Raw genomic sequence first — 117,500 nt, 5'->3', positions numbered from 1 at the left:
CATACAAGGTATTTTTCCAATTTTTATTATATTATTATAAAAAACGACAGTGTTTACATAAAAAAAAACATTCACACAATCCCGTTACTGTTTTCAGGGTACTAAGCTATTAAGTCACCTTCCTACCACTCATACGGCTAGTGATTTTCAACAGGCTAGGCATTTTAAAATCATAATCCCTAGTGTGTGTGTACGATTGTATATAGTCGTGTAGAGAACACCATCCTCCATAGAAAGTCAGTTTAAATTTGTGTTGAGACGAACTTTCTCGCTTTCATCATCAACATGGTGCCAGTGCATGTGCCTCTTTCCCCCCGGGCTATTTGCATAATTTTATAGCCCAAGAGTGGGAAATTTAACGTGGTTAATGAAAAAATGGCAATTTCCCCTGTTGGTCGGCAATCCCCTCAAGCCTGCTGGAAAACACCGATAGGTGCATTACCGGTGAGGTCCGCTGATGTTGGGTATGTGAACTATGGGTCAAAGTGGGTGCAGTCGGAAGGAATTTTTCTTGGCCAAGATCGTAAGCTTGTGATATTTTGAAAGCCACAACACCCCCTGGAATTATAACTACTGTTTCGATCTTGTTTTTGCCTTCCCTTTATAAACATAATTGAAAAATGTTCTAAATAACTCTGGTTATAACACTATAAGTGTCAGGCGTGGTGACGCTTCCCTGCCAGTCGATGGCCGATCTCCTTTGGAGTCGGGACAGAGCGACACAATGATTGACAAGTTCTCGTGACCGAATCCGTATATCTTATTGGTGAAGATGGTTTTTGTGTATTAAAATTTGAACTTGATCAGATTTATGAATGAAAGTACCCAGTAAATCATTTGCATATCTCAAGGGTGATAGGCCGTTTTACTCATTAAATGAAAGTACTCCCGGGAAATGAATCCCAGATCGTGACAATATTTGTGCAATCTCCGACAATAATTTTGATCCATTCACATCAAATGAAAAGTAAGAACGCTGTTCATCTGATAAATAGCTCTACACTCTCATCTATTTGGTTCGGATTTGACATTATATTTTTAACTGGTGTGAAAATTTGATACATAATATTCCTTCTAGTGGCGCTATTTTTACACCAACTCAGGGTGTTTAGATTTATCAGCATTGAATGTGTAGCTTTTCTGATTTAAAAAAATTACATCGCTTGCTGTGTATTAGAGTAACAATACTTTGTAAATTATTGGCCACGAGATGTCAATATTTGACAAAATTATTGACAAAGCATCGATGTTCTTGAACAGACTTGGAATTTATTGCGAAATGGTGGGAAGTGTAGTTGAGATTATGAGCATGTATTCAATAGAAGTGAGCGAACTAAAGAGAATGATGATTAATATGATTAATGCTGCTCTAATTGAGTAGTATCATGCAGTATTAATATGTAATAACATTCATTTTGTTTCTTCACGTGATTGTGTCTACAAACTGATAAACGTCAGGCCTTTTAAGACGAAGGCGTATTCCTTCCTTTAGCATATTTAAAAATAAATGTTCATCAATTTTATGGTGTTAGGTACAGTTGGAGAAAGACAGGATGGCTTTGTGAACATATGAAGCAGAAAACAACATTTGATCAAAATAAATAAATAATAGTCTTTTTCTAACATCGCAAAACGGGACAACAGTACTTGTCATTTTGATGACCTTAGTATTGTGACAACGGCCAAGTATATTGATTGACGAGTACAACACAATATGAAAACTTACCATGTACGTCAAAAACACTTATATGAATAAATGCAATACACTTATTCTGAACCAACACTACGACTCTGATGTAAATCGACGTTCAAACTTCAAAACGTCTCTAACACCATTCCGATATGAGACAGACGTATAAGATGGCATTTACTTCTGAATGATGAGTGGCACAGGCTAACCCCTATTGCCACAAATCGTCATCTCTCAGTTGTTAATATTGTGACATTCACGTACCTAGGTTACCAGTCAGGTAAAATGGACTAAATGATAACATAAAACACAAGAACAGCTTCCCTTCGCCAATTAGCAAAAGTATTATGGCAATGATACAGCTGGAGCTATAAACTTACCTCACTGAGAGCGACCTTGCTGGGAAGACAATAACAGGTTGCCGTGTTTGCTTCACGAAAACCACCCATCGCGAACGTTCACCGCTAGATATATTTGGATAATTTGAGAGGTCGTTATGAACATCCGTGCAGTTCCATATTGTTATTCCGAATTCAAGGAAGCACAAACGCTGCAACAGCCATCTGCTGTCGCCTTACCTGCTTCTAATGAGAACTCTACCACGTTTGCTATCTTCGGCTAACGTAAAATGATACTATCGTCACGGAGGCACGATTGCGTGCTCAATATGTTAATATGACACATCATCACCATAATCATCATCATCATCATCATCATCATCATCGCACATAATTATGTAGTCTTTTATACATTAGCGTTGGCTTAGAGACAGTCACACATGAGCAATAAAGAAGTGACATGTTTATTTTTGAATAAATTATTTACAGGTCTCGCCGTCAGTCATTATTGCAACAATGAGTGTCCATCTTCTATCTCACGCAATTATAATACCTGATGCAGAAAATATTGTCCGTTGGCAGCAAACCAATATATATATATATATATATATATATATATATATATATATATATATATATATATATGTAGATACACACACACACACACACACATATATATATATATATATTATATATATATATATATATATATATATATATATATATATTCGACTTTGCTGAAGTATGTGAATTGGCGAGCCTTTATATTCTTAGCACACTCGGCAAGGAGTGTGATATGATAAAGATCAAATGGTTAATGCCAGGTTGGCGGGTTCAATGTACAGAAGAATATCAAAGGCTGTAAGGCAGAAATAATGAACCAAGAGGTGACAAAGGTTTTTCGCGAATTACCATAAGATATCTGGCGGTAAACGTGCGGGTTGGGTGTTTTTGGCTTGGCAAATAAGACAATCTTTCAAAGAGTTGCCAACGCGGTCGCTCCACGTGAGGTAAGTGAACAGTTGAAGCTGTATCATAGTCAAGATATTTGCTAATTGGTGAAAGAAAGCAAGTTCTTCAAATAGGACGTCGTCATTTAGTTCATTTTACTTCGCTAGTAACATTTATAAGTATACGAATGTCAATATATAGCGAACCAAAAGACAGCTAGCGATAAAGCAAATCGACTCCAGTTCTCCATTAACAATTAATGTCTTTTTTAACATTTTTGATAGAGTGTCAGATACGTTTTTAAAGATTGAATGACAATGTGTTGCAGAGTCTTATGATAGTTTTCGGCGTACGTGATCATTGCCACTCAATGTTGTACAATCCAAAGCAAAAAAACTGTAGTGTTAAGTACTTTATCTTAATTTTATTTTACAATATGTTTCCATATGAAACGGCCGGTAATGCTCGTTTTCTTGCCTCGTGAAATTCACCAAAAAGTGCTATCAGAGTCAGTGCCAGCTGAGATTTAATTGAACGGATCAAAAGCAGGAATGTACGCTTACTTAGTTTGAAAAGGAGTACATTGCCACTTCTAAAAAAGAGTTTGTACATCATTTTCGGAGGCGCTTGAGGAATCACGATTGAAATCTTATTTTCTTCATATTCCCCTCAATACTCTCAAAAATTGTAAAATTCCCCCCATGGTAGTGACAGCTTGATTCACCATTGGTATTGTCTATCCTATTTTTGAAACTGCCAAGGACAATGGTTGAAGCAGATTGACGTATGGAATTCATTTGGTACCAATGCCAAATTACTGAACATCTTCGCCATCAAGAACTGCCTCTGTCTGTGAAAGGAAAATATTCACTGATGAGGAGCTTAGACTAGATATGTAAAAACAGTTATAGTGAATTGGCAATAATCTGCGTTGTATGTATTGCCCTACACTCATGGGTGCTTATAATGATGAATTCAACTGACATCTCATCAAGTGGATTTTAACACATACAGCAGACAATTATACAGAAACCGCCGCCAGTGTTTGCGATGCTGACTATTACCTGAACTACTTAGGTATGGCAATATCGATAGTTGGTCTGCTGAACAATGCTTTCTTTGTATTTGTGTTCGTTAAAAATTGGAAAATGCGCAGCAAAACGAATATTTTATTGGTTAATTTAGCCACCTCAGATATTCTATTTCACATCTTTAGAATTATATACATAATGTCCATTTATGTCTTCGGCAATTCCGGCATTCCAACCAAATGTTTAAACACTTCATTTGGATATCATTGATGGAGTCAAATTTTACGATTTTTTAGTTGCAATTGAACGATACATTGCAGTTTGCCATCCATATAGAGCACATTTATATTTGAAGACACAAAAAATCGTTACCATGCTCTCAATAACATGGTTGCTTAGTACTTTTTGCTTAATTGGATGGTTCGAACTTTGTTCAACATTGTATACTTCTCGTTCCCTCTATTTTATTACAATCTTTTTAATGGTGACTGAACTTCTTATCAATACTACTATTCAGCAATGTTTTTCATTTACAACCATTGTCAGGTGTAATTATAACTATTAAATACACAAATCAAGTTTTAGAAAAAAAACATCCTATTGTAGCTAATGTAGCGCTAAACAGAGCCACCACTACAACACCAGGCGTCTAGTGTTTTTGCCTCAAGTTAACCTATCTAAGTCGTTGAATCAATATTTTCATAGCCTGTGATGAAACGATTCAAATTAGAAACATTCAATGCAACGCCAACATTCCATCGCAAGAAAAATACAGGAAGACTTCTCGCATACAACCCTCATCTGGTCCGATGGACGCCATCAACGTTGCACGTTGCAACATGTATATAATCTTCGGGCTTCCCCGTCGTATGGCATGAAGTGACCGAGTCCAGGCAAATGATATTCACTTCATATATTTGACAAATACGGAAAATTACTTTGCAGTGTGTAAGTGTATCTGAGAATTGTGATTGCACAATGAGGTCATTATTTCTATCAAGTGAAGTCCCTTGTTGGCTTTGATACCTTACATTGACTGTCATGACAACTTCATTGAGCGTATCAGCACATTTATGTCATAAGTAATAATGCATGATTTTTGTGGTGTCAGACTAGCTACTCGTATTTTGTGAAATTTGATCAAAAAATAAGTTTAAATTATCTTCTTGATATTTTATGAGGACAGAGTTGACGGCAAACAACAAATAAGCAGTGCAGACGTTGAACATTTAGCTTAAATGCATGTCACGTACTGCTCAGGGTCATGTTTTGTTACCGACTGTGTTTGAGCTTTAAATACAATGACTAGTAGATGTGGACCTGTCAGGTCGAATTCAGTACATGTTTGCTGAAACAACACGGCAGTTACTGTTAGTAGTCACTTGAGGTCAATTCTTGTGACAGTGAGTACCGGGGCTGCTGTTTATAAACCATAACATGGTCTGTCACCAGGGATAAGGATTTGATTTTTTTGGCAATAATAAAGCTCTAGAGAACTTGGCACGATAATACAAGTTTCTCCTGATTCACCTCTTCATCACAGGTAGCTTATGGCAGGGCACAGATGAGGCAGAATGCACGCATCAAAATTGGCTCTGCATCCTGGGAATTTGGCTGACATGTATTAGTGATCATAGTAATACATGTACATAGTCACACAGGCAGGCAACAAAAGGCGTTCATGTGAAAATGCGATTTTTTTTTATTTGATAGATATGTGTAAATTAGTAGAATTCATAAGCTCGAGTATTCCGTGATCAAATTATAATTCACACCCTCGGTTTCTTTATAAAAGTAGCTATAGTTAACAATGTGTCATCTCTGAGAGAAAAAATAAACTAACTTAACCGACAGATATAGTGTGCATGTGACTGTGAACATTACAGTAACTAAGAAGTAAGATGTCAAATACCAGATGAAAGAGCTGAATTTTTGATACCTAATCTATACATATGGTTTTCCTCTCAGTAAACTTTAATCGGCAAACAATACTAAGAGTAAGTCGACACGGTCAGACATAAAATCAGTGAACAAGTCAACACATGCCTCGCACTGGGGTCATGCTTGGTCATCCCTTTGTTCGAGTTCTCAATAAACGCGCATTGTTCATCGCTTATCTGTGTGTTCGTTATTAAAAGCTTGGATAAGTGAGTGTACACCTAATTTTATAATGTGTGTGAGGCTGAATATTTTTGTCGAAGATCTTGTTTCATGTTAAGGCTTTGAAACACATAAATATCGTCTACCATTGGCGCATAAACGTGTGGAGGCCACGGAGGCGTAATAAGACATTAAAGGTATTTTTGAACAACAGCTTTGTGAAGCAACTATAACACGCCAGAAATTTGCCTTTTGAGCAGAGTCCCTCTGTGTCAAGTCACTTGCGCAAGATATAATATACATTGGTTGGTGAGAGGATAATAGTTGCCAGAATTTTAAATTGCTTTCTGAAATAAATTTGCGCTGTAAATATCGTTATCGTCTCCAGGCAAGAAAGCATTTAATTACGACAGATGTCTACATGTAAACATAGGCTAACCAATCAATTGTCTGCGAGCTGTACCGATGAACAAATTCCAGAAAAATAAGTAATTTGGAGACCCAGGCCTAATAAACTTCCATTGTGTGGTTTGAATAATAAGTTTGTTGGACGGCGAGGGCCTGGTTAATGTGTCACAATCACACTCTCGCGACACTGCTCGTGTTGAAAGTGAAAGAGTTAACGCATGCGCTTTATGGATAAATGATTAGAGGACGGAGCTTTCAGGTGAGTTGCATTCTGTCTCTTTAAAATCATTGCAGGAAAATGTTCCGAAACAGGTCAATTTGCTCATATCATATAATACGACACGTGTACATAATGTTAATAGGAGTCTCGAGTAATCTATCATCTTGTAATTTTACGTAATTAAACCTTTGATATGTTGACTAGAAAACTGGCATCCTGTCATATAAGCATTCAAGTTTCTGAAGCATGTATTCATAAGTATATGCGTTATTTTGGAAAAAAAGTTTCACCTTTCTTAGAATTTTCATGTTTGGCTTTGAGATAAGAATATTCAAAACATTGTTAAATCATTGCTTCTTTTTCAGAAACGATCAAATAATTAACGTTGACCGACGTTTTACATATCTCAGTCTAACTTCGTAACAACGTAGGGATCATTTTTTAACGTATAATATCTTCCTAACCTGTTTGCTGTGACCTGTGAAACCTCACAATCAAACCTTCAATTCCTAGTTTTATGCCTATTGCATTAGTCACACAGGCGATGCTTAAAGGTGATGTCAGTGTACGTTTGTGTCTTTTGTGAAATTATGTACGTAATATTTCGAAACTTTATTGGAAAAAACTCGATGATAAAAGTGGCATTTGAAGTAGCTTGCATTTCGAATAATCTAAGTGTTTTGTTCAGATGATTTAATAAGAAGATATGGAAAAACAGACTGCTGTTCCAATTGTTCAGTGAACAGACAACACCGAACAATTCAGTGAAGCCGTCGATCTTTGAATGCATGTCCAAAACTGGGATCATGCGAAGTGACCTGTTTTGTTCCTGTTTTCAACAGAAGGGCTCGTGAATAAGTGCTGCTCTTTCTTATTTCTTTATTCAATGGTTAGATGCGTATGTGTCGATCGAACCCAAGACACGAACCTATGTCTACTGACATGGCAACTTTTGTTAGTTGTTTACAAATGCCAGCAGACACTTGTTCTGATATTGTGCATTGTTTTAGGGGTAGAATTCTGTCAATTTAATCATGTTGGATAACCTGTATGGCGTGAAATAATGCAGTAGAACTTTGCATTGTTCTGATCAAAAGAAAATGAAAACAAGCGTCCCGACACAGTTAAAGGGAGAGATCCAGCGCCGTGGGCGCACAAAAGGCATCGTCGTAGTGACGTTGGTTGTTAAACACTGGGCGGGATGGTTAAACACTGCCCTAGTCGTTAGCGTCTCACATAAACATAAAATATCTGTGACACAAGGAGCTTCCGATTATCACCTTTGCCTGAATATTACGGAGTGCGGGTGCAAAAAATTCAAGCCTATAACCAGGAATTATGTACTGACCAGTCTGAACAGTTCCCAAATCAAAATGTCTGGCCGACAGACCTTTCTCGCATGTGATGTCTTCGCTAGGTGACTGGGGCCGTACGTTGCGTTGTGAGTTCGAGTCCCATCGAAAATTTACTGAATTTAAACCACAGTCGTGTGTGGTTCGATAGACAGCGATGGCCGCCGTGGAATGCAATAGAAATATAGGAATATGGGAAACAGAATGGCAGCTATACGCACGTATGGTCGAGTTAGGAGACGGATTTCCCTCACAAAAAAACACAATTTATTAAATAGCAATAATGCTATCGTAAGTTAGAATTTTCTATTTTGTAGCTTATCTCTTCCTTTTATAGGCTTTGATGTAGATAATAGCTGGTCACTGGTAAAAAATGCCGGGCTGAGTTCAGCTTGCGACCGGATATAAAAACGCTTAGAAAAAAAAACTAAAAGGGTTGTAAAAACTTGTGAATTTGAAAAATGATCTTCACGCGTACACACCACACACACACACACACACACACACACACACACACACACACACACACACACATATATATACATACTATATATATATATATATATATATATATATATATATATATATATATATATATATATATATATATATATATATATATATATATATATATATATATATATATTATAAGTTAAGTCGGTTACTGTGACCAACTCTTTTGGGTTGGAAGCAGTGGCCGACTGGTTTGTGTGAGGCCTAGCAGCTAGGCGATGTTGCCGTGAGTGTGTGGGGGTTCCAATCCCATTTGGGTTATAGTAAAATTTATATTAAGATATTAAAGGTGAAATGAAAACATAATTTTCAAATTTTCAAAAAATAAAGCATTTTGCTTATCCTATCTAACATATGCTTACGCTTATATAAATTGTCGGCAATGCGAAAAATTAGTCGCAATACTCGAAAAAGTAGTTGGGTTTCAGCCCCGCCCACAAAACGCAATTTGAAATGCCCGCAAGCGTCCGTACTTCCGGTTCTGTGGTCGGTGACGTCATGTGAGTCAAACACAAGTGGCATGCTCGCTATTCATTGCTGCGGTTCCATAGCCCTGCCACTCTTCGGCTGGTTGTGTTCAGGGAGTGGGGGCCCCGATTCCCCTAGCACATACATCGACCAGGGAGTTGCAGAGCAATACTGTACAGGGTCAGAAGCAAGCTTTTTAGCTTCCGAAGTTCCTTACAGACCTCCAATGGAGAAAGAAGAAGTCTGGAGAAAATATTGGCAGCCGAGTCAATACTCACGGCTGTGCATGTGTTCGGTGCACTTTGAAGACTCGGCATTTGTCGTTTCTCCAAGCATTATAGCATCAATTGGATTACGAAAAAGTCATTCCGCCAGAAGCCGCATGCTATTCCAATACTTTTTTTATTACCACAATATTGATGAAAACCATTTGAAGGCTCCTCGTCAGGCAAGTACTCCAGCTAGATCGGAGAGGTGTACGTCTACGATAGAGGACGACCGTGCATAAAGGTTCATGCAGAATGTCAGTGAGAGGAAATTATCAGCATGCCGGTCCCATGTTTTCCCTTTCCTTATCTCAGACTATTACTTGTAACTGTGATACTGACATTGCATTTTGTATCTAAGTCATTGATGATGGCGTGTACAATTCAGTTATAATTTTAAAGTAAAATTGAAATATAGGCGAAAAAATCCGACCTCAGTCGTGTTCTACAGCATTAAGAACTGCAAGTTGTTTGTTTACAGTCAAGTGGATTGTACGAAAAGACAGTCCTTCCTGTGACAGAAATAATAATTGTATTTTTCATATTTTCAGTAGTTTAGACCATTATGTTTTGAAACCCAAAATAATGAAAATTTAATAAGTTTAGAGCCCCACAATCCTGCAAAATTCGGTTCGTTTAGCATCACCGCCACTTCAATGTCGCAGCACAGCATGCTGCGGTTTAGAACACTGACCACAAAAAGTAGCAAAGTGTGTGACATGAATGCGCCATTATAACCGTTATAATAGTTGATCACTCATCCCGCTCTTTTGTACACATCTATGTAGGCAGGTCGCACATCGACTGCTATTCTTCGAGATTGCAATATCTCGCATGGGTAGCAATAGGTTGTGTCTTGAAACCGATTCCCTCAAGTGAGGTCATTTTATTTTGTTAATTTTGACTCTGATATTCCTAATAGAGATCTAAACTGCCAAACTGGTCTTGGTACTGGTTTTGCAAAGATCTCTTCTTTTGCTTCTTCGATGTGTGTTGTGTATGTTTAAGTCCTGTTATTACTGTCAGCCAACTTTCATCACTATAATGGTTACATGATCCTTGCCTTTGATTGCTTAAAGTGCCAGAAGTTAGCAAGCAAAGATTAGCTAATGATCCGTGGAGATTTTACCTGGTAAATAACCAGTTTAACGTGAAAAATGTCAAAAATAAGCGCACCAGCAAGTTTTCTATTATGTGCCTGTTTTATGACTTTACTGACTCAATACAGACCACCAATCTATATTAAAAATCTGATAGCAATTATCCACAACCAATGAATGTTTAGCTACCCCTTCCTTTGTTACGGTTTTAATATTTAGTTCCTGCTTATCCCATTATATCCGGTCCCATTATCTGTATTCATATCTTTACAGCACTACATACAATTTGAATCATCATTTCAAATGACAAATGTTTCCCGTGAGGACAACTTCCATAAGAGCGAAGTTTGGCACCAAAATCACAGACAGAGTGAGACACATGATGTCATTTTTTATATATCTGTATTGAAAAACATCAGCTAGAAGTCGACGATTTACTCAATATAGACTAGGCTCCGGTAACAAAATTCCCTTGTCAACACCATATATTTGATTTTACAGATTATAGGAAGTCAAGGAGGTGTATGCCAATGACGACGTTTGCTGGTCTTCTGGCACTGTCCATGGCATTATCATGGCTTCCAGCAAATACAGGGATCCAAAGGTTAGCAGATTTTACAAGTAGTTGGTACCATTTTATGCATTTAATATATTAACGTGTAAAATGCTCACTCGATTTTGCTTGTAACATAAATCAAGTATTGACGAGAATGCTATGTAATTCTTTAAATCTATGCATGGAATTTACCAAGCTCAGCAGTAACCACCACACCATCTATGGTTAAACCATCAAAACATTGCTTTTCTGAAGCCTGTGATAAGGCCAGGAAGAAAAAATAAATTGTTCATCGGAATCGCCGCTTCTACTTTGGCATATTTGGAAATTTTTTTTTGATCGCGGCAAATTCTTACTTCCGCATTACAAATATGTTTAGTACTGCCACTGGTGGCGCCCTACACATTGGCGGGTTTTCGCGGGCACGGGATTTTAATGAGACTTCCTACGTGCTTGTGTGTACGGACTTAGTTGACCGCCAACACGTTGTTGTGACATCTGAATTTGGCGAATCACGACGCCAAGTGGGTCGATATGGTTAGGTTAGTACATGTCACATCATGAGTATTAACTTGATCGCTAACATTCGACGTGATGGCCAACAGTTAGTTCTAAAGACGCTATTCAGTGTGTTTGTCCTGATTTATTAATACCTTCGGCGATTTGTTCAACAAGATCATGACAGCAGATGGACGGTGCATCCGATTGAATGCAAATTGCATCGATAGTATAAATAATTACGGCAATGAAAAAACACATGGTTGCGTCGATGTTAAAGTACAGTCTGAATGATGACTATATAACTTCACTCCGATCACAGTACAGTGTTGTTAGACCATTGTGTAAACTGTGTAGAGACAGTGGTAAAGAGGTCAAAACATGGGGCCAAAGTAAAATGAAAAAACTCAGATGCTAGGTCCCACCAGGACAATATTAAAGGACAATACTGAATTGTTGGATTTCAGTGATTTGCTGTACATTTCAGTTTTATTCTGAGAGAATGTTGAAATACTCAGAATATGTTTTGCAAACACTATCTGTGAATATAATGGCCTATGTTATTGTTGGGAAATATAGTCTTGAAATCAGTTACCAGTATCAGTGTTTCTTGTCTGAGATATTTCTGGTAAAAAGGGAAACAATTATCTTGACTTATCTGCATCTGTGCAAAAATGACAGAGAACCACGTTTACCTTCGGCCTAAAAAAACAAAAAAAAAAAAATTCGCTCGCCGCTCCTGGAACTTGGTCCAAAAAATCCGATGAACAAGATTTTTTTTCTCTGGCCTAATAATAATAATATAAGTATTATATATAAATAGTAACACGAATAATAATAGGTTCAATGTCTGTGAAAATTTCACAATATGGGTATTTTGGGTCGAAAGACCAAATATGATATCGATTTCACTGCCCATGTTTCCATGGTAACCATTTTTGGGTGTGAAAATTTCAGTTTTTCTAATATCCTATGAAAAGTTTCTTGATTGATATGAAAATTATGTAGTGGGAGAGTTCGGCAGAGAACACAAAAACCAGACTTATTTAATGTTTCGAGTTGCCACGGTAACTATTTTGGGATTGAAAATGTTACTTTTACCCTAATTCCTATTAAAGAACTATGATTGATGTAAAAAATTGATCTTAAGGGTTTTTCTAGTTAGTACACCAAAAATATCACACTCATTTTAATGTGTAATGTTTCCGTGGCAACCGTTTACGAGTAAAAATTGCCAGTTTTTTAAAAATTCCACCTAAAATCCAGTAATCAACAGAATGTATTATATCAAAGGGATTTTTTGGGTTAGAATGACCAAATATCCAGTGTAAAAATCCAGTACTCAACAGAAATATTATACCAAGGGTTATTTTAGGTTAGAATAACAAAATATGATATTCATTTTTACTGCCCTGTGTTTCCATAGTAACCTATTTGCGTTTTAAAATTTCATTTTTTTCCAATTTAATTAAAAATAATCCCAGTTACTGTGCAAATGCTCTCCTTAGTGTCTTTATCACAGCATGAACACCATGTTCATTTTCGTTTCATGTTGCCATGGTAATCTTTTTTGTAACCACAGTTTTTTATTTAAAACCATAGACCATCGAGAGGGTCTATGTTAAAACATAATTTACTGTTTTTTATTTATTTGATGGATTTCTAAGTAACAACTTTTAACATTTGTTCTATAATAATAATAATTGTAACTTCTTTGCCTTCATTCTAGGATGAATAGTAAAAATTTAACATTTGTTCTATAATAATAATAATTGTAACTTCTTTGCCTTCATTCTAGGATGAATAGTAAAAATAATGTATATTGGGGCCATTCTGGTCAAAATTATGTTTTCCGTTAATTTTTGTGTGTTAGAATTAATTTTATATAGACCAGAAATAATTTTTCAAGCATTTTTAATTTTGTTTCATGCAGTCATCCCGAATTAGTGTTTTATAGTATAGTACTAACTTATTATGCATTCATTGAATTAAGTTTATGCCTTCAAATTAATTTTATGTCCTAAAATTAATTCTACTAGTATCTCAAATTGATTTTATGAACCAAATTACCCTTATCACCCAATGTACCATTATTTATCACAAGCAGTAACAGTAGCGTACACTTTTTTTTATTTAAAACATAATTCACTGGTACTTATTTATTTTATGGATTTATAACTAACGACGTATTAATATTCATTTTATAATAATTTATTTTGATTTCTTTGCCTCATTCCAGGAAGAATAATGAAGACAAATTATTTCTGATTGTTTAATTAAAGTAAAATTATGACCATGTTGTGGTGCATAATTTGTTTTGTGTGACCTGACGTGACCAAATAAACTCTATGATTAGCTAGATCTCCCCTTTCCGTGGTAGCAACGGCTAAGTTTGAACATGGTGCCTGTATACCTTTAAACATTTTTTAAACTCAGCAGGCCAAGACAAGGGGGAAATATTACAAGTTAAATGTTTCATGTTTAATGCTGCCCAGGGCTCGAAATTAACCTTTTTCCTGGTAGTCCACTTGGGCTACCATTTTCTGAAGTTAGTAGCCCAGTGACAGTGGCTTGTAAGCCCATGCATATCTATTTTCGTTAACCAGACAAGTAAAGGCTATTTTACAAGATTCTGGCCATGAAGTGAATTTTCTAGTCGTTTGATATGTATACTTGCACACCTTTAATACTCAAGGAAACAGAGAAAACGATTGGAACTAATTTGGGATAATTGAATTTTTATTATTTGAAAATTTCTCAAAAGTGTTAGGTGTCATATAGCTGAATGTTGCAATATCGCAAATTACTCACAAAAACAAGTGTGTAATGTAAGAAGAAAAGCAGATGAGATAACATTTGTAGATTAAGTCGACATTACTTCGCCATCAAATTATCCCAAATTAGTTCCAATCGTGTTAGGTATAATGGACGACAGTGGGACTCAAAAGTTTTGTGACCTATTAACAACCGTTTGACTCTCAGAGTTGCATTGAAATTTTAAAAGTCATCATGACAACCTGCCAACAACATGGCCTTTTCAGCACTGAGACATACTGTAGCAGGGCTAAAAATAGGCAATGGCACTTCTGTCGGGAGAAGGCATAATTTCTGTGTCATTGTGATTGATACATTATTAAAATGCAACGAGAATGCGTTTTTATTGGCCATCATTTCCTGTGCCTGTTATTCAAGTACGTCAGTTCAGATATTAAAAACTTTGTTGCAAAATTCCACCGCTCGGCCGGTCGTCTTCGTAATTTCCAGAACAAAGTCATATTGTGGCAAATTTCTGTGCCCATCTTGGTTTGACTGCATTTATCTAGCTCGTCCCAAAGTGACGGAAGCATCTTTCAACCTTTCAGCTTGGTGAAAAACGCATTTATTGATTCGCCAAAGACCTGTTGATTCACTTATTTTTGCACAAGTGCTACATGGACATAGGAAAAAGTTCGACTCACCCTAGCCCTCTCGATTGTTGAATACAACCAGGGTCCATGATGAGAGTTCTCGAATCAAAAAGTGGAGCCATGCTCGAATACAAATATCTTTTCATTAAATTACGTCATTGTTATACAAGAGTTAGCATTCCAAAGTCTGTCACCCTCTTTTTTTTTCAAAGTTTGGAGAAGGGCGGCATTTCCATCTGAATGACTGAACGACGTGAAACGCAAAATTTCGTCGCAAATGTTCCGGCAGTTAGTACGGTAAAAAACTGTATACGATGCAGTTACGTAAGCTTATAAGCTTATACTCCAAAATATGGCCACAGGCGGCGTGTACTTTCTGAAGGATTTCTGAACGTACGCGTTAGACACTCACATGTGATATCCTGAAGAGTATTCTCTGCCGTTATTCAAGTTTCCGTCAACATTCCATCATTTTTAAAGCTCAACGACACGATAGCACGAGATCGGAGACGTTCTACTGTCAAGCACACGCACTCTCAATTGCGCATGCTCTAGGATTCTCGTCGCGTCTCTGAAGGGCGCGCGCGTGTTCCAACAGAGAAGAACGCGCATCGCAGGGCCTCTGCCAGACTACACTGGCAGGGCGAAACATGCGAAATGCAGAAAAAATGTTTATTCTGCAGTGCCAATATGACGCTTTCGATGTAAATCTGAATAAGTGATAATTAAACATCAGAATGAATCCATTGTACATTGGTACATTGGTATGTTTTATGAAAGAATTAGTACGGGACACGAGTCCGAAATGTTTTTCAATTTTAGGTCAGTTAAGTTAGAGAGGGGGGTGGGGGTCTGAGACCTAACTTAAGCAATTAAGTTAGATTTATATAATGAACTTTTAATGTTACCCCTAATGTATGGAAAATTTCTGTTCGGTGGTCGCAGCATAGCAAATTTCACACGAGAGAGAGAGAGAGAGAGAGAGAGAGAGAGAGAGAGAGAGAGAGAGAGAGAGAGAGAGAGAGAGAGAGAGAGAGAGAGAAATTGTTAATTTATATTGGAAATCTTTTTCATAGTCGTGACTTTTGATGGAAGGAAAACTAAAAACAAAAGTAAATAATAATATAATAATAATAATAATAACAATAATAATTATAATTTATTCTATAGCTTCTAAATCCACATAAAACAGTGATCAGAAACGCTTAAAATACACTTTAAAAAGTAAATGAACAAAAGCAATTTTAAAAATGGCTACAAGATTGAAATTTCAGATATTCAAAATAAAATTAAAATCAAAGACAACCTAAAATCTAATTTAAAACTGTAAGGCTAAAAAGGTAGGTCTTTAGCAAACGCTTAAAACTATTAAAGTTTGAACGTAAACGGATGCTCATCGGAAGAGCGTTCCACAATTTGGGAGCAGCGGCACTGAAAGCTCTGTCACCATATTTCTTTGTTCTCACTCTGAACTGATTGAACGTATATCCATAAAGTTCGCACAAAAGTTAAAAGTCTAGGCCTGCTGCTATCACTTAAACTGATTAGTGTCACTTTTCCGACAAGCATTTAATTACCCTTGGCTTAATGATATCCCCTCTCTCCGTACAGTATGATGCATAATTCTGCGCTGCACGTACAACAATTCGAAGTCATCCCTATGACAAAATTAAAATATACAATCCCTCTTTTACAGAATTCCACACAGCTTCAATGAACTCTTATTAAATTTCTATATTAGATATCATTCCCTAATATTTTTCTTCGTTCGGCGAAGGAAAATACGAGTGATGTAATGACCGTGTCACCACGAGTCGAAGACGAGTGGTGACACGGTCATTACGTCACAAGTATTTTCCCAGCTGAACTAAGAAAAATATTAGGGATAATATACTTATCACATGCACAAGCCAAGAATTCGTTATTTTTTGCAAATAAAATAAGTTTTCCATGACGATTCCGCGTTTTTAACTTTGAACTACTTTAGGAATAAATATCAGTACGCCGTGCACAAGTTGTCAATCATTTCCAGTCGTCCGTCGTGTGTGTTAGCGCTCACGTTCGTTGTGTGTGGAGCAAATGACAGCTCTCGGTCTACACGTAGGCTATCTTCTGCAAAGTTAAAATCTATTTCAAAGATAGCATAGTCATAGAAATTTATCACAGACGAAGATACGCTATTTTTCGGGAACAAATATCGACTGGATCTCGATGGCGTGAACACTGTAAAGGTCGCGCCTATGCGTACGGAACCCACGGTAGGCTATACGCGACCACTTCGAGTTCGTTGTTTCCGCAAATTATTCACGTAATTCCTTCGGAATATACAGGCAGTACACTCTTGTGTTTACATTGTTCGGATTAGTAATGTCGTAGTCTGTGAAAATATCGATTTCATTACATGACTTTTGATCGTGGGAGAAACATCGGCCGCCATGTTGTTTGTTTACATATTTACGAGCACACGGAAGATCGACAAAAAAAGGTCCGACGCACCAAAATTGATGACATAGACGCGGGTTGTCGTGACGTAGAACGACCAGAGAATAAATCCCGTATTTTTTGTTCGGAGACGACAAACTTGGCTTGTGCATGTGATAAGATACTTATAGCCCCTAAACTTATAAAAATAAATAATATAAGTATCATATAGAAATAATAACGCGAATAATAATAGGTTCAATTTCGTGAAAATTTCACCATATAAGGGTATTTTGGGTCGAAAAGACCAAATATGATATCGATTTCACTGCCCCATGTTTCCATGGTAACCATTTTAGGGGTTGAAAATTTCAGTTTTTCTAATATCCCATGAAAAGTTACTTTGATTTATATGAAAATTATCTGGTGGGGGAGTTCGGGTCAGAGAACACAAAACCAGACTTATTTTAATGTTTTGAGTTGCCATGGTAACTATTTGGGATTGAAAATGTTACTTTTCCCTAATTCCTATTAAAGAACTATTGAGATGTTTCCATGGCAACCATTCAGGAGTAACAATTACCAGTTTTTTTTCAAAGATTCCACCTAAAATCCAGTAATCAACAGAATGTGTTATATCAAAGGGATATTTTGGGTTAGGAAGACCAAATATCCAGTGTAAAGATCCAGTAATCAACAGAAATATTATACCAAAGGGATATTTTGGGGTAGACAGACAAAATATGATATCCATTTTTACTGCCCTGTGTTTCCATAGTAACCTATTTGCATTTTAAAATTTCAATTTTTTTCAAATTCCATTAACAGTAATCCCAGATACTATGCAAATGTTCTCCTAAGTGTATTTATCACAGCATGAACTGAGAGAGGGCTATTTTACAAGATTCTGCCCATGAAGTGAATTTTCTAGTCTTTTGATGTGTATACTTGCACACCTTTATACCCAAGGAAACAGGTATAATGGACGACAGTGGGAGTTTTGTGACCTATGAACACGTTTCACTCTCAGAGTTGTATGCAAATTTTAAAAGTCGCCATGACAACATGAAAACAATATGGCCTTTTCATCAGCACTAAGACATACTGTAGCAGGGCTAAAAATAGACCATGGCCCTTCTGTTGGGACGAGGCATAATTTCCGTGTCATCGTGATTGATACATTATTATCAAAATGCAACGAGAATGCGTTTTTATTGGCCATCGTTTCCTGTGCCTGTCATTCAAGTACGTCAGTTCAGATATTGAAACTTTGTTGCAAAGTTCCACGCACGGCCGGTCGTCTCCAGAACAAAGTCATACTATGGCAAATTTCTATGCCCAGCTGGGTTTGACTGCATTTATCTAGCTCGTCCCAAAGTGACGGACGCATCTTTCAACCTTTCAGCTTGGTGAAAAACGCATTTATTGATTCGCCAAAGGCCTGTGGATTCGCTTATTTTTGCACAAGTGCTACATGGACATAGGAAAAAGTTGTTGAATACTCACTGTTTCAGTGAATCCGACATGATGAGAGTTCTCAAATCAAAAACTGTTGCCGTGCTCGAATACAAATGTCTTCTCATTAAATTACGTCATTGTTATACAAGAGTTAGCATTCCAAAGTCTGTCACCCTAATTTTTCAAAGTTTGGAGAAGGGCGGCATTTCCATCTGAACGATTGAACGACGTGAAACGCAAAATTCCATTGCATACTATCCGGCAATATGTACAGTGTAATACTGTATACACTCCAGGTACGTATAAGCTTATTACTCCACAAAATGGCCACAGGTGGCGTGAACTTTCTGAAAGGATTTCCTAAACGTCCTACTTGTTACCTTAGAGACTCATATGTGATGTCCTGAAAGGTATTCTCTGCAGTAATTCCAGTTTCTGTCAACATGCAAAGCTCAACGACATGATTATAGCACGAGACGTAGTGTACAGACGACACATTCACGCGCAAGTAGACTCAATTGCGCATGCTCATATTGGCAGACTACACTGGCAAACGAGTGCGCATGCGTGAAGTTATATTTGCAGCACAGATTTCGTGGAAAAACTCATGCTTTTGTTCTAACTCCATCCCAAACTTCCTCGACTGCTTACAGTAAATGCACATGAACAAAATAAAACCCAAAAACGTCAGCACAGGGAGAGGATTTATGGTTTTCGCTACAACTGCAAATGCCACGCTGAAGATATGTTTAACATTCCACTGGCATAGACTCTCCACAGTCGCTGTGCCTTGTTTGTGGGCGCCCACGACTGCCACGATGGGCCTGCAATTGAAGGCTACGCTGTGCAGCTCAGCAGCTGTGAGCACGCGCTGCTAGACACAACGACTGTTGGTTTTTGCAAGTATATGAATATTCATAAGGGTAGTGATGTCAAAAGAAACACCTATCTAACTGGGCGGAGAGAATATACGTACGACAATTAGAAGTCACCACTATTGACAAAAATTAAAATAAACAACACCTTTCAGAATTCCCACAGCTTCCATGAATTGTTATTAGATTTCTATATAATACTTATAGCCCCTAAACTTGTAATAATAATAATAATAATAATAATAATAATAATAATAATAATATAATAGGGTTATTCACAAAATACGGCCCTGTATGGACGATGGCTCAGTGAGTGACGTATTGGATGAGCCGTACTATACAAAATACGGAAAGTTATTGGACGTTAAAACTCCCATAGGTTACGGCAGTAGGTGTATAATAATAATTCTTATTCATGTTTTGTCACATAGTCCCCTGGTTCAGATACTCACATCTTGAGAAAATTCACCGTTATCCCGACATATAAAAAGGTCACAGTCCGTCATGAGGTTCTCTGCACTGTCCAATAATAAGGCCCATGCAAACGTTTAACTATGAGAGTTAAATCACGATTTTCCTATACGGTTATACAAATATAGAGATATCATTTACCATAGTCCACTCGTGCAGGGCTTCTTAGTGAAGTAATGACATGTTTACCTTTCTCAGCCTACACACATACCATTTGGCGTACACCATGCCTGTCAATATGCTAAAATGGTGACGTTTATAGTTAAGATGATATAAAAATACTTCTGCTGTGAATGTCACATGATGTTATGTACAAATGTGAACAAGCCCTACTCTCTGTACTGAAATTTGTATCAACCCGTTGAAACGTTCCCATATCATACTACATGCCGTTAGGGAATCCATGAGTAGACAGGATAAGACTAATAATTTACTATTACAGGAATTTCTCATCGCTGCAGCAAAGCGAGGTGATGTTAAAATGGTTCATCTCTGATAGATAATGGACATGATGTCAATGGTAGAAGTCAGGACTCGAGGGTAAGTGTTAGCATCATCTGTTTCATGATGTAAATATCTTCAAAAGGAATATCATGAAATCACCAAACATGTATATAAAATTATCGTTTATACATTTAGGCCGACAAATTGTATTGATACTAGCCTTCAGTTAATAAATAGTGAAAATAAATTGTTCATATCTTCTCTCACTCTCACAAATTGCTTTTACAAAGTGATTTAGGGAGACGAAGAACGTATCAGTACTCAAATTAGCACCTGCTAATAAATTTTTATACATAAATGTAAAGGTCAATGAAGGTTTCAGACAGACGAGTGATACCTAGAATAAATCATACAATTCTGTACGTCGATAATATAGTAGTATATCGACTTTGCGAAGCTTTTCTACACAAATGGCCATAATGGAAGCGACGCAAATGAACTTGTCTCACATAAACGAACAGGCCTGCACTATATTGTGTTTTCAAAGTACTGTATGTAAAGCCCACTCAACTTTCTTATTTTGTTTTCTCAATTATAAATCACAAACGGTAAATCTCATTTTGTCTTCAATGGCATTTTTACTATCAAACAAATTACTCTGGAGAGAATAAAAGACTATAAACCCTCAACATTTACACAGAGACAAATAATTGATAATCTACATGGTCCCAATATGTCATCTGATACTATTTTTACTATGAAACAAACTACTCTGTACAAAATAAAAGACTACAGACCCGAAGCATTATACTTGGAGACAAAAATAAATTGAGTATCTACACAGTCCAAATATGTCATCAGATAATAATATGCAGTCACGGGTGCGCATTGTCCTCTGGTGAATAAATAGTTGACAAAAAACAAACTGGCTTACTATAAATCTAAGGCAGGGCAAGCTACCTCAATTGTCCCCCTTTAATGTCCGTAAGCATGTCTGGCAGAGCAGAACTGAATTTGACTGTTCCACACAGCCATGTGTCCTATTGGTGAAGATCATAAACTATCCTAACACTTGTATAAACGTTGTCAGTCTACTGAAGATGGCCTAAATTTAGTAAACTCTTCAGAAGATCAACAGTCCTTGCAATGCTTGTCCATCTTCTGCTTCTCGTTGCCTAAAACATAAACAAATACAAAATTAATATGGTCTCTATCTCTGTCTCTCTCTGTCTCTCTCTGTCTCTCTCTCTGTCTCTCTGTCTCTCTCTCTCTAAGATTATATTTCCCTTGTTCAAACATGTACCAGTTACAGATTTCAAATACTAAAAAATAACATTATGTTATAGACTCAATCTAGAAATCTGCAAGGCATTAGCACCAAGTTGTTTTGATAAAATGAAGATGCCAAATAAAATAATAACTGCTGTACAGTGATTATGCACACTCTATCTGTACTCTCCTTACATTTGAACAGTCAGTAAATAATATTTCATCATCGGCATAACAATAGACGGTTAGTTCTGCCTCCAATATATCTATAAAGTCACCTATAGTGATACACAATCCTAAAAATGCCCTATCTGTCACCTCTCACCGTGGGCCTTATCACTTCTGTTGTTGCTCTGTCGTTTCCTGGCTGCTTTGATGTTTGTCATGTTCGCTAATAAAATCGAACTATGCAAGTGTCGTTGATGATAAATACACCTAACTGTGCATGTAAGGGTTGCAGTTATCAATTATAAAGAGGAGCTAGCTTACCTTTTCTTATATTGCGCTGCCGTGATAGTGGATTATTTCTGGGGAATGGGTCAAACTTCCTGTTGCTGAACTGGTGGCTGAATATATTTGCCGTTGGTGTAGTCTAGGCCGGCATTTTGATCAACATCGACGTCACGTTGGTCCAGTACGCCATCTTCACTTTCCGATGACTGTCTACTTGAATTCGGTCAAAATGATCCCCAAAACACCCCGTCTTATAACGGACCAAAGCGTATGTGTCGTCGACCGCTATTTTTAAATTCCTGTCAACTTTCGCTTATGATCACTGCTTAGATATCACAAACTTGACGAAGTCGTTCGTATGTGAAAGACAATGTGGTTGTTTAGAAGGTCGTATTAGGTCCCCCTAGCTTTCTGACTCGGTGTTGTTTGGCTGGTATTGCAATTCAGGCAGGGAAAGGACCTGACGTTAACGTATTACAATATCAGAGGTCAAAAGGTCATCTTGCGGCATTTTAGTGCCGATTAATGTATGATTTGTGGTATGATTTGATTTCAGTATTGTTATAGTATATGCATGTCGTATACTGTGTTATGTGTCGACATTTTCAGTGTAAGAAGTTAGCCATGGCAAGATGGACCCGGATTGTTTATGTCTGAGACACTACAAACCTTTGATGCTTTCATGTCGGAACCCTCAGTAGTTCTGTTTTTCAGTCGCTTGAACTAATGTGTTTTGTTTGGTTCGTATTTAATTGCTTTCCTCTTCTAACAGTGTTGTTATAATGTCTATATTTTCATTGAAGAAGCTGTTAAAACGTCTTTGCTGCTCGTTTGTTTGTTTTTGCCTTCACTAATGTTTCCTTTGTATTTTTGTTTCTTTTTTAAAACGATTATCATTTGTTTCAGTAGAACACGTTTTATGTGACTTGCTTTGATATATTGGCTGTATGTTGTCGTATATACCAATGTTTTGCTTTTGTCTGTTGTATTCTGTCCGTCTTTGATCATTTGTTTCGGTCTTCTTGTTTTTCATTTGCGATATTTTGTGGTTGTTGAATCGTCCTTCTGTAAGTTTTTTTCTGTGAAAAAAGTTTACTTTTCTGTCGAAGCCTTCTTTGTTGTTACATGCTCATCACTATCTTAACGTTTCGCCTTTTATGAATCCTTTGGCTGTGGCTGTCGGGTGACATGAGTCTTTGTGTAGGAATTGGAATGTATCTGTTGTTTTTGTAAGTGTTCTGGTGTCAATAATTTGTTTACTTTTATATCTTTTGCCTTTGAAGATAACTAGATCAAGACATATTACTTCCTATGTCGAACTTCAGTATGAGTTTATTTTATATATTCAATGTTGAACATTATATTAAAGAATTCTGTATGATCAAATTTTCTATTCCATGAAAGATCGCGTAAATGACATCTCTGAATTCGACAGAGGAAATATTGGTATTGACTGACTTTCATATCCAAGTCGTACAATGTAATATCAGCGATTTCTCGGGATGACGGAGAGCCAATTGAGCATCCAGAAATTTGTTAATAGAATTATTTTCTTGTTGAATTCAAATGTCTTGCCTTCTAGTATGAGTGTTAACATGGTTAACATATACGCTGTGGGTATTGCAAACTACCCCAAAAGAGGGATAAAACTGCAGCAAGTAGAAATAAAAAAAAACAGTTAAAAAATTGGCCGACTAGCGGGAAATACAATACTTGTTAAAAGGCAAAAGAATCGAACTGCAATAGTTAAAACAAACACAGTAAATACTGGCCGACCAGTGGCTTGCGATTTGCAAGTGTTTTATTTCCCGCTGGTCTTTCAGTATTTTACTATGTATTTGTTTTAACTTGTTCCAGTTTATCTCTGCCATTTAACAAGTATTGTATTTCCATTAGTCGGCAAATTTTTAACTGAACTCTGTGGGTATATTTCTATCTTGTCACGTTCTTGTTTCATGCAAGGCTTTACAGAGAAGTTTGATCGCTTCACCGTAAATAGTGTTCGTGTACACAGACACAACGCCATGTGTGCCAAGAATTGTATCATTCATGACTCGTTATGTCTCGATATTCTGAAATGTCCGTTGAATATCGTATGTAATACATGTGGTTCGTTTTGTGACGATCGGTTCGATGTGGTAATTTATGAATTCAGGGATCTTGTGTTGGACTGGAATAGCCGCTAATGGTTAGCCTTTCTACAAATATCGTATCGCTGCGGAGTTTTGCGTACGTAAGGTGATGAATATAATTGCTGGGTTCGTGTAGTTTAGTTTGTAGGATCAAGGTATTTGTATGTATCAAAATCAATGTAGTTTTTATCGTTAATTCTTGATTAGGTACTTCAATTCTGATATTGTCAGAGTTGATAGCAGTTAGTTGCTTGTAGTATTGTTTTTGTTGACCTCTCTCTTTTACACTCGATTATGTATTCTTTTGTGTCCAAGATGGAAATGTAAAAACAATAAATAAAGTGAACTACTCAGGGTTCCGAAACGAAAGCGTCAAAAGTATCACAGTGTCTAAGACATAACCGATCCGGTTTCGTATTGCCATGGCTATTTTATGACACAAAATGGCCGATACGTAACACAGTATTCAACATGAATATACTATACAGAAATAGTAACTAAGCAAATACTAATAAGACCATAATACAATACATTAAATTACACAATTCCCAACATAATTGAATAACCGATGTGTGGAGCCACGTTCATTTTTAAAGCTTTGACAATACCTTATAACCGACTGATAAGGAACCTGCCATGGCTTCTCAAACAAAGGGGAGTCTTGGACGAAAAACGGCAGGTCATATCAGTAGCGTGGCTTTTTACACCTATATCTACGTAGATAATCCGGCTTTTATTGGGAAGTTCCTGTTTCACCTTTTTGGGGGTTGTTTTGTTTTGGTTTATTGGTAGTTTTGAACTAATTCATTAGTAATATGGTGTCTAAGATTAATAGGCGAGCGGCAGACACACCTATTTTTCACACTTAATGTACCCACCTTACATACGGCCACATCATACATCATTTGAAAGCTTATTATCTCTACTTCAAGAAAAATGACGATGTGGAGCTGCCAAGTAGGGCCGTAACCCCCTAATTTGCATAATTATCATCGGTACCCAATTTGCATAAATCCGATATAAAATTAAAAAATTCTTTGTTAACTACTGTAAACATACTTTAAAAATATCGAGTGATATATCTAATGAAAGGTATTTGCATGGAGAACACGAAATTGATATACATACAGATGTTAAAAGTGATTTTTCTGAAATATTTTCATATTTATATTGAAAAACAATATTTTCCACTTTTGAATAGCGGTATTTTAAAATTTTAAAAAACAGCCACATCATAAAGTCACATCATATGCCATTTGAAAGCTTTTTACCTCTACTTCAAGAAAATCGATGATGTGGACCCACCAAATTGGGCCGTAGCCCCCTAATGTGCATAATTCACACTGTACCCGATTTGCATAAATCTAATATAAATTACATTAAACTACTCTAAATATATTTTTTATCTTTTAAACTATTGAGTGATATATCAACTGAAAGGCATTTGCATGTAAAACACAAATTTGATGTCCAAAGACATATTCAAAGTGATTTTATTGAAATATGTTCATATTTATATTGAAAAAAAATATTTTTCCCTATTGAATAGCAGTTTTTCAAAAATTTTAACACGTACAGCCACATCATACAGTCACATCATACGTCATTTGAAAGCTTGTGATCTGTACTTCAAGAAAATTGACAATAAGGAGTAGCAAAATTGGGCCGTAACCCCCTACTTGCATAATTCACGCTAATACCCAATTTGCATAAATCCAATCTAAAATTACAAATCAATGCTTAACTAACCTTAACATATTCTTATACTGTTGTATGACACTTGTATGAGAGGTATTTGCATGTAAAATAGAACTAAGAACTCAAAACGTGTATTGAAAATGTTGTTATTGAATATTTAAATCGAGAATATCTTGACTTATTTTTAATATTCATTAAAGTTGTGTACAAACTGCTCGAGTACGTTAGGCGAGGCTCGAGAAATTTCTTATGAATATGCAAATTTGCACTAATAAATATTCATGTTTCCCTGAGCGTGCGCGCTCAGCTTGATTCAACCCGGTCGCGGACGTGTATGGTGTGCGAGTACTCGCGAGTGTAGCCTTCGAGGCTTCAGCTCATGTGGGCAAAAGACCCAAACGGGAGATTTGGAACGGCTATTTATGTCACCCAACTTCACCGTTTCGGTCTTTGGCATATCAAGAGCATTTCGAAATGAACGCAGTTTGACGAAGGATATTGTGGCTACGCTATCATGGTTGCCGCCTGGGGTTGCCGCCATCAGCACATGTTGATCCCTGATGTGGCCCACCACTTGTTTTCGCCATCATTCATCAAAGACAGACAGGGGTGTTTTGCAACAACTGGTTGTCACTACTCACGACATGAACAAAAAAACGTCAGACACAAAGCGAGGTCGAGTATTTTATCGATCTCCAGAACTGCTGTCGCACCTACGCGATCGCTGAATGTGTTGCTGAAATGGACGCGGCCGCCTCGTTACTAGGATACAGTCAGCAGTCTCTACCCATAAAGCATTGTAAGTGGTCCCTGGATGGGCTTCCCCAGGGGCCTGCATAGGGATTCCCCGGGCCGGCTAGAGTCCCAAATTACGACAAGAAAATTGCCAAAATCCAGCCGCTAAACTTGTTATTTTTTTAAATCGCTGATTGAATATTATATTGACATGTTTGTCAATATCATGCTGGCAATTCTTTATCCCAGAAAGCAAGTGCAGGCACAGTTTGACCCCAATTACGCTCGTAATGGAGGTCGTCCGTCAAGGGTCAGCTGATATTTTGTGGCGAGTCATTAATACGGGGGCGAAATTCTTACAGTATAGGTCGCACTAGTGATGGAAAGTGGGGTCAACGCGGACAGTGTGGTTATTTTCAGGATATGGGGGAGTCTACCGGCTGGATTCTGTGCTCGAACAGACAATACCATTTTCGAACCAAAAATACCGTTATTTAGTGAAATGAATTATTATTTCCGGGATTTTATCAACATAATACTATTTTGCGGAGTCGTTTTTGGACACCGTGGTGCGAAGCACCAAAGGTGTCCTATGTCGCCACAATGTCTGTGTGTGTGTCCGTCTGTCCGTCCGTCCGTCCGTCCGTCCGTCCGTCTGTCCGTCCGTCCGTAGACAGATTTTGTTCCACTCATAACTTAAGAACCCTTAGGTCCAATGTCATGCAATTTGGTATTTGGTATTATCATGATGAGACTTAGATCTGATTAGATTTTGGTGGGTGTGGCTTATTAATTAATTGCTCATTTGCATATTTTATGACTTTTTTCGTTCACACAGATATCTCAGAGACGCCTGGAGCGATTTCGTTCAAACTTAGTAAAAGGATAGTACTCTACCTCATACAGATGCATGTTGATTTGTTTCACAATGCGATCAAATTTGGCCGTGTTAGAGGACTTTTTAGTTTTCGCCTCCATAGACTCCCCTGTATAAGGCAATCCATAGACTCCCATGTATAAGGCAATCCATTGACTCCCATGTTTAAGGCCGTCCATAGACTCCCATGTATAAGGCAGTCCATAGACTCCCATGTATAAGGAAGTCCGTAGACTCCCATGTATAAGACAGTCCGTAGACTCCCATGTATAAGGCGGTCCATAGACTCCCATGTATAAGCAGTCCATAGACTCCATGTATAAGGCAATCCATAGACTCCCATGTTTAACCCTTTCACCCCCAGTTCCCTGTATACAGGTCCAACTTTACCATACAAAACAATGGATTTGGACAAACCATAGTGGTGAAAGGGTTAAGGCAGTCCATAGACTCCCATGTATAAGGCAGTCCATAGACTCCCATGTATAAGGAAGTCCATAGACTCCCATGTATAAGGCAGTCCATAGACTCCCATGTATAAGGCAGTCCGTTAGACTCCCATGTATAAGACAGTCCGTAGACTCCCATGTATAAGGCAGTCCATAGACTCCCATGTATAAGGCCAAGAAAAATAAAAATTTAGTTTCTCATCGTATTCATATTGCAAAAAGGATGCAGTGACACAGTTTTTAGTCCCCACAGATAAAGTCCAGGGGGCTCATAGATTGGGTCATGTCAGTCCGTCAGTCCATCCATGTGAGTCCATCCGTTCACGCAGATATCTCAGACGCTTTCACAAAATGTCACGTGACCTTTGACCTCAAATATACATATTTGTCCATAACTCGGTAACCACAAGTGCTAAACCTTTCATATATGGTATGATGGGACACCCTATGATGCCACATATTGTACCTCATTAATTATGTGCATATCTAATTTGAGCAAGCCAATAGAGCTAGAGGTCTGATTTTTGGTATATATGGATAACTTAGCAATACAATTTTTTTGACAAAATTGACCTCGGTGACCTTTGACCTCAAATATACATATTTGTCCATAACTCAGTAATCACTAATGCTACACCCTTCATATTTGGTATGATGGGACACCTTATGACGCCACATATTGTTCCTCATTAATTATGTGCATATCTAATTTTGAGCGAGCCAATAGAGCCAGAGGTCTGATTTTTGTTATGTACGGATAACTTAGCAATGCTATTTTTTTGACAAAATGTCACGTGACCTCAATTACCTTTGACCTCAAATATACATATTTGTGCATAACTCAGTAACCACAAGTGCTACACCCTTCATATTTGGTATGATGGGACACCTTATGACGCCACATATTGTACCTCATTAATTATGCACATATCTAATTTTGAGCGAGCCAATAGAGCTAGAGGTCTGGTTTTTGGTATATAGGGATAACTTAGCAATACAATTATTTGACAAAATGTCACGTGACCTCGGTGACCTTTGACCTCAAATATACATATTTGTCCAAAACTCAGTAACCACAAGTGCTACACCCTTCATATTTGGTATGATGGGACACCTTATGACGCCACATATTGTACCTCATTAATTATGCACATATCTAATTTTGAGCGAGCCAATAGAGCTAGAGGTCTGATTTTTGGTATATAGGGATAACTTAGCAATACAATTTTTTGACAAAATGTCATGTGACCTCCGTGACCTTTGACCTCAAATATACATATTTGTCCATAACTCAGTAACCACAAGTGCTACACCCTTCATATTTGGTATGATGGGACACCTTATGACGCCACATATTGTACCTCATTAATTATGCACATATCTAATTTTGAGCAAGCCAATAGAGCTAGAGGTCTGATTTTTGGTATATAGGGATAACTTAGCAATACAATTATTTTGACAAAATGTCACGTGACCTCGGTGACCTTTGACCTCAAATATACATATTTGTCCAAAACTCAGTAACCACAAGTGCTACACCCTTCATATTTGGTATGATGGGACACCTTATGACCCCACATATTGTTCCTCATTAATTATGCACATATCTAATTTTGAGCGAGCTAATAGAGCAAGAGGTCTGATTTTTGGTATGTACGGATAACTTAGCAATACAATTTTTTTGACAAAATGTCACATGACCTTTGCCCTCAAATATACATATTTGTCCATAACTCAGGAACCACAAGTGCTACACCCTTCATTTTGGTATGATGGGACACCTTATGACGCCACATATTGTACCTCATTAATTATGTGCATATCTAATTTGAGCAAGCCAATAGAGGTAAATGTATGATTTTTAGTATATAGGGACAGACTATAGGATAGAAATTTTTGGACGAAATGTCATGTGACCTCGATAACCTTTTACGTAAAATACACGATTATGTCAATAAATAAGTAACCACAAGTGCTATGTCCTTTATATTAGTAGGATGGGAGACCTTATGACAACACATGCTTTACCTCGTTAATTATGCCCATATATAATTGTGGGCAAGCCAATCGAGCTAGAGGTCTGAATTTTGGCATATATGGATTAATTAGCAATACAATGTTTTTTTTTTTCAAAATGTCATGTGACCTTGATGACCTTTGACCTTGAATATGCATATATATGCATAACTTCATAGATCTGAACATATACACTCCAGTGATACTTCTTAATGACCTCATTTCCCTGCCCCATCAAGACTAATACTCCTATTACAAGTGGGGACTATGTCAATGTCAATGACTTGTTACTTCTATACAGAATATTATCTCACATAGTGAGTGTCTGAATATTATTCTGAATTGTATTCCAAAGCACATTCTGAAAGGACTCATCTGGAATATACAGAATATTATCTCACATAGTGAGTGTCTGAATGTTATTCTGAATTGTATTCCTAAGCACATTCTGAAAGTAACTCTTCTGAAAATTTCACATTCTTTGCCACTGCACCATCTCCCTAATACATACTGGTGACCCACGGTGTCCACTCAAGTCTCACTTTGATTTATAAAATACATAAACAAAGTTTGACTAATACGGAAGGATGTGCCGATTTAGCCAGTAAAACCGAAACGCACTCGTCGATAGAGGGCGCCCTTGCGGGAGCCGTGCCTTAACATACTCGAGTGCAAATATTGCCCGCTTAATGGAGAAGAAATATCTGAACTTGTTTTGCAATTGATATTTGTTTTTTGAGGATACGCACACTTGGACCTTTCCGCGTCAAATTCCAATTTAATTGAACAAAAAGGAACATAATAGCTGTGTGTTGGATAACCCTTGTGCATTATTAATGTGTTTTTAGTTTGAATTTCTCTAGAAATCTTGTTTTGATTGATAATAACTTGTTACCGCATTTGTGTAACATCGACCATATCAGTTCAAATATTTTGCTTGTGTAGACGGAAGGCACTATATTTCATCTCATCACATTAATTGCTGCCTAGAATGTACATGTATTATCCAAATTGATTTCGATTAAGATAAACACATTGCTTGGGTTAGTATTTCATGGTGAATACTTTGAATAACTTACTTCTCTTTGTTTTAAAAAAGACGTAACTATGGCAGAAAAAGTCAGCCCACTGAAGCTTTCAAAGAGAAAACGACTTTCTCTACACTTTGGCAAATGCCTCATTTGTCAAGAAAATATTAATAGTGAGAAACTGTCAAAAGCGACAGATTCTGGACAAAGTTCTGTGTTGTCCGCATCATTGGCGAGGGCTGATGATCTGCATCGAAGGTTGACAGATGAGTTTGACAGTTTAGAAGATGTGCCACAAATAATGTATCACAGAAGCTGCTTTCAGAGATATACAAGTAAATCGAATTTGGCCCATATTAGAGATGTACGGTGCTTTTCGAAAGACAATGCGGAGCAGGCCATGCCACATTCTAGTACTACCGTAACTACAAGGGCAAGTGTGCCAGCCACAGATTGGTCATGCTGCATCATTTGTTTGAAAAAAAAACACAAGCAGGACAAAAAACTCTGTAAAATAGAAACATTTACAAGAGTCGCCAATCTAAGGGATTCGGCAGAATTAAGAAAGATGAAAGTATGCTGAGGAGAATATCAGATGAAGACCTCATAGCCAAGGATGCGGTTTATCACAGAGACTGTCTTTCGACATACTTAAGTAAATCAAATCTTCGGGCAATGAGGCAATCCTCCACCTCGGCTGCAACAACAGAGTCCTGTCATGATAATGCATTTCATCGTTTGATTAAGAAGATAAATGACGATCTTATGCACAATAAGCGAGCACTCTTACTTTCAACATTGCTACTGCAATACAAAACACTACTTCCTCCAGATGTAGATTCCGAAAGCTACACCAGCAGTAAATTAAAAGCACGGCTGGAGAAATCCTATGGTTCTGCTATTTCATTTCATGCACAACATGGACAAGGTAAATCTACTTTTATTATCTGCAAAACAATTACATCTGCAGATGCTATGCACGCTGCAAATGAACTTAAACAAGAACTACATTCATCAGCACAGATGGTGGATATTTTGAAAGTCGGTGATGAGGCTTAAACTGCAGAAATGGTGTTGTACAATGCTGCTACGATTCTTCGTGGTGAAATAGCTAAAATGAAACTCCCTGATAATTATCCAAATCCAGAAGAAATCAGTTTGGAAATTTTCGATTCACTTGTACCCAGGTTACTACAAAAGCTAGTCCTTTGGTTAATTGATACCAAAGCTTATATTGCTGGTAACAGCGAGTACACTCCCGAAGTAGACATACACAGATGATGTCTTGCAATTGCTGAGAGTATAATCTTCAACAGTTCCAAAATGATCACCCCGCTCCACATGGGTCTTGCTGCCCAGTTGCACCATGAGTTTCGATCGCGTCACTTAATTGATACTCTGCATTAACGTGATTTTTGCATTGGGTATGATGAACTTAGACGTTTCCTAACTGTTACTGCTAAAGCTGAAATAGGCAGACTACAAGGAGGAGATGTATTCATTCCAAATGGTATCGTACCACGTGCTGAGAACGGGAGACTAATTCAAGAAGGAGATGATAATGTACACATTAACGCAGAAACAATTGATGGGAAGAATACCTTCCATTCAATGGCTAGAGTGGTGTTCCAGGAACAGCCCATTGGTTTACAGACATCAACACAACGCATGTCAGTAAAGCGTGGAGCAGAAAAGTCGCTTACTTTTCAAGGATTATCTGAGTCACTCATGCAATGCATACCATTTGAAAAACCACAGAAACACCCAGAACCAACACGCCAAAATGATGTACTCCAGACAATAAACTCATGCTTTTTAGATTTGTAAGCTGTGCGAGATATTTCATGTTGCCTTTTGCGACTACTTCCTCGTGATATACTACCAATACAAATTGATATTGATATCGTGCACATTCAGGTGGTTCCCTTTTGGACTGGGTTCAATCACAAACTGGCCAATAAGAAGAACACCTATACAGCAGTTTCATATGCACCGATCATTGATGCTAAACCTTCTAATATGACTACAGTCTATACCACCATGGTGAAATGTAAGAAAATGTCCACTGCTTTAGGCCAACGCAATTCTGTACAAACCATGGATCAACAGCTGTATGCAATAGCACAACAAGTTAAATGGTCTCATCCAGGTGAACTTGATGACACCGTGCTTCGTCTGGGAGGTTTTCACAGCCTTTGTTGCTTCATTTCGTGTATTGGCAAATTCTGGGGAGAAGCAGGATTGCTAGATCTACTTGTTGATTCTGATGTTTATGCAGCAGCCACAGCAGAACAAATGCTTGCTGGAAAGCAGTTCAACCGTGCTGTCCGTGGTTTAACCCTAGTCTTTGAAGCACTGACAGCTGTGAAGTTATCCTCATTTATTAAATGGTGTGATCGTGATGGAAGTAATCACATCATTCCTACCACTGTTTGGCAGTTGCTGGCTGATGCACAGAAAGTATTGCAATATGAACAAGGTGAAGCCTTACAACAAACCCTCAAGAATGTGGATCGTGCAATAACAGACAACATACTACCATTATTACAAGATTTCAACCCATGGGGACATTCTGAATCTCCTATATTCAAATTCTGGGATCACTTTCAGCAGGTCGTGCAAATACTACTGTTAAATGTCCGTGCAGAGCGAGAAGGAGATTGAAAACTTCACCTACATACACAGCGATCCATGCTCCCATACTTTTTTGCAGGAAATAAAGTAAATTATTCCAGATGGACCCCCGTCTACATCAGTGATATGTTAAACCTCATGATGTTCAAAGTGCCTTTGAATCAGGTCAGTTTGCGGTACGTCAATCCCCTGGATCCTTCAATTGGATTTGGAGCGACATGGGAGTAGAAAAGACTGTAATCAAAGACACCAAAGGTAGCAGTGGCATTGTTGGGCTAACAAGAAAGAAGCCACCACTAATCAGATGGACACTTACCAGACATGTGCTGAGCAAATATGCCAAAGCCTTGACTGAAAGAAGTGGGCTTTCAAGTATTTCGGAAGACAAATTACACAAACAGGAGTTTGCATCTGTATTGCAAGGGGATGAACAGCATGTCAGAACCCTCACCAGTCATGTCATCAACAACATGACGAATCCATTTGATCCTGAAACACACCCACAAGTGCTTATCAACATATCTACAGGATTACATGCAGAACCTGAAATAAAGAATCTCTTCTGAAAATAACCAGTATTGGTGAAGAACAGATAGAGAACTTTGTAAAGGCTACCCTACAATCTGGTGGAACCCGCAGCTTTTTAGTCCAATCAAGAAATCTGGTGTAAAAACCTTTGGTGACATGGCAAAGAAGACAAAACTCAAGTCCAGCAAGGCTGGGACAATAACAGTTGCAGTAAGTCCGGAAATGGTGTTCCGCAGAGCCCTATCATTAGCAAGCTACAGAGATAATGTGTCGATGGCCACAATTCTCAGTCATCCAATAGGACCAGTGCCAGCATCACTTTTCCATGTGGATGGCACAATGAGGAAAACAAATAAAGCGGAATTAGCACACCAACTTGAAGCTCAAGTTGAAGTGATCAGCAATCTACCTGAAAGTAACAAAAGCCAAACCATATACATACGAGATGCCATGGCTGTAATTCAAATGATGGCAGGAGACAAATTCCATACATTTGATGATTTGGCTGCTGCATACCTAAGGCAGGTGCTGAGAGGCTTGAGAAAGCCATGACGGTAGTTGAGGTGTTCGACAGGTATGATAGCAGTATGTCTGTCAAAACTGCTGAGAGACAACGAAGAACAGGACATAGGGTAGGGAACAAGCAGTAACAAGTGATTGATGGACGTCCAGTACCTCCATGGAAAAAGTTCCTTAATGTTACAGCTAACAAACAGGCTCTTATAACATTTCTCTGTGAGTATATGGTTAAACATACAAGGCAAAATGTTCCTGCGCAGTGCAAACTTATTCTTGCTGGCGGCTTCTCAAATGGTGAAATAACAATGTCTATAATTGGTGATGGCCTTGAGGATAACCATAATCTATTCAGTAGCCAGGAAGAAGCGGACACCAGAATGCTATTGCATGCTACAGCTGCCAATGATGATTTTAGATCACTCGATGTTAGTGGTACCATCTTTATCAAGTCAGCTGATACAGACGTCTTAGTCCTAGCTCTCCACTATTTCCCAAAAATGGAAAACGTAGAATATTTGTGGATTGAAACAGGAATCATAACCAGTACAACTAACAAGCGCCGTTTTATTCCTGTCCATGCGATTTGCAGCTCTATTACGACAGATTTTTGTAATATATTACCTGCAGTACATGCACTAACTGGATGTGACTCTGTCTCGTCTTTCTTTGGTGTTGGAAAGAAGTCTGTATTCAGTCTTGTGAAATCTAAGGGAGCTAAGCGCTTTTTAAATCTCGTTAAACTTGGGGACTGCAGTGATAATCAGGTCGCCACTTCAGCTGCAAGATCATTGGTAGCTATAATGTACGACCAGAAAGAAAAGATGAAAGATAGCCATGGGGATCTTAACCAACTGCGTCTAAAGCTAGTGAGCAGTAAGGATAGGTCATTGGCTAAGCTACCACCATGTGAAGCCAGTTTCGATGAGCATGTGAAGAGAGCATCGTGACAGACAAAGATATGGATGTCTTCTCATATTGGTATGCCAGATATTGGCTCGCCACTGCAGCATGGATGGCATAAAGAAGGTGATCAAATACGGCCAATTTATTTCAAGGGTCCTATGGCATCTGAACTAATGCAAGACCTGATATGCAAATGTTCCAGTAGAAATAACTGTGTCAACAATTGTGTCTGCTGTCAAATTAATCTTGCCTGCACAGACTTGTGTTCCTGCCAAGGCGGAGATAACTGTGGCAACCCTTTTACTAGAGGCGATGCTACTGAAGAAGAGGATGATGAATTACAGGAATTGCTTGAATTACTCGAAATGAATGATACTGTATTGCCATGAGTTATAAGTATCATGAATCACACCATTTTAGACTGCAGCTTACTCTGACACATTATTTCGGCAACACAGTTATTTTCACTACTATAATAGTGTGGTTCACGTGGATCTTTCTTTTTGTCTGAAAGTATTAGTAATGGTGATGTTTCCCAACACATTTTTGAGAACAAATGTTGGTGTTCAAATAATTTACATGTTAAAAATCAATATCAAAAGGTTTATATTGTTTTGCTTATGTTGCCATGGTTACAATATTACAAGACGGTGGTAGTATTCTAAAGTGTTATTAATAGGTTTTCCTTTGCTCTGAATAGGTATATTATACTACTAAAATTACGCATATTTGGAGAAATAGCCTCTGACCTATACAAACCAGACATGGATATATGATAATATTGCAAACAAGAAGAGCTAATCATATGTTGTAAAACATGTATTCATCAATAGAAATATCCGTTTTAAAAATTCATTTCAGCTATTGGTTCTCCATATGGTGAGCAATTTTTTAAATCATAATGCTTGTGGTTGCATTGATCTTTCTGTTCAAAGTTTAAAATATCATTATTCTAAAGGGAAACATTTTGTTTTAATAAAAAATATGAAAATTTTTCATTAATAGCACTTTAAATGTCTCTCTGAATATCATTTTGTATTCTGCATGCAAATACCTTTCATTTGATACATCATTTGATAGTATAAAAGTGTGTTCAGAGTGGTTAATATGCATTTTCTCATTTCTAGCGCATTTATGCAAATTTGGTACCTGTGTGAATTATGCTAATTAGGCGCCATAGCCCTACTTAGCAGTTCCACATTGTCAATTTCTGGAAGTAGAGATAACAAGCTTTCAAATGATGTATGATGTGGCTGTATGATGTGGCTGTATGTGTTAAAATTTTAAAAATACCGGTTTATTAAAAGGGAAAATATGTTTTTCAATATAAATATGAAAATATTTTAGTAAAATTATTTTTAATATCTTTTTCGATATAATTTTTGTGTTCTGCATGCAATACCTTTCATTCGATATATCACTCGATAGTTTAAAAGTATGTTTAAAGTAGTTAACAACAAATTTTCTAATTTTATATCAGATTTATGCAATTGGGTACCCGTGAGAATTATGCAAATTAGGGAGTTACGGCCCTATTTGGCAGCTCCACATGGTCATTTTTCTTAATGAAGGGATAATAAGCTTTCAAATGATATATGATGTGGCCGTATGTAAGGTGGGTACATTAAACTCCTAAAATAAGGCCCTTTTTGTTGGTTTGCCGCTCGCCTATAACACCTGACCATTGCATAGGGCTGGGGATCATTAAAAATGGTGAAGACAGCAAGTTTATCCAATCACTACACGTACACATTTTGTATTATGCATCAAAAGCATCGGACTGATCTAACATTAGCAGATAAACATCTAGAACGGTAGTATTAGTGGATGTTTTATGATCCAAACCAGGCCAGTTTCTATGTTTGGAAAAGTTTGAATGTGAAACAATCATACAAGATAAAAAAAACGGATACAAAATACACGGGAAGTCCTTCTAAAATGATATAAATGAAATTAATACTATCAAAGTATACAAGAGAGCCATCTGATTCCTTTTTTACGATCAGTATCTCTTCTTCAGCAGAGTCACTTTTCAATAACTGGCTTTCCTGTAATTAAAGAATGAAATGTGTTATTTCGAGCTCTGGCATCGAATGCAATTAATAATGGAGAAAGAAAATCTCCAGTTTATGAGCAAAATTTTTAGATAAACGATGTGTTATCAATTTATATCGAAAAGGAATTTCCATTTCTTCCAGAAAAAAATACGTATTTTGACACAGGAATTGATTACGTATGTGTGAGAGCTATCGATTTAAACTTTATACTGAAAGGTACTTTCAGAATAACTAAACTACCGCGGAATGTTTCTAGCCAACAACTTAGATGTAATAAACATACGTTTTCGCTTTATTTTTGGGGAAATATATATTGTACACGCTGCATCGCCTTACCGGCGAGACCACACAATTGATCTCTAAAGAATTGAACGTTCGAAACATTGAATCTTGGACATTTGACATACTGACACACTAATAGCAGATACACGCGTATGAATAAACATGCACATAAGTATCAGCTGGGTGAGATGTTGCGATGTATTTGAATCCAATCTGACGTAACAGAATCCATAAATGAACAAAGGTCGAAACATTGATCGGCATACGGTAACATTTATATGATCATGAATTACATCGATGTACTGAAAGACGGGTTGGAGCTGTTTTAAGTCACTAATGGTTTATGCAAACATGTTGCTTTTACCCTTGAATCTTGCTGTTAGTGAATGCAATGAGTCACTCGTTCAAATACTCTTTTTTCTTTATTCTGCGACTCGAAATTAGCTCACGTGTTCACACACGTGGGCTAATGCCATAGCGATGTCTGTCTGTCTGTCCGTGTGTGTGTGTGTGCGCGTCTGTCTGTCTGTCTGTCTGTGTGTCTGTCTGTTTACAAGATAACTCAAAAATGCCTGAACAGATTAAAGTAAGATTTGGTGCACAAAATTTCATGAATCTTTTCACAGATGACAATCTCAGAACATCATGATGATATTGTGAGTTTCATGTCAATTATCTGGCTCATTTGCTTTTTTATGAACTTTTGTTATTAGTGACATAACTCTGAAATTCCTGCACCGAACTTGATGATACGTGCAACTAATATTGATATGATATATATCTAATTATACTTTTACGCATTGGGCACTGTCAAGTTAATAATCGCTCATTTGCATATTTTATGAAGTTTTGTAATTAGTCATGAATCTCCAATATAACTCTACCAAATAAGATGAAATCTGCCGCAGATACTGATCCGACTGTTATCAAACTTTGGTCTAAAGCATTTAGTGGTGTAAAGATAATTAATGTTCATTTGCATATCTAATTAACTTTGTAATTTGGTATGTCACTTTGAAAATGCGGCACCCGATTCAGTGAAATCTGGTGCAGATATTGATCTGATAAATATCTAATTGAGCTGAGAAGCATTTGGCAGTGTCAAGTTAGCAAATAGGTCATTTTGCATATTTAATGAATTTTCGGAATAAGTCGTATAACTCCGAAATAACTGCACCAAATTTCATAAAATCTGCTGCAGATAATGATCCAACATATATCTAATGGTGGTGTAGAGCATTTAGTTGTGTGAAGTTAATTATGGGTTCATTTTGTTACGTGCAGAGAAAACGAACAAAAGGGTGAACTCAGCAGTTTCCGTTTAAACAAAATTTATTACGAAAATAAAACTAATTGCTAAGTCAGGGATAGAGTACAAGCTTTAAAAGTGTACAGACTACTTATCTCAGCTGGGACAGCAAAGCTCCAGTCTCAGAGTTGTAACAGTCAGTCGGATGAATGAACAGTCCTTTGGCTTGCAGCTTGAAGCAGCACAAAGTCCACAGTATAAATCCAGCGTTGGCAGTGAAGGTCTTGAGAAGTCTTGAGAATGACTACTGCTGGAGTTTAGTAACACACAAGAGACACGATCCCAAAAGTCTGACTGGAAGCTGTGCACGTCCCTTTTATACACATGTGCTTACTAAAGGCATATAAGAACAATCTAGAACTTTTATTGACATGCTAATTACTGTTCTAAAATTATCTCTCTTACACAGCTAACTAAATTTCTAGAACATTCCAAACATGACTAATTGAATTCAAGGTTGTGAGGTCATTAAGGGCAGTGACCTTGAGAATGTTCTAGACTAATTGAACTCAGGTCATGATGAGTGTGGGGAAATGACCTACATAACACACCCCCTCTTCAAAAGGAAAATTTTTCAAAGAAAAAAAATTTCTTTTACAAATGTAATCTTAAAAGTGTGAACAACAATAAACTCTAAATACGAGAGAGACAGTCTGCAATTAAATTGTCTCTGCCTTTGATATGTCTAATGTCAAGATTAAACTCCTGTAACATTAAACTCCATCTTAGCAATCTCTGATTTTTGCCTTTAAATTTCTGCAGAAAAACAAGAGGGTTGTGATCAATATAAACCACTATTGGCTGATTTGAAGAAGTAACATAAACTTCAAAATGCTGTAAAGCTAATATCAAAGATAAACACTCTTTTTCAATCGTAGAGTAGTTTCTCTGGGATTTGTTAAATTTGCTAAATTTGTTAAAAATAGCAAACAGGATGATCTGTCCCATGACTATCCTCTTGCAATTTGATATTTGAAAACTTGAAATGGCACTGAATTTGGCATAAAATATGTATGGCAAAGTCCGGTTATTTTTATAAGAGTTTTGATAAAGTCATTGTTCGGCAAATACTTGGCTTCCTCCTGGAGATATTCCGCTTTCGCAGGATTCAGTCTGTCTGGATGTTGCTCCACTGGATTACTGTCGCAGACATCTTCGTTGTGATAGGTGATGTTTGTCCTCGTTGGAATATCTTGGAACAAATGTTCATAGATTGGTTCTTTCAGCTGTTGTTGTTGTTCTGGCTGGAGGTGTGCCAACTTTGTAGACTCCAGCGTGTCCAGGATTTCTGAGTTCTGAAGCTTGACCGAGCCCAGCTTTGAGTTTAGAGTATTTTCACTCAAGTCAGTTTCAGTATCACTATCTTCATAATGGCCAGAACTGACTGTACTGACAGGCTGAGTTATAGTAGGATTATCCCTATCCAAATATGGCTCAAGCATATTTATGTGACATAGCTGTTTTTTTTTTCGCCTGTCAGATGTTATTATGATGTAATTTAAATCGCTCAATTTTTTATCAATTAGGTATGGCCCAAAGTAACGAGCATGGAGTGGTTTGCCAGGAATTGGAAGTAGAACAAGAACTTTTGACCTGGTTCAAACTTCCGTTTTGAAGTGCTTTATCATATTTGATTTTCATTGACTGCTGAGATGACTCAAGATTTTCTCTGGCTAATTCACATGCTTTAGAGAGTTTTGTACGAAAATCTGACACATATTGCAAAATATTCACACAATCATCATTGTCTGATAGGAATTTCTCTTTAACAAGCTTAAGTGGGCCACGGACTGTATGTCCGAAAACAAGCTCAAATGGGCTAAAACCAAGAGACTCTTGAATTGACTCTCTAACAGCAAAGAGCAGAAAATGAATTCCTTCATCCCACTGCCCCTCTGTGTCAAAACAGTAGGTCCTAATCATGTTTTTCAAAGTTTGATGAAATCGCTCAAGAGCACCCTGACTTTCTGGATGATAGGCGGATGACCTATACTGTTTAATGCCTAGCTGATCCATTACTTGTTGAAAAATACCAGACATAAAGTTGGAGACTTGATCGGACTGGACACATTTAGGGAGGCCGAATAAAGTGAAAAATTTGACTAAAGCTCTCACTATAGTCTTTGTCTTTATGGCTTCGGGGAACCGAGTTGATGTACACATTATTGTCAACATGTACTCATTTCCTGATCTTGTTTTTGGTAGGGGCCCAACACAGTCTATGAGTATCCTACTAAATGGTTCTTGAAATGCAGGAATTGGCTGTAAAGGGGCCTTTGGAATGGTCTGATTCGGCTTTCCTACCATTTGACATGTGTGACAAGTTTTACAGAAATGTGCTACATCCTGCCTGAGATTAGGCCGATAAAAGTGACTGAGAATTTTATGATAAGTTTTCCTGACTCCCAAATGACCAGCCCAGGGGGTTTCATGGGCCAGGCGCAATATTTCAGCACGGTAGGGCTTTGGAACCACAATTTGATGTTTTATAGCCCAATCGTCATCAACCGAAACATCTGGAGATCTCCATTTACGCATGAGAATACCAGATTTTGTATGATAGGAAACAGAGCTATCTGAAGTTTTATCTTCATCATCTACCCTGTCAAACAAAGACAAAATATCTGGGTCTTTGTGTTGTTCTGCAATGAGATTTGATCAAGAAAATGTCTGACTTTGGTCAGCAGAAGTTTTACTGGAAGTTTCAAATTCACGAGGGATAACGGAATGCTCCGTGTCAAACACCTGACTGAGAAAGGTGTCATTTAAGTCAACATCTGTGACATTATTTTTGAGAGTATTTTGATTCTCAGAAGTTTTCTTTGACATGGCTCGAGTAATTGCACATGAAGGAAATAAATCAGGTATCTCTTGTTCAATTGGCTCTGGATCCTGATCTAAACTAGGATTATCAGTCACAAGTGGATTAGTAATGACCTTGTCCCCAGCAAGGTCGTTTCCAAGAAGAAGGTGAATACCTTCAAAAGGCAAAAAAAGGCCTTATACCTAAAGTCACAGGTCCAAAAACAAAGTCCGAAGACAAATAGTTATTATGGAGAGGAACAGGAATAAAGTCATTGCAATCTACCCCCTTAATAAGAACTTTAGAACCTGAAAATGACTTTTCAGAAAACGGCAGGGTATCTGCCAACAAAAGAGACTGGGAAGCCCCGGTATCTCTTAAAATTTTGACAGGGGTAGCGGAAGAGAAATCACTAAAAAGTGATATAAAACCATCATGAATAAATGGTTCGAAAATACCCATAATGCTATCTTGAGAAGAATTGACCTTGACCTCATTAATTGGGGATAAGAGGGTTTAACCTCAGAAAATGTGTTGCACACATTATTAGACTCTAATTGAGTTGATGAAGAAATAAAGCCGGTGGGCTTAGATCCACTTTGACCACTTTGACCTTCACGTTTTCTTTTCAATTTGAAACAATCTGACATTAAATGGCCGTCTTTCTTACAATAATTACAAGAAAGTGTACCGAACTGTTTGTCAGAAGGAGATTGAGACTTGGGATCTGATGATGTGGGAGTGTTACTTGAATTGTGTGAACTGTTGTCATTTGATTTTCTACTCTCCTTTGAAAAATTCTTGGATGAAAAGGACGAGTTAAATTTACCTGCATTGTTTCTGTATGAAAAGGACTGGGATGGTTTGCTGAGAAATGAAGATTTGTGGGTCAATGAATAATCATCGGCCAAACGTGCAGCAACCTCCAATGTATCTGCCTTTGTTCATTGATGAACGTCTTGATGCCACTCCGGATGCACCTTTTAAATTCCTCAATCAAAACAAGTTGTCGTAATTTGTCATAATTCTGACTGACCTTTTCAGAAGAACACCAACGGTCGAACAGTTGTTCTTTTGTCCGAGCGAATTCAACATAAGTTTGATCCTTCGCCTTCTCACAATCACTAAATTTCTGACGGTAAGCTTCAGGCACCAACTCATAACCCTTGAGAATTAATTCCTTCACAGAATCATAATTTGAAGCCTGCTCTACTGACAACTGAATGTAAATTTCTCTGGCTTTACCCACCAAAGCACTCTGCAAAAGCATAGACCAGGACTCCTTAGGCCAATTCAGACTCTGAGCAATTTTCTCAAAATGAAGGAAATATTTATCAACATCCTTTTCTTGGAAAGGGGGAACTAACCTGAAATGCTTAGTGATGTCAAACTTGTCTGAAGGGAAGAATTTTCTTGACTGTCCAAGCTCTAAACGTTTATTTCTACCTGTAATCGCTGTTCTTCTAATCGGAATTCTTTTTCTCTCTGTTTATTCTTCCATTTGCAATCTTTCCTGCCTTTCCCTTTCTTCCATTTGTAATTCTTTTTCTTTTTCTAATGCCAATTTTTTAAGCTCCAAATCTGCCTGTATTTCTAATTTTCTTAGTTCAAAGGCAGACTCGGGCTCATAATCTTTCAGGATGGATTCCTCAAATTGGCCTAAATCAGCTAGATGTTTGGCAATACGGTACTGGTACTCTTGCGCATAGATCTTTTGACTTCTACTTTCAGGAAATTGGCTAGTGTTATGAGGTCGTCTTTTCTGAGGGAATCAAATGTGTCCTGATCAAGATCATCCATTTCCTCTGGTTAAATTCCGCCATGATAAAATTTCGCTGAGTTCACAGTATACAGTAGTTTTGAAAAAGCTGTCAAAGTGTTGTCAGACGGCTCAAAATATTCGTATCCCTGACAAGCCCCCAATTTGTTACGTGCAGAGAAAACGAACAAAAGGGTGACTCAGCAGTTTCCGTTTAAACAAAATTTATTACAAAAATAAAACTAATTGCTAAGTCAGGGATAGAGTACAAGCTTTAAAAGTGTACAGACTACTTATCTCAGCTGGGACAGCAAAGCTCCAGTCTCAGAGTTGTAACAGTCAGTCGGATGAATGAACAGTCCTTTGGCTTGCAGGCTTGAAGCTGCACAAAGTCCACAGTATAAATCCAGCGTTGGCAGTGAAGGTCTTGAAAAGTCTTGAGAATGACTACTGCTGGAGTTTAGTAACACACAAGAGACACGATCCCAAAAGTCTGACTGGAAGCTGTGCACGTCCCTTTTATACACATGTGCTTACATAAGGGCATATAAGAACAATCTAGAACTTTTATTGACATGCTAATTACTGTTCTAAAATTATCTCTCTTACACAGCTAACTAAATTTCTAGAACATTCCAAACATGACTAATTGAATTCAAGGTTGTGAGGTCATTAAGGGCAGTGACCTTGAGAATGTTCTAGACTAATTGAACTCAGGTCATGATGAGTGTGGGGGAAATGACCTACATAACAATTTGCATGTTTAATGAACTTTGTAATTAGAGATTTTACTCCAAAATTACAGTATTATGCTTGACGAAACTTGCTACAGATGTTGATCTGATAAACATCTAATGGTACTGAGAAGCATTGAGCAGTGTCAAGTAAAAAAATGGTTCATTTGCATATTTCATGAAGTTTTATAATTAGTCATATAACTCCGAAAAAACTGCATCAAATGTGAAAACTGCTTCATATATTGATCCGACAGATATCCGACTGTGTTGTAAAGAATTTAGTAGTGTGTAGTTAGTTAAGGGTTCATTTACATATTTCATGAGCTTTGTAATTAGGTATATAACTCTGAAATTATGGCACCAAATTTAGTTAAACCTTCTACAGATATTGATCTGATAAATATTTAATTGTGCTATGAACAGTGTCAAGTTAATTACGGGCTCATTTACATATTTAATGAACTTGTAATTACTGATATTTCTCTAAAGTACAGCATTAAAGTCAGTGAAACGTGCTACAAATGTTGATCTGATGGATATCTAATTGTCCAATGAAGCATTGAGCAGTGTCAAGTAATTTGTGTATTAAAGAAAGTTTTGTAATTAGTGCTTAAACTCTTAGAATACTATGCAAAGTTGATAAAACCTGCTACATATAGTGATATAACAGATATCTGATTGTTCTGTGAAGCGTACTACTATCAATGAAAACGTTGTTAAACACGTGAGTACATTAAGTTCACATCTGGTTTTACTTATAAATATGCAAACTGTGTGTTTTGTTTATTTCCCCCTCATGAAAGAAAACCCCTTGATTGGTGTGACTTGTAAGTTCAGAAACTTTGTCAGTTAGTACCTTTTACTACAGCTAAATGTTTATTTATTATACACGGTTCACAATGTTAACATCGCCTACGTCGTTTTTATGTTGTAGGAAGAATCAACAGCATTGCTTGCAGCTTCTAAAGAAGGTCATACAGACGTCGCTAAAGTCCTGGTTAAACGCGGCGCAGATGTCAATGCTAAGGACAAGGTAAGTAATTGTAACACGGTACTCGATATTGATATATGAATCATAATGCTTTAACAATTAAATGCACTTGAAACGGAATTGTCACTTTTTTGATAATAACATCCAAACAAACCCAATACACACATTTTACAAAGGTCAAAATTAGGCATAGCAACAAATGGGTGTAAGTGTTTGCCGGGCTTTCAGAGCAAGTGTACCAACAAAAACGCAGTATCCCGGTATAGAGTGCACCATAGAAAAGGCGTTCATACAGGAACACTTGTGTGAACATATTTGCTGGGCTTTCAGAGCATGCGTTCCTGCAATAGCACAGTATCCAATGTAAACAATGAACCACAGTAACGAAGTTCATACATAAACAATTTTGTGTAAATGTTGGCTAGGCTCTCACCAATGTTTGTCGAAACTTGGCGTTGTGCTAACAAATTTGTTGCTCCGGTAAAGCAACAACAGCAGCATCCCTGAAGAGCTGCGCATGCGGTGGTGGCTCGCCCTTGTCAACTTTGATGTCACAAAGAGAAAACTGTGCGGTGTCTCCATACCAGCATTCCAACTTTCCCCACAAAGAAACTGACCAGCTTGGGATTATAACACATGCATAATACTATTGGTCTCTATGTTTTTCTACAAATAATAGATCACCCCAACGTTTTAACACCTTTCGCGAATCGCGTATGTGATTGGATAAAATGTTTGTTCTGAGCATTTGTAATTACCCCTAGGCCTATGTGCTGGTAAGACATCATATTGCCTATATAATAATAGTTCTAAACATAGACAGAAGAGTGGAAGTCCCTCTCTACTGTCTATGTTCTAAACTGAACAACAAAAAGCTGTTACACTACTAAAATGTTTGATTTTAGACGCTATGCCGAGTTCCTTCTCACTGAGTTCTAGTATAGGGTAGATTTACATCAGACACTACAAGACAGCAAATGATACAGAAATCGTGTGACATACATTACAACTGAATAATCATCTACATTGAAACGTTGAATATATGGTACAGTATAGCAGTCGAAAAATCCGAACTTCGATCTGATGTATTCACCGTGACGTGACACAACAGATAAGTCAATCGCCACGCGAAAACCCGGATGTTCCGCAACGAGAATAGATAGAGGGGATGTCGGGGGGGGGGGGCTAGAACTGCAACAAATCGATATCAAATAGTTCAAGTTGGTAACGTTCATATCAGTTCAATAAAGATAAAATCACTATAAAATTTGCAACACACGTGGTTGGGCCGTAAAAAAACCTAAATTCCATGGTGTTCCACCAATTCACATAGCGGATCCTTGGAGTAAAATCTGCAATGTCTCCTACATCATAGACAAGGTCTGTGTCTACATGGATTGTAATACTTGAGGAAATGCTTCAGGGTCAGTTTGTGTTCTCTAAAAAGTTGTCAAAAGCTTTAACTAGGTGCTAATTGCATGCATTCAATCCCTCTCTAAATAGAAAAAAAACATGTTTTTCTGATATACCATAGATAGGATGCTCTGTGGACCTCTGTGTACATGTTCCGTTCACTATGTTACCATGCACCACAATAGAGGGAAACACTGTGAACGAACACAAATCACCATACACAGACTTAGGTGGCTGCAAAGTGTGTACTGACCAAAGACCAAATGTACAATAAGAGAAGGGCCACGGATATTTCTTTGGCGTCTACTCACGCTACTCCGCTCTGCGTGGCAGACCTATAATACGGCTACAGCGTAGTCATAGCCGAGCACTCTTGACTCATACCGGCTATAGTGCTATAGAGCCAGTAGCTGACCATGGTGCATTGGCTGATACCGTGGCAAAAAATTACTTTGATCGTAACCTCCATGACTTAATCTTTAGGTCACGCGTACGTCAGTCAAAGGAGGTAAAATGTTCTCTTCTACCTCCGTGGTTAGTCATGGAGCCTGGAGCGGAGCTAGTGCCTCCATGCTATACGGCAAGCGCATTGAGAAATATCTTGGTCATTGCATGCTCATTATGTTTCAAATGTCATTACACACGGCTTTGCTTGGTCTGCATAATTTTTCCTGTTTGATGAACATTATTGTTGTAATTTTAGGGATATTAGTGAAACCAACAAGAAAAGTAAACTCATGAATAATGCTAAATAGTGTACACTAAATGATAAATCCAAAAATAATGCTATCATCCCTTAGCAATGAGGTTTGTACGGGCCACGCCTATCAAAACAAGCACAAGCAAAGGCACTCTTTCTGCGCAGAGGAAAAGGGATCTTCATTGAGAGTGGCCAGAGGCCCGGAAAGCAGCAGATAGTCAATGGGGATTGATTGATTGATTGTTTGATTGATTAACTTTATTACCTGAAAAATTATTTTTCCAAATCATGTTTAGAACAAAGAAGGTACAAATCATTCATAAGCTTACAGGTAATAGGAGTCAGAAAATAGCAATAATGCTAATAAAAGTCTGACCCCTCGATTCAGCTTAATAGTACATTCATGGATGTTAAATAAATTAAAATATACAAAAAATTCATCACATCTAAAACCCAGCTTCTATTGTTTAAAGTAAGTGGTGAGAAAAGTGTCTATATCATATATTCAGTCAGCAAATCCCTTTTAAGTGACTGTGAAAAACTATGTCTTGTCAGTTCCTTTCTTGTATTAAGTGTGATATTGTTCCATGTAATTGCACCTGTGTATGTTATTGATTGTTTTCCTATTGATGTCTTAACAGGTGGGATACATAAATTCCCTTGCTCTTTTTGTCGTGTATTGTATTTGTAATCTAACAACATGCAGTAATCTGTAATCGAATGTGGTAAATTATTGTGTAATAAATCACAAACAAAGATACCAATCAAAAACCTGTGTAACTTAAATACATCAAGGAGTTCCAAACTATTAAAGAGTGGAGACGAACTGTCCCTGAAATGAGCATATGAGATTGCCCGCACAACCATTTTCTGGGACAAAAAAATACAATTCATATAGAAAGTAAATGTATTTCCCCATACTTCTAATCCATATGATATGTGGGGTTGAATAAACGTCTTGTACAATAAAATAAGTACTGGTTTTGGAATAAAGCCTCTAAGTTTAAAAATAGCACCTATTTTTTTCTAATAATGCTATTTACATGACAAATATGTTCTTTCCAGAGCAAATGTCTATCAATAACAATACCAACAAAAGACGCATGGTTGACTTGCTCAATGACCTTGCAATTTACATTAAGTGTGCCACAAGTATTTAGTAAACATTTACGACCTCTAATGAGCATGAATTTAGTTTTGTTTTCATTTATCGTGAGCTTATTCGCTATACACCACGCTGTTACACTCACTTAGTTCATTGTTAACAATGGAAAGGTCAATATTTCTCTGTGTATGTGGGAATGTGTGGAAAAGGTTTGAATCGTCAGCAAATAGTCTGAAATCAAAATATGAAGATGAAAGTGGAAAGTCATTGATGTATAGTAAAAACAGCGTTGGTCCTAAAACGGAACCTTGTGGAACTCCGCAGGTTATTGATGAATATGTGGAGTTTACACCTTCAGAGCACACAAATTGCTGACGATTTGGCAAGTAATCCTGAAACCACAACAAAGGTAAACCAAGTATTCCATGATGAGACAATTTGGACAATAAAATGTTATGATTGATAGTATCGAAGGCCTTTGAGAAATCAACAAAAATACCTAAGGTGACTCTGCTTTCGTCCATCTGTTTAACGAGATAATTTACTAAATTTATGACAGACAACTTTGTACTGTGCTTTTCTCGGAAGCCATACTGATGTTCATATAGTATGTGGTTGTGATTTAAGAATGATCGCAAGCGTCTATCTACATGATGAATTCACAAACAGAAAGATGCAAGACTGCCTGAACGTGGTAGAAATCCGCTGGTTCCGCACGTACAATTGCAAGAAGGCCAGCATCATGGGGTACCTTAACCTTACCTTTAAAAGGGCTGATGTGGAAATACTTCACCGTCACCCACGCCCTCTACACCCCAATACTTTGCGGCCGCCTTTTCATCCGGCGACATATAGCTACATATTTCATACAGGAACATTTGTGTGTAAGTGTTTGCTTGACTTTCAGAGCAAGTGTACCTACAAAAACGCAGTATCCAAGGTATAGAGTGCACCATAGCAGAGACGTTCATACAGGAACACTTGTGTGAAAATATTTGCTGGACTTTCAGAACACGTGCTCCTGCAATAGCACAGTATCCAATGTAAACAATGCACATAGTACGACGTTCATACATAAACACTATTGTGTAAATGTTGGCTAGGCTCTCATCAATGGTTGTCGAAACTTGGTATTGTTTTTACAAATTTGTTACTGCAGTAAAGAAACAGCAGCAGCATCCCTAGAAAGCTGAGCATGCTGTGGTGGCCTGCACTTACATCTTTGATGTCAGAGAGAGAAAAATTGTGCAGTGTCTCCATGCCAGCGCCTATGTATGAACACAGAAACCCTTGTTAGATCAGCCAAGAGACAACAGGCGCCAGAAGGTCATATCCCACATAAGAGTAGCTTGACAAGAGAGAGTTGGAAACTGAGTAGTGATAATTACGAGCACATTTCATGCGGAATAAAGTCTAAAAGGGATGGCCGGCAGGGCTGCTCGGTAGTCGCTATTATTATGAATTTCCAGGGCCAAAATACTGCTATAATCCCTTAGTAAGAGAGTGTGCTGATGTAGCTTTGAAAAGACTCCAAAGGAAAATACCCATGCCGGAAAATGCCAAGAGAGTTTGACCGGTCAAAGAGGGCTTGACTACGCAGTTTCTGCGTAGTGAAGCTTCATTACGTATTCATGGTGACCCCTGGCCAGCTGTCAATAACTTTGGGGGCTTTTGTCTTTTGGCCTGCTTTGCATATGCGTCGTTGGACACGACCTGCCAATCACCCAGGTAGTCAATTAAACTATTAATTGACTGTTTACCGACCCAATTAACACTATCCAGCAGTATCAGTCATATTTTAGTCGCGTGGCCCGGGTGGGCACAACGTAGGAACGCGTGTATTTCTATGTGTACGTTTCACTTGTGGTGTTGTTTGTACCATCGTGCGTTTGAAGTCCTTGTTTCACCTACAGCATTACCTTAAAGGTGACAGGCTTACTATTAATGTTCAGTATCATTGCACCGAGTTCTGCCCACGGTGAAAACCACCTGTTTTGCCTACTAATTACTGCTCGTCGCTGCCCGTCCTGAATGTAGCCTTTCTATAGCAACAGTAATCACATAAATCATTTATCAGTTTTGATATATACTCCTAAATTGTAAGTTTGATCAAAATCGAGACCACATTCAAGGGCTATGCAGACTGTCCATGTACGCACACACAGTGACAAGAAGGCGGCAAACACCTACTCACCAAGCACATCGAATCGGCGAAAAGAAGCATAAAAAAGCTAGGCTCATCGCCAAAACAAACGCGCCAAGCGCTAACAAAAACCCATACCAAGCGGCCCTTTTCAGGGCCACCAAATACTCCAAAAAGGGAACTACCAAAAAATACGATAAATGACATAGAACACACAAACACTTAAAGAAATAACAAAAATCGTACACATAACAAACAACTGAAACACAACATTAAATACAAAATAAACAATCACAGTAACGTAACAGAAAACATGGCCGTGGAAATAAATCAGCTATTTCCAAAGAAAAGCCGACAACAACATGAAATTCAACAACAACCTATCATCGCTCAAACTATGAAACTCCGAAAAATAGTACTTGGCAAAAGCCTTAAAATTCATTCGGACACCAACAAACCAAACAGAAAAACCACCTCAGGATTTCAACAAATACAGTCGTATAATGTGACTACGCTACATCGTGAGACACAAACAATCGCAACAACACCAATTCAAAGAAAAGTCAAATTGGACTCCACGAACAACAAAAAAACAAAAACTTGAAAGCTATCTGAAGCTTCTAAACTCGCACTTCTAGAGATACCCTTTCAAACAAGGAAACAAAACATGTCGCGTGCCAAAAGAATCGCGATAAATTAGCTTGCAAACATTGGACAAATTTTGGGAAAATAACCCTTCGACAAGGGTCGGTTTTTCGTTATTGTCAACACAAAGATTACGTACTCGAATGCGAAAGGCAATTACGTAACACTCAGTATTATACACAACAAGCCAGAACAAACAGTAAACAAAGTAAACGAACTATTAATTAAAATGTACGAGAACAAGCACATCAACCAGGATACTTGTAAGTATCTTGATCCAATAAACATTAAATCCGTACCCCGCAGTGGTACTTATTGCCTAAAAATTCACAAACCTCCGCAAAAATCTAAAAGACACACCAGTCAAAACAAAATTTACCGAAGTAAAGAAATATAGAACAAACAAACCGAACCACCAAACGGACTCACAACGTGACCAAAATTAATATACTTGCCTCGCTAATCGGAAAGCAAGACCACTAAAATGCATTAAAATAAATTTTCACAAACACAAACTAAGGAAAGAATCTACACTGCATGCGACTGATGAGAAACCACACTCGGGTTTCGAAACGCAAGCGTCAAAGGGCGACTCTATCAATTTTTGTAACAACATAGGTCCGGCTGCGTCTCGCCATAAGCTTTCCCCACACAAACAAACATTACCGTACACACTAATCCAAACTTCTCTACTAATATCCAAAGCGAAACAAACATTTCATTAACACAAACAATCGGATAGAATGTAGGAACACATTTTCGAAACGAATCAAACACAAACTCGACACAAAAACATTTAGGATAGTTAGGTGGGGAGCCTGTTTCACATTTTTTACATCTCGCTATACTGTCTATGATTCTAAAAATAAAGTCATCTGCCACTTTTTCTGTATACGCGGTTTGGCAAAACTCATCTCTTCAATCGAAAGTCGGGCGATTTCATGGTTCTTTGGGGCACTTAAGTGTACGTCGAGCTTAAGGAATGTAGTTACATTCGCGATGTTTTATTCGAAAATTATTTATTCCTTCAAGGGCAAATGCACATAATTTATGCTGTTGGAAATACTGGCCGCTCATAAACAAGACAATAAACTCAATATATGTGCATCTTTACTTATATTGTCAAAGTACCACCGACACCCACAAAAAAAACCAAATGGTTCAGTCCAGGTATTTGCAACTCTGCCATCCAACTGGTCAACAGGAAATCAACCATAGGTGTCTTTTGGCACGCGTATACGCCAGTCACCTAGGCGACGGTAATCTGCACCACTTATCACCATCGGGAAGGTACTCCTCCCCATATACCACTGGTGATCCCACCCTCAAGGCACTGCGTCATTCGACCAAGCATTGTTATTGTAATTTCCTGCATAAAATTAACAGCGAGGTCAACCGGTCAAATTCTCTTGGCATTTTCTCTCATGCCGACGATGGAAAAGTCACTGGGTAAAAGCGAGGACTATGAAAACTTATAATTATTCACAAGGAGCTTGCAACTACGTAGAAAACAAAATAGACGTCAAACGTATTTTTCCTCAGGTCATCCAGAACTCACAAAGCAAGGAACGGCTTCTGAGACTTTATTGTTGCGTCTTCCTCGATAAGGATATCCAGGTGAATAATAACTGGGACAAGCTTGTAAGGCACCACCGGCTTCAATGTCATACCCCAAGCCTCATTTTGACAACTACCGTGAAGCAAGCATTGAAAAATTTAGTATGTACCAATTTCGATAGATCTTATATGGAACTACCTCCATGCAAATCCTGAGTTCTGCTATTTTTCTGGTTTTGCAGTAAAGTGTTCAGAACCAGACCTCTGAATTTATGTCAGAGGGTTTAGTTTCACATAATTTTACAAAATAACTAAATGCTGAAGACACACCACCACCATTTGGAAGTCTTTATTCTAGTGAAGCATTGATATTAAGGTAGTGATGCATCGCATTTCGAATATGAGATAAGCCCTCTGTGTATTCAAACCTATTGTTACCAGACAGAAAGGACGCCCTAGTGCAAATAGTCAAGTATAGCGAATCACAGAGGATAATTCACTATGACACTCAAAGGCTCGTGACCATTTTGACATAGTCTGAACTTCCTCGAAAAGACGATTATTATATCAATGCAATAAAAATATATTACCCTACAGACTTGTTAATTTGTACTTCCTTCTTGACTTAAAAAGCAACAGTCAACTTGCCTAGTGTAAAGAGTTTAGGGCACTTTGTAGAATGCATTTCAATGTGTCCTCTTATTATCGAGCCAGAATATTTCTGACTTCATAATTCTTCAGAGTTTGTTGGATGTAATTGACATTCAGCAGAGTGGTTCGCTTGAGTTGAATCCTCCCAATAACTGGCAGAAGCAATAGCTGCCATTAGCTTCACAAAAAAGATGATTGTAGACAAAAGCAGAAGAGCTACACAGTGTTTCACTTTGTTGATGTCGATGAGTATTTCTATCGCAACACAGTCAATAGGGCTAACAATTATGCAACGAGGTCGATCTCCAATGCAGGGCTATGGGCAGATGCCTGAATCTCCCTAAAAATATTATTTGCAAATTATCCTTCTGAAGAACAGAAAATAAATTTGCGAGAAAATGGTCTAAGACATCAGCAACCCCCCTCACTATGCTCCTCAAGCGGGATAGCAACATCTGCAGTGTCAGACTATGGATTAAAGATAAGGAGGTCCAGCTCATTGACTTGTATAGTTTCCCTTGCAACTTTTGTCTATTGAGTATGGATCAGAGAAATCCAGAGGCAGCTCGTGGCCAAGCAGCGTCTCAAGGAGATCTATTATAGTAAAAAAGAGGGGCTTTTGAGCGCAGCAACTTTCTGGAGAAGCACAAAAATCATGGAGTGAAGGTCATAAAGAAGTGGAAAACAAATAAAAGACTGGCCAGCGCGACAGCTGACCTACACCGTCTACTGGCCATCGAGTGAAGCACTTTTTCCCACAGAGTGTCTTTGACCAGAATAGATGACCAGTGGCAGACACGCCTTGTAAAGATGTATGGATATATCTACTAAAATGAAGAGTACCGCTACATGCTGAGTTATGAGCTCAGCAGCTTTGCACGGGCCACGCCTATCAAACAAGCACAAGCAAAGCACTCTTTCTGCGCAGACGAAAGGGGTCTTCATTAAGAGTAGCCAGAGGCCCAGAAAGCTACAGACGGTCAATGGATGTGAATTCAAAAACAGACGTTTTCAATTTTTGAGTGACTACCTCACATCTCTCTGACTCCAAAGTCTTAAATAATGACGGCTCCCTAAATGTTGTTGCAAATGACTACAATATGTTGCTTACTTACGTTACTTATTTCTATTTATTATTTGACTTATGACTTACGTCTGTTTTGTTATTTTCCACTCGTGAAAGTACGCTTTTTGATTAGTGTGATTGCCAAAATGTTGTCAGTTTATGCCTGTTAAAATCCCGACATGATTTATATCTCATTCATTAATAACCATCTTATTATCGTTCAAATTATTTTTAGAGCAAGTCCACAGCATTGCATGTGGCTTCTGAAAAAGGTTATGTAGATGTTGCTCAAGTGCTGATTAAACGTGGAGCAGATATTCATGCTAAGAATAGGGTAAGTAAATGTGATTCCAAAGCCAGTATGGATATCTGAATCATAGTGCTTTAATAATTAAATGTATGTCTCTCAAACTGAAATATGACAGGCATTGTATTGGATATTTCCAAGACATCATATGGTGTCGTGGTCATGCAATCTCGCAACAACACTTAAAATGTAGCCGACACAGGCGGATCCAACTTTACACAACAGAATAATATAAATACACTAAAGGACAAAGGCCGATAGATTCGTCGACACATGGTTATCATTATTTGCTCATGGATTACAATCAACGTACACAGGGAAGCGATATAAGTTGTGTCAAACCATCGATAGACTGCAAACTAATTCTCAATGTTTTGTTGTTCGTTCATGTTGCAAATGACTACAATTAATGACTTGCTCACGTTACAAGTTTCCATTTATTATTTGATTCGTGACTTTAGAACTGTGTGTTTTGTTAATCTCTCACTCATGAAAGCACTCTCCTTGATTGGTGTGACTTGCACGACATTTTGTCAGGTTATGCCTGTTACCACGCCGACATACTTTTTTTTCTCAATGACGAATAGCCATTTTAACATCGTTATGCTGTTTTTGTTCTTTTTGCAGACCAAGTCAACAGCATTGCATTTGGCTTCTGAACAAGGTCATGTAGATGTCGCTCAAATGCTGATTAAATGCGGTGCAGATGTCAATGCTAAGGACAAGGTAAGCAAGTGTGACTCCCTACTGGATATGGCTATATGAATCATTGTGCTCTAACAATAAAATCTATATCTCCGCCGCTGAAACAATAGTAACTTTATTGAAGAATACCATGACATTAAATGTTTCCGTGGTCATACAATCAAAATGTAGGTTTATAAACTATTGGGATCCTAGCGGCATTGTACAGGCAAATAGAGTGACTCACCACTTCCAAAGTATTCGATTTATTTAAAATCTTTTAAAAAACTCCTAAGATGGCTGGTAACAGTACATAATTTATCTATCTATTTATCTTAAGTATTACAATATTATTATAGATAGATAGATAGATAGACAGATAGATGAATAATAGAAAGATAGATAGATAGATAGATAGATAGATAGATAGATAGATAGATAGATAGAGAGAGAGAGAGAGAGAGAGAGAGAGAGAGATAGATAGATAGATAGATAGATAGATAGATAGATAGATAGATAGATAGAAGATAGATAGATAGATAGATAGATATAGATAGATAGATAGATAGAAGATAGATAGATAGATAGATAGATAGATAGATAGATAGATAGATAGATAGATAGATAGATAGATAGATAGATAGATAGATAGATAGATAGATAGATAGATAAACATATATATATATATATATTTGAAGTAATTTTTAAGGGGACAGAGAGACAGAGACAGAGAGTGTGTGTTTAAGAGATAGACAGAGATACAGAGAATGTGTTTAAGAGAGTGACAAAGTGAGAGACTAAGACAGAGAGACAGAGAGAGAGTGTGTGTGTTTATTCCACAATATCAAATATCAAAACTTGGAATGAGTCGTAGCAGATTGTTCAGTGTCTAAGACATGCTCATAACATATACATTCATCGATGAATTGAGCAATAGGGGCCCCGCCGCTAGGCTTGGGTCCCTAAATATTTAATTGTTGCATTGAATTATTTTACTGTTGCATCAAACTTGAAGGGCTTATTAGGGCTATTAAGAATTGGTGCAGCAGACACTTTATATTTCAATTCGCAGCGTGACATGGCAAATTATCCACACAGATTTAGACTTGGTAGGTATAGCCTATGTGGGGAAATTGTTTGCAATACTCACCACGTCTATTAAAATTCATGAGCTTACTTTTCTTGTTTATGTACAAAATAATATCGATTGGAAGACAGTTACTATACCGAATAAAGCAAGACAAATTTCTTGCTTTTACTAATTTTCTTAAGAAAACAACAAAAATGTTCAGCAAACTGCAAAAACTATGCAAACCTAGCAAAGCGGTTTGTAACGACAATCAAAGCACAGTAAAATGTAATGACCCAAATATTCCCCATTGCTTGCCGGATAGCATCGAGGTACTACTTCGCTCCGAGTTCTATGATCGTAGCGGGCGACTAACTATGGAGGTAGTAGATAACTACTTTTTACCGCCATGAACAAACGCACCCGTTATCAAAAAATAAAACCGTGGAAGTTACTACTACTATGTAAAGTATTATCTTAAAGCAATTTTTGCCACATTATCAACTGATGTACTATGGTAAGCTATTGGCCATACGGCCGGGATGAGTCAAGAGTGCACGGCTAAGACTACGCCGTAAAGCCGTATTATAGCCCTGCCATGCAGAGCGGAGTAGTGCGTTTGTAGAGGCCAGATTAATATCTAAGGCCCTTCTTTTATTCGGCATGTAGTCTTTAAATCTGCTACCGAATTTTGATAACAGTTAAGATGAGGCATGGTACCTTTACTTATGTCAGTACTCAAGACAGAGAGAAATAGAACATTTTAAGTTGTTCCATTTTGTGTTCTATATAGAGAAACGTGCAATGGATTCAACATGTTAACATATACCATTACCGAAAAGAAATAACACCTACGATAACACATAAAAATAAGTTCCTCCAAGTTGTCTCGACAAAGTTTTTCTCAAATTGTTAATGTTCTTTTAATCGCAAAAATTAGGGTCTCAGGTGATGGCACATACAAATTAATCTTTCGATTATTAAGCATTAAAGGTTTAATAAGATGTTTTACATTAACGAATAGGATGGACTGACACCGGTACATCATGCAGCAATACATGGTTACGAAGCCACTGTAAGATTACTGTTGAAATGTAAATCAGTTATCGATGCACAAACAAAGGTAGGTAATCTGCACTAGTTTTAACAACGATGTCATGGGATAGCCAGCGATTATTTATGAATTATATATTGGTTACCAAGATTATATTTATAACATGGTGAGGAGATATTGAATAGTAAAAAAAGTTATCTGATTTTATTAATCATCCCTCCAATGAAGCGGTATATTACAAACACGTCCGTCATCAACCGAACATTGAAATTAAAGCGCATACAGAGTAGAAGTAAAATATTGAATAGTCAGCATTTGAATTGGTGTCAAAGATAAAATTATGGTAAGTGGGAGTATTATGCCCGAATCCTAAAAGTAACAAACTGAATGTGGATGTGTATAATGGTTTGTCAGGATGTGCCTCCTTCCCCAAGGTACTAGGAAGGTTATAAATACAAGAGTCCACATTGACATGTGGACTTGCAGCAGTGGAGATAATAAAAAGGGCCTGAATGAAAGCCAATTCGAGTAGTACATGAACATTAAGGGATGAATACTCCCCGCCGCAGCAATGGTCAAAGGTCGCTTAATGGGACTGAGTCAGTGGAGAGATAGGGTGTGAGATGTGTCGTTCAACGATTCAAATGCTTCGGTTTGAAAACTCAATACTGGCCTGCGGTGCCTTCCGACCATATTGCAGGCGATTGTAAACCATTTCCCAAGTAATAGGTGCAGATAATGTGATATGCACTTTGATGGTTAAATACAATAGCTGTAGTGAATGCCCATAGCATAAGACAAGGTTTATAATCATATCATATGACAATGGTAGTTGACTTGGCATATCACGTGTGCTTATTTTCATGGAGGCTAACCTTACTTACACACGCACTATGGTATTGTTAGTCAGGCGAGTACCTGGTCCCAACGCGGGTACCTGGTAAGAAGATATGGCTTGGTTTTAGCTAAAAATTATCTGCGACGCTGGTTTAATGGCTGACTGGAAATGATTTGCATAGGGTGCGGTATCCGGGAAGAGGCGCACTTGAAACGAGACAAAGAATCATCAATAATTTCTTATAGTCCCATGTGTGCTCTGCAATAAAGAATACTTCGCATCAATACCATAATTGCTGGTGATCAAGATATTCCGTCTCCAATATTTGAACCAAAGCCACACGCTGTTTCACAACAGAAAATGACGCATTTGCGTTGCGTAGACGCGCACCTCCCAAAAATAATCAAAACAAACAAACTAAACAAACAAACGTGCTACACCACAATTGGAAAGATCGGTTAAGTTTGCCTGCGTCACGTTTTTGAAAACTGCAGAATGGTATCCTTTTAGCATAGCTTTAAGTAAATGTCCGTTCAGTAAATCCGAATTCTAAAGTGTTAAACACGTTTGACGATAAATGGGACGTGTAAGTCAGATTTTTTTCGAAAATCAAGGCCAAGACTCTCATAGTATATATGAAAGAACTGCTGTATAGTCCGAAAGACATAGCGAGATAAGATACTTTAGCATACAGAAGTGCAGAGCATATCCTCTTCAGTAAAAAGGGGGGGGGGGGGTAATTTGAGCAAATCATGAAAGACAGTGGCAGCCACCTAATCTCCATCCCTGGGTCCACTGAGTTAACTGAAATGTGCCTTGTAATAATAGAACAAGTCTTGCATAATACTAGATTTAACCTCGAGCTTCTGGTCTCTGTGATGTTTACGGTGCACTGATGACCGGTTGTCTTTACGGATTTATCGGAACAACATATCTACCAAAAATGTCCTCCACTTGACGAGATCACTGATCTTCAAATCCTTTATCGGATTCTCAAAACATTTCGCGAAAGACTCTAGCCGGATCTCGTTGAGACCCTTCGTTTGGTGCGTTCAGTTACTGAGTATAATGATTTATAAATATTTTTTTATGTATCTGCGTTATTAAAAGTCATGTTACTAAACTTTTTAGGTTTGTCAGGGTTCGTAAGTCGGATTATTCCGACTATTTTGTACGATCATGGTACCTTGGATAAAGATGGCTGTCTTACTCATGCTGTCTGTGAAGAACGTTTCTCTCTTTTACTCCGAATAATGGTTTTCAAAGATCATTTTAATGAGCCGGCAATTTATTGGATCGGGCGGTCATACTGTCTTGTGTAAAGTGTGGAACCCTCACGATGTACCTTCCCCCCTCCTCTCTCCTCTCTCTCTCTCTCTCTCTCTCTCTCTCTCTCTCTCTCCTCTCTCTCTCTCTCTCCCTCCCTCCCTCCCTCCCTCCCTCCCTCCCTCCCTCCCCTCCCTCCCTCCCCTCTCTCCCTCTCTCTCTCTCCTCTCTCTCTCTCTCTCTCTCTCTCTCTCTCAGAATGTAGTGACTATAATTTTCACAAAATAGTTGTTTTTGGTTGATGGCGATAGCAAAGCAATAGGAGTGTAAACCAATCATCATATCAGACTAATCACTAGATTATGGATTCCTAGAATATTGTTTAGTATATTCTAATTTGTATTTAAACATTACTATTCCTTTTCCTTCAGGAAGGCTATACACCGTTGCACTTGGCAGCAATGACTGGTAGAGAGAAGACAACCAAATTACTGTTAGAATACAAAGCATCAGTAGACCTAATGAATTACGTAAGTGAATGCAGGACCCAGTAAAACGCATTGTTACATTGAGACTTTGTATGGGTGTCAGACGAAGGAAGCTTATGATAATTATTGTATGTTATAACACAACTTTAGTGCGCATGTGCAGGCATATGTTCATCTCAGACTTCGACAAAACAAACTTGCCGTCATCACTTCAGGAGTAGTGCGCGTATGCAAGCATATGTTCATCTCAGACGTCGACAAAACAAACAAACTTGCCTTCAATCTACTTTGTGATAGGGTCACCATATTTTTGACATGCTCAAAGGGGGTCATTATGTTTTTGACTTACATGTACACTGGCTTCTACTTGTCTAAAAAACATCGAACTAGCCACGAATTCTACGGATTGATTTGCATTTTTGGCGTGCCCGAAGGTAATTTTAATATATCAGACACATATTTTTCGCCACGCCCTTCAGACGCGTAACTTCAACCAGACATATATATATTAGAAATACCTGGTTGTTTGCATATTTGATTTTTTTTTCAAAGTATTGTACCAGCCACAAATTGCATCCTTCAGTCACAGTTTCCGATGTGCCCTTCGGGCGCATAACTTTAATACGTCAGAGATATCTTGCAAATTGAAAGTCTGTTTTTTCAAAGTGCACTATTCAGTATGAAATCTGCAGTTCAGATGAAAAGCATGAGAAATTGCTGATCCTTCTCTGTTTTTTCTATGCGAATTCAGGATAAGAAAGCAACATATGCTAATATTCCACAGTATATTTGATGCAGTGGCATATTTTAGAGAGAGAAAAATGACAAAATAGTTTTTCGTTTACATTGATGTAATTGTTTTCCTTCATGTCACAAGTTTTCAAGTTAAAGGTGTGTTTTGAGGGCAAAATTACAGTTAAAAGGGCGGTTTTTGTCATTATTGACTGTGTTTAATGGTTTCAACATTAAAAGAAAAGGTCCTCTCAGACAATGTGCACATCAGATTTGTCTGCAACATATAACATTGGCTCTCTATGGCGTCTAAGGAGATGTTATTTGATGACTGGCTACAGTATAATTACCACCCGAAGTTGATTTTTTTACTGCTTTTCTCTGTTTGATATAAATAATTGGCATCCATTACGTATAACCGCTCTGGAAATCGGGTTATGCAGAGAAAATGTGAAATATATACACAGCTAATTAAAGTACTGCATTCAAACTTTGAAATTGAAACTTTAAATTCTTATTTTACAATAATACCATAAAACACAGAATTACTAATTGTATAAAATATATGAAATGTCTCGAACTCACCATCCTCCAATAGTGATCCGTTACCCTAATCACTGCCCCATGGTGCCTAAATGAAATAATAACACCTGTTAGCAAGGGCAAGGTCAAGATTTGTTGCCAGTTCAAGGATGGTGGTCATGTCCGTTATGCTGATGATGCCTGGAGCCGAGGGCAAGAGAATACGATATAATTAACATTAACTTTCATTTGTTTCCATTGATAGATAACCTAGTTTTTGTCACATTACTTACCAAACATAATTGCCAGAAGTGTGGAGTGTTATCATGGTGTCAAATCCATGCCAAAATTACTACTTTGATTTTGCAACTTGACATGGAACTCCATTTTCTCTTCAACTACTCCATATGCTTTTCCAGTACTCCGTATCCTATTGCACAACTCTGTATGCTATTCCGTTTTCTATTCCACAGCTATGTATGCTATTCCGTTTTCTATTCCAAAAACTCTGTATGCTATTCTGTTTGCTATTCCACAACTGCGTATGCTATTCCGTTTTCTATTCCACCACTCTGTATGCTATTCCGTTTTCTATTCCACAACTGCGTATGCTATTCCGTTTTCTATTCCACCACTCTGTATGCTATTCCGTTTTCTATTCCACAACTGTATATGCCATTCCATTTTCTATTCCATAACTGTGTATGCTATTCCGTTTTCTATTCTGCAACTCTGTATGGTATTCCGTTTTCAATTTCACAACTCTGTATGCTATTCCGTTTTCTATTCAACAACTCAGAATACTATTCCGTTTTCTATTTCACAACTGTGTATGCTATTCCGTTTTCTATTCCACAACTCTGTATGCTATTCCGTTTTCTATTCCACAACTCTGTATGCTATTCCGTTTTCTATTTTACAACTATGTATGCTATTCCGTTTTCTATTCCACAACTCTGTATGGTATTCCGTTTTCCATTCTACAACTCTGTATACTATTCTGTATTCTATTCCACAACTGTGTATGCTATTCCGTTTTCTATTTTACAACTCTGAATGCTGTTCCGTTTTCTATTCCAACTCTGTATGCTTTTCTGAATTTCATTTGACAAGTCCACATTCGATTCTGAATTTCATTTGACAAGTCCACATCCCACTCTAGACCTAGCTCTACAGAGCAGGGCAGTGTTACTGGCTATCGAACGAGATTCACAAAGGCAGACGTGAAATGGTCCCCTCGCACAGAGAGAGTAATGTGAGCTTTGCATAAGTCTAAAAACGCAGCTTAGCACATTGCGTATCTAAACAATATGAGTGTGCTCGAAAACTGGGATAAAAATTGGCTATTTTCGGAAATGAAACTGCGGGCTGCAATCAATGGGTTTGTCTATGGTGCACGGTGGGAGGCTTATCGTGTGCGAGGCTCATTGGAAAGACCAAGATTCACAATGGCGTCTGATACGGATATGAGCCCATCGCATATAGAGAGAAAAGTGGGCTTTGTGTAAGTTTAAGAGCACAGCTAAGTACACCGTGTATCTAGACAAGTTGAGCGTGCACAAAATAAGATATCGATCACAATTTTGGATGAAAAATCGATTGTTTTCTGCGGACAAACCTCGCATTGCAAGTGGTCTATGTTAACCTCTTATTTGGAAAATTCTGCCGTCTTTTGTGAGCCTGTCACCAACGACGTCCAACATTGCCCAAAATCGTGACAACGCTATCGGCTGCCACTGTACTCTGACCTGCTTACATTGTAGTTTCAATCGCTGTGTTACTCGTCGTGCCAATGGATAATATTTTGCCAAAGGCACGAAAGGCTGTTTATCATCGAATCAGAGCCCGTGTATATATATTGCAGGAGTACGGGACGATTTCTTAGAGTGTGGACTCGATGTTTCTCACATTCCTGGCCACTGAGAGTGTGGGATCGACAGTGGGGGAAAAATCGATCCCACTCTCTCTGAAACCGTCCCAAACTCTACAGTATATTATACACGAGCTCTGATAGGGTTATAAATAGCCTTTTGTTCCACACGCAAAATATTCGCCAATGGCACGATGAGTAACACACGGACCGGAACTAAAAAGTAAGGAGGTCAGAATACGGGGGAAGATGACAGCATTGTCATGATTTTGGATAACATTGTACGTTGTTTGTGTCCTTAGGAATGGGGATGGTGACAGACTCACAAAAACCGACGAATTTTCCAAATAACTGGTGAACATAGGCTACTTGGAACACGTAGGTAATTTTTTCAATGTCGGACATCTCGTCCGTAGCAGAAGTTGAAGTATCGGCAGCGGAACTCGCCACAGAGTTCGCGTGTAAGTGACACAAAATACTGCAGATGAACACGAACTAGGGTAGTCGCCTATACAGTGAAACAGTCAATGTTTCCAGTATGAATTTAAAGCATTTTGTGGGATCATATTTCTCACACTCGTTGGGGATATTTTGTTTCACACTCGCCTGCAGCTCATGGGAGACAAAATATCCTCAATTCGCGTGAGAAATCTGATTCCAGGTATTTGGGGTGTGGGATTCTATCATTCCCACACGTTCGATCCCACACTCCCCAGTGTCCAGGAATGTGAAAAGTTTTATTTTATTAGCTTCCGTCTTGTCTCATAGATTCTTCTTAATAACTCAGAATGGACTGAATGATATTTACAGACCAACCATTTTACTGATCATTTATACATTTACGGACTAAAATAAGGCACTTGGTAGACAGAAAGCAAGAACATGAACACATTACTAGGCGGGAGCATGATTTCTAAGCCTGGAAAAATATTAAATTTAGTTTTAAATTTAGTATTCAAAAGCTCCTGAGTCAAGTGAGTGATTAACGACTGAAGTAAAACTTTAGATATGTAAAGTGATTTCATTACATTATCATTCATATCGTTTGTATAATAACTCCACAGATTGGACAGACTCCGCTACACTGGGCAGCCACAAGTGGAAGGGATGTCACCACGAAACTGCTTTTGGAATATAATGCATCATTCGAAGTACAAGATAAGGTAAGGATTACCTTAACCGGCATACATATAATAATAATTTGAACGACTCCTGCATTTACCTAGTAGAATTAGATTTGGCATAGTCAGTGTAATTTTTGTACATTTATCAGTTTCTATATGCCCAGAAAAACAACATTTTTTGACAAACATTTGATTTAAGCATTATAAGAAAATTAACGTTTATTAGCCTGTTAATGCAACTGGTATCTTACACAAACTGCTTCATTTGTTGAAGTGTTTAAGTCATCGATAAACATGAGAATGGCTAAAACGTCAGTGTGTTTATATTCAATTCAGACCATTTGACAAACTCAATGTTATTTGAGCATGGGAGGCACGCTGTATGTATACAGTTAGGAAACGGATATTGATTGATTACTAAATGTTTCAGGCAGTGATATCCAGAAGATTTTAGAGTATTACTTTTTGTTTTATTGAATACTATTCTACTATATAGTACGACTACAGTATGTTGAGTCAAACCTGGCAAGAAACTTTGTCGTGCTGTCTTCCACTTTTTTCTTTAACTTTTGAACAGAACATTCGAATGTGAATAGATAATTTCATTTTGAATGTTGTGATTTTGGGAAAGTTCAGCAAACGCTTGTCACGTGACTATTATCTAAATAATGACATTGCACTGTGCACGGTCTGATTTTCCATATCAGGGCTTTCTGAAAACATACTTTATTTGTACTTCTATAACTTCGAAAACATAAAAAATATGAAAGTGTCTATATGGTTTGTAGCTAACTTATTATATAAAAGTAGTAGGATATAGCATTGGGCGCATATCATCATCAGAGTTATCCAGAGACACTTTTGATGGTAATAGGACACTTTAACAGTAAGGATATTTTTCAATCAATCAATCAATACTAGACGTTGGACATAGCCATGGAAATGTACCATTATCTTATTAGTATCCGCCACTTTACAGATCACCAGACATATACTTGAAGTGAAACACATTCCTTTAATAACGTATAAGTACTTGAATATAGCAGTGGGCGCATACGGTGCATATAATCAACATTATTATCAAGGGACACCTTTGAGGTCAATAGGACATTTTTGGATTCATCTACATTCGTTTCATTTCATTACTAAATGTAAGACAAATCAGTTGAAGTGTATCATTATGCTATCAGTAAGTGACACTTTGTAGGTCACCTGGCACATTTTTTAAGTCAAAAAATTATTTAAATTACGTAGAGTAGGTAGATAGGAGAGTACATAATTATTACCTTTATCCTGGGACACCTTTGGAGACATATTTACACCAGAATTAATACTAAAGTTTGGACAAAGTCGTAGACATATACCATTATCCCTTCAGTAACTAGCATATCACAGGTCTCTGGCACACTTTTTAAGTCAAACACATTCATTAATCATGTAGAAGTAGCATTTGGAGCATATGTATTTATCAAAATTATCCGTGATACTTTTGAGGTCATTGGGACACTTTTGAAATCATATGCATATGCATTCTTTTAATAACGTCACCTGACACGTTTTTGAAGTAAAATTAATTCCTTCAACTGTGTTAAAGTAGTTGGATGTAGCTGTAGAAGCATATAATACTCAGATTTATCGGAGTAATCCGCCCGTCAATCAAACATCCATCAGTGTTGTACTTGTTCGAATTCAGGGTATTTAGCTTTGACATATATCTTGAAAATCTGATCACATCCACTGATATGCCGTGCTCCTGAAGTTCAAGTATGACCATGGTTATCACACAGAGTAACCTAGGTATGAATTAATATTGGTATAGAATTTTTACCTTAGAAGTCTGATCAAACGCACTGAATTCACTTTTGATGCATATCGTTGATATGTTACCTAATTACACATGTTCATTTACTATATGATTGTGATGAATATGAGATATCACACAAATCAAACTTTGAGCACAAATATATCTCAGTATAACCTGTGTATACCAGAAGTTCAATCAAATACACACCATTAAGTTCACAATATACTTGCCATCCTTCCAGGCACCTCTCCTACACAGAAGCGTCCAGTATTTTCTGTAATGCAAGCGTTAGGTCACCAGCCCGCTACCTAGTAATTCCGACTTTGATAAATGGTGACAACTCTATGACCTTAATCTGTTTCTTTCCACAAGCCGTATGCACTAATAGATGAATAAGATTTTACAAAAAAGTATCCTAAATTCTCTCATATGCATTTTTTCGAAAAATGCCAGGTTTTTTAATTTTCTGAATACAAAAACGTTGATCTACATGGTTCGTGAGAAAATCAATTATAAAAAATTAACGAAGAATTCTACGATTGGCCTTCCTCCCCTGCCATCAAGTGAGACTGTTTCTGCGCTTCCTTTTAAGCCACTAAAGTCATTGCTTTGACGGCACTTTGCCGCCTGCTGTCCGCACAGTGTGCAAAGCCCACCTCCGTCTTCAATCTTTGCGAAAATCGGTAACACAGCAGTCTCCAATATTTGACCACAGATATCTAAGTCGAATCCTTTCAAGGGGAACCCTATTTGAGTCACCTGCAACTATCTTTGAATATTGTTGCCTAGTCTTTGCCGCTGCCACAGCGTACACTAGGGTTTTTTTTTTATCGATGGCCCCAACATAATCTATCCTTGTTTCCAAGAACACTCTTTATAACATCCGTATCTGCTGTAACCTTACCAACGAAGGTAGCAGTCTGAGTATAAGTTTCACCTCCATGCCTACACTATGTCGTGAGCTCGCTTCATCCCGGTAGTGTGCGGGATCACTGGAACTCAACAATATCGCCCATCTTATCAGTGAAAAGACGACGTCAAAAAGAAGCAGAACCCTAACTTCGTAGCATAGTAATTTTGTTTGACTCAAGTAAGGCCCGCTGAACGATTCATACCTGTGATCGCCTTCAATATGTATACATGAAGCACGGCACGATCGATCGTGACCGGCAAAACGAAACTGATCGCACTGGCTATAACACGAAAGTTTCAAGGCAACAGTCTCAAAAAGCAGTGTCTTACAACATAACGTTTGCGGCAAAATTCGAAGTACTGCTGGGACTTAAACCGAAATGCACTGTTGAGTTGACGTCTTCAAGAGACGCGAGCAGTGTACCCGTTTGGCCTTTGACAGCTCGGTACTGTACAAAACGAATTCTGATCGTAAGGAACATAATGGTAGAAACTACTGTATCTTTGTAATTTCGTCTGTTATGTTAGCTTACAGTATATATATTTTTTATCAAATAAAACTGTCTGGATTAGGATTTCCCGCAAAGGTTGTCTCTCATCTAAGCTGATACTGAATGCACCACAATGTCAACATTTATTTGCACTCATTATTCATTGCTACTCCTGAACCCTTGGATCACGATCGATGGGTTGTTAAAATGAACAATGCTGCACCTGTGGGGCAGCCAGCATACAGTACACCAGTGTTGAGACATGCAGAGATAGAGAGACAGGATACCAACTTGTTAGAGATAGGACTAATCGAGGAGTCGATAAGCCCTTTGGCAGCCCAAAGTGTACCGGTCACCAATAAAGTTGGATCCTAGAGACTATGTGTTGATTATCAGCAACTCAAGTCAATGACGCTTATCCTATTCCCAGGCTAAAATACTTATTAGACGCTCTATATGGAGCTGAATGGTTCTCCGCACTTGACCTTCAGGCAGGTTACTAGCAGGTAAAGTTAGGGGGAGGACCAAAAGAAAAGAAAGCGTTTGTAACCCTTAGTGGGCTCTACTAGTGATGCGTCTTTCATTTGGGTTCTTCAATGCCCCAAGCACATTTGGAAGGCTGATAGCACGGGTTTTTGCAGGAATACGATGGGAGATACTGGTATTGAATCTCGATGATATCATCATATTTGGAAGGTCATTTCATGAGAAGTTAGAAAGACTGTCCCAATTGTTCTAGTACTTATGTTTTTCTACTCTTAACTTAAAGCCAAGCATGTGAGTGCCTTTTGCTCGTAGTGTTGAATTTCTAGGCCGACATGTTTCCCGGGATGGTGTTGCAACAGACCAAGGGAAAGTCAAGGAATCAGTGACTGGCCAATCTAGAAAGTGTAAGGAAGTTAGGAGTTTCCTCTAGTTAGCAGCTTACTATAGACATTTTGTGAAAGGGTCTGCGAAGGTAGCCAGACCATTGCATGACCTGACAAATAAGAATATGGTCTTTAAGTTGACAGAAGTTTGCCAAGATTAATTGGTCAATTGGAGATTTTCACTTGGAAATGGGTGACTTCATACTGGACACAGACGCAATTGCTAGGGGATAGGGGCTGTTTTGAGTCGGGTTCAGCAGGGTCAGGAGAGGCCAGATAGTTATGAAGGCCGTGTATGTCAAGCGCGAAGAGAAAGTACTGTGTCACACATCGTGAAGTTTTGACTGTGGAAGAATATGCTTTAAGCACTACTTGCTTGGTCAGCGTTTTACATTACGGACTGATCATGCTGCAGTGGTTTGGCTACTGAATTTCAAGAACCCTGAAAGGCAGATTGCTCAGTGGCTGGGGAAACTGGCTTTCTTTGACTATAACATTATTCATCGGCCATGTGTGCACCACAGGAATGATGATGGCTTGTCATGGAAACCAAACCGTGAGTGTAAAGAGTGCGCTCTGGCTCATGAGATGCGTGTAACCAGCTGCTCTGCTGGGGAGCTTAACCCTTTGATATCTGAGTACACTCTTTACAAATAGAGGCTGGTGGTGTAAGGAAATTTGAACAGTATGGTTACTCACTAAAAGTCAAGAGACTTGATGGTTCCGGTGACAATCACAAGATAATTGAACAGGGGCACGAGAGTATTACAATGGACATGCAATCATGTGGAGGCATGGTTTTGAATGAAAGTTGCCAAAACTACCAGGGTAGCAGGAAGTAAGTGATGGTGGCGCTAGGAAAGGTTTGTCATCCCTTGTGTACTACGAAGGACAACGGATAAAGGTGACTAAGGCTGACGTAATTGCGAGAGATAAGACCTGGTCGAGAAAGATGATGAGAGAATGTCAATTGGCTGACCGTGACATCTCTGTCTTCTTGAAGGCCCGTGAAGGAAATCAAGATCGACCGGGATGGAATGAGATTTCCTCTCGTTTAGCTGCTACCAAGGCATACTGGTCCCTGTACGAACAGCTTAGTGTCAATAGGTGCTTGTTGTACCGCAGATGGGAGTTGGAATTTTGGACAATGCTACTGGTATATCTGTCCAAATTCCAAAACTTAGACACACTGAAGACGTCTATCACATGATTATTGTTCAAGTACAGCGATTGAACATCTCAGTATATATTGATAAAAAATCAGCACACCATATCTTTTTTATAAATATTTCTTCTTTTAACTTTACGAAATGTCACTGAAAACCTGTTCATTGGCGTTTAGAATTTATATCGTTGTTGCGTCACAAAAAAGGTCAATATTGGAATAAATTTCCACAATGTGTCTAATGGTACCTAGTATTTAACATTTTAGACAAATGCTTTCACACACTATACAGCTAAACTGTTTTTGTTCCATAATCGATGAGATAATGGAAATGTTAACATGTCATTATCTGAACTAAGTAGGAATAATTGGATCAGCACAATATCTCGAGAATTTCTGTAATCCGTTGAATATTGCACCGTATTTGCTTACTTTCTTTCAAAATTGTATTAAATGTTAGAAGTAAGAATCATTGCACCAAGTATCTAATACTAGCTATAGTCCCGATTTGTTACTTTGACTCGACCAAAGTGAAGTCTCTCGATTAACGTTTCTCGGGAAAATAGAGTAGGTTGATCGGCTGAATTTTTATGCTAAAATTCAGCTAAAACATAAGTAATATGCCAAAATTCCTAAAAAGCTAAGGGTCGACGGTTAAAATTAGGGTTTTTCGGGTTACCTGAATAACAATTTTTAGCATGAGTGTCATCAGACAAAAAGCAGCCACTGGCAATAGCAGCAATTTTATATTAACTTTATAAACTAGCATGACTTCTGTAAATTTCACTTACTAGCATCGTGCTGTTGTCATGTCAATGTCCCTAGGCATGGCATGACCTTAAATACCCTAGATCTTGATTGCAATCGACAGTACTCCTAGAAATGTATACACCTAGACATTTTGATTACGTTTTTGTGTTGGTTATTTATTCCTATCATCGGTTGCCATAGCAACAATCCTGAATTGGCATGACCATGACCTTAAATGACTTAAGTCTTGGTTGCAACCCACTGGATATCTTAAAATTTATATAGACTCTTATATCCAGAGCAGCACGCTGTGCTGGCTGCCAGCTGGGCAGAAACTTTTCTGCGATTTCCTTTGTTTCATTTACATGTTATTTACATATTAATATTTAATTTTCATATTAGTATTTCTTAATTATCCTTGTATGTCTCAACCAAAAGGCAAGGGCTGAGAATGTTAAAGCAAACCCCTGATAGTGTTTTTATGTAAGTAATTACAAAGATATGACATTTTTTTTCTAATAAAACAACTATTTTCAATAGGGCGATGTCCTGGCCAAAACCCTGATTAGGCATGACCGTGACCTTAAATGATCCTTATCTCGATTGCATCCGACTTGGCAACTTCAAACATAATTCTAGGCACTTCTTGAGTAAAAAAAATAAGGATTTTCTGAAATTCCAAATTTCTTTCACTGCATGAAAACCCGATAATTCAGATAAATTCACGTTAATAAGTTGCCTGTATTATAGTATAATACACGTGAATTCACGTGAATCCAAATGAATACAGGCTTGGTGAATACAAAAAATGGATTCTTGACTGTATTCATCTGTATATGCACTCTTCAGCTAAAATACAGGCAATAATCCATGTTAATACAGTAAGTATTATAGGATTTTTATGCAGTGTTTAGTGTTGTCATAGCAAACATTCTGGGCCCACATTCACCATTATTTCAATGGCACATAAGCAGATTATGACAGCTGAGGTCTCTAGCTAAGAGGAAAACATGTGACGGATAAAAGTGCCTAAGGGGATGCTTTATATATTGGCCCATAAACTAACAGGGCGATAGCAACGTGTTTCTCGTAACTCAAAATTGAGAGGGATGAAAACGTTTACGTTGCCTCTATTGAAGCTCGTGTTTTGGCATTATGTCACACAAAACATGATCATTCTCTTCCGTATGATACCTTTTGATGTACTTTAGGGTACTTAGAAAGCACTAGAACAACTTTTTAATTTAAGTTAACCAAACTAAGTAATCAACGGCAACTGCATAAGTACTAAGTTTTCTCGAAAGGAATAAAAAATACCTTGTCACACAAGTTGAAGCCTGACTTTTAGTTGCACTTAAATAATCGCGTCATCTTCTATTGGTAATGGTACACTTTCAAAACACAGTCTCATTAGTTGTCTATCATGTTGAAAGACTACTAAACTATCTGTATTTCATTTTATTTTTACTATAATGCATTTTATTACATTTTAATACATATTTCGACGTTAGTTTCCGCTTTGTAAGGTGGGATGTATTGCTTGGTACAGTGTGGATGCCTTGCAAGTCAAGAACAAGAAGCAAATTCAATATTAAATTGCAAATTTGAAGAACAGTGTACCACGCATAACTTCAACGTGCATTAGGCCTCTTTATGTGAACAATCATATTTCGACTTTTATATATTTCTTGCTTTTTAGCATTTACATATTGTGATTCGCTTCTAAAAACATCTTGGTTTCCTTTGCATTCACAGACATCCAACTTTGGCATTATTTTTTCCCTCATCAGTAACCTGCATCTTTTCTTTCCGTGTTATTTAGTATGGAAAAACTCCGCTTGACGTCGCTAATGGCAGAAGAGTAAAATCATTACTAAAAGTAAGTTTATTTATTGAAATCATACAAGTCCTGACCGATTTTTATACTAAATCAAGTTTATCACTTTAAGGTTAACTTTTGCTTCCGCCGTTGTGAAATGAAAATGTTTCCATGAGCCGACGGGAATGAATTAGAGCAGGACTTTAGCTCCATTTACGACACGTGCAAATTAGTTTTACCGATTGCCGCGAAACGTTTTTCGTCAAAACATACAAAAAAAATTCTACCATAGAAAGGTAATATTTACTGAAGTCGTTGTGACTGAAAATGAAAAGTGTAAATAACCGGCAATTGTACATTATAATTAAGTTATAACAATAAGCTCACCCGCAATGGGATATCAGTATCATAGACGAAAATAGATACTTGTATTTTCTACTGGCTCCTTTTCATCACTTGGTCATTTATCTATTCGTCATCATGAACTATTATGGCATAGGATAGTAAAATAAACTGTGCTTTATGCGTATGACAAAATTGAGTTTCGCAGTCTCTAATGTTCAACGGTAATTCGTGAATCTCATCGTTGGAATTAGCGTCACATGTTTTTAGTTACATTAAGAATATCTACTGCATACCAATTTGGCCATTGTAATACTATGATATCTATAAGGGTCATCGCAAATGTTCAAGATATGTTGAATTTTGTTTTTATGGGTTTTTTTTGCATTTGAAACGAAATTCGACTGACATCGTCGGTATATACGCATTGTTCAGACGTGATCTGCACACCTTTGTGTATATATTCACGTGAAATGACATATCGCTGGTCGCGCGACCGGTGCGCACACTCCCCCAGATGCAAACGAAACACATGGCCGATGTAACCTCTTATGACGTTCATATAGCTTTTTCATTATGTCGATTATATTAATCATTTTTCTTACAATGTTTTGGGTCAACGTCAAAGATTGTATTATTCATTATTTAATTATGGTTTAAATACGTTGATCACACAGAAAAAGTGGTATATAATTAAAAGTATCAATTCAGAACAGAAGTGTCCTTTAGTGTAATTATTAATTAACAGTCACATGTTGCATGACTTTTTGAAATTTCCAGTATCGTTGTTGCAGAGTTGGTTCACTAACATTAAAGATACATATGCTGGCTGTATTTGTTCAAATTCAATAGTATCCGATGTAGTAACTTGATTTTTGCTACAAAGCAAATTGGTAATATTACAGACATATCAGAACATAAAATGTCAAAGTTGAAAACATTTATCTCTATGCATTACATTGGACTTCTCTGTGCAGTTTATGTTACGATTTCAGTGCACAGACATGCACAGTATCCTCGTTTTTTTTGCTTTATTGCATGTTAATGTTTGAGCAAACATTTAATCGCAGTGTAATCTTTATCTTGTTCAAAATTACTTATAGAGTTCCGGAGATAAATTGTAATACGGGTATACACACACCCTAATTCGAACATTCTCACCAACTTATTTTACTTTGAAAGTAGAATCATAAAATTAGTGCTAAAAGATACAGCTAGTTGGGTTTCAAATATGTACACCCTATGTAAGTGTTCGCTTTCTAATAACACGTAACTCTCCTTTTATTATACTTCAGGCCGCAAAGAAAAAAGCAGAGTTCAGTGTATTGATGAGAGAGCCAGGGGTAACAAGAAACAGTAGCAAGCTAAGTGTGTGCGGATATGGTGGCGTTGGCAAAACTACCCTTGTGAACGCTTTACAAAGGGTAAGAGAGAGAGAGAGAGAGAGAGAGAGAGAGAGAGAGAGAGAGAGAGAAGAGAGAGAGGAGAGAGAGAGAGAGAGATGTATTGGCAAGCATTATAAGATTATGTGTCTTCTTCATGAGTGGGACAAGGTAGAGTTAATAGGGACTCTCTCAAGTAAAATGAATGCTTGACATTTTATAGCGAAAATAGGAAAACAAAGTTCTAAAAAATGTGTTGAATGGCGTATTTCATGAAAATAACACTTTGTAAAACATAAACAGCCAAATTAAAATATCCGATGTGAACAATGTTGAGGTAAATTATATGTTTGTAACTACAGGCATTGCATTCTCATTTTAAGTCGCAATGACAATCTCTCTTACACAGTTCTAAATGTTCTTAACTCATCGAAATAAGTTCGACTTCGCAATTTGTTTAGTTTGATCTTTTTCTATGGACGACTACTTGACTCATCAGAACACCTCAGACGCTAAAAATATTTCATATCAATTTGCTAAATATAAACGGCTTTAGCAATTACGATATGACGAAGTAAAGACTTAAGGAGAAATTTAAAACTTTGTTAATGCAACCTCCTTAATCACTGAAAATTCACCGAGATAATATTGCTACCGTGTATAGTCTACCAGGGTATTCCTCCGTAATATATGTCAAGCATTACAAATTTTGATCATGAATACTTACAAACAGTTTTCCTTAACTTTATGTCTTGGAAGACATTAGATAATTTAAAAATTAAATATTGGTAAAATCTACGAGGTTACTGACAGACTCTCACTGTCCTGTATTCGGCAAAGCTGTAAAATAACGATCGCACATACAAAAATTAGTCTTTTATGAGTATTGTGTTTAACTATAGATATGGAATGCTGGTAGCTCTACATTTGGAAATAATAAAATTATATCTAAAATTTTAATATGCTGATATTTTAGTAAAAAATTGTATGTTTATACGTTTTATAGTATTAAATTTGCTCTGAGTTTGTTACGATCTCTCATGCAAACTTTATCGCTGGCTTTTTCAAACAACTTGCAAGCCTTTGTTCGTCTCAGTTACATTTGTCGTGTTTCTAGCACCATCAGTTATTTTTCGTCCATTCTTTCCAGATGAAACCCGTCAATGTCATCCCACCAATAATTAGATATACCTGTTATTAGATTTAACGCCAGTACCTTAAAAGGAAACGAGAAAATCGACTTAATGTGTCAATGCAGAACTTAGGCGAACAAAATAAGTCGTACATCTGACTACTGCTGATACTTCGACATTGTCTATATAACAGATCGACTTTAGACAGGGTTCACATACATATTTTGGGGTCAAACGATGTATAATGAACTATTGAAAACTGGACAAATGTTGCAGAATAAAGGCAATTATATGTTGTTAGTACGCAGTCTTATCTGTTCGTGTGTCACAACAGCAGGGTTTCATTTCTTTCTGCTACGTCTATTGTCTTAGTATACTGAGAATCACCATTTTAGGTTTTATTGTAGCAGAGAGTGATTGATCTTATTAAAATACTTTTAATTAGAAATTGAACATGAAGTGGCAATAAGCGTCCCAGGTCACCTGTGCAAATATATTTTACTAATTTGACAGTTGTACTACTCTCTTTAGGAAAGCCGATTATAATATTGTAGTATATAACCAGCTGGCAAGAAGCTTGGTTAAAGTGAAAAAAAATATATTATCAGAATAGCAAGAATGATGATGAGCAATTCTACATGCACAAGCAAACAATACGTTAACTTTAAAAGTCATTGGGCATCCCGACTCTGACCGCAAACTTTAAAAAAAGTCTTTAGTTTGTTTTTTTTTGTTTTTTGCTTTTTGTTTTGTTTTTGGTTTGTTTTTTCTTTGTGTTACTCAAGTTGATACTCGTCAAATGATCAGTTCTCTGCAAGTAATGAGAAGCCTTTTACTTTAAGGCTTATATCATTCCGAAATTGTTTAATGTTGTAATGGACAAGTAAACGCTTCATTTATTACATTATTTTTTGTAAAAGCTGCCCGTCTAGAAACGTGTTTCGTTGCAATATATATATATATATATATATATATATATATATATATATATATATATATATATATATATATATATATATATATATATATATATATGTATATATATATATAATATAAAAATCTTCAATTGTGTATTTTATTTTTGCAGCTACTTTTGCCATTTTTGTCTGGCCACTGAAATTAGCTATCAAAAATGTCCATCTTCATCAAAACGTGTCGCAAATAGTTATTCTCTACCTAACAAAGGAGAACTATATTGGCTGTAAGGTCGCTTGTTGAAGCAATTTCTTCTATTTTTAGAAAAAAGCTACTTTGAAATCACAAGACTGATATTTTGGAAATCTCCTATGCACAGCCTGTTGCTTGGTATGCGCCATATTGGTCAAAAATTATGGAATCGTACATAATTTCTTATCTATGTGGTAGCGTGACAGTGTCCTTACACTATTTTTGTACGAGTGTGCTGGCTTTCTAAGAGTTAAAGAGATGTTAGTTAATTGAACAACTTACCTAAAAAGTGAGTCGTACCGCTGCGTTTTGATTGCATTTTCACAAAGAGATATATATCGAATAATGTTAGTGACAATATTAATGTCGAATATCTCGACACTTATTCCATAGTGTACATGGACTGTGTTATTGCTGTGTACACGGAAGTGTTCATGTTTACACGGTAAGGAAACAATAAAATGGCAAAAATATTACGTTTTCGTGTTGTACGAGTCAACGTAGAATGATTACGTTTTACCGATTTCAAATGCAAATTAACTTTTTATTTATACAAAGGTTAATAATTTGCTCATCGCTCTCTATATTCTTTGCATTGTTCACTAGGGCGTTTTGAAAGCATACTGCACTCGTCGATCAGAAGAGAAAGCACCTTCTAAAGACAAGGCCACGCATATACCCACGCCCGGTATTGACGTCAACATTGTCAATATACCAAAAGTTGGTCATTATATAATCTGGGATTACGCCGGACAACCGGAATATTACGTGACTCATAATATGTTTCTGAGGGTGGATGAAACGGTGTTTATAAACGTTTTCAAAATCATGGATGTAATGGATGGGTTTGATGGTACACTTACGGAGAAGGTAAGCGCATGGACGTTTACGTCAATGTTTAGATCAAATATTCGTATATTGAGATTTCCACATCATGGGCGTACGAATTCAAATAACACATCCAAAAATATCATTCTTCATATATTCAAATGATTAGTTGCTGACATGGCCAAGATTCATCAAGTCTAGAAGATCTGATGACCTCAGTACCGAAAACAAACCGATGGTAATTTTATTGGCCAGTGGAGCTGATCTTGTAGATGAGTCTCGACGTGATCGTGGTGAGTAAAATACACAGTAATCGTATAACATGGTTTTGTCTTATATCGGTATTGAATGACTAATTGCAAGTAAAATAAGAGTAAAAGGTTGACTTGTTACTATTATACAATCAACAGTGATATATATTTTACATTAACACTCGACAAAAAGGAAGTTCCTGTTTGGATGCTTAGTAGAATTAAAGGGGCACTGTTATCATTTCAAATGAAACCTACCTTGTCACCGATAGCTAACGTCTGACCTTTTCTATGGCTCAACAAGTATACGTAATCATATAGCCGTTAGAAACAGGCGAATTTTACTGACACAGAAAATCTAGCTTTCGCTTAAAGACATAAAAAACTGAGTTCAATCTGAAGGCATTGTTAATGACGCGAACTGAAGAAAGAAAGGCATTCTGGTTTAATTAGAGCTCTTCGAATCGTTTTACGACGGCATCAATTTACCTACAGGTATCAAAGTCACTGCCAATTTCATACTATATTTACTTTGAGTTCTTACATGTATCCTAAGTTAAATGAAATAACGATAATGTTTAATTATTTTGACTTGAAGCAATCAAGATCATTGAAGACATTCGGACAAAGATTCAAGAAATGTTTGGGGCATATTTAAACATTGTAGATGAAACATATCTGATCAATTGTCATGATTCCAGACATACGGACATCAAAGACACAAGACTTCGAAAATGTTTGTCGAATGCTAAGGTAGGTTTGAACTCTTTGAAGCGCAAGAGTGATCAAATAGCTAAACATTTCAGAGATTAATTACAAATATTGTCGCATACTTATTTAGCTTTTTGAAACGCGAGATCCTTTAACTAAACACTTCAATCAAGGTGTTTTGCAGATTTGGAAGCAACGAATTACCATTTCTTTCCCAACTTCTTGCTTCTCTCACGGAGAAAATCACTTTGATCAGTCAAAAAGCTTTGCAAATATGAATTATTCATCGTTCAGGCCTAGTTAATTTGGTTGTTTTGAAGGCATCAAATTAAATTAGGTACGAAATATTTTATTTAAATGACTCACTACCAGATATTTATTTCACCCCATAGAAGAATCTATGAGTCTTGTAACATGGCATTCGTGTCTTATATGCCACACAGATAATATGTTGATAAAATGTACGGGCTTCTGTGCAGTTTTCTTGTGTTTAATTATGAGGGTCGATAAATTCTGCTCAGAAGGCAATGAGTTAATAATTAACTTCTCATAAGGAAAATATTGAATGTCAATTATGATTATTATCATTGTTAGCGAAAAGAAAATATTCCTAAATTGTGTGCGAAGATTGCAGACAGTAAGAACAAATGGCAAATCAGCGAGAAGTTTCCAATACTGTATTGGCATGCCTATGTAGAACAAGTGAAGACAATAGATCCCCTGGTGGAGGAAGATTTCCTGAGAACGGCTACATCTTATCTTGACAACATCGGAGAGGTAAAGATGTCTCATTAAATTCATATTCCTTTCATTCATGTCTTCCCGTGATATGATTCATTATTTCGCGATTTTTGCTACGATATAAGGCCACCTCGTAATGTGTGATGCCAACAATAGAAAAAACATCGAGCATTATTCTATGTTGTTGATTAAATACGGTCATGTACGGTGTCGGAAAACCATTGCCCTTAAAAAGTTCGCAACTCGGAAAGAAAAACGAGGTAATTTTACTTGTATAAATAGTCGACGCTAAATAGAAGCTGTTTTTAAGCAAATGATGTTTTGCTGGTACTATGATAATTTTCGTGTCTCCTCATTAAAGTATTCATTGGTTGTTCAGCAGCAATATTTTACTAGACCATATGTATGCGTCACTTGTTCATTCAAAACTGATCCTTGAGTAACATGATTATATTAAAATAGTAATGATAAGCCTTAAACCACTGTCTCATATTTACTATGTCTTTTCTTAATCTTAAGTAATGTTTATTTACAGCTTCTCTTTGTCAAAGTTCCAAGCGGGGACGATATAATTGTCCTCAATATTCAGTGGCTGTGCTCAAGAGTTTTCGGACCAATGCTAGCCACTGACATTTTCATTCAATACAACAAGAAGTTACGGAAGAATCAGAAATTTTACAGTCGCAGTGACATCAACGAGGTGTTCAGTGACTTTGCTGATACTGAATTACTTTTAAACCTCTTGAAAATATTCGAGCTCGTCTTTGAAGTCGACCGAAGTCCACCAGTACCTGATGGCGACGTGCAGTTTATCGCACCAGCGTTGTTGAATGAAAACATGCCAGAATCACAGTGGAGAATGGATCCATCAAAACAAATCTACTTCGGTCGAAGAATTCAATGTCGAGATGAAACAGATAGCTTCTCACCTGGATTGTTTCCACGACTGCAGACTAGACTGTACAATCATTTTCGTGACCTAGGTCAGACTCCTAGTGAAATATGGAAGAATGGTATCAAAGTTTGCCATGTGGTTGAATGTTTGGTGTACATGACGAGGGGTTGGAGAGCCATTCACATCTGCGTCAGGGCAAAGGATAAATGAACATCAGGGATTGCCAAAGTTACTTGAATTGGTAAGTGATGATATCAATGATGTCTTAGAAATCTGCTGCCCCGGTAGTGATATCGAGAGCCACGTCCTCAGCGCACATTCATTGAGGACCCATATTGATGCAGAAAAGGTTAAATTCTACCCAATGCAGACGATTCTGGAAGCAGAGATGAAAGGTGTCAATGTCTATGACGAAGAACGCGGCGATGAAGAGGCAACTACTGACTTACTTTGCGCCGGATATGATACCACACTGCTTCGTAGCCATGGATATAAATGTGACGTCAAGTGGATGATGAACGACACATTAAAGGAATTCTCCATAATAATGGATGTAAAGAGAGAAATGTCGGGTGACTACAGGGCAATGGCAGATCTAATGGGTTTTGCACATACCGAAGTACAAGGATGGAAGGCAAATCTATGTCAATGACAAAGCATATTTTATCAGAATGGTCGAAACGATGGGAAGAGCGAAAGAGAAATGGAGGATCACCAACTGAGGGCGACATAATGTATGAGAGTACTTTCAGCAATTTGATGAAAATCCTGAATGATGACAGTTGCCGTGTAGAAGTAGCTGAAAATGAAATAGTTGAAATGTTTCGGCAGCTTAGAGTTTCAAACAGGGGACCACAGTATTACAGAATGGGCATGTCGTGATTAAATGATCGAAGACATTCAATTCGCAGGGTTAAGCATGCCTACCTTCAACAAGTTTTTCTGCAACAAAAGGTGCTATAGATTTTTAAGGCTTTGAAACGTACGATAATTGACCTGCTTGCTTCAATACAATAATACATGTAGAGAAAAAAATGTGTGTTTTTATCACATTTCTGAATATCACGTTTTAAACTAATAGTGCCTGTAATGATACATAAACGAATTTTACTGATCAGGCATGGCTGTGACAACAGCATAATGTTAAAATCAGATGATGTTAGTGTACAAACGGGAAACTTTGTGTTGTAATAGAACGTTATTTTCTTGTTGTCATCATTTTTGACGGCTATCTTAAGAAATGAAAACTGAGTCTATTAAAATATTTTTGCAGGTGCATTGGTACATCGTACTAAGGTTTTAGCGAAATGTTTTAATCGTGATCTTATTTTTCTAGGTTCGTAGAAGTCGGTTGATTGGCGTTATGTTCAATAACATTTCCACCTTAAAGTATGAAAACTCTGTAACCTAACGTTTCTTGAGCCTTTGCAGGTTTGTTAGAGTAGTGTTCTTTTGAACGACATTTTATTGAGCTTGAAAGATTTGTCAAGATTTGTCAAAGATTTGACAAATTGCAAGATAATATGACCAAATCATTCATTTGCTTAAGACATTATCTTACTTCAACCAACTTTGAATATCACGATATTGTATTTGCAATGTTTGATTTACTAAGCGAGCTGCTGAGAAAATAAAAAGAAACATTCAGAAACACTACGACCTATGACCTTATTCTAAACACTATGACCTTTGTGTTATTAAGCGCACTTCCTGACTGTAATTTTATACTTCTTAATTTTGAGTACGGCGTTGATTATACTGAATAATTATAGTTTTCAAGATGTTCAAGGTCTTCGTAAGATATTATTTTTGGATTTTAAAGTAAGGTCTTCGTAAGATATTATTTTTGGATTTTAAAGTAAATACCCACGTGACTGGCGTGTGTAAAAGGCATTTTCAAACTATTAGAGTAGCCTTTCAAAGTGCTATTGACGTAAACTTGGTGATTTCTTCCTACATACATTCCAAATCCTAATTAAATCTTCAAATAAATTTAACTCCATGGCAACAACCATTTATCATAAAAATTTAAAGTGCATGTCAGTAAAACGAACCTTTAACCTGTATGCCATGTCAGATACTTTTGTGAAAAATCTATCATTTTTTCTGGAGAGGTTTTCTTTATTTCTGACAAACAAATATTCTATGTTTACATAGGACAGTTATTTCAAGTCTACAAAGGTAGAAATTTATCTGCCATCAAAGTTGAAACATGCGTACGTACGTACCTGCACAAAAATTTCAATACATGGATTGACATGACATCGAATAAAAATACATTTACGTCAAACATTTACTAGCATCGTATTTCCACTCATTCCCCTAACAGCGTCTCGATTGTACATTTAAGAGGTTGTGGTAAGATATTTTCCATGGTCCCTGTTTTTAAAATGACGTTCCCTTCACGAGCCTGTACTCATGCTTCATGCCATGGACCGTCATACCAAAAGTCACGGTCATTCCACTTTTACGAATCATTCCGAGGAAATACTAAAAACATAGTTTTTTTTCTTTGCTAATACATATCTCGATTTTTGTTGTCGTGTTTTAAAGCGCCGTTATCGTCGTCTGCACAGGTGCCAGACCGAATCTCTGGTTACCAGAATAAGTGTACAGTTTATCCCATAAGGCACTGTATTACCAAGGCTCACAAGCAAGATGGCGGCGACCATAGTCTGTGCTGGAGGTCGTGAAAAGGCTCCGAATCGGGTAAAAAGAAGGGACAAAACTAAAATTTAATTGTACAGTGCACACGAGACATGGAAGGAGGCGAAGGCAGTCCGCTACATGACTGCATCAAATGCAAAAATTGCCGAACATGTCCTTGCTTCGCACCGGGGAAACTGTCACGAATGTTTTCCTTCTGTTCGTGACCGTGCTGTGTGTTCCCGGCGTTACACGGCCTCCCCACCACACACGGTACGCAGGGCTAGTGGTAATCGCGACTCCGACGGAGACAGTCAAAGACGTGGAAACACAAGTGACGAACTTACAGCTGCTACTATCCAATCCAAAAGGTGAGTGGATCGTTCTTGTGAAAGCCTGTACATTGTATCAGTTTACATGTTAGTTGTAAAGCCTGTCCGGCAATTTTCGGGAACGCAGCATGTGCACACCGAACACGGAGGATGCATGATGGATGGTGTCTGGTAATAGATAGCTGTGGGTCCATAGCTGTGGTGTTTTCGGACAGGATTTCTGACTTTTAGTTTTACGTGCTGGTTTTGACTTTAACGTTATTAACCCAGCCTCCACAATAACGTAAAAGTCAAAACCAGCACGTAAATCAGAAATCCCGTCCGAAAACACCACAGCTATGGACCCACAGCTAGGTAATAGACTACAAAGCTACCTGCATGTACAAACTTACCCAGACAGTCATCAAACATGGAGTGGGAAATATTGAGCTAGAAAAACTAGAAAACACCGGACTGAATTTGAAGTGTCTCTGGTTTCTGAATTCTAAGGCCAAATTGTCTCGCGTTTCCAAGTTTTAGTGCTGAAACGCAGGCTGAAATGTCTCCTGCGTAAAAAAACCTTCATTTTACACTGTCAACTTTGTAATATTGTTAGATTACCGGTATAAATACATATATATATATATATATATATATATATATATAAAGGACATTCACAAAAAGTAGTATAGGTATGTTATCTTTAGTTTATCAATGCACACTTTTATGTTAGTTCTTTGCAGGCAAAATTTTCTTGAATCTCATCTGCTATGCAAGTTGGTGTAGTATTCCGTATTGAAGACAGCAAAGTATGCTGATTCAGTAAAAGTTCTTTAAATTTCAAGGTAACAAAGGAAAACATTTTGTGAGATGGCATTTTCATAGGCTAGCGCAACATGTTAGATATCATAAATCATGCAGTTTCTCCAGACTAGTGACCAAAAAGTGTTTGAAACTTTGTGAATTTTATAAAAGCATTTGATACATTTACCTAAATTGTTGATTTGACATTTCTTAGCTTATGAGGTGACAACACAGATATGGATATCACATCATTAGCATATGACTACATGAGCAAAGAATAGGATATTGGATAAAGAAAATGATAAATATCAGACTGTCAGTAGGCTAGCATTGGGCTGGCCCAGTTTTGTCCAGTGCTACACCATGGGAAAGGAAGGTTTGAGCTACACTGTACTCGTTAGTGTATCATGCTGAATAGCAAAAAATAATGCAGAGGCAATATGTACATATCTAAATTTCACTGAATTTTGATCATGGTCTACAGGCTTCCCAAAATAAGAAATGTCGAGACATTTTGCCATGGGCATCAACTATCAGAAATCACTTCTGGTATTCTGTGAAAGAGAGCAAGGGAAGTGAAAGGAAAATGAAAGTGAGTATTTTTAATGTTAAAATGCAAACAGCCTGAGAAGAAGGAAAGTGTGTGTTTCATCATAGTACTAAGATGTGCATACTTTTGTCAGCATTCTAGCACAGCATCTACAATCTCTATTTTTACTGGCCTTGAAACAACGGTGTGCACATCTATGGTTCATGGATATGAAATGCAACTGTTGTAACACCATTTTGCTGACCTATGACAATGCTATATCGGACGAGTACCGGTATTTCTCATAGCTGGTACAGTCACTGTAGATTTTCAGAGCTGGTACAGCTGTGTGCTCATGTCTGTACCGTTACATGTAATGGAAACTGTACTGGTTTCTGTACAGGTCTGTGTGAGTTTTTCTGTTTAGGCTACCTGAACGACCCAGGTCTTACTTAGAGAGAGATAATATTTGTGATATATGAGTATGTGTTTATAATGATCCAGCTGGAAGCAGAGTGTCATTTGACACTATTTGTTTCATTTTTTTCCCCAGACACAGTGGCTTTGAGGAGTCTTTCCACAGTCACCAATTGATGTATACCCCAAAGAGACATGCGTACACGTAAGTATATGTATGTGTTCTTTAGTATCATATGTTGCACCGTACAGCTTGTCTAAACCAAATCTGGTTGAATCTGGAAATCTGTTTGAACTGAGTTCATCTTCTATATATAACACTGTGTTCAAAGAACTTCAATAAACCAGACTCCAAACACCTATGCAAACCCAAAAAAATATTCTCATTGCCTTCAATGTCCCATTTTAATAGACAGGTTTTACTGTGTACTGATTGTAAGTAGAAATTACTGTTAGACTGATTGTTTATGTCTTAGGAAAGTAAAATTTGGTCAGTATTACATCTGCAAATTATTAAAGTCATGCTGTACAATTTAAACAATGTGCATGTACAGTTTTATCCATAGTTTCATCGTAGACTCTTTAGGGATGAGGAGAATCCAAATTTAAAACATGACCATTTCATACTTTCTTTAACTTCAGATATATTGCCTATAAAGCAAGAATTCAGTTGGCTGTCATAGATTTTAATAAACATACTAATCAGAAGCAAGCACTGGACAAAGATGGGAAACCAAGGTGTGTGATACTGCAAGTATGATGAAATCTTCATTATTCCTACCAGTACATACTTGGCTTTGTAGGATTGCTAGAGGCAGAACAACAGGAAACTTCATTTTATATTCACAATGAAAATCAAGAAATAGCCTAATGTTACTATTGTAGACCCCTTAGTACTGAGACCCTGCCTCCACACACATTGGTAAATGCTATTGTTGAAAGTGTGAATAGCCTACAAAACTATCCTGATGCTGGTTATGGATAGGGTCCTGCTATTTACTGCCTGTGACTGCCTGTAGCTGCTAGAGGACTACCCGAGAACTGCCTTAGGACTGCCCGAGGAGCAAGTAGGCCAAATTTTATGCCTGGCTAACAAAAAATATCATTAATTTTGGTGTTTTCTGTAGTGGTTTTAGAACCTGAAAGACGCAGGGCTTTCGACTAGAGAGACGTCCCCATCTTGATTGTGAGATCATACCATTCAGTGTAAGGGGTGGTAGGCTGTCAAGCTGTATGCGCTCGGCGAGGTTATTGTACCACCTCTCGGACTGAATGGTATGATCTCACTATCAAGCTGGCGACGCGACGTCCTTCAAGCCCGGCGTCTTCCGTGTTCCAAAACCGCCGAAGAAAACATCAAGTTGACGCCAAATCAATGATAATTTTGGTTGGCTATTGGCTTAGTGTTAAATTGGGCGAAATTTGGCCCACCTTTTCCACGGGTAGTGCTAGGGCAGTTCTCGGGCAGTCCTCAGGCAGCTACGGGCAGTCACAGGCAGTAATTAGTAGGACCGTATGGATTTGAACTCCAGCTTGTACCATCTAGACTTATTACAATAGGCTGCATAATCACAATCTTGTTATGTTTGACATATCAGGATACATAAGAATCACACAGTCATGTTTATGATAATCTATACTGCTTGAGAGTTGCTTTAAATCTATCTGCATGATTGTTTTTCAGGTTTGAAGTCAAATACTCTAAGCAGTCCAAGAGGTTTTATCCTACTGCTAAACTAGAGCCCAAGAAGTATGAATACATTGGTGAGCTGCAAAGGCAGATCTTCCAGTCTCGGCAAAATGACTATGGCCACATGTCCTGGCATGTGTCCTTTGATGAGAATGATCCCAGGCGAATCCATGGCACAAGACATTTGGTGACAAGGCCTAGTTTAAGCCAAGTTACAGCACAGTATCAGAGTAGATTTGCCACATCACAGTCTCATGAACTTACTGTAGTTCTAATCAATGAATGCACAGTAAACTTTATCCAGCAAGGAAATAGAACATAAGAAACCTTGAAGTAGTCATAGTGTAATCTTCTATTGCCTCCATTGATTTTATCATTGACATAAATATTGCATTATTGATACTTGTATCTGTCATATCCAGTAACAGAAACTGCTGTTCTAAAATTACTGAACTCAGGTTATTTTTTGTGAAGTTCATGAACAAATTTATATTAACTGTTTGGTCAGTTTTTCATTGATAAAAAATATATTGTGTAGTTCAGTCTGTCACTATGTTGGAGCAGAGACATCATACCCAAGCTAGGTCAAATGACATCATTGAATTTTTAGCTTCAAATCAGTGACACACACTGACCTCAGTATTCAGTCAACCTTGCACTGTAGACAGGATAGTTGATGGCATGAATAGTAGTACAGGTTTATCTACTCAACATCTAAGATTTCAGTATGTCATAAACACACATGTGGCATAAAGCCAAGAAGAACTGAAAAATAAGTCCACTGATTCACCGCTATAGTTTTCCAAACGAGATTTTGTGGTAAAACTGAATTATTTTGCAGCTTTTAGCTGGCTTGCATCCGTATTAATTTCATGCAAAAGTTTACATTTGTTTTTGAACTTAATCATTCAGAAGTGTAAATTTATTTTTCCTGTGCTTTGAAGAGGTTTATGTGAACAGTTTGAAATTCCATAAAAGCTGACTTTTCAGGAGTGATACATACCCAGAAAAAGCAGACATCATGAATGTCCATGCATACAATTTTGTAAGAATGGCCTCCACACAAAAACATGCTATAGGACAGCTAAAGGTGTTGTTCATTTTATTGTATATTACCAGTTTGCAATGACTGATACATACCTTAGGAAAGTGAACCAGACACATCACCTGCATATTCAAATGTTAATGAAAAATTGTTTGAACAGAAATATTGTGGTTTACGTTGTCAATATCTAGTTTGATGACACTGAGGATAAATAAAACAATCCACAATTCACCGACAAGTCCTGAATTTCTCCTTCTATGTAGCCGACATGCACATTAGGATTTGGATAGCGTCTTCTAAAAACTAGAACACAACATGATGGAATAACACGACGGTTTCGTCTGCCCAACCGACCATGTTACCCATATATAAACTGGCGATATGCAAAGTGTCTGTAGCATGCACTGTTCCCTGGTTGATCTTGTGCATAAGTGTCTGCAACTGTTCTCATGGCAATTTCTAAAACATTAGGGTCCTTATACAAATTGTTGAAATAACCATGTCCTTGCCATACATTCTTGGCCAATCCTTTTTGCACAACATTTGTTTTCAACCTGTGAAGGCATTGGTTGACATTCTCAACACCTACACCATGGAAGAGATACTATGTCATCAGGTTTTGGATCAGGGGATGGCTGCTGATGAAACTGATTGAGGCCTTGATCAGTTCCATCCAAGACAAAGTCTGCCCATGCATCCAGTTGTCTTCTGATTAATTCCATGGTCACTTTTTCCAGTCTTTCTCTTGTTAAATTCTGTATATATTGCTGAAAGCAATGAAAGAAAATAAAAATTAACAGGCAGAAATTTAACAAGAGAAAGACTGGAAAAAGTGACCATAGAATTAATCAGAAGACAACTGGATGCATGGGCAGACTTTGTCTTGGATGGAACGTAATGTTTGTAAACACGAAATTCTGCACATGCGCAGACGACGATAACGGCGCTTTAACTTCTGTCATCACATGAACGTGCCCGAATCACTAGATCACGTAGACAAGAAGAGATAAAACAATCAACAATCAACCGATTTGTCACAAATAGGCCATACCCACCACGTCTAAATCTGTGTGTGGAAAAGCTGTCATAATTGCTCTTGCGTTAAACCAAGGACTCAGCCCGATATTATATTATACACGTACAAGATGCACACTATCATACACAAAACGCAAACAACCCCGATGTGAACTAGATGCATATTTTACCTTTATCATATGCCTCTTATATCGAATGTCGCGCGTTCCTTAGGATTCAATGGTAACTTGTCGGTGACATCGCAGGCCGCATAGTCATCATCGGACTGAAAGTGAACCGGAACTTTTTTCATTTTGATTTTAAAAATGTTTAAATTTCATGTTTTGCAGAGGAAATTCGGTTTTTGAAAATGTTCCGAAAACATTGATAAACCGCATTTTAGGAGTTTAAATGTATTGCGATATCGTCCTTCGATTTTTCAGTATTTTATCACTTGAATTAATTTTTACGCCTGACAATGACACTGACCGACATTTTGTGGAGCGACCGTTATTAACCCTACACGTGATACATCGTGTGAATGCTCTCCTCTTGTTGATTTACTGGACTTCTGAAGTAACCGTTCATCCTCTTTTAGTGAATTGTTTTGACAATATGCATATTTAGAGACGATTTAAGTTGTACACTTTCTCGAGAGAGATGCACTTCTTGACGCATTCCTGTACAGAGATGTAGACGCTCTGAGACTTTGACGTACTGACTTCAGTGAGAAGCCAAGTCTGCTTGACTGTAGTTGACAACGTTTTTTGTAGGCGACCGACCTTTGTAGATATTGTAATCATGTACGCGTAATGTTATTAAAATAACGGAATCATGATGTTGCCACTCGCATGTTACATATGTGCTTTATTACCGGCCCCGTACACAGAATAGCACCGACCACCACGAACAATAAACGTACCGGGACGATCACGAACTAACTACCACTCAACCAAGCCACGTTACAATATCATGCGCTATTCGGTGATGAAAATCGTTCCATTTTTAACGAGTTTTCGTCGTCTAAGATAACGTCTAAGATGGAAATAAAATATTTAAATATCATTTGCCAGTAAACCTAAATATTTTGAGTGAAACTGTGTAAAAGAGGTATGTAATGAAAACATTATAGCCCTAACATGAGACTACGTACCCTCTGGGCAGGAGACACTAATCGTCCTTACATGTGGCAATGGTCACCTACCCTCGGGCACATCGTCCCATGTTTGGACTATAATATATAATATTGCCTTTATTGCAAAATGTACTCATAAGTTCTATACCAATTTAAATATTAATCAAAACACAATAGCCTTTATATATTATAATATTGTGGTAACTTCCCATATTGGTCTCAGTTTTCTATACAATTAGGGTTTTAATATCGACTTGAATGTTAACGATTGTACACATTCGGACTTTCTGAACGCAGGAGAATCAAGACACCAACAAACACAGAAAAGGAGCATAGACTACAAATTAGTGCTGAGAATGTGTGAACCACAATAAATCAAGACAGCAAAAGATACACCAAAATAAAATGGAAAGGGTATAAAATATTAGAAGTTTTACTGATCAACAAGAAATGGTACGTGTTCTGAAACCCGCCAACACAGAATGGTGAACCTTTTCTAACTTGAGTTAATATTTAAATCAAAATTGATTTGGTCTTCGTTTCAACATGCCTGACGTTTCCTTCAATCAGATAGTTGCAGTCGGTCTCAAGATTAATGGATTCGAGAATTGCCCAGTGTGACTCCAATTCCCATCTTAATCTGTTGTCCAATTCCATATTCATGATAAACCTAAAATGCTTCTTTGCTGCTCACATTGTCTGCTCACTTCACAAGAGCAAATGCAGAATCATAGTGTATATGACCCCTGTTTCAGCAGAAATAATTCATTGCTAGGGAGGAAATGAAATTCCACGCCTTCAGAGTTAGTATATCTGCCTGTAAAGGTAGATCTATATGTCAGATTTCATTTTGTATTGGAGGTATTATTATGACAGCTAATAAGTATACTTCTGCTAGTTTTTTGTTGAAGCGATGTGTCTTTGGAATCGACTCATTCATTTATATACATTTATTTATTCATAACGTCGAACCTAATGTGGTTGTGAGGCTTAAAATCATTGCAAAAGTTGACGTTTAATATAGAGAGAAATGAACGTGTGAAAGCGGGCTTGCTTCCACAGACACTCGAGGACAATGGTACATCAATTCTGGAAGTCTTTAGTGTGACATAAATGGTGAAATAATACAGAGTTAAATCTTAAGTTCCTTATTCACACAAACAAAGAACTACAGTACAAGCTGACTAGTTTGAATTTCAAATCAATATGCGTTGGAAAATAAACTTGCAATTGAAATACAAAACAATTTCAGTGTAACAATCACCAAAACTTCAGGTACAGGCTCTAAGCTTAGTGTGACTAATGCGTCTTTTAAGTTTGTTAAATCCATTGGATATGCTTTTAATATATAGTCCATTAAAATACTTCATTATCTATGTAATATGGGCTCAGCCCTTGGTGTCGCACCAGGGGTTAAGATTGGCAATGCTTTTTGTATTTATTCATGATAAATAGAATTAATTGTTACTTCATATACGTTTGTATAGCAACTATGCCTAGTTTCCCTCTGATGAAAGCAGTTCACGTACGTATACGACGTCAAACCCAGCAGCAGTGCAGGTATAGATTTTCTGTAATATGTGAAAATGTTTGACAAAAATTGGCAATTTTTACCATGATAACAGCCTAATATGCCATCATTACCGTTGCAATGGTAACCGCACTGCCCACCTTCCACTTGCAAACTGAAAACCAGATGTGAACTAAAAATGCTTACGTGTTTCGTTATATATTGCAGTTATGTGTAAATTTGAACCTTTGCCACATGTTTGCAACTTCATTGAAAGTATTGTGATCAACATAATGAACATTAATAATAGTATCTTTAATATACATACCAAGTTTGGTCAATTTTGATCGAGTCAAATCAGACATATATCCCTAATTAGGAAAATTCATTAAATATGCAAATTAGCAACTATCTTTCCTGTAACCCCTTAATGTTTCCCACTCCTGATATATCTTGGTGTGATCAACATTTGTAGCAAATCTAATAAAATTGTGTGTAGTCGTTTTTAATGTAGATCCACTTTTTTCCAAAATCATTAATTATGCACATAAGTAAAGAGTATGCAAGCCACACCCACCAAAAACTAATCACTTCTTGCCATTTGCTAACTGAATATATGTACCAGATTTGATTCTAATCTGACAAGCCGTTTTTGAGATATCGGACCAACAGACAGACAGACAGACAGACAGACAGACAGACAGACAGACAGACAGACAGACAGACAGACAGACAGACTTTGCTGCGACATATGCTCACGTGTGTAAACATGTGAGCAAACTAGAGCGTTCCGTCTAAAAACCGGCAGTTTTTGAATCTAGTTATTGACACAGGGGCCACTTTTCTAAAATTCAATCCCAGCATTCTTTGCGTATGCCTCCGTTCACATGCACGACAGTTTTCTCCCATTTTCTATTTTTTATGAGTAATATTAACGATATTTTGTATAAGCGACAAGGTGGATAATAACACTGACTGGCTAATCAAAGATATATTTTATAATTGGCATGTTATAAAATAATAATTTGCACGTTTCGAATTTGTTTATTTACGAGCACTCAAAAAACATGGCGGCGCCCACGAAAGAAGGGTACACTACCGGTTACTCGCATGCGTAGTCAGTAAGCCACTGGCGCGACTATTAAATGAGCTTGTAATCGATGTGCCAAGTAAGACAGTGCCTTAATTCATTACATATGCAAATTCTCACCAATTGTGTGGACTATAATCATCGATATTTGGGTGGATCAAAATCTTTCCATGATTACGCTACGTACCATATCTGTCTAGTGACGGACGGAAAGGCGGATCGAGGCAGCAACGCAGTCTGATTATTTTTACGGTGACAAATGACGTTCTGTCTGCATTAAGTCAAACGTATCTCTTAATGGTCAAGTCACAACTAACGGTGTTTGCCGCTATGGTATTGCTCAACACCACTCTCTTCAACTTTTTATATAAACCTCACTGCATGAACATTGAAATGTTAACCACCAATGTGATATAACCCTATTCTTGCGTATAGTAAAGAAAGCTAATTTTTACACATGAAGGTTATCTCGTTTTTTTCAGTGAGTTTATAGCGCAAACGATGACAACTTACTGGGAAATCAGGCAGATGACTTTGCCCTGGTTTAAGCCCGTTGTTTCAAATAGTGCGGTAGAAACTGTGAACCGGAAAATGAAGGTATTCACAATTAAAATTCCGGGCATATTTATTTATTATTTATTTATCTATTTATTTATTTATTTATTTATTTATTTATTTATTATTTATTTATGTGCCAGGTGTTACTTGCATTGAATAAATTTATGGTTAGAATTTCTTTTATTCGTTTGTTTAAGCAATGCATTTTCATAGTTTCAGTCATATGAAAACTCTATACATTACACTCAATGGGAACTGTCATAAACGCCCTCTTGTGTCAGACATGTAAGGGAAAGTCCCCGAGTTTGACCTTTGACATGGCAACTCACATGGACTTGATCTATCTTTGACATAGGTAAGCGCTCTCTTTTTAAACATTTATTTATCAGCTTATAACCTAGCCATCCGTCATCAAAACATGCATCAAAGTGTTACATGAGATCCAGAGTCAACTTTTATTGAGTTTATCGCGAAGATTTATTGGGATTGAGTAGTTATTTTTGAAGTTTAAAACTTGTTGTACCTTTTGACATGGCAACTCACATGGACTTGATCTATCTTTGACATAGGGAAATAAGACACCGTGGCTGCTTCGGCGGTTGAGTGCACCAAACGAATTCTATCGGTGTGTTCGTGTCTGTGTCCGCTCTCCCGCGGGAGGCGTGAGGACCCTAGTTTATGCCCGTCCCACACGGATGCCTGAATCGTAAGCGCCACATTGGTGACCCCGACGTGATTGGTGCTGCCGTACGGTGTCTGATATAGAGACTGAGGACCGGAGGACAGTTTGCCTGTAGAAATCGTTCAGCAGGGCCGTATCCGGCGAACTTTGATGGGAGTTCTAGTGTGTTTGTCGTCGATTAGGAGTGTGTTTTGCCAAGCAACTCAGCGACCAAACCATAGGGAGGACTATGAGTATTGCCATTGGTGTCTACGCGAGACGGACATTTACATCGATCAGCTGATCGCGTATATAGTGTACAGCCAGTGAATAGAGAAGTAAGCGCCAGTGATTTGTTTATGTACAGCCGTTGAACATTACATTACCAGTGCACTGTTTGAAAGCCAGACATTGTGAAATAATTTTTGTAAAGCGTGACAGCTTCATACTTTCGAATTTAGTTTTTTGCAAATTTTGAACAGTTTGAAGGAACAAGAGTAATGTTACTATTTTTAGAATAAGAACTACCCAGCGTCTTTTCAGTATTGACATTTTGGTGGTGCACAGTGCTTATTTTAGTATATTTCCAGTGCACAACTGTGAAGTTTACAGGACAACTGTGGACTTGAACAAACAAGCCATTTTTGTATGACACAGTTTTAAATACTGGTTTTACTTAGCATACTGTGAGAATTTTTAGCAACAGACAAGGTGTACAAAGTGTTGTTTAATTGGGTCAGTGATCACATTTCAGGGAGAGTACAGTTACATCTTAGCAACACTGTGCTGTAACATAGTATTCATATCAAAGGGGTATTCAGTGTGATGTTCTATTTATTGAACATACACAGTGTGTGATACCGATGTATAAGTTTTTTTTGTGTACTCACAGGTATTATTTTACAGAGGACAGTACATGTTTGCCTCTGTGTATTTGGGGACGTTGTACAGTGTTTGCTCCTAGTATTTTACTAATATTAGTATTACTGTGTAGAAAAGTTTTGTTTTTTTTCCTTTTCTTGCACACTGTAAGGTTTTATATGCTACTCTATTGTGTATCTATCTTTGTATCAGTTTTGCATCATGGCACACAGTCTAGTGCCCGGTAGTGGGGTAAACCCATCACTTCAAAATTGTGTAGAAGATGGGGTGCCTATGCAAACCACTAAGTCAGATCACCAGTTGTCCACCCCAGCGATGAATCCTAATGTACATCATCCGCCTACGGGCAAAACAAATTATAGTATGACACCAGCAACTGGTAGATCACATGCTGCACATCAACCTCAAAACAAAATGTTACATTATGATCATACTTTATGTACTGTGTTGAACGAGCAGGGACAACCACTTACTTCTACTCCAAACACAGCTAACACACAACAAGCAACCCGCAGGGTTTCCAGTCAGCAAACAACAGTCTTACATCAGCCCAACCAACAGGTACACCCTGTGAGCAGTGATGGTGGCAGTCTGGTGAATAGCCCAGCTGTTGTTCCAAACCCAGCACCACAGGCAGTGCAGACTGCTGCGGGTACCACCTCAGGCAACAACGTGATGCAATCACATCAAAACAGCAAATCAGTACACACCAGTACAAAGCCAACCAGGTGTATCAGCTGGCCCACATACAAGTGTAAACAGTACCCTGCATCGTTCAGTCCCACAGCAACATGCAGGTAATGCCCCGTCTAACTACAACAGACCACAAGTCAGTGGGCAACTCATGTACAATACCTCATCCATACCTGCTGGCACCCAGTTTAACCCGTATACATTGTCAAGTGGACCAGCGGTCAGTGAGCAGCAGATGTGTAATAACTCTGCCATGCCTGTCAGCGCACCGTTTGGCCAGTATGCATTTCCAACTGGACAGACCCCTGTGGTACAAGGGTATCCACCCCCACAATGCAACCTGGGCAAGGTATGGCAAACCAGGCAAACCAGTCTGCACAACAATGGCAGCCGACTACACCTATATCCAACCAGCAGTTTAATATGGTGTCCAGCCACCAGCTGCGAAATGTACCCATATTCAGTGGAATTCAGGATGGTAAGCTTCTGATTGAAGACTGGATACGTGATATGCAGTACTTGTTACAAGCAGGCGGGACACCATTGGGTTTGCAGTTTCCGACAATTGTCAGGCATTTGAGTGGTGAAGCAAGGAAATTGGTGTTAAATTTGCCTGTTCATGAGCAGTTACCAGACAGGGCATTTGAAGAGCTGAGAGCCGAGTACGGTGATTTTCAGATGTCTCTTGATCCAATGTCTCTTGATTCTACGAGCGCTATCAGAGACAAAATGAACCAGCCCGTTCATATGCAATAGCCCTTGAGGACATTCTGCGCACCATAGAAGAACAACAAAATGGTGGAGTACCTTTCCAGGACAGGGACTATAAGCTGACTCAGCAATTCATGAGAGGTTACAGGATAGTGCAGTTTACCAACGCCTTGCACCCATGAAGCCTCGCGGTATGTGTTTCAAAGTGCTGAAGGAAGAGTTAAGGTATATGGCACATGAAAATAAGAAGGTAGCAGAAATGCCGGACAAGTCAAGGAATAAAGCACAAAATCAGCCACAGCAAACAGTGGGGTCCAGTCAGCCAAAGCAGGGCATGAGCATAGAAACATAGGTAACAAGGAAACCACTGCAATTGCAGAGCTGACCGAGATGGTTAGGCAGATAGCAGCGAATCAGGAGGAGTATGGCAAGAGGATGATGACGATGGAGCAAAAGATTGAACAAGGTGTGCCAAACAAGGATAGTGGTCGGAAGTCACAGGAAGCTAACCAAGGTTTGATCAACAAACGCTCCAGTCGTCGCGATGGTAAACCAGTCGTATGTTATCTGTGTGGGCAAGAAGGGCACTACGCCAGGGGATGTGCATCCACTCCCAAATCAGGTGGTGATACCACAACGACAGCGCCTCCTTTAAACGAATAAAGCTCATGGCAGGAGGGCAACCCATGGGCTACAACAATATGGACAGCCCTAATGATGTGCGTTTGAACACACCAGAGTCTAGACTTGTAGGGGACCAGACTAGTGAAGTGGGGAGCGAGATGTTGGATTCTCCACCTAATTTCTCAGCGCCACACCAGCAGTTAGTTGGCCCGACAAATGAGGACACTGTCCAGGTAAATGGTGTAACCTGCGTTGCACTAGTGGATACCGGATCCATGGTTACTACAGTTACTGAGACCTTTGTGCATCAGCACCCAGATCTGCGTAGCCAAGAGTTTGAAGCCAGTGACATTGAAATTGAAGGACCAGGTGGATACATTGTACCCCACAGTGGTGTTGTTTGACTAGCAATTTCCTTCTTAGGACATACTTACCAAGGAGTGCCTGCATTTGTAGTGCCTGTGGATGACTATAGAAAGGATGTACCCTTACTTATAGGAACTAATTTGATAAGGGCATGTAGAGATGAAGAAAGAGAAAAATATGGTAGAAGCTACCTAATGAAGACAAAGAAGAAATCTGAAACGTGGTATGGTGCTTTTGCCAAGATCGGACGAAATGACTTTGGTGGTAAGAGAGGTAGAGTTGGATATGCAAAGTTCAAGGGTCGACGCCCTCGTACAGTTGGCCCAGGACGGGAGGTGCATATCGGTTGTCGTGTGTCAAGAGGACCAAATGGTGGAGATTACACCGCTTGAGTGGAAAGCCCACAAGACAGAGACCTGCCCAGTGGAATTCTGGTGGGAAGAACACTGTCAAATGTGCAGAGTGGCAGAGTCACAGCGCGACTTTGTAACATCTCCGCCAGACCAGTAGTCCTCAGACCTAACGCAATACTTGGTGAGGTGTTTGTTGGTGGAAGGGTTGTTGAGACACTGCAGATGAATCATAAACCAGCAGCGGAGACAGTTAAATCATCCCCTTCCAACAGAAGCAGACCAACAAGACGCCAAGTTGATGTTGATGGGAGACCAGTCAGTAGGAAAAGACGCCAGTCTACAAGCAAGCATGACCGTGTAAGATGCTACCACCAACGTTCATGTGTAGAGAAGCCGGACTACCCTCAGGTAGATCTCTCACAAGCTACGATTCAGAGTAAGGAGAAATTGCAGCAAGTTCAAGAATTACTCTATCGCAACAAAGATGTCTTTCCCCAGCATTCCATGGACTATGGGCGGACATCGATAATCCAGCACGAGATTCCATTGATAGATGACAGGCCTGTACGATTGCCTCATCGTAAGATAATCCCTGCAAACTATCAAGAAGTCCGGTGGACTATTGAAGAGATGGCAGAAGCAGGAGTTATACAGCCTAGCCAGTCACCATACGCATCGCCTATTGTGGTTGTGCGCAAGAAAGATGGTTGTATGAGAATATGTGTTGACTATCGCCAGCTAAACTCTCGCACTGTACGAGACTCATTCCCTCTACCAAGGATTGAGGAGGCCCTTGAAGCGTTGGGCAACGCTAATTTTTTCTCATCACTAGACCTGACCTCAGGCTATTGGCAGGTTGAGATGGCGAGAAAGATCGCCAAAAGACTGCTTTCACCACGCCCATGGGACTATATGAGTGTAACCGCATGCCCTTTGGCATCCAGAATGCACCGGCGACTTTTCAAAGGCTTATGATGTGTTGTTTTGGTGATCAGAATTTTGAAAGTGTATTGATTTATTTGGATGATATTATTGTTTTCTCAAAGACTTTTGAGGAACACCTTGAGAGACTACAGATGGTATTCGAGCGTCTCAGAAAACATGGCCTCAAGTTGAAGCCCCAGAAGTGCCATTTGCTGAGAGAACGAGTTGGATACCTGGGCCATATTGTGAGCAGGGATGGTATTGAAACCGATCCAGAGAAGATCAGCAAGGTGACAGATTGGAAGCGACCAACAAACGCAAAGGAAGTTCTCCAGTTCCTTGGATTTTCTGGATATTACAGACGTTTCATCAAGGGTTATGCTGCCATAGCTGCTCCTCTGTACAGACTGACGACGGGAGACCCACGGAAAAAGATTGGGAAGAACACTCAGAAGTGTAAACCCCAACCGTTCCTATGGACTGAAGAGTGTGAGTCATCTTTCAATCTACTGAAGAAAAAGTTGACAACAGCACCTGTCCTTGGTTACCCTGACTTCAGTCTACCTTTTGTGCTACAGACAGATGCGTCCATAGATGGACTTGGTGCAGTGCTAGCACAGACCCAAGGCAAGCATGAACGTGTGATAGCATATGCAAGCAGAGGATTGAACCCAGCTGAGACTAGATATCCAGCTCATAAGCTTGAATTCTTGTGTCTGAAATGGGCAGTCACCGAGAAGTTCAGGGATTACCTCTATGGCAACCAGTTTACCGTTCTGACTGACAACAACCCACTCAAGTATGTGATGTCTACTTCTAAACTGGATGCGACACGACAGCGATGGGTGTCAGAGTTGTCAGCCTTCAATTTTGAGATAAAGTACAGACCAGGTAAGAGCAACGCAAATGCGGACGCCCTGTCCAGAATGCCTCAGAAGGAGGTACAAGACGCTCTTAGAGTCGTCATTGGTGTAATGAAAGGAAGGGACACCAGAATGATACTTGTAAAGAGAGGAATCAGCAAACCCATTCTGAAGACAAGGGATCTCCGGCTTTGCCTGGCATTAGTGCCATTGACATGGAGGTATTGCAACGGGAAGATGCAGCTGTTGGTAAGGTTTTGCATTTCCTCAGACGTGGTAGGAGGCCAAGTCGACAGGAGAGAGCTCTGAATGCAAAACCACCAACCTATTGCTTAAACAGTGGGATAGACTGCAGATAAGAGATGGATTGTTGTACAGGTTGAGCAAAAGATGGAGACAAAGCAATTAGTACTCCCACAGAGATTGATTGATGATGCTCTGCAAGCCCTGCATAACAACAATGGACATCTTGGATTTGATAGAACTCTGGATTTAGTACGCACATGCTTCTACTGGCCAAGAATGCAGAGTTATGTTAAGTCCTGGTGTGAGACATGCAAGCAATGTGTTCTGAGGAAGTCGCCACCAACTACAACCCGTGTACCATTGGTCAGCATTCGCACAACAAAACCACTTGAGCTAGTCTGCATTGACTACCTCACATTAGAGCCTTCCAAGGGTGGTGTGGACAATATACTAGTGGTGACGGACCATTTTACGAGGTACGCACAAGCATATCCCACAAAAGACCAGCAGACAACCACTGTGGCTAAGATTTTGTGGAAAGACTTCATTTCCCACTATGGTTTCCCTACTAGGATCCATGCGGACCAGGGTCGGAATTTCGAGAGACAAATTATTAAGGAGTTATGCAGACTTGCAGGTACAACTAAAAGCCGTACTACAAGCAACCATGCTCAGGGCAATGGCATGACTGAGAGATTTAACAAGACGCTACTTGACATGTTTGGAACCCTGGATCCATCTCAGAAAGCCAACTGGAAGGAGTATGTTGCCATGACACATGCATATAACTGTACCAGGCATGAGTCGACAGGGACATCCCCATTCTACCTCATGTTCATGAGTCATACACATACGCCACTGGACTTTGCTTTTGGAGTCAATCTGGGGACCAAGAAGAGGAAGTCGAGTATTCAGAGTACATTTCAGGTCTGCCTGACAGACTCCAGATCGCTTATGAGGAAGCCACAAAAGAGCAGATGTGTCAAGAGAGAAACAGAAACACATATATGACAAGAAAGCGAAGGAAGATGTTCTACAGCCAGGAGACAGAGTTCTTGTTCAAGATAAGCGCCCAGTTCTTGGAAGGCATAAACTGAACAACAAGTGGGCACCTGTCCCTTCTGTAGTCATCAGTAAAAAAACAGATATTCCAGTCTATGTAATTCAGTCAGAGGAGACCGAAAAACAGCGTGTTTTGCATAGAAACATGCTAAAGCCTTGCATGTTCTTGACACCCAATCCAGACCGTTTAGAAGGAAAGATTGACAGGAAAGAGAGACATTGGGACCGATCATGCAAAACGGCAGATGAAGTTGTAGAAGACTATGGTTCTGATCGTTCAGATGATGATGAACTCATTCAGACACACATACTTAATTACACACCATTGAATGAGATACAGCCAATAGATGACAGAGTCCACCTTGGTCCAGCAGTGGACAATATGGGAGGATACCACGGTGAGATCACAGTTGCTGAAACTGTACCATTAGTAGTGATGGAGAAAAAACCAGAAAATCAAATGCAGTGTGGTACAGGACACTTCACTGAAGCAGTGCAGGACAACGTAGTAGATCCGGCACAAAATGAAACGATGGAAAAGGCAGAAGCAGAAGACTGCATTTCAAGAACACTGCCAGGAGAAGGAGAGTACACCTTTCAGTGCAGTAGTGAGACTCAGCATGAAGCATCACAGTCTGATCAAAGTGTAGTGATTACTTCAGCAGAATCAAACTTAGCACAGATGCAGTCATGTTCGCGACACCTATGTAGATGGAGAGTTGAGTGTAGCACAGAGCTGTGTCGCAGGAAACGAGGCAACGTTGTGTGACCAGTCTACAGGAGAAGAAACTACACAGGAGGAGACAGCTCAGCGATATCCTGTCAGAGTGAGACGCCAACCTGATAGGTTGATGTACTATTGCATGACTTTATTGTGTCATTTCATGAGGACACGGTCAGATTTCATGGGTAAAACAAGTCAAACTGACTGTTGTGTTGGTCAAGTACCTTAAAGAATCATTAAATAGGTGATATAGTTTTAGGTGTTATGGTTGAACGATAGGGACATCGTTCCATAAACTGGCGGAGTATGTGGCCAGGTGTTACTTGCATTGAATAAATTTATGGTTAGAATTTCTTTTATTATTTGTTTAAGCATGCATTTTCATAGTTTCAGTCATATGAAAACTCTATACATTACACTCAATGGGAACTGTCATAAACGCCCTCTTGTGTCAGACATGTAAGGGAAAGTCCCCGAGTTTGACCTTTGACACGGCAACTCACATGGACTTGATCTATCTTCGACATAGGTAAGCGCTCTCTCTTTAAACATTTATTTATCAGCTTATAACCTAGCCATCCGTCATCAAACATGCATCAAAGTGTTACTTGAGATCTAGAGTCAACTTTTATTGTGTTTATCGCGAAGATTTATTAGGATTGAGTAGTTATTTTTGAAGTTTAAAACTTGTAACCTTTGACACAGCAACTCACATGGACTTGATCTATCTTTGACATAGGGAAATAAAGACACCGTGGCCGCTTTGGCGGTTGAGCGCACCAAACGAATTCTATCAGCATGTGTGTGTCTGTGTCCACTCTTCCCGCGGGAGGCGTGAGGGCCCTAGTTTATGCCCGTCCCACACGGATGCCCGATTTTAAACACCACATTTATTTATTTATTTATTTATTTATTTATTTATTTATTTATTTATTTATTTATTCTTCATTCTGACATCCAACATGCATAGCCCAATAATTGGATGCAAAACAAAGAAGAAATAAAACAAGGAAAAGACAACTAACAACATGCCGAAACCAACAAAAAAGAGCACTAAACAAGTAACAACAGAGACTGACAATCATAAAAAACTCTCGATAGTAAAATGATTATCAGCAAGAGATAACAAAACAGATGACACTTGGGTTTTAAAAGCACTAAAATTGGTAAACAAATCAATATCAAAACGATAGACACTATTTAAAGGTGTCATTGCCCGAGAAGAAAAACGATATTTTGACAGGTTAACGCGATGATTTGGTATCTTGAAAAGGTCAGAAGACCTAAGACGCCTTGGGGGCACATAGAAATTAAAGGAGCTATTAATATCAGGACAATTGGTAATAAAATTGACACATGTGTGGATAAAACAAAGATCTAAAACTTGACGACGAATGAAAAGAGGCGAAGGTTTAAAATAAGAACATGGTGTAAAATAATTATCAGCATTGTACTCCATTGCCTCTTTAAAACAAATAAATTTAATGAATTTTCTTCTGAACTTGTTCAATTCTATCAATGTACGAGTTCTGGTGTGGATACCATACAACCGAACAATACTCAAGGATACTCCTAACAAGTACAATGTAAATACTTTTGATGGCAGTGGTATTAGTTAAGTCGCAGCAAGCTCGTTTAATAAAACCGACCATTTGATGTGCTCTCTTGATTGTGCAATCGATGTGATGCGCAAAGCTTAGATTTTTGGAGAAATAAACACCAAGATCCTTAATGACATCAATACCTGTGAAAGATTGCTTATAAAGCTTATAATTGAAATTAGCCGGAATACGCTTATTCGAGAATGAAATAACAAAACATTTTTTAAGTTTTAGTTTAACTTTCCACGCTCTGCACCAATTACCAACAAGAGAAATGTCTGATTGCATTAACCTGCAATCCCATTCAGTTTTGATGATCCGAGAAATTTTCGAGTCATCATCATACAGAAACATGGTCGAATGATGGATCGACATGGGTAGGTCATTAATATATAAAATAAATAAAAGCGGACTCAGTAGTGAACTTTGTGGAACACCAGAGGGAATTAACATCACAGCAGACTCGTGCCCACCGATGACAACCTCGGTGCGAATGAAACCAAGCGAGTGGTTTCCATGTATGCCGTAATAATTTAATTTGTGAACCAAAAGCAGGTGATTAACTGAATCGAAAGTTTTTAAAATATCAGTGTAAATGGTATCTCCTTGAAAACCAGTGGAAACAGCCTCAGTAATAAACTTGTTGTATAATCGAAGATTAGTGAGCGTTGATCTGCGCGGAAGAAACCCATGTTGAGAATCGTGAATAGTAATTTTAACGTGATTGTAAAAATAATTATGAAGTAAACCCTAAAAAATCGTGTTAAAAGTGGCAAAACAGATATTAATCTGTAGTTTGTGATATCGTTCCTAGCACCGGACTTAAAAATCGGAACAACATTCGCGACTTTAAAGGCAGACGGATAATAACCAGCACTGAGAGATTTATCAAAAATAATGCAGAAACCTAACTCTTCTGTGCACTGTAATAAAATTGTGGGCAGAATTTTGTCTAAGCCGCATGCCTTATTTCAATCGACCGTCTCCAGTGCCCTTAAAGTTTTGATATATGATTTGATGTTGTGGGACGCCAGATCCAACCGATGGATTCTCGGTACTGCAAAGTAAAACGTTACGAAGTTATCATGAAAGACGACTTCTAAAGTTGGCTTTACGTGGTAGACTGTGAACACCAATAAGAGAGTAGTAATTGCATTCCTGACAAAAGAATATATTACAGTAGTAATACATGATATCAAGGATAGGATCACGACCTGTTGTCAACCTAAGGAACGTACTCACGACGGTATAAATATTGATGATGCATGGCAAAAGGCGAGTATACAGTGGATGTCTAATTACCTTAGATAGGATGGGGATCTCTACATTGCAAGAGTCACGGATGATGATAACGCTCAGGTTGTTACTTCATTACTGCTGATGTGTGGCGGTTTCTAAGCCAACGCTATTCTATGACCTCATTGTTTATGGTAATGATGGCATGAAATAACATAGTGAGCACTCAGTCGTTCTTCAATAATGATAGTATTATTTTACGTTACTCATTTCGGATGGCAAGGTGAAGAGTCTCATTAAAAGCTAACATCCAAAACGAGACGGCTGTAAAAGCGTTTCTTATTGGCTTGACTTCAGTATAACATATGAATTTGAGTGTTTTCACTCAACCTTGGTTGTTTTCCTCTAGAATTTGTTCGACAGTCCGCTCCGATTTACAGCAGACAACAACGATCTTTCCTAGCCTTGATCGCATTTGCAAAACGTAACGTAATACTGTAACGTAATACAGTACACGTTGTGCGTATCGCTGGCCGCCATATTGTTTGTAACGTATGGGCAAAGATGAATGACGGCACAGATTTCGTGTGATTTTCTCTTTATTTCTTGCGTGCGTGATTTTGCTGCTTTTTTCTCTATATTTACTTCCGCGTCCATATAGCTCTAAAAGGTTAAAAATAGGGGATCTCGGGTTATCAGAACAACACATTTTCTGTTTGGCCTTAGGACTTGACAGCGTACGAAGACTGTTCGCAACAGACAGCTTGAGGCTATTCCCAAGTAAGAGCTAAGGTGAAGCTGAACAGAGTTGCGACAATACTATCATCACGTTAGCACGACTAAGTGCTCAGTATGAAATACGCTGCATCATCTTTGTCATCACAACCATCAGACATAATTATATATTCATTATCTATATAAGCGTTGGCTTAGAGACCGTCATACCTGAGCAGTAACGAAGTGACAAATTTATTTTTGAATGAATTATTTAAAAGTCTCGTCGTCAGTCATTATTGCGATGTTGAGTATCCTTATTCGATCTCACGCAATTAGATTCACCTGATGTTACCCCTCGTACATTCGTTGGTCTTGACATATTGAGAGTACTGATATGAACTTGTATTTTAACATGTTAAATACGAATCATATTTTCACTGTAACTGCAAGTACGTACAGCCACGTGTAGGCGTTTGTACGATCATATACGTAAAACAGCCGAGTCTTCGGAACTTGTGACACAACGAAACGCCATTTATCATTTTGGTTTAAATTTTAATGTTTGCTCTTAGATTTTTTTCATTGCACTCAAGTACAATGAAAAGTAATGTTTTACAAAAAAACAAACAAACAAATTACGCATTGAAAATTTGCATGCATTGCGACTGACATCGCGACACCTCTCATCATCCACTGTCCCGTACTGTGTTTTCATGTCGTCTAAGCTGCTGACGAGTGAGGTCCTAGTTGTGTGCATCATGACTGAACCGCTTTACGACGCACCATTCTTGATGACGAGTTTAATATCTATATTGTGAATATAAATAAACGTATAGCCATTAACTGGCCACAAAAATCCGACTATAGCACTGAAAATACACGACAAAGAAGGTGCACATATCAATGTTTACGATATATATATATGTCCACAACCGTAACATCTTAGAAAAGTCGTGATCATGTTTCATGTAGGTTTCCATATTGATCACAAGACACTCCCAAGAATAAAAAATGCGTGCAGGTCTTTCAAACAAGTTCAGTCATGAGTATGCAAGCCAGTAACGAAAATATACAAATACAGGTGCAAATACCTTTGAGATGTTTTATTCTTTCTCGCGGCAACAACATTGACATCAATTGAAGTACGGTGTAGTTACGACGCGTTACTCACTTCACGTTTTTCCTAATCCGGTCACAAATACTTTTCTGAGCTAATAAAATCGGAAAATGGGACATCTAGGGACATTTATAATTCTTGGGAATGAATTGACTGGTACGCCTTTTTATATCCACTTTACATTAGTAGATCCCATAGAGCTGCCCGCTTTGTACGCTGCGCGGCCGGCCTGCCGCCCTTGAAGTGGTCTAATTTGCCACGATTTTTGGTTGGCTTCGTCACGTTCGTGAAGGGCTCAGGTTATTTTTCACGACACGTAAAATTACTCACTTGTGCATTCCAGCCTATATTTTACATCTATTGTCGTACTGAACGTAAACATAAACCTACTCGAATTATGAAAACCTGTGTCATTTTAATATTTAAATTGTTCGCTCTCGATGTGCGTCACAATTCTCCAGTGAAGTGGAATAGCCTGCTGTAACATGAATATATTCTAATGAATATAGTTATTAGCGACAGAAAAAGAAAAAAAAGATTATTGAGAAAATATCATGAGCGAAAATAAAGTGCCTGGGAAAGAGCCGGTGATTCAATTTGGTTTTCGTGAGAAAAAGATAGAATAAGATAGAATAGTTACACAGGTTACATAATGTGTGTAAGAATCTTAAAAATAACTCTCCTTTTCGACGTTCTTAAACATATGAATTTTTCAATTTGTTCAATACTTATGATTCATACACAATAATTAGCCTTTACTTATTGTAACTGGTATTTTTCTTTTATTAAGATGTTCTCGTTTAGAATTTACTTAAGCACTTCGATGTTTCATCTATAAATGAACACGTATATCTCAGGCTTTCATATTTTCATAGCGATGAGGAAACGACTTCCATGCATAAATTATAACCAAAATAGCAATGTAAATACTAGTCTTGCTTTGTATGATGAATGTTAGTATAGAAGAGCATGTTTATCTCAAACTTCATATTTTGACCGGGATAAGGATAATGACTTCCATGCATAATTTACAACCTAATAAGCAAAGTAAAAACAAGTGTTAGTTTTATCTGGTAAAAGAACAACAGTGTTGTTATCTCTAACATGATTGCCAAAGCGCTGTCTATAGCTAGAGAAATATAAATTTTTACTATAACCCAAACGGGATTCGAACCCCCACACACTCACGGCAACATCGCCTAGCTGCTAGGCCTCACACAAAACCAGTCGGCCACTGCTTCCAACCCAAAAAGAGTTGGTCACAGTAACCGACTTAGATGTTGCAATTCTGTGCACGACCGAGCAACATGGTGTGCGTGGAGCAGACGACACACAGACACAGTACACACACACATATAGTAATCGGAAAAGCACGAAGCTTTTTACTGAGCTATCAGACAGACTCGGGGACAAGTAAATATCCACCAGGCAGAACTGTCCACTCAGGTTAAAGAAATATAAATTTTTACTATAACCCAAACGGGATTCGAACCCCCACATACTCACGGCAACATCGCCTAGCTAATAGGCCTCACACAAAACCAGTCGGCCACTGCTTCCAACCCAAATAGAGTTGGTCACAGTAACCGACTTAGATGTTGCAATTCTGTGCACGACCGAGCAACATGGTGTGCGTGGAGCAGACGACACACAGACACAGTACACACACACATATAGTAATCGGAAAAGCACGAAGCTTTTTACTGAGCTATCAGACAGACTCGGGGACAAGTAAATATCCACCAGGCAGAACTGTCCACTCAGGTTAAAGAAATATAAATTTTTACTATAACCCAAACGGGATTCGAACCCCCACACACTCACGGCAACATCGCCTAGCTGCTAGGCCTCACACAAAACCATACAAATACAACTCGACTATTGATCACGGGTTGTTGAATGCTATAATGAAGTGGATTTCAAGCAATTATTTTTTTCGTTGTCTTATACATGGCAAAGGTGCCAATCGAAGGAAGACACTGGTTGCAGAATTACTGCTTCACAAAAACTATGTGGTAACTCCTGGGTTAGAAAATTTCTGGTGTCCATACCTGTAACTTTTGCTATGTACAACCTGGATATCTATTATATAGCTAATTATGTAAACGCAATTCATGCATGATAATTGATGTGTTGTATAGCGGCATTAAAAAACTATTGTCATTTTAAGTTAAAGGTGTACCTGTCATTTTTATCATCCTTTTGGCATAACTTGAATGGCCAACAAATGTGACTTTCCATGACTTGTCGCTTACTTTGTTAAAGTCAAATTCAGTTTGTAATTCTACAACAAAATCATGTTCCTACCCGGTATTTATTTTGTCAAGTCAGCTTGTTCATTTGTCGACTGATTTTGAAATAAAAAAAAATAAAATGTACTTTAAACATTCAGACACGGTGTGGCTAAGCTAAACATCAACATTTTAGCGTACTTTTGGAGTAGAACAGGTATTTGCAAATGACATACGAAACAAAATCGGTATAAAATTGATCTGAAGATACAGCCATTCCCCCTTTTACCTTTAACCAATGTATCTAACAAGTCCGTTCATTCGTTGAAATAATTTCAATATATGGTAAAGGATTTGAGTTCATTTATTATGTAAATGAGCTGTTAATCAACGTGTCGCGTTAAAACAGTGCCATCTTTAGTCTACCTGCAGACATTCATTAACTTGGACTACACCTTCTATTCTGTACATACGCTAAAATTGTACGGAAGTCTTTCACAAATTACCATAAGATATCTGGCGGTAAACGTGCGGGTTGGGTCTTTTGGCTTGGCAAATAGGATAATCTAACAAAGAGTTGCCAACGCGGTCGCTCCACGTGAGGTTAGTGAACAGTTGAAGCTGCATCATAGTCAAGATATTTGCTAATCGGTGAAAGAAAGCAAGTTCTTCAAATAGGACGTCGTTATTTAGTTTATTTTACTTGGCTAGTAAAATTTATAAGTATATCAATGTCAATATATATCGAACCAAAAGACAGCTAGCGATGAAGTGAATCGATTCCAGTTCTCCATTAACAATTAATTTGTTGTTTTTCACATTTATGTTTAACATTGATAGAGTGTTAGAGACGTTTTAAAAGATTGAATGACAATTGCAGAGTCTTATCATAGTTGTCGGCGTACGTGATCATTGCCACTCAACGTTGTACAATCCTAAGCAAAACAAAAAAACTGTAGTGTTAAGTACTTTATCTTAATTTAATTATACACGATGTTTTCATATGAAACGGCCGGTAATTTGTTACTGTTGCTGTTTATTGCTAGAATAGCCAACATTTAAACACAGGAATGCACTGTTTTCTATTTATTGCACTTTTTGTTCGATACCAGATCAGAGGGATGATGACGTTGACAACTAAATGAAAATTCATTTTGTAATTTATTGTGAATATTGATTGCTTTGCCTTCTATTTAGGTCGAGTAGTCAACGTGACAAGTATACTTGGACTGATCAATTCTCCTAGTCGGTCTGCCTACACCATTTGCAAACACGGTGTGGAGTCATTTTCGGATTGTCTTCGATATGAGATGAAACCCTGGGGAGTTACCGTTTGCGTTGTCGAACCTGCAAATTTTATGGCAGCCACTGGTATCTTCACTCCAGAAAGTGTCCGTAAAATCGGCGACAAGCTATGGAATGAAGCCACAGATGAGTGCAGAAAGGATTGTGGGAAGGACAGGTTCGAGGCAGAAGTCGATGCTATGTCTAAGCGTTGCAGAGAAGGGTTTCGTTACAAGGACTTGGTTCTGGATGCAATCGAGGCTGCAGTAATGTCTGAGAAACCGCAACAGCGGTATCTTGTCCTGTAACTGGAAAGTGAAACTGAAAACCATGGCTAGGATTCACTTGCTAAGCTGTATTGGAGAGATTATCTAAAATTTCTTGATGTCTGTTGCCATTTCTATAGGAATAATGCAAAGAGTGTTTCAATATGGTGTAATGTGTGTCAATCTTTAACAATTAATACAATGTCATGGCCATCTTAGCATATGCAGATTCTGTATGTTCTGAAATGAATTTCTATAGGGCCATAACGAAATGAACATTGTGGGTAGTTTATTGTTAGCAGCAGGCAGGTAGTTATCTAGCTTTACACTCTTGAAATAATAAAGTTTGTCAAAAACTAATAATGTGCTACTTTCCCTTTTACTGCATTAAATCCCCATTTAGGTGAGTTTCGCAATGTTTTGTCAAATACTTCTACTTATGTTATTGACTAACTTTGATTCCAACCACTGAAAGCATGACATTTTGCTATTTTTAATATAAAAATCAGTATCCGAATTTTGCAGTATAACGTATGTAAAAATCCCTGCTGTGGAGTGTATCAGACAATATGCCTGGCATTCTATGTTTTTGCATAATTTAATTCGGAAGTAGATACTGCTTCTCACAAGCAGTCATATAGCAAGAGTAATACTAAATCTGTTTTACCCTTTTTAAAGTATTTCCGATTAAAATCATCAGCAGTTTCAATGATCAATGATAGTTGAAGTTTCCTATTTTGTGTAATAATATCAAGTCATGTGTTTTTGGATATTCTCATATTATTATTGTTAAGCTCATAATCAATGAAGTAGGGATATCAAGCAGGTGCTGGGTGTGATATTTTATAATGCAAAAGTAGACCACTCTGGGTATGAAAATGCTGAAGTAAATAGGTAGATGGAGCATTTAGGTAGAAGGCCCCTCTGGGGCAGATATTTGGACTGTCAAACGTCTCCTGTTTTTTTTCTGATCTACCACTTGTGGGTGCTCATTTTGAAGCTCTTGGAGTAAGATAAACTTTTACTGTCTCAGTTTTTGAAAAATGGAATATTTATATTTCTTCATAGAGTTAACACAAGGAGGGCGGCCATTTTGGATTTTAAATATCGGTAAATCTTGGGTAATTTGTTTCTCTAGTACCAAACTTTGCACTGTGACCCCTGATTTTTATTCCTTATTTTGAAAGAGTTTGATTGAATTGGTTCTTGAGAAAAAGGTGAGCAAATGTGTTGTCTTTTACCTTCGAGGTGCATATTAACTTGAGTTGAAAACTTACTCTCGTTTTATGTTCACAAGAGTATAGAAGTAGGTTTGTTGAGCAATGTTAATTTGACATTTCTTGAATAATGTATATCATTACTCCTTAGTGAAATATTGATTCCATACTAATTTGGGTTGTTTGTGCAACTCAAATTGTTTTTCATCCATCAACCAACGTTCCATCGCCCATTTAAGGATGATATACTCACTACGCATTATCCAGCGGGGCAAACCGTGCTGGAGTCTCGAACTCACCATCCTCCGGGGTAGGAAGAATGGTACGCTATTCATTTCCCCACCGTGGCGACTACAATTACTATGTAAATTGGCCATCACTCAGAACAGTTTGCATTTTGATTCAAGTAGGCAGTTCTTCTTTTTACAAAATACTCTTGAAAGTTCAAACCAAGCAAGCATCCATGCAGGTATCAAACCTAGAGGTCCGCACTATTTTCACCCGAGCTTTGGGTAACGAACCGGTAGTGAATTAATGGTCTTGAGCAATTTGTCCCCGAACTTAGTAAATTCATGGACACCGTCATTTTGAGTGCCTGTGAAAATAGTACCATTAAACATGCCGATTATTATTTTAACTCCCTATTAATAAACTCCATCGCTGCTATAGCCACAAGTCAATCCTATTTTCCTCTTCGTTATTGCTAAAAGATATCGTTACAATTACTCAGTAAAAATAGAAACACAGAGAAAATAGTCCTGTATGGAAAGGACACACGCAAAGAATGCTGGTCTTGAACTTGCACACGCCAGATTTCACATTTAGAAGAGCGCCCTCTGTATCAATAGCTGGATACAAAAATTGCCAGTTTCCAGAGTGAAGTTGTCTGCTTGCAATTCGAAGTACCGTTGCCATGGCAACAATAATGACGGCATAATAACATTTGTTATTAACTACAATTACTTATTATCATGGTAAATGCAAAATGTTAGGTGCAAAATTGTCATTTACGTTCCGACTTTTTGATAGATTTTTGATAGAATAACTATTATGGTCTGCCAATCTTGTGTGAACTGCGCGCATCAGTGAGTGACAAAGTAAGCTGGCTGTTCGTATTTATTGCTTACGCAATGTGTAGGTGTCCTACTTATGTGTATAACAAGGAACGATTAAGTTTTTTATTCTTTTTTGTTATTTATCATAAATCAATACTATTATTGACCATTTAAGCATTGACTTTGAAGGCGGAAATAAATTTCCTAATGTTATGTGGCTCTTTGCAACACCAAAGGCTGAGCCATATATGATATAATACACGTACAATATATACACTCTCATACACAAAATGCAAACAACCAAGACAGGAACTATGTGCGGAGTTTGGCTTCATTACCTTTATTCCAAAATGTGCTCACAAGTTCTATACTACTTTAAATATTAATTAAAGCAAAATTGTCTTTATATTTTAATATTCTATCAGTGTCAGTTTTCTATAGAATTAAGGGTTTTCCTATCGACTTCAATGGTAACGATTTTTACACATCTCAGACTTTCTTTAACGCATGAGATACCAAAACAAAAACAAACACATAAAAGTATCATGGACTACAAATTTTGTGCTGAGAATGTGTGAACCAGAATAAGATCATGAAAGCAAAGGACCATCAAAATAAAATTTGAAGGTTATAAAATATTAGCAAGTTTTACTGATCAACAAGAAATTGCCTTTGTTCTGAAACCCGGCCACCACAGAATGGTGAAACCTTTCCTACGTTGAGTTAATATATAATGGTTATTGATTTGGTCTTTTGTTCAACATGCCCGACTTTTCCTTCATTCAGATGGTTGCAATGTCTCAAAATTAATGGATCGAAATTGTCCGGTGTGACTCCGATTTCCCTCTTAATCCGTTGTTGTTAATAATAATACTAAAATTATTTTTTCCACTCGCATTATCTCATCAAATCATCGGTGCAAATGCGGTACCATAGTTTGTAGAACCCCCTCAATTTCGTTAGAAAATAATTCAGTAGTAGTAGGATGAAATGAAATTCCACGCCTTTAAAGTGAGTATATCGTGCCGGTAAAGGTGAATAAATACGTCAAATTTCGTTTTGTATTGGAGGTATAATGGTAATGAGCTTATATCTATAATTCTGTTATTTTTCTTTGAAGCGAAATGTCTTTGTAATCAACTTCTCCAAATGCATTTATTTATCAATAACGTCGAACCTAATGTGGTTGTGAGGATGAGAACAATTGCAAACATTGACTTTTTAATGAGAAGGGAAATGAAAGTGTGAAAACGGGCTTGCTTCCAGGGACACCCAAGGACAATTTCGCATCAATTGTGAACGCCTTTATTGTGACATTAAAAGTGACACAAAATACACAGTTACATCTTAAGTTTTCGTATTCACACCAACAAAGAACTGCAAATACAAGCTAAATAGGTCGAATTTTAAATCAACATGCCTTGGAGAACACGAAATAGACTTGCCATTGAAATACAAAATAAATTCAGTGTGAAAAACACCAAAGTCTTCATCCGCTGGCCCTTTAAGCTAAGTATGGCTAATGCGTCTTTAAAAGGTATACTGTCATCTGTTCCAAGTTTGCCACAGTTACCATGGAAAGAGAAATTCTAACTCATCACAGATTTTAAGCGCGTGGCCTTTTTTAAAAACAACGCCCTCAATGGGCATTTTGAACACAAGGAACGCCCCTTTGATAATATATGGGCATATTTAGATTACAAGTGTCTGTAAAACTTTAAGTTCGTTTAAAGTCATTAGGATCACTTTTAAGATAGAACGCGCCTTGGCGACAGCTTGTCGAACCCTCAAACTTCGACAATTCTTTTCTGATCTACCACTTTACCACTAATTTTAAAGATCTTGGATAAAGGAAAACGGTCACCAGCTTAGTTTTCCGAAAACCCTAAATTTTAATCCCCCCCCCAAAAAAAATATCGAAAAATGTTGGGTAGTTTGTTTCGCTAGTTCCAAAGTTTGCACGCTGACCCCCGATTTTATTGTTGATCTGATAAGAGAATGGTTAAAGGTTCATTCAGGAAAGTTGAGCAAAAATTTAAGTCTTTCACTTTCGAGACGCATTCTACATTAACTATGTATTAATGAGCTGTTTACCTAGTAAAACAGTGCCTTAATTAATTAAATATGCAAATCCTTATCAATTACTACGTACGTAAATACCAAATCTGTCTTGGGACGAACGGAAAGACGGATCGACGCAGCAACGCCGTCTGATTTAAGTGCTGACAAATGACGTTTGGTTAATCATTATGTAAAACGTATCTTTGATGGTTAAGTCACACCTAATGGTGTTTGCCACTAAGCTATTGCTCAACGCCACTGTCTTCAGTTATGTAAACCTCAATTTAATAAAATCAAAATGTTCACCTCCGTTGTGATGTCACCGCATTGTTGCAAATAGTGAAGAAAGTAAATTTTTACATACGGGTGAAAGTGATCTGTGTTTTTCAGTTGTTTTACAACACCGATTTTCCAACGATGACAATGTACTGGGAAATAAAGCAGTCGACTCTGCCCTGGTTTCACTCCATTGCTTCAAACAGTGCGATGGAAACTGTGTACCGGATATGAAGGTATTCACAACTCAAAGCCAACTCATATTATTTTATGTTGTTGGACGCCAAATCCAACCGATGGATTATAGGCACAAAAATACTGCAAAGTAGAACGTTACGTAGTTATCGTGAAAGATATTTCTAACATTGGCTGTACGTGATAGAATGTGAGCACCAATAAGAGAGCAGTAACTTCATTCCTGAAAAAAGAATATATTACATTAATAATACATGATAGCAAGGATAGGATCACGACCTGTCGTCAACCCAAGGAACGTACTCACGACGGTAGAAATATTAATGATGCATGGCAAAATGCGAGTATACAGTTGATGTCTAACTACATCAGATAGGATGGGGATCTCTACATTGCAGAGTCATGGATGATGATAATCCTCTGGTTGGTACTTCATTACTGCTGATGTGTGGCGGTTTCTAAGCCAACGCTATTATATGACCTCATTGTTTATGGTAATGATGGCATGAAATAACATAGTGAGCACTGAATGGTTCTTCAATAATTATAGTATTATTTTAAGTTACTCATTTCGGATGGCAAAGTGAAGAGTCTCCTTGAAAGCTGGCATCCGAAACTTGACTTCAGAATAACATTATATAAAATTGTGAAATTGCACAGATGTTCATAAATTATGAAAAGACATCTTGCGATGACGTAAAAGATAAGTGCTTTTTGCTTAGGGAACACAGAAATTTATTATTATTTTCCAAACAATAATGTTACTCGATGTAAGTTTTATCTACAGCTAAAGCCGTATCATAGCCATGATTTATTAGCTAATTGTGAAATAAAGCCCATTATTTGCGTAGGACGTTATCACTTGGATAATAACATACTGACCTCGCAATAAATGACTATCCATGCACGTATGCTGTGAGTGTGTTCGGTTTGAAAAACGGGGTAAACGGGATAATTTAGAGATTTTGAATTTGTCGAAAATCCCTTGAAGATACGCTTTTGATATCTTGTGCAAAAATTAAGTGCTATCATTTCAGAACTTCGCATTGACTTTGAAGTAAACTGACAACTGCATACTAACTTGTATCAATCTTAACAACAACACATTTTTCTCTATATATTTGTAAAGTTAAGGTTTTATTATTTTGAACAATGTGTAAAGTTCAAATAGTTTAAATAGTCGACCGCATACAATAGTATTTAACAACTTGTAAAAGGCATTATTAATCTTGACACAATGCCACTCAATATAATATGTGAAATACACGACGTCACATAAAGCAGTCACATAAACAGTAATAATATATCCATCTCCACATTCACCATGGAGGAAAACGACTAACAATAAAAGTTTGGTGTTAACAAATTTTACTCCGATCTACTAGATTACCCCAAATTGTCTGGAAAATATCCCTTGTTAAGACTGCAGAACGTAACAGATTGTCTACATTCCAGAATGATGAATGATCGATGTACAATTAATGTAGAGGAGACAAGAAACCTTATATAACATTGCTACAAAGTCTAGAAATTAAAAATTCAAATGAAAGACGTTATGATGTATTACTCATTACACAATATTTAAGCTCTAGGAGTAAAGTACATTTTTAAAGTCTTATTTTTTTTTGAAAATCGAAAATTTCGTTTTATCCGTGTAGAGCTAACACAAGAAAAGTGGCCACGTATGTATGTATGCATGAATGTATGCATGAAAGTATGTATGTATGTATGTATGTATGTATGTATGTATGTATGTATGTATGTATGTATGTATGTATGTATGTATGTATGTATGTATGTATGTATGTATGTATGTATGTATGTATGTATGTATGCATGTATGTATGTATGTATGTATGTATGTAAGTACGTACGTACGTACGTACGTACGTACGTATGTATGTATGTATGTATGTATGTATGTATGTATGTATGTATGTATGTATGTTTGCATACATGCATATGTAGAGAGAAAAAGGCCCTCTTGGCTAAAAAAGCACTTTTTCAGTTTTTATCATAATATTATAATATGACTCTTAAATTTTCATTTGATCAAGTTTTTAGGGTCAGGTCAGGCCTAATTTGCATATTTATGCATAATTTCCAATGTAATGTGTCAGCGTGGCTTCAGTAATGTTGATTAGAAATTCTTATATACAGCTAATTATTCAGGTTTTCCTGCAATTGTATGCTGTTTTCAATATTGAATATATAATGTGTTGTATTTCTGTCATATAACAGGGCTGACAAATCTACACTGTTAAGGTAGCGGTAAAGGCTATTTTTACACCAATTCTTTTCTCAGAGTTAATGTCAAGTTTAAAGTGTTAGAATCAAGATACTTAGTTCAAATTTTCAGGATAACTCCCTTAGTTAATACTTTCTCCAAAAAATTTAAAAATTTTATATTTGTAGCCATGATTTTGAAATATGACACCAGTCAATACTAAAATTTAATTTTTCATATTTTTTTTTACATATTTAAATTTTATAATAATTGGATAGTATTCATATTACCAAATTACTTATAAATATATTGACACTATATTGGCAGGATTTGTAAATTAAATTTGTTTTTATGATTTTACAGGGATTTACATATCAAAAAATTATTAAAAATTCTTTCAAATTTCAAAATGTGCGTTTTCAAAAAGTACTTCAAATACAGGAAAATTGTGACATACAAATCTTATCTGTAACCTTGTTAATAGGCTGTAAAAAATCCATGTCCATATCTCATTTCAAATGTTGGATTAAATTGGAATAAAATTATGTAGGAAAACTGTTATTCTGTCAAAAATGTTGAACAACAAACCATATGTGCACCCCTCTTTTGAAGTCACGGAGCAGTCTTTTTGGTTAATCTCACTTTTGACACCTCTTTGACACTCAAAGAATAAAAAAATGCATTTACAATAGCAGTCACGCATTCTGAATGCAAGTACTGCCTTGTTAAACTTTCCTGAAAAACAGTAAAAGATGATTTTCCCTTTTCAAACATTTTATTAAAAGCTAGGGGACCTCTACCATAGTTAATACACTAAGGACTCCCCAACTTCCTCTTATTTGGTCACTTTTTCAGAAGTTTCAACAGGCTATCACTCTGCAATGCCTATGACCCCAAATGTCTATTTTTTTTATTCCAC

At 37.8% G+C, this 117,500-nt stretch overlaps 1 protein-coding gene and 1 long non-coding RNA gene across 2 annotated transcripts; both read left to right on the top strand.

Moving 5' to 3' along the window:
- The first annotated feature begins 10,938 nt into the window (after positions 1-10,938).
- LOC139123639 (uncharacterized) lies at positions 10,939-55,352 on the top strand. The gene is made up of 4 exons (XR_011549739.1): positions 10,939-11,041; positions 20,566-20,663; positions 45,690-45,788; positions 55,262-55,352. It is a non-coding gene; the product is annotated as an uncharacterized lncRNA (long non-coding RNA).
- A 92-nt stretch (positions 55,353-55,444) lies between these two features.
- LOC139123864 (death-associated protein kinase 1-like) lies at positions 55,445-79,059 on the top strand. The gene is made up of 11 exons (XM_070690016.1): positions 55,445-55,456; positions 55,961-56,059; positions 58,111-58,209; positions 60,676-60,774; positions 64,921-65,019; positions 72,794-72,850; positions 74,428-74,556; positions 77,421-77,684; positions 77,812-77,935; positions 78,492-78,646; positions 79,048-79,059. The coding sequence occupies exons 1-11, from the start codon at positions 55,445-55,447 to the stop codon at positions 79,057-79,059; spliced, it is 1,149 nt and encodes a 382-aa protein (XP_070546117.1).
- Positions 79,060-117,500: the final 38,441 nt, after the last annotated feature.

The sequence above is a fragment of the Ptychodera flava genome (assembly GCF_041260155.1).
Source record: "Ptychodera flava strain L36383 chromosome 23 unlocalized genomic scaffold, AS_Pfla_20210202 Scaffold_23__1_contigs__length_28996876_pilon, whole genome shotgun sequence".
Lineage (NCBI taxonomy): Eukaryota > Metazoa > Hemichordata > Enteropneusta > Ptychoderidae > Ptychodera > Ptychodera flava.
The sequence above is the reverse complement of the archived record's forward strand: the minus strand, read 5'-3'. Positions and strand labels throughout refer to the sequence as shown.

Bases quoted from the DNA above. Each gene is read 5' to 3' on its own strand.
- LOC139123864 (XM_070690016.1), top strand. The intron at 74,557-77,420 runs GTAAGAGAGAGA...ATTGTTCACTAG, and splicing joins TTGTGAACGCTTTACAAAGG to GGCGTTTTGAAAGCATACTG. The intron at 77,685-77,811 runs GTAAGCGCATGG...TCAAATGATTAG, and splicing joins ATGGTACACTTACGGAGAAG to TTGCTGACATGGCCAAGATT.